The sequence below is a fragment of the Heteronotia binoei genome, chromosome 4, assembly GCF_032191835.1.
Source record: "Heteronotia binoei isolate CCM8104 ecotype False Entrance Well chromosome 4, APGP_CSIRO_Hbin_v1, whole genome shotgun sequence".
Classification (NCBI taxonomy): domain Eukaryota; kingdom Metazoa; phylum Chordata; class Lepidosauria; order Squamata; family Gekkonidae; genus Heteronotia; species Heteronotia binoei.
The window spans coordinates 158536819-158680997 of NC_083226.1; the positions used below are offsets into that span (position 1 = coordinate 158536819).

General features: G+C 43.1%; 3 protein-coding genes across 4 annotated transcripts in view; all 3 read left to right on the forward strand.

Moving 5' to 3' along the window:
- The first annotated feature begins 4658 nt into the window (after positions 1–4658).
- On the forward strand, positions 4659–48040 carry MTMR12 (myotubularin related protein 12). The gene is made up of 16 exons (XM_060236111.1): positions 4659–4914; positions 16945–16999; positions 18596–18729; positions 20884–20956; positions 21761–21891; positions 23934–24027; positions 27459–27582; positions 28850–28925; positions 31391–31497; positions 32448–32572; positions 33481–33559; positions 33946–34016; positions 38715–38887; positions 40744–40911; positions 42258–42419; positions 45473–48040. Exons 1-16 carry the CDS (start codon positions 4669–4671, stop codon positions 46040–46042), a joined length of 2388 nt encoding a protein of 795 aa, XP_060092094.1. The 5' UTR covers positions 4659–4668; the 3' UTR covers positions 46043–48040.
- A 13888-nt stretch (positions 48041–61928) lies between these two features.
- On the forward strand, positions 61929–106963 carry GOLPH3 (golgi phosphoprotein 3). 2 transcript variants are annotated; one of them, XM_060236114.1, is made up of 4 exons: positions 61929–62256; positions 83489–83620; positions 97609–97723; positions 104896–106963. In XM_060236114.1, the coding sequence occupies exons 1-4, from the start codon at positions 62020–62022 to the stop codon at positions 105318–105320; spliced, it is 909 nt and encodes a 302-aa protein (XP_060092097.1). In that variant the 5' UTR covers positions 61929–62019; the 3' UTR covers positions 105321–106963. The 2 variants fall into 2 exon arrangements, with proteins under 2 accessions (XP_060092097.1, XP_060092098.1); XM_060236115.1 differs by lacking the exon at positions 83489–83620 and having other exon boundaries at positions 61984–62256.
- A 26529-nt stretch (positions 106964–133492) lies between these two features.
- Positions 133493–144179, forward strand: part of PDZD2 (PDZ domain containing 2) — a 352225-nt gene continuing 341538 nt past the window's right edge. Inside the window, exon 1 of the mRNA XM_060236112.1 lies at positions 133493–133789. The gene's annotated coding sequence lies outside the window, so the exon portion shown is untranslated. The remainder of the gene's footprint in view (positions 133790–144179) is intronic.

Sequence of the window (144179 nt, forward strand, 5' to 3'; positions counted from 1 at the left end):
AGGTGCTTAAGACAGTACAAAAAGTGACATACCAATCATATAAAACTGAAACCCTTTCAGCCTTAAAATGGCCACATGTCACAGTATTGTGGATGCCCCTTTTAAAGCCCAAACTACTGCTTTAAAAAACGCCAGATTTGAACATATATGAACATATGAAGTTCCCTTATACTGAATCAGACTCTGGGTCCATCAAAGTCAGTATTGTCTTCTCAGACTGGCAGCGGCTCTCCAGGGTCTCAAGCTGAGGTTTTCCACATCTATTTGCCTGGACCCTTTTTTGGAGATGCTGGGGATTGAACCTGGGACCTTCTGCTTCCCAAGCAGATGCTCTACCACTGAGCCACCGTCCCTCCCCTAAATTTATTTACATTTATTTATTTCAAGGTGGGAGAAAAACAAGGGGAAGAGAACAGGGAGTTTTGAACAAAACGTTAACAATAAAATACATTGAGTAATCCCAAAGTGAGGGAGAAGCAAGTCCCCTTAGGCGCTAGGCTCTAAATCATGAATTGCGGGAGGGTCAGGATGCTTGGCACGCTCTTGCTATTTACAGGCTCTGAGAAGCTACTTTTCCTTGGCGGCAGCAGAAGTCCCATAAACAACAGACTAAAAGGCCTGTGCCAGAAGATGGTTGCTCTTCTGCCAACTTCCCTTCTCACTGCTCATCGGGCTATCTTCCACAAAATGGACTTCCAGAGAAAATTCTGTGAGAAACACCTGAGCTGCTGCTTCCATCTTTTTCAGACTTCACCTCTATTCCTGTCCCATCATTTGGGAACAACTCACCTGGCATCTCACTAGAGGGCAGTGTTTCCGGACCAGGACCCAGCATGCAGAATAAGAGAGGATACAAACATTCTAATAATAGTGTCTTTTATATATTTACATGTTCTGATTTTAGAATTCCAGGTGTGGCTTATGCACAGAATTAGAGTCCACCTTAGAACAGGATGTTCCTTTAAAACTCACGAAGCAGCACTACATCCCGGAAATGGAGCACTAACAAAGTTCTGAGAAGACCATGTATTTTAAAAGGGTATACTCTCCAGAGTGCTGCTTAAGGAGGTTTATGATGAAATAAAACCATTAAAAAACAAGCCAAGACATAAAAATGGCATAACCCACATCAGGCTGCCTGCAAAGATACAGATAAAACCAGAAGCAGATCACGAAACAGCTAAAAGAAGAAGATTATAGATTTATACCCTGCCCTTCTCTCTGAATCAGAGACTCAGCGGCTTACAATCTCTTACATCTTCTCCCCACACAACAGACACCCTGTGAGGTGGGTGGGACTGAAAGGGCTCTCACAGCAGCTGCCCTTTCAAGGACAACTGCGTTAGCTATGGCTAACCCAAGGCCATTCCAGCAGCTGTAAGGAGGAGTGGGGAATCAAACCCGGTTCTCCCAGATAAGAGTCTGCATACTTAACTACCTCACCAAACTGGCTAAGGTGGACAGCCTTAGTTAAAAGTAGCATGTTAGTGTGATACCTAAAAGAAAGTAACATTGGTCCAGTAATGTTTTGGACTTAGTTAATATCTCCCTCTTTGAGCATATGCATTTCTGCCTCTGTAGGATTCAAGTCCAGAACCACATTAAAGACTAACAAGATCTCCAGGGGACAAGATTTTGAGAGTCAAAGCTCCCTTCATCAAAGCTTATACCCTGGAAATTTTGTAGGCAGGGCTTTTTGAAAAAAGCAGAAATGTACAGGAATGCAGTTCCGGCTGGCTTGACATCAGGGTGTGTGGCCTAATATTCAAACAAGTTCCTGCTGGACTTTTTCTACAAAAAACCTGTGTGATGTCTGGGGTGTGGCCTAATATGCCAATGAGTTCCTGCTGGGCTTTTTCTACAAAAAAAAAAAAAAGGCCCTGCAAACCAGCACTTTGAATTGTGCCCAGAAATAGAGAAGCCTGTGCAGACCTTTCAGCAGAAGGGATGACACAATCCTTGTATCCAGCTTTGACACTAACCCAGTTGCTCTGTTTTGAACCAATTAAAGATTTGGAAGAGTTTTCTAAGGCAGGTCCAGGTGGCCTATGCCAAGTTCAAATTCTAGCAGAATTTAAAGTGTGATTTTTCAAGTCAGTTTAGCCCTGCTTTATATTGCTTAGGGAAAGTTTCTTTCCTTTAATAACCTAAGCTGCTTTGGTAATCCTGCTTCAAGAAGCTGTTTCATTTATTTTGCTGAGTAGTTTAAAACATAAGCTCCTTTCAGACATAATGGCTGTTTGCCAGGAAGCCAAGGCTAGACATCTAATAACCTTATTACAATACTTGTATGGTGGTTGGTATTGAAAATAAGAGGCAGCTGTGTTCTTGGACCTAGAAGCTGCAGCCCATGGAGCAGGTCACTGTATCTCATCATAACCTGCCTCATAGGATGTTGCATAGAACAACACTGGACATCACATGTGTGACCCTGAACTTCTTGAAGGAAGACGAGCTAGGAAGTAAAATATTTGCTAACAGCAGGCAGCATGCAAAACCACTGTACAATGGGAGGGGGTCAGAGAGAAACATAACATGTTGAGTCAGGAGGGTTAGTTTTCATTGGGTGGGCCAACCTGCCTTCAATTGCAAGGAGCAAAGTTATGCATTGGGCTCTTTATGGACTCGGACAAGTCCAGATTTGTCCTCTCCCATAGCATGTGTCATAGAACCATGCTTAAAGCAATATTTTACCCCTAAATTAGAATGAGGGAGACTGACTGGTTGGGTCTCTTTCTCTCGCTGCATTTGTGTGTGCCCCAGCCTTTGGTAGTGCAATCCTAAACAGAATCACTCCAGTGTAATGACTCTGCTGAGGACTGCATTGTAGGTGTGCCCAAATTCTGGTATTACAAGAGACAAAGTAAAAGTTCATAACCCTCTATAGTGTTCCCTGTACTTGTCTTTTCTCCAAATTTAAAAGCCCTATGCAGCAGGAAAGGAGGTACAAACTAATGAGTATATGTCGGAATCTATGAGCTTCCTACTGATGTGTCCATTACAACACCCCTTATATAGTATAAAGTTACACCCTTCTGAACCCATTTACTTTGTGTTGTTTTTCACTTTTAATTGTTTTAGGCTGGAATCCTACCAATTCTTTCCTGGGAGAACCTGAATAAAATGTGACTGACTCCTGAGTCAACCTCCTTGGGATTGCTGTTTTGGCTGCCCTTTTCTGGAGGAAGGGAGTAATGTGAAAGCAGATTTTGATGAAGGGTGGAAGAGATTCAGTAAATGTTTATAGAGACTCCTGGTCACCTCAGGAGGATGAAGAGTTTAGAAAACAGCAGGCATAGATACAGAAGAGGGGAAAAAATCAACATGCTCCTCCACCCCATCTACTTCTAAGAATACCTAATCTGCCATGGAAATGTTACTAAGCAGTGCAACTAAGGTTGCCAACTCCAGGAGATTTGAGGGCTGGAGCCTGAGGATAGGATTGAGAGAGGGGAGGGACTCCAGTGGGTATAGCGCCAGAGTCCACCTTCCAAAGTGGCCATTTTATTCAGGGGAACTGATCCCAGGAGATCTCCAGCCATTACCTGGAGGTTAGCAACCTTAAATGGAAGCTATGTGGCGTTACTCTAGTCCAGGGGTGGCCAAACGTGCTTAATGTAAGAGCCGCATAGAATAAACTTGAGATGCTCGAGAGGCACAAGACATGAACATCAAATGTTTGAGGACTGGAAGGCAGGCAGGCAAATAGATGGGGAAAGAGGTGGAAAGAAAGCAATTTTAACTATTATCAAAGCCACTGGCTGGCTTGGCGAAGTGATCTGAAGAGAGAAATGCCTTCTCCAGGCTGGCCAATGGGTCGGTATTGGGCTTTGAGAACTACATAATATGTTTGAAAGAGCCATACGTGGCTCCGAAGCCAGTTTGGCCACCTCTACTCTAGTCCGAAACAATGGGCGTGATTGTGCTTAAATTGGAGTCACTTTGCATAGGAATTCAGGAGGGTAACCTTCTTGGTCTGAAGCAGCAGAACAAAGTTTGAGTCTAGGGACACCTCTAAGACAACCAAGGCTTATTCCGTGTGCATGCACGCTTCTTCAGCGCTTATACCTTGGTTGGTGCCACTGGACTCAAACTTTGTTCTCTGTGGGAACGTACAAGAAAGCTTTCCTAAAACGTGTGTGAATAAGAGAAACAAAATTCTTAATTAAAAAAAAAATTATATCTTGGTGGCATCTGAAGTTCTGAACCATTGCGCCGTTTTCAAATCGAAGCAGTGCACGTTAGTTCTCATCCAACTATTTCCTTAACTTGCCAAAGTAAAAGAAATTCTCTCTTGAGTGGACACTACTGACTTTGATGGACTGAAGGTCTGATTCAGTATAAGGCAACTTCAGTTGTTCGGATGTACGTCGATGGCTTCGCAAAGCAACTACAAAGCCGTTGAAGCTTTTGCTCCCGAATTGGTGGACGAAGCTGTCAATCCGTGCTCGCTTTTAAACCCAAGCAGGTCCTTGGGCCCTCCCTCCCCTCCAAACCAGAACCAAACCGCCGTCCCAGCGAGGACCAATCCAGGAAAAGAGTTGGATTTTGGGGCGGGATATTGGGGCCGATGGACCGCCCGCCGGCCCAATGGCGGCCCGACTTGGACGAGGCGTTTCTCCAGAAATAGGAGCGGCAGACCTCGGAGCCTCGAGTGAGCCGTGGGGGATGGGAGGAGTCAACTACGCCAGACGGAGCAAGACGGCGGTGGCGACGCATGAGGAGCACGACGAGCAAGACTCCTCCTGGGAGGAGCTGCCTACGCCGCCGCGGTCGCCGCCCCTGCCCGCCGGCACCGGCTGGAGCCCGCGCCCCGCCGCCGGGACGGCCCGAGGGCCAGAAATGCTGGGCGCAGGGGGTGCCGCGGGGGCCAAGCCACCTAAGCCCTCCTTCGTCTCCTACATTAGCCCTGAGGTGAGGCTCAGGGAAGGGAAGGGGCCGAGGAGGAAGTGGGGAGGACGGCTGAGGTGCAGGCGGGAGGGTGGTGGGGAAAGGTCTGGTTTCCCCCGGTCAGAAACTCAGGTGGTCATGCAGGTAGCATCTGACATTTGTGCACCCCCCCCCCCCTTTTTAGTTTTTATTGGATGAACATATATGAAGTTGCCTTATACTGGTCCATCAGAGTCAGTATTGTCTGCTCAGGCTGGCAGCAGCTCTCCAGGGTCTCAAGCGGAGGTTTTTCATGCCTATGTGCCTTTTTAGTTGGAGATGCCGGGGATTGAATCCTGGACATCCTGCTTACCATGCAGATGCTGTACCATTGAAAGAGACCTCCCCTTAAATTTTGTAAAAAGGTGACATGAAACATGAAAGATTTTTAAAAAGGCAATACGAAACATGCCCTGATGTGAATGGTAGCCTAGCCTAACCAGGTGTTCAATCATTTGTTGTTGTTCAGTTGCACAGTGGATACCCAGATTTATGGCACTTCACACCTATGACGTCAGTCTGCATTTTATCACCCTCCACTGTTGTTTCAGCCCAATTAACAACACTAACTAACAAACACAGACCCCCAATTTGTGATTCTTTTAATCTGCTAAAACATTTCCATTACTCTACATACCAATTCACTTCCCACTTTCTCTGCTTGTCATTCCATTTTTGTCTGATGGAAGTCTGCTTAGAGTATATGAAAGCTTACATTCTGAATAAAACTTAGTTGGTCTTAAAGGTGGTACTTGTCTACTGCTTTGTTCTATTGCTTCAGACCAACAGGCTGCCCACTTGGATCCAAATTCATGTTAGTTACATCAGTAACGCTCATCTTTTGCTCTCCCCTTTTTCTTTTGCCTTCTGTCTTTCTCAGCATCAGGGTTTTCTCCAGTGAGTGCACTCTTCTCATTTGGTGGCCAAAGTATTTGAGCTTGAGCTTCAGCATCTGACCTTCCAGGGAACATTCCGGGTTGATTTCCCTTAGGACTGACTGATTTGATCTTCTTACAGTCTGAGGGACTCTCAAGAGTCTTCTCCAACACCACAGCTCGAAAGCATCTATTCTTCCGTGCTGGGCCTTCCTTATGGTCCAACTCTCACAGCCATACATTACTACTGATAATTCTCGAGGGTTTCTTTAACTAAATGACTTCACTTTGCTATGCTAAAGCTGTTTGGGCCATCATTTTTTTAAAATGAAGGATGATAAATTTTCGTTTAATAGACTTCTTCTGAGAAGGCAGAACTTTATAAACGGTTTTATGCATATATTTGTCTTGTGTATATAGTTCTCAATTCCTCTAATGCGTTTGGAAGGGAGATAAAGATATTATTAGGAGTCAAACTTTATTAGGTAGCAGTGATTGCAGTCAAGGATGCTTGGGAAAGGGTCAAAGGGTAGTGGCGGAGGTGTTTCCTGTCATCCCACTGTTGAAAATTGGAGTTGCTCGGTAGGATAAGGGAAAGATGAAGATACCTTTGGGTTAATAGTTAACTAGATAGTGACAGGGTTGCAATAACTTATATGTTCCAACAGTGTTCCTCAATTAATGTGCTGAGCACATACGCTTTCCATATAACATGTTGCTGTTAAAAGAAATGCAGCACTAATTCAGTTAAGAGGTAGAACAAAGTTTGAGCTCAGTGGCATCTTTAAAATCAATTAAGTTTAATTCTGGGTATATAAACTTTTATGTCCATGTACGCAAATGCTTATATTCACACAGTTGAACTTTGTCTTAAAGGTGCCACTAGACTCACATTTTGTTCTTTTGCTTCAGACCAACACGGCTACCCACCTGAATTTTACTTAGGAGATGCGTAAGATGGTAATGTGAAGTAATAGCCCTGTGGCGCAGAGTGGTAAAGCTGCAGTACTGCAGTCGGAGCCCTCTGGTCATGACCTGAGTTTGATCCCAGCTGAAGCTGGTTCAGGTAGCCGGCTCCAGGTTGACTCAGCCTTCCATCCTTCCGAGGTCGGTAAAATGAGTACCCCACATGGAAAACCCACAGGGTTACCATAAGTCAGCTGTGACTTGACAGCAAAGAAAAAAATGGTGAAGTAACTGCACTCTGAATATGCTCAGAGGTCTGCTTTACGATACTAATAAAATACCTGCCATTCTAATGGGTGCAGCATTTGCAGTGGGATGGCTTGTATGTTGTAGGCACTCACACATGCGTGTGTTCTTCTACTGCATTTATTGTTGTTGTTATTAATTTGACTTGTCAGGGATGCTCTATGTCTGTTCCTCCATTGAGCTGGGGGTTGGACTAGATGGCTTGCTTGTATGGCCCCTTCTGATACTGTGACTTATAGTCTGCCCTTCCCTGAAGGACTCAGGGCTGTGTAGAACATATAAATGGATACATATATTAGTCAATTATAATTAAATTAATTTAAATTTTAAAGCAGTAAAAGAACACTTAAGTCATAGATTAATTCAGATGATGTTGAATATCAATTTATACCCTTTCTCCCATGAGGCATTGAATGTCAGTTTATGGGGGACAGGGAGGAGGAGAAAAAGCTTGATGACAGATCATTGCTGTCATCAACCATGGTGGACCATCCTCTGTCTTGCAAGCCCTGCAAAACTCTATTAAGTCTTGCAGGGCACAGATGTCATTAGGCAAAGAGTTCCACCAGGCTGGTACCAGGGCCAAAAAAGCTCTGGTTCAAGATAGCTGGATGTCTTTTGGGCCAGGAATCACCAGGCTTTTTTCTCACCAGAGTACAGTGCTCTTCCGGGGCAGGGGGGGGGGGAGTATACCAGGAGATGCAGTCCTGTAAGTAATAGTGAGGGCTGCTTGCTGGGGGGAGGGGGAGGAATGGATTTTTCCTTCAGTGCTACTGGTTTCTGAAGTGCACTGTTTAATTGTCTCACATATAAATGAATGGCTCCCTCTTGCTTCAGTGGGGAAAAGGGTGTTCCACCATCAATAGGTGTCACTCCTACTGAAGGTAGGTATGAATAAATATATTTTTTTTTAATCCGTGTAACCTCATTCTGAATTCTGTTCCCTGGTCATATTAAAATGTTCTAGAATTTTTAGAGATGGGGTTCTGGGAACTAGTTCTACTTACATAACCATTTATTCCTTTAATAGCTAGCATATCTAAATAAAGATGTGGTCCTGCTAAGTGAGTTTTTCTCAAAGGAAGGGTGGGAGTACTAGACCATAACCTGTAAGAGGCTGGAACTATTGTCAGTTCTGCTCTTTCCTGGGGAGATGTGCATTGCTTAGTTCTCCAAACAGCGGTCCACAGTTAGTATTTTACTACATACTGGATCCTGTTTTTGTGTTACCAAGCTATAAGATTCAGGCTTCTTGTTAATGAAGTACCTGTATTTTGATATGGTTCCTAAACTGCACATATATTCCCCCTTTAACAATTCTTCATCTTTTGTTTCTTGAAAACAGAAGCAGTAGGCACACTAATTATCATGTCTTGATTAAAAATTGTTACTGGGAGTGAAGGGGGGGGGGCGAGTGAGATTATGGGCTGCAGCCACCTAACTAAGCAAGCTTCCAGTTCTTCATACCTTCACAGTAAGGCAGAATGCTCCTTGTGGGAAGCAAAGATTGCTGTGGGCATGAAGAGGAAGTAGGTAAGGTGACTGCAGAGAGAATAGTAAGAGCTAGATGCAAATGAGGAGCATAGAGCTGGATGAGAGGGATTGCCCAACAGGAATAGATCATAAGGTAGAATTTTACAAGAGGAAGAATATTGCCACTGTCTGTTAGAGCATGGAGGAAAATGTAGTTTCTGGAGCCATGGCAGCAGGAATCTTTGGGGGAGAAATAATGTGCACAGTAAATATTAAAGTACTATTAAAATGCAGTGTGTATCTTATGTTAACATAATGGAAATGTTTAGTACAGTTAAGAAACTTAATATTTAAAAATTCAGTGTTATATATTGTGCCACCTTTATATAAGATTGTACCAGTTAAAAAAAAAGGAAAGAAAAGTAGTAGGGGGAGTTTTTTAAAAAAAGAAAAAGAATGAACATTCTTTAGTCTGGCTGATAACTTTTCCCTTACAACAATGTATTTTGCTTTGCAGCACTTACACCACGACCTTCCTCTCCCCTCAGAAGACACCCTGTGAGGTAGCTAGGGCTGAAAGAGCTCTGAGAGAGCTGTGACTGACCCAAGGTCACTTAGCTGGCTGCATGTGGTGGAGTGGGGAATCAAGCCCAGTTCTCCAGATTAGAGTATGCTACTCTTAACCACTGCACCAAACTGAATATTTCTACCCTACTTTTCTCCTCACCAGAGGCTCAGTGTGGCTTACAACATTACTTCCATTCTGTACTCAACAACCCTGTGAGGTAGGCTAGGCTGAGAGAAAGTGACTGTCCCAAGATTACCCAGGAATCTTTCATGGATTCAAACCTGGTTATCCCAAATCCTAGCCAGATACTCTGACCACTACTGCAGAAAGAGGAAGCCCTTGAAGCAGACAAGAGTTGTGCATATCTGTATTGAACAGAAATTCTAATTAGTACATTAGATATGTTGGAATACTTACAATAACTATGTTGGAATACTTACGGTAGCTAAATTAATATTAAAAATCTGATTGGAAGATTTTTACTTTGAAAAAAAATTCTATTGGAAAAATCAGAAGTGTGCAAACTTGCTAATTTTCTAGACTGGGGTTCCCTAATGTGTCACCTGCTGACACCTTTCAGATGTTTGCTAAAGATTTTTATAAATTTATTTGGGCCAAAAAAGGGCTTTTGCCCAACAGGGCTTCGGATTGGCCACTGGAAATCTGATGGCTGTGCTGATTTGAAAAAGACAGCTTCTGCAACAGCCGCTACCACAGCACAATGATCTTTTACAGCAAAACTATGCATAAGCAAGAAAATACTTTTAAATAGGATGCATTTTAAGTGAATGTACTATCAGATAGAGCTTCTGTCTGAAATGTTAAGGAGTTGCTATTAGTTAATGCTTGATATTACCCCCTGGCTTTCCGGTCCCACCTCCTTCAGCAGCCATTTTGTGGTTGCACTCAGAATTCCAAAGGGGGCTCAAAAAGTTGAGGATTGCTATTCTAGTTTCATGAGTAGTGGGATATGTTGAAGGAAGAGTCAAGTGAAAATCTGGAGTTCGTTTGGTAGTGACTGGATAATCACACTAGTGTAGAACATTGGGTATGGAAGGAAGCTATTAAATAGCATAGATTGGAAGACAAGCAATGTTGGTAACCAAAAAAAAAGAAGCTGAAATATTATTGCTGTGGTTTGGAGCAATTTTGTTCTCTAGGATGGGAGTAGAATAGGTGGCATAAATAGGTAGCTTTGCAGGGCGTGGGGGAATGGATTTGTTGTGAAAGTTGTAAGATTGAGCAGTAACCAGGATGTCATCACACAATTGGGAAGAATTAGAAAAAATTTTTGACCTTATGGGCACCTATTCCCCCTGCTGATGGACTTGTCCCAAAATACAAACTTTTTGGAACATATTTTTACATAATATTAGTAAAATCACTGGCCACATGATTTCTTTTACACCTAGCCTGCATAAAGAAGTAATCTCATTATTGCTAGTAGCAGCCAAAACCTTGTTATCCCATCATTGGAAATCTCCCAGCTACTCCTTCATTGAAACAATGGCTTCAAAAGATCTGGGAACTTCTAGCCATGAATAAGATCTCTGACCATATTGCTACTGTTGAAAACCTGTTATTTCACTCCTCCTTTCTAGAAAAAATGTATCCTTTTTTTCCTATATAGATAGGACATCATGAATATGCTAAAAACTGGCTTCCTAGTAAATATCATTGTTTAGCACTATACTAGTATCTTTGGAATATTTTTGACTTTTCCTATTGTTACATAGTTGCATTTTATTTATTATCAGTTTCACCTTACTGACTTATTTTTATTGTACTTTATACATTAATTAAATGATTTTTTGAAAGTTAAAAATTAGGACTAACTACTACAGTCCATTCACCAATATATGTCCCCCTATAGTTAAAATTCAGTAAAATACTTTAAAATAATACTGGCCCAAGGTAGACAGTAAATGTGTTGTGCTGCACACAAAGTTGTTGTTTAGGGCAGGGTTCAAGGGCAGCTTGGTATTGATTTCTGGTCTAGCTGTTAAGCTGTGGATCAGATTTAATATTTGGAATGAATTCTTTTCTTCAAATTCACTTAATATGGTATTTTTAATATCAATAGAACCTGGTATCTTGTCTTATCATTTAACTTGGTGTATACTTAGTTAACAAATCATGTTTCAGAAGCTAAGTATTTCCTTGAAGAGTTTACAGCCAACATTAATACAACCACTGAGCCTAATCAACACCTCAAAGGAACTTCCTTTATATAGAGTATCTGTGTTTGTCCATTCAACACACAGGGAAATTGCAAGGATTTTTGTTGAAGTGTACCTGCCAAAGAAATGAAAGGAAATATTTGAACTTGCCCTTTAGGCCAGCTGCATACTGGTTATACTTGTCTTTAGTTTCACTCTGGTATTAACTGAATGGAGAGTTTGAAATAAAGCAGGAATATCCAAAGAGTGGTAAAGCAACAGTAAAACAGTACTATGGTCTGAACTCTCTGCTCACGACCTGAGTTCAATTCCGGCGGAAGCTGGATTCAGGTAGCCGGCCCAAGGTTGACTCAGCCTTCCATCCTTCCGAGGTCGGTAAAATGAGTACCCAGATTGCTGGGGGGAAAGTGTAAAAGACTGGGGAAGGCAATGGCAAACCACCCTGTAAAAAGTCTGCCATGAAAACGTTATGAACGCAATGTCACCCCAGAGTCGGAAACAACTGGTGCTTGCACAGGGGACCTTTCCTTTCCTATAAATACACTGCTTTATCTGTTAACACCACTCAACTCTGGTTCGCAGATTTCTTGGATTAAGGTTTAACAAAGAAATCCACACTGTAATGTAATATTATGCTAGATATCGAACTGTCCCTGGCTGTCAGGCACCCTCAGGATGAACTTGGCAAAGGCTGTCTAGTGGTGTGTCCAGATGAGGGGTGTCCTGGCGTAACTGGCACTTAGCTTTGTAAATAATATGGGGGAAATCCCATGATAAAGTTCCCTTCACTTAAATGGGAGCAAGGCAGGGTTTGGGAAACAGTGTTTTCAAACAGTTTTTGTTTAGAATGATTCTGTGTTCTTTACAGGAAATATGAAACACTGAAATATGACTGTTGTTCCACAGACTTAAAGATTACTTCTGAGTCTTCATTCATTCTATCTTGCCTTTCTTCTGAGCCGCTCAAGAATGATACACATGGTTTCTTCCCTTCCATTGCTGCTTTACCTGCACTGTTTCACTAGATAGATCCAGGTGGGCAGCCGTGTTGGCCTGAAGCATTGGAACCAAGTAGGAGTCCAGTAGCACCTTTAAGACCGACAAAGTTTTATTCAGAATGTAAGCTTTTGTATGCATGCATACTTCATCAGACAATTGAATGGGGTACAGTGAGCAGAGCTACATATAGCTGATGGCAGTGGTTCATCTGGCTGATATGGTGACTTGTATAAGGTAGTGCATTGAGCTTCATGGCAGAGCAGACTCCAATTCCGTGATCCCTAGTCTGGCTACCTTGCCATGAAATCATTATTCAGCCATAAAGTTTGCACTGAATTGCATCTTGCTTAAGTGTTCTCAGTCCCGCTCAGTCAGCATTTTTAAATGCTTGAAATTTTGTTCAGTCTCCTCAGTTAATTTGCCCTGTTTGGGGGCACTCCTTGGCCTGCTGCCAATAACACATGCAAAGTAATCCGAATGGGCACTAGCTCATAAATGATCTAAACATCTGCTAAGTTTGGGAAACAGTCCCTTATGAATAGAAGTTACCGTACTTTTGGTGAATGGAACTTGCTGACCTGTGTCGTTGAGGGAGAAATAATTACTTTTGGCTTCTGCATATACAGTGGTATTATGCATTAGACTTCTTTAAAAGTACTGTCTAGACTGCAAGTAGGAAGATACAAGCCATTTCCCAGTGTCCTGTTTTCTCGCATGCAGGGGTTATTTATGTGGAACTATTGAAATACACAACTCACACCCTACCACTACAGGCTGGGAAGAAACTTAATGTTCTGCATGTATGACTTTGCTTTTATGGCAACCACACTTCTGTTGCTATTTATTACAATACATGATAATAATTACTGCTTATCTTCAGAAAACAGGATTTGGAAGGTAGCCATAGCTTGGTAGACTATCGTCAGTGGGAGCAGATACGAATACTTCCAGTAGTACAAACATTCCAAGTTCTTGCCCTGGGTGGTGTATCATCCTTGTTGGTTTGACCAACTCTTGAATGTCAGAATGAATAAATCTTAAATCCCTGCTATAATATGCTATGCTTGTGGAAATATCATGCTTGCTACTTATCTCTCTACCATGTCCCTCCCTACATGCTGTTTTTCTTACTGTTCCAAGGTTCTGACACTGAGTCATTTTTCGGATAGCATCCTGTATCCTGTTTGTCTTTAGATCCCTTATTGCATACCCAGCTTTAGTTCAGAGTTCAGCATACCACTTTGAATTATTTTTTTTTTAATTTGAGGATTGCAGATGTTTGTAAAAACAAGGGGGAAAAGTACTCCCAAGACATCAAAATGTGAAATAGTGTTTTAGCTACTGCTCTTGAAGCTTGCCAGAGTTGCCTTGCACAAACTGTTACATTGTCCCGAGTTACATCAATGCTAAATTTCAGAGCCCTCTGTGAAACAAGAAAGAAATCGGAGCATACTTAACAACTTTGGTAATTTTGCAGTGATTTTGTGCATTTAAGGAAGCAAATACAGTATCCACTTGAGCTTAAAGCCATTTTGTGAATATTAATTTAAGTAATCTGAGAATTCTCAAAAAGTGAAGGCTGTGTACTCATTAGCAAAAGGCTTCTGACAGATCAGAGTAAGATCTACCCCACCCCCGGTAAAATGCTAGCTGAAGGTTTCAGAATAATAGATTAATACAAGACTTAAAGAGTCTTGGTCAGCCCAATATTTCATTGAATTCAGCATCCTGTTTTCCACTGTCAAACAGCCAGGTGTTTCCAGGAAGTCCATATGCAGGCAGTAGCCTTCTCTTTCTGTCGCTTCAGCAACTGGTATTCATAGTTCAGTTGGGCAGTATGTTAACTATGAAGTTTAAGTTATAAACAATTTAACAAACCCTTCATGTACATATTGATCCTGCATTTCAGTTTTCCTCGAAGGAAGCAACTGAGTATTTAGCAGTCTTAATCAGTATAATTGGCCCATGCTAGTCACTTAACCCTTGCTAGAAAGCAAAGACCTTACCAATAGATGTGTGTAATGATAAGTACCTGAGGAAAACCAATGGCTGTATAACTTACAAAACATGATAAACTCACAAGGAGAAATTAAATAATGGCAAACAGTTAAAGGAAAGATACAATGGCTAGTATACTTTCAGTTAACTTCTAAACTTAAAGAAGGTGTTCACACTTACAGAGGTCAAATAAGAGAGCTGAATTTAAGAAAATAGTTACCCAGTGGAAGGAGCACCTATTAGGACAAAGTTATAAACTTTTAGTTCAATATGACACAGAAACCGGACAAGTTAAAATGTGTATGCTGAAATGGATTCAGAAGTTTTTTATTAAGGAGCTTGTAATCAGCTTCCTAACTACAGACTCAGCCCATTGTTAATAGGTGATTTTTAAAAATATGGTATTTTTGAACATTTGCTTTAAAATTTTTAACACAAATGTTCTTTTCTACACTTGCTGTATTTTTATATTTTAGAGGTTTGAAAGCATACTTTGCACTAGAAAGAGTTTTCTAGGAAAAGGCCTGAACAGAATTCCTTGAAGGGGGATCATTTTATAATCTTGTGAAGTTGGTGTTATGTTTTGCATTGTAGATGTTTTATTTGGTGAGATTTATGGGGAATTTTTTTTCAGTTTAGAGACCACTATAGAAGACCATTATGGTTGAACTGTCTCCAGTTTGTCCTTTGGATTACCACAATTTTTTATTTGTTTTATTTAAATTTTTGATATTAAAAGATCAGTCTTTGTAGAATTGTTCAACTTTTTAATATTATTATTAAAGGTTTTTATCTACTCTTAACGCTGGGAAGTGGGGGGTGGGTGAGAACATATGAGCCTAGTAGAAAATTAGGCTTAAGCTATTCTGAATAAACTTATATTTAATGTCAGAATTGAGTCGGATGGTAATGGGGATTTGCTATTAAATGCCTGTTTAATTAAATGGCAATTTATTGCTCAAGCAGTAATTCGATAAGCTAATGTAGTGGTTAGTGTTATAGTTGGATCTGGGAGTTCATATTCCCTCTCTTGGCATGAAAGCTTGCTGGGTGGCCTTGGACCAGTCGTACCCTCCCCCTTAGCTACCTCAGAGGGTAGTGGTCAAGATAAAATGGAGAAGAGGATGATGTAAGCTACCTTATGGCATCAATGTATGCAGTTCCTATTTAAGAGACCCTTTGAATTTGGCTTTGTTTTTACTACTATATCTCCAGTCTTCCTTGTGAACTGACACACTCTCTGCCTAAAGATAGCTTTTCCTTTTGAGGTCAGGATTCTTTTAATCAAAGACTTGTAAGTGACCTTAAATTTATGCAGCAAAACTGGATTGTGGCTCTCTCCTGTCAGGTTGAATGGAAACTTTGAATCAAAGGTTGCTAAACAGGATCTGGGAGTAGCTGATTTCCTTCTAAAAGATGGAGGGGAAAGGAATAGTTGTCTAAACGTTGTGGCAGAAATTGACAATAGTGGATTTGTTTATTCACAAGTATGGAAAAGGGCAGAAGGAAGTACTGGATGTTCCATATTACCAAACAAAAGAGATAAAGCCTCAGGTGTAGCACATTATATGAAAGCAGCAGCTGCAACATGACAGTATTGAATAGGAGAGCAATAAAGCTTGTGCAGTGGCTTTTGGTGCATGAATTGGGCTAGCTGGTATGTTTTGAATAGCAGGATGCTTTTGAGCCCTTAAAAGTATAGGATTACTGCAGGCAGTGTTCTGAGGTAAGAACAGCAGTGCCTTATTTCTCCCCCGCCCCCAAGACTTGTGTATTCATGGTTATGCCTGGGGGGGGGGTAAACTTTCTGACTTACAGAACTTAATTTGACAATTTTAACCCAACATGCAAAGCACAAATACATGTAAACAAAAACATGTTTGGCAGTGACTGTCCAATAGTCTCTGTAAGATCCGCAGCATATTTGGACACGTCAGGCTGAACTTTATGCAACACTGGAAATTATTACCTTTTACAAAGTAATGTACCACTGAGATCATGGCATGCCAACTGTAGACAGGTTAGTCACATTCCAGCAATATATCCTTGGAAATATTGCGTGTCTATGCTGTAGATGGGAATGGGCATTCTCTGTTTGTTTAAAGCATTTATTAGTTGCCTTTCTGCTTTATAGAGACTTAAGGCAGCTTAAAGTGTAAATAATTCTTCAGCACTGTAGATCAGTTTATAAAGAAATCCGTATGTGCTGAGTGAAAATAAACTGGTCATACAATACTATTAAAGAAGAAGAAGAATATTCTACAGGAGTGTCCATGTAGTGTTCCTTTGAATACTGTTTTTCCATTGAAAAAATAAGGTCCTGTGTGGAAGGGGAAAATGTATACACCCCCCCCCCCCAAAAAAAAAATTCTTAACCCCAAATCCCAGGGGTTAGGTTAAGTTTAAAGCTTCAGTGTCCTTCACTACTTCACTCTTATGACAAAACTTATAAAATACAAATTACCATAATTTTATACTAATTTATATATTTACCATAAGTTGCAGAAATGTTTTCTTTAGCATTGGTTTTAGATTCTTTTTTAGTGCAGAAAACACATAGCCCAGGTTATGATCTCAAGTTATAGAATAACTTTTGCAACTGAAACTTGTTGTTCTGCAGTATAATACTGTGCTCTAATAGTATGGAACTTTTGAACTTTCTCAAGTATAGGTCTTCATTAAGACAAAAATGTCTCTTCTTTTGTTTTAGGAAGTACACTTAAAAGAATCAATTGAAAAGGAAGTAAAGCCTCACTTATTGCCAGGTAATGTTTATATAATTCTTATGCTATCTTAATTTCATGTTATCAGGACCTTTCCCACACAATCAGCTTGATAAAAATACAGTTGGATTTGTTTAATTCCCCACAGGATGCAATAGATCAGGGGTGTCAAACATGTGGCCCAGGGCTCAAATCAGGCCCTCAGAGGGATCCTATTAAGCCTCCAAGTAACTGGCTGTCTTCTGCTTCCTTCTCCCTCTCTTGCTTCTTTCTGCATCACAACTTGCCTTACCAGGCTTGCTCAATACCACATAAGCTACAGAGCAAAGTCTCTGTTTTCTCCATTTGCTGAGGCTCCTCCCTTGGGGAGGAAGGGATAGTTTGCTTTTCTAGGCTCTCTCAATTGCACAACAGAGCTACTAAGCGAAGTCTCTCTTCCTTCTGTTGGTTGAGGCTCCCCCTTCCCTCCTGGTTCCCTGGGAAAAGAAGGAAACAGGCAAGAGCTTCCTTTGCCCAGTTCTCTGCATTGCACAGAAAAGATACAAAGAAAGGACCTTTAAGACCGAGTGCTAATGTTTTAAGCATGTTTTATTTTAAGTCCTTTATGAAGTTTATATCTCTGCTATCTGGCATTACATTTTATGATGCTCATGGCACAGCCCAACAAGGTCACATTTATGTCAGATCCAGCCCTCATAACAAATGAGTTCAACACCCCTGCAATAGATGATGAGAGATTAGAGACATAGTTTCATGTTCTAGCAGGAGGAGTTCTCAGCCTTCAAGGAGGGCTTGGGTGGAAGAAAAAATGCTTTGTTTAGTAAAAGTATCTTGACACAAATACCAGATTAGGTCCAACCAGGCTTTCTGCATTCACTCCCTTTGACTGTCCAAAATGGCTGTGCAGGCTGTGAAACCAGCAAGGAGAGCCCACCTTGAAGCTGCAGTGATTCTGTTCCTGGTGAAAATCTGGGTGCTATCTGTTTGTGTTCTGGGAAGCAAAAGGTTGGGACAAGATGTACACACAAAAGACAGTGTTTGCTCACATTTAATGGATATGAAGGAGGAATTTCAGGCTTTGGCCTGCATAGCGAAATTTCCTCTTCTGCAGAGTTCTTAAAAAGATAGGAACCATGTCCTTCTTTACCTCTCATCATCGTACTGAGAAGTAATTTTTACTGGCTTAAAATTACAAGAGTTGTATATTCAGGTTTGTATGTACTATCCCAGATCTAGAGGTCTGTTTTTCACTAACTTTAAAAAGAGTTCAGTAAAAGATATGAGAACAAGCAGAAATAAATGATTGTATGTCGTAGGAATTGCTAGAGTTTCAGTTATTGAGAAGCATTCTTGATGTTTGTGTTGACTGAGTAGCATTAAACTACCTCCTGCAGTCCAATTAGGCAGGGCCATCTTAAACTTTCCTGTCATGGTTACCTGCGGCTGAAGACTGTGCCAGGAGATTAAGGGCACTTCAAACCAAAGAAACCTTTAGACAAAAAAATTGACAGCAAGAAGCAATGTGAATGTGTTCTGTGTTCTGCCCACTGAAGTGTAATTAACGAGAGCATTAGAGATAAAGCTATGACTTTTAAGAACCTGAAGGTTTTACAGCTGTAAACTCTTAACTTCTAACAGGTGAAATGCTGCTTTGTGAAGCGGACATGGTTTTGAAGTGTATACAAGATGATGGATCAAATCGTGGCACATATGGGAAACTTATTTGCACAAATTTTAAGATCTCATTCCTTGGGTATTGTGCTTTAGAAGAGGTAAGAAATCAAAGCCTACCTGTGTGCTACAGCATAGTTAATTGTTGTGAAATTCTGGAATTCAGTACTATTTCCTAGGACCCCCAGGTCCCTTGAGTTCTTTTACTGGTTTGGTGGAGACTGGCAAGGGGGTTGGATTCAATAAGGAGAGAGACCATTGTACTAAAACCAAAATTAGTTTACTCCATTATAAGCTTTTAAGACAGAAAGCACTGTTTTAAAATGAAAAGCATTATAAATCTTTTAAGACAAAACCATCGCATTTCAATATTCAGCTCATATGCAGCATATACTAATTGGATAAAAACCCAGTACTTGATTTGCTGCACATATATGAACCTAAGGGGTTCAGAAATATAGAATTGCCTGGACTGTTCAAAAGGAGGAGTTGAGCAGCCGAGAGAAAACAACTCTTTTGACAATTTATATAGTCTAGACATATAGGTCATTCAAAATGGCTGACATAAGGCTAATGCAACCCCATCAAAACCAAAAAGCTTTAGTACAGTGCTAGATAAGAAAGGAAATTATGTGGCATGTGAAGAGTCATAGATATCAGTGATCAGCCTGAGAATCTAGGAGCCTTCAGTAGATTATTTTAACTGTACTTTGACATAGAAGATTCAGCATGCATTTGGGACCTCTAAGTTAGCAAGTCTTATCTTCTGCACTTGTTAAGATGTATTTTTGAAGACTCATAGGCACTGGAGAAAGACATGATATAACCATCTCAAAAATGTAAACTGTTCTCTATACATAGGAAAGCCAAGGGCACCAACCCTAGAGTATAAGGCCTTCGCCTTGTCTACATTGCAAAGCTCTATTTGTTCTATCAACGTCAGTTCAGGTCAGCGATGCTTAAACATGAAGCTCAGGCTCAATGATTATTTATATCAATAAATTCTGCCACATTGATCTATGGACAGGAAATCCTATGGTAGAGTATTGGCAAAAGCTGATTTCTGCTGCAAGCTGTTCTATCATGTGACCTTAGATGAAATTAGTAATTGTGGTGCACTTTTATATCTCTGTGTGAGGATTTCTTCCAATGGATAGTATTGCAGTTGAGCCTTGGAGAAACAAAGCTCAAATCTTAACTAAACTGAATTGGGAGGCATTGTTAGGTTTATCCTTTAGTATTTGTCATAAAGCAATGCTTGAAAGGGGGAAAACTTTGACTTTATTTCCGTATGAGATTTAAGTTTGAATTCTGTGGAAAACATTGCAGAGTATGTTTAATGGCATTATCTAATACCTGAGTTGAGAACTTTAGAGAAACTCAGCTAGCCTATACGTTTAGGTACTTTTTCAAAATATTCTACATTCTTGTCTGTAAGAGATGGGCCTACATGGCATGTTCTAGCTTATGGAAGCCAAATAACTGAGATGTAATCAGGTTGGTTTTAGGCAGCTTAAAATAGAATTCTCCCATTCAACAAACGACCATAAAAGTGTTGGAGAACACCGATGCTCAGAGTTCCATATATGCAGATATAGCCAAGCAGATTCTCTTGGAACTTCTACTAGATTCTGCTGCATTGTGTGCATGCTATTTATCTCAACATTAGTTTAATGTTTATGTAAGCATCGCTGATAATGAACAGTGGACTCTGATGGGGGTGAACTATGATTCTGTAGGTTAACATTTTTTAGAACTCAGACATAATTATCTGAAACATTTCATTTCTAACTTTTCAGTATTTAAAGCTTTTTTCAAACAGAAATAGGAATACATTGGATAACACAATCTTGCACACAAATGGCATAGGCTGTCTAGAGCGGGGGTGACCAAATTGCAATACAGGAGCCACATGTGGTTCTTTCACACTTATTGTGTGGCTCTCGAAGCCCCCACCTGGTTTGGAGAAAGAATTTCTCTTTTTATATCACTTCATCAAGCCAAGCTAACTGGCGGCTTGGAGAATGCATTTAAAGTTGCTTTCCTTCCCCCTCCCCTTTCCCATTGATTTGTCTTCCTTCCTTCCCTCCTTCAAACATCTTATGTTCATGTCTTGCGGCTCTCAAACATCTGATGTTTATTCTATGTGGCTTGTATGTTAAGGAAGTTTGGCCACCTCTGGTCTAGAAAATAAGATTACTGTCAAAATTGCCTTCTTAAAGTAAGTCCAGTAATGTGCATCTTTCTTCTTTCAGGAGCCACAGTTTAAGAATAAAGTCATTGGGGAAAATGACATCACTCTTCAATGCGTAGACCAGCTCTATGGAAGTAAGCTGGGTAGCTTGTGGCTCTGTGGGCATCCAGTCAGTCTGTTATGCAGTTTAATGGAGAATTAATATTACAGTTTAACAGAGTTGGGAAGAAGTGATTCCTGTATACATTCTTTCTCTTTTCACTTAATGCTTGCTATGTCTGAGCATGAAAAACCCAGTGACTGTCTTCCAAGCCTGCATACAGTTTATCTAAATCTTCAGGTGGGCAGCCTGTGATCTGAAAAATTCACTACACTGAAAAGCAAGACAGGTCATTCCTCAAATGCTTAAAAGGGTCACTTAATGTGGTTGAATACCATGGATGGTCTCTCCTGCGAAAATGTGTTTTAATGTGAACAAAGACTGCAGATTTATTAAGCCTATGTTGGAATAGGTTTTCTTTTAATAAATTAATCCTTCTGTGTAAAAAAGGGATAGCATTGACCGTAATTGAAACCAGGTACAAGTGGTCTAGGGTGGCAGCGAGTAAGAATACTGTGGTGAAAGAACAGTGAAGCTCATGGGTTTTTGCAAGAACTACACAGTCTGCAATACAAATGAAGAATATTCTCACTTAAGCAGAAGGGGCTATGACCACTTTGAACTTCTTGCTTGTTATAAAATGCAGAGTTGGTATTAGCTGAAGAACTACTCAGGTCAGGTCCTGCTTTGCAGGTTTGGTATTCCTGTTCTATCGAGAAGGCTTTTTTGCATTAGTGGGGCACAAACAGTACAGTTTAGTGGTTGGCTAGATAAGTGTCTCTGATGACTCATTGCTTGAAAATACGTTCTTCTTAAAATTACATTTTTTCCCTTCCAGTTTATGATGACAGAAGAAAACTTTTATGCAATCAACTGAGAAGATACCCAGAGAAAATCATTATCTACTGCAAAGATCTGAGAGTGTTTCACTTCTGTTTGAGGTACACAAAAGAAGAAGAAGTAAAAAGGGTAATTATACCATTGTAATTCCCCTTAATTAAAAAATGAATATAGGTGTGACCTAATGTCTGAGTTGAAATGACTAATGCCCTATCTTCCCAATAATGGGAAGAAATTCATTGTGGAACTACGTATTACGTAGCAGATATTTGGCTCCCAACCTCATGTTTCTCAGTAGTGATGAGGGGCACTTGCAAGAAAGAATTGACTGAATGGAGGGTACAGGAAGTTGGAGGTAATTCAATAGGGGGAGCATGGAGAGAAGGGTGTTTTTAAGGGAGAATAGGTTGCATAGGCCTTCCTGCCTTCCTCATTTGCTAATAATCACTTGGAGAAGGCTTGCTGCACCCTCATCTCAAACACATGAATCCCCTCCACAGTATCCCAATTTCTCCTTCTGCTTTAGAGGCGGTTGCTTAAGAAATGTAACTTAAGTGTACCATATTTAGATTTCTTTGTAAGTGGGCGTACTGTACCAATCTACTGTAATTTATCAGTTATATACTTGGAACAGTTGTTCCTTTAAGATCAGCCTTTGCAGAGAGATTTCCCATTATGCTTCATGATTTGATTGGTTGCAAAGCTGATACTATAATCGATACTGACCTCCCAGAAGAGCTCTGCTGGAGCCAGTTCACATTATCAAAGGCTTGCATAGGATTAATAACCTGTTTTATTGAACTGGCTGTCATCTGTAAGCTACTGAAGTTCAAGGTTACACCCAGTGTTTGTTGTCCTTTTGGGTGTCCAGCCCTCCTTGTTCCTCTCTACCATTCACTGGGTTCACAGCATATTAATAACAGGTGTCCCATCAGTGGACACATGAGGATATTTTCTTTTCTAAAAAGTGGAGTTCTGGTGTTCTCACCTGCCCTGTTGTATGTTGCTGTGTTTCTCTTAATGAGGACCCAATAACAGAGAGAGGACAATCCAAGTTACCACTGACTATTAAAAGAGTAAAAGCAGCAGTGGCCTTCATTCATGGCTTTAGTTGATAGTTAAATGATTACGAATGGCACTGAAAAGCTTTCTGAATTGTAGTGGATCTTTCGAAGCTAGCAGGAATTGCATTATGCGTTATTTGCAGAAGCGACCATAGCTTTATGAAAGTGACCATAGCTTTATGAAACCCTCTGGTGGATCTTAGCTTTGCCTACTGCTTTAGGTATATGCTTCAACACTTGTTTCAGCATACCATCGATCACTGAGAACATGCTGAGGGCACTCAGTTTATTAATCTCTTGTGGCTTACAGTTATCCTAGTTAGCCTGATTCAGCCAGTTAAATCAGCAAGCTGCAGTTACTGCAAATCGAGACGTAGTGGAGGAAATCACTGCAAGGGGAATCATGCCGCAGGGAGGATACGGGCACCTAGTGCATGCTAACATAAGAACATAAGAGAAGCCATGTTGGATCAGGCCAATGGCCCATCCAGTCCAAAACTCTGTGTCACACAGTGGCCAAAAAATTTATTTATATACACACACACACTGTGGCTAATAGCCACCAATGGACCTCTGCTACCAGCCTCGAAGCTGTGGCTTGGCTCAAATCAAAATGAATTTGAAAGACTAGGATTCCTGGTGTAGCTTTAGATCTAGACTGCAACGAACTGCAGTCACATTAGGTATACATTGACTTAATCCATTATGTATGGTAACTGCATAAAAACATTTCAGAGGGCTAGCTGTGTTTGTCTGCTATTGCCAAAACAAGTCTTATGGCACTATTGAACTGACTGGCTACTTGTAGCATAAGCTTTTGTGAGCAAGTATCCACTTAACCAGATTTAAGGAAAGATAAGCAAACCGGCTGCTGCTTTCTATGGTGCATTATGTTCTCTCTCCCCAACCCCCTACAAATGTGTGAGTATTGTAAATAAATATGGAGAGCGTTATTACAGCGTATTGGTTTTAGAGGCTTATTATTCTTTAAAACAGCTGAACACGAACTTAATGTAACTGTAAGAAATTGCCAGCTTTGTCACTGAGTAGCACCTCAGCTCTTCCAGCTCACCTTTTAGTTTATGTGTTTTGTCAATCCTTTCTTAGATTGTCAGTGGCATAATTCATCACACACAGACGCCTAAGCTATTTAAACGCTTGTTTCTGTTCTCTTATGCAACAGCTGCACCTAAAGATACAGGTAAGCACATACCATATGGCAATCCTTGTAATTCAGAATTTTCTTCATAGAATACAGTTGTGCTAGTAAACTTGCATTTAAATGTGTTTGTTACATGTAAATTCAAACAAGGAACTGATTCCATACAGATCATCAAATTACCCAGGGATGAGTACTCTCACCCTGAAGTGACTCGGATGCCTGTATTCTGCCAAATTAAGGTTTGGGTAGGTGTGTGATGATTTATCTCTGTAGGTTTTGCATTCTTTAATAAGCATCTGTACAAGACTTGCCTAGTGCTGAATTCTTTTCGCTAGTGAAGAAGAAGAAGATGATGATATTGGATTTATATCCCGCCCTCCACTCCGAAAAGTCTCAGAGCGGCTCACAATCTCCTTTACCTTCCTCTCCCACAACAGACACCCTGTGAGGTGGGTGGGGCTGGAGAGGGCTCTCACAGCAGCTGCCCTTTCAAGGACAACCTCTGCCAGAGCCATGGCTGACCCAAGGCCATGCTAGCAGGTGCAAGTGGAGGAGTGGGGAATCAAATCCGGTTCTCCCAGATAAGAGTCCGCACACTTAACCACTACACCAAACTGGCTCTCCACACCAAAGGAAGGAAAGGACTCAAAGTTATAGAGACTTTCTTGATGCACATCTAAATTGTCTTGTGGGTCTCATCTAATGAATAACACTAAGTAGGAAACAGCTGTGTTGATACTGACATTGTGTTGACTGGATTTACCAAGAAGTAGGAGTCAGGACACTTCACAGGCGAAAGATACTAGTTCAGAGTCTGCATCTGTGTAGCTTCCTCCAAAGCTGTTCTCAGACTAAACCAAAGATGCAGCTCTTGTACTGAGGCCCTAGAATGAGCTACACATTGGGAAGGGGGGGCATAAAGAAGAAGTACTCTAAATCCTAGACATCAACGAAGGTTGTAAACTATGTACCCTGATATAAACTTCAGAGGAATACCTCTATAATGTGCTCTAAATTGGAGTAATGGAAAGACTCCCAAAACTATATATTCCAAGGACAGGCACAAAACAAAAGCAGATTAGGGTCAGCTTCTTTTACCTATGCAATATTTAGACCTGTTCCAAGCAAAACCAGAACGAAGTGTTCTTAGAAGCCAAAACTTCACAACTGCTTTTGTTTCAGAAATTCTTCCTAGCTGAGATTTGGTTCTATTCCTGGTTCTTTCAGGTGATCCTAAACAAAACTGAGCAAGGGCAATGTACCCATGCTGAGTAAGGTTAAATTAGGTTTGCTCTTTTGGTAGTTACAGTTTTATCAGTGATGTGAATTATAGAAGCATTCTCAAGTGTAGTATAATTGGGAGAAGTAATTTTCACTGAATGCTTTTTTGCCTCTCTTTTAAAATGATCTCTGTGTACCTGTGACCTGTATGTACTTGTTGCTGTCCTTAAGAGTTGTTTGGGACTGTCATCTGTTATGTTGACAGACTTCCTTTGTTCCAGACAATAGTAAAAGTTTTCATACTGTCTTTTTACCAAAGCAGGCCATTCTTTGAATGTATAAGTTCAAACAATGAAACATTGAAACAGAAATTGAATAGAGCATAAAGCAGAAGTCAAGCTGCAAGAATGAAGATATCAGTTGCTGTATAACTTGTCCTGCAAAAACAGTTGGCATTAGGGATATGTGCTTGGATATTTCCAGTCCAAATAAATATCCCAAATAAATACCTTATTGGTATTTTCTGGATATATTTTGGTGTCTAGGTAGTATCCAGAATTTTCCAGGATACTGGTAAATGGATCCAGAAAAACACCATGAGCCAGAATTTTAAGATTCCCAGGACTGTTTTCTCTTTAATTTTACTGTGTGTCTGTGTTGGTGTCATCTTGCCCGTGCTTGATATTGGCTTGCCAGGTTGGATTCTGTGTTCTGAAATTGGATTTGTTGGTCTTTGCAACATTGTATTAGTTTGGGTTGGATTCTCTGGTTTGGCATTGGAGGATGTACTAAAATGAATTTGCAACAATCGGAGATGAAGGAATGCCCATTGGTGATAACAAGAGCCAGAAATGTCTGTTGATTTTAATGGGCACAATTGAAATAGCATTACAGCACCCAAAAGTTAGCACTAAAAATTTGGAACTGTTTCAGAATGATGGTCTTTGGGCTCAGATAGACTGCTCCAGAACTAGAATGACAGCCGCCTGAGGGGAATGGCAGCTACCCTGGGACCGAAATTACAACCCCATAATGTATTTCAATATATGCAAGTCAGCTGGCATTTCTAGCTCTCATTATATCCAGTGAGCATTCCAGCATCTCTCATTGTTCCTAATGGGCAAACACTGTCATTCATTTCTGTATGCTCTTCCTTGTGTTAAATTTATTTGGCTTGGACGCTACTTTGACATTGTTTGTGATAGGTTTGGCACATTGCCCATGGTTGTCCTCGGATTTCCTTGTTCTGCATTGGTTCTTTTGGGTTTGTTGGTTCTGTTTGCATTGGGGGGCTTTTGGCTAACGGTTGCTTTGGCTGCTGTTGTGTCTTTGGGATTTGCTGTTATAGGAAACAATGGAAAGTGGTTGGGGCACCATGTTCAGGGGCCTAAGAGATCCAATTCACTTGAATTTGGGGGTTATTTAGTGGATGGGCACCATCAGCTCCACTACAATTTTGGTTCCATTTGCTTTTTTAGAAAACAGCCAGCCCCCTGGAAAATTTCTCCATAGTGAACAATGGAGCCAAATAATACCAGAATCCCCTCTCTCACAACAAAAAGAAAACAAAACCCTAAATACCAAGACATTATTTGGGACCTAAATACCTAGGAATGCTGAGGGCGGGGTGGGGGGTGGGGTGGTGGTGGTCGCTCCTTAGTATCTGAAAGGTGCGGGTACTTAAAAAGGACTTTTCATGACTCTCTAGATTGCAGGGCAGGCTTATATGAGAGAAGGCACTCTTTCACACAGCTTAAGGATTAAGGACAAAACTAGCACCCAGTATTTTGAGGTGGGGCTGCTGGCAGTGGTCTCTGAGCCCTGGACAACTGTGTGTTCAATTCTGTTAAGTTGTATAATGGCATTTAGTTCCTTTTTTAGAAGGCTGCCTTCGTAACACACCTCAAACTGCCTTGAGTTCAAAAAGCTGTTTGAAGGTTTGATACAAGAGTATTTCAGAGTCACAAAAAATGCTGTGCATGTACAAGCAGCATTTTCCTTTTATGTTCTGCTGGAAAAATTCAGGCGCATGTGCCTCCCTTGAAATTTTGGCCATCGTCTGAAGTAGTGGCTTTGATGTATAAACATCCCTGTAGAATACAAATTTTTGGCCCTTTTAGCAGCAAAATTTCATGCTTGCCACTCTGGTAGGTTAGAAAGATTTCATTTCAAATGCATCTCCTTGTCTCAGTCAAACTGGTAACACTACTCAAAGAACCGGCTCTAACATGTTTGAATCTTTTTAACAGAAATAAAAAATCAAACAGTGATGTTTGACACCATTAGAGACTGGCGTCAGGAGTTGGAACGGACCAAAGGGAACCTGAAGTTCAAAGCTGTGAGTGCTAATGAAGACTACAAAGTCTCTAAACAGTAAGAATGCATTTAAAATGTCCTTTAATGCTAACAAGCTAAAGAGATGTTGGCATACAAATCATTCCACACATGCAAGCTTCACCGTGATTTAAGATCAAAATAGGTCACAGTGTTTCAAAACCGGTCATTTCAACCAAAGTCTCCTAATTATTCATTTACAAACTACTCTTCCTTGTCATGCTACTTAGAATGCTATTATACTTTAACTTGAGGTGGAGGAGCTTGCACGATTGATTCACTCATGTACACCTTGGAGGCATGCATAATAATAATAATAATTTTTTATTTATATCCTGCCCTCCCCGCCAAGGCAGGCTCAGGGCGGCTCACAAACATGGAAAGTGCTATGACATACAGTGCATCTCTTCTGTGAGCTGAAAACTTCAGAAATCTGACTTAACTATGGTGTGTGCTGTGTGCTCTTCAGCACTCAGGCTTAGCAGATACGTTTTACATTTCTTCCTTCTGAGCTTCTTTGAGAAATACTGTTGAAAAAGAAATTAACTACAGTAGTGGATGTGCACAGGAAAAACGTTAGTCTCCGACTACCTTTAAGAGCTTTTCCAAATAATTCTTCCCAATGGTCTTTTCTACTTAAAAGATCTCCACTTCTTACTTCCTTTTTTAAAAAAATAAGGGAATGCAACAAATGTTTTTCAAAGCAGTTAATATCCAAAGTGGTAACTTCAGTTTACTAAGTGGCTGAAGTAATGGCTGCTCTTTAGTGGAGCTAGAGGAGGGTGCAGCAGTCAATAATTTTCTGCAGTTGTCGGGACAAGATTGTGAAGTCCCAAGTGATGCCAAGAAGGTACAGGGTTCCAGTTTGCATTTTGTAATAAGTTGTGTGTGTAATCAAGATGGGTAGCCATGTTTGTCTGTAGTAGAAGAAAAGTACAAGAGAAGAAAATAGCAAGAGCCCAGTAGCACCTCAGACAGACAAAATCTGCTCACTTTGGATTCTTCAGTAGAAGTGAGCAGTGACCCACAAAAGTTCATACCCGGCCACAAAGTTTGTTAGCGATGAATGTTTTGATGCTGACACTCATTAGATAGTATTATTCTGACACTTGTAGCCACTCTGAATCTTGTGTTCCAGGAAAAATGGCATTTAAGTATTCTTAATATAGAAGTATAGCTTGCTGCTTTTGCTGCTCCCCTTCATATGAAAATACTGCACTGTTGGGGGAAAACTTTGACATCTGAAGCAATTGTGACTTTGGGATCATGCAGGTTTAAGATGATGATGATGATGATTTTTTTTTAGGTTGCCACCCTACTTTGTTGTTCCCATGGCTGTCTCTGAAGACAGTCTTCTGCAGTATCAAGGAAAAGGAGTTCCAGTGAGTATGTTTATAGGAAGACTGAATAGAAGGTTTCTAATAAAATTCTCTGTAGGGTGTGTTTAGGGCTTGTTCTGGCACAACTGGTGAAATGGAGCAATACATCAAATGGGTGTAGCTTATTCACGCCGGCCTTACCTAACAGAAAAACTTGCACATGAAGCATAACTTTTGAGTGATGAGCCTGCTTTGTCATCTGTGCACATGGAGCTGATAGTAGAAAGTCTGCAAAGTGAGATCGCTAGGCATTTGGTGACTTTAGAAACTCTTTGGAGTTGGCTGTTCTCAGAAGTACTAACCTTTCTACATACTCGCAGACATCGTTTTCTATATAGACTCTTTGCTACAGGGATATTCTTATTGTGCATTTCTATGAATAAAAGTTCTGAATCAAAGAATTTCTTAAAACTTGTTACAACACCACTTTTGGCTTATTTTTGTGCTGCAGTAAATTCTCCATTTTGTTCCATATTGGGCGGGGGTTCCTGTTGATCTCTTCTACAGTAGTGTCAAATTCAGCTTCTTGGAATTATTTTCAGGAAAGACATGGGAAAGTAGTTATTAACTTTTAGCTCATGGGTTACTTAAGAAGATCACTTAACAGGTCTAATACAGTGCACCTGGCCTAATACCCCCACATTTAGAGGTACAGCATAGTTTTGTAGAGGCAAATGTTCTATATCTGGCATGGGGGGGAAACTTAAAGCGAAACTGTGGTAGATCATGCTTATGCAAACATTTCCTAGGTTGTCAAGATCTTGAAGCTCGCTAGAGTTAATTAGAAGCAGAACAAGCAATATTCCGTATATTCCAAGTGTCTTGCTTAACTGGGATAGTCCCAGAATTACTTCCTATTAAATTTTTTTCTAAAATTGTTAGTGGTGCTAAGGCGCGGAGGATTCAACAGCTCTCTTCCCCCAGGGTCTGTAGAAACATAATCTCTGAGCAGAGCGTGAATGCATCTAGTGCAGCTGCTCATGCATTCTGTGTCATGCAGTTCACAGCCTGCCATTTCACACAATGGTGAAGTTCAGTTTAAGCCTGTGAGAAGAGGAGTGTTAAAAGTTCTGCAGGTCCTGATTTCTACCTGTAAAATGTGGAAACTGTAAAGGTGTGAGACTGAAGGCTACTTACTGTTGGTTAGGGAACAAACGGACAAGCTAAAGTTCATTGCAAATTTTGGCTGGTTCACAAAGCAGTGTTCATGAATTTTGATGCTGTTCGTGGCAGATTGTTAAGAGCAGAAAAAAACAGCTGAGTGGCGAGGAGCTCCTGGCCATTCAGATGTTTGGTTTAAATGACTGGGAAGCATTTAAACTACTGCTTCCTGCTCCCTGTGAAAAATTGTGGGGAGCAGAAGGGAGGGGTTTAAAAGACTCTGAGCCTGGGGCTGCCTGCCCAGAAAGCCCCTTGAAAGCCCCTTGGTTCAGCTGTTCTCAGTCTAAAGAGCAGAGCCTCTACCCCCACTGCTCAGCTATTTGGGAGACAAACCTCACAAACCCAATTCAGTTTGTTTGCGAGCCATCAGGGTTTGTAATTCAGTTTGTGCTTGCCCCACGAGCTGTGAACCAGACTCCATTTTTGTGGTTCATGCCTATCACTAATGCTGATGCTGGCTTCACCACAGAACAAGCTGTTCCTATTTTCTAACGAGGATGGTCTCCAGTGTGTAGGTTCTTGGCTGAGCCTGCTTGAAGGTACTAGAGCTCCTTAACCTTAAGTTTATTTGCTGGTCTTTACACAGCTTTAAAGATAACTGAGGGCTCTCCTTTTTCCCAGAGAGGACATTTGCATCCTGTGGGGCCATACAGAATAGGGCAGGGCACTGGGTGGGGGGGTTTCAAATAAAAATACATTAGTGAAGTACTTAAGAAGCAAGTGAACAGGCTAAAGGATCTCCTGACTTCATCAGAGCTGACTGTTAATGACTAGAACCCCCCTCCCTGCTTTCTGCAATTGTTTATCAGACAGTAGCTGCCATGCATCTTTCCTTAGGTTCCCAGGCCCAGCTAAGTTGTTCTCTCACATGTCCTTTCCTTCTCTCAATCAATAGAGCAGTTCATAGACAGACATGATTGGACATCTAAAACGGGGAGCAAACCTCTGAGTGCCAGTGCTAAGAGGCCGCCTTGGCCTCCATGCCCTGTTTGTCCTTCCAGGTCAAGTGGCTGGCTACTGTATGAAGCAGGGTGCTGAACTAGATGGACCGCTGCCTTGATATTGCAAGGTTCTGCTTGTGTTCTAGATGTTGCATACTGGGATTGTGTGCAGTGGGGCATGTGTACACATAATGAAAACTCACAGGTGTGTTGTAACATAGTGTGTATTGTGCACACATGAGATCTTCTGCTTTGCACAGTTCCAGGCTTTCCTCTGGAGAGCTTTAGCTTTGCTCTCTAATGTGCATAAAAGGAGTGTCCCTGATGTACAACTACCCACTTATTACCTGTAAATATGTGTTGCAGATCTGGTGCTGGTCTTGCCATAATGGTGCTGCTCTTCTCAAAATGTCAGCTTTCCCCAAAGAACAAGATGACAGTACTTCACAGATGCACAGAATCTTCTTGGAAGGGTCAGTAATAGCTGTTCTGTCCAGTACTTGAGGCAGTCCTTCTCTTGTTCTGTATTTGCATGGCAGCGAACACTTGACTGTTTCATTGTGCTGTTAGGATTAAACTGGATACTGGGAGCTGTGCTTTAAACACATGTACATCTAGCTGATGTGCCAATTAAACTGTTTGCCATGTACAGCTTCTAATGCTTATGCATGATAGATGGACTAAAAAGCAGTAGGCCTAAAAGCACACTAGTAGTTCCCTTCCCCGAAGCAGTAGAAAGATCCCAGTTAGGTATACCTTGGGCATATAATATCTAAATAGGCAATTTAACAGTACTTTCCATGTAGTCTGCTTTAAAAAAACGTAACTTAAAATAGAAGATGATCCAGTCTATTAAAGATTTATCAAAAGCATTGATTGTCTTGAATGTTTCCAGAACTGTTAACAGAGGAAACAGTCACTGCCCAGATGGTTGCTGCTAGTCACAATTCTATTCTGTCTACTGCATAACTTTAAGCTTGGCACTCTAGTCTGTGTAGAATGAAACCTTCTGTTCTGAATTGCCCGTGCAGGGCTTTTTCTTCCCATGTTATACTTACAAAGCCCTGAAAGGGCAACAGTCCCATTTCTAAAAGCTCAGTCTTCAGAATCTTACAGCATTATTGGAATATGCACAGCAGGCACTGCTCTGAGTCCATAGGGCAGTCCTCCTTCCTTTCTGAAAACCCAATAATGGATAGTACTATGGCACTAAACCTTTACTAAAATAACCTAAGGTACCTTCTAACTTAGCATCCCCTTAACTTAAACAAGGTTTGAAAATTCCTGAGATTATTGGTACCGGTATTAACCAGTTAACAATTCAGAATGCTGTTTACGTTTTAGATAGGTGGATTGTAAACTTCATTCCTTCAGTTAAAATGTTACTGATATGCTAATCTTGAATGTTTAATTGTGTGTTCAGCATGTACAAGACAGTTAATAGGCCACCTTATGAAGCCATGAAAATTGATGACTTTTCAAGCAGTCTTCCATCTGTACAAGATATCCAAACTGCATATACTAAATTTAAACAGCTGTTTCTAGTAGGTAAGTGAATACTACTAGGTAGAAGTCTGGTAATTATCTAAGGCGAAGACTCAAATATTTGTTTGGCATACACTATTACCAAAAATAGCTGGAGCAGTTCTAATCTGATCTTATTAGTGTACAGTCTTCGTTGTGCAAAGGGACTGCTTTTAAACGGCTGTGTGACCATACATTTGTGATCTGTGTGAAAACAAAAATGGGCAGTATAACAGTATGCCTTGTTATATTGAGAGCTGTATCTAGAATGTAGTCTCTAGACAGCTGTCCTCAGCTTTCAGTAATATTGAAATGTTCCCCCCCCCCCACCCGCTTTCGTGGTCCTGTTCTGCTCACTTCAGTCTTAATTTAGGATACATGCAGTTGTCACATATTGTGGCTTGATCAGACCCATTAATTGACTTCCGAATTCAGTCCAACAACGCAGGGTTTGTTGGCTGATACCAATCTGGAATTTTAAGCTAAGGTTTGTAGGCAGTTAACCATATTTTGTACTCTAATGTGGTTTGTTAGGAATTAAGCATGATGTCCGTGCTGGGAGGCATACAGGAGGCAAGCATTGGACGTAACAGAGGCATTTCTTACTTGCATCTGGTATACCAATCCAATTGTTGCACAGATGGTAGCTGATCATGATGTAACTGCAGCATTAGTATTTTTCTACATTCCTGCTGGAAGTTAGCTCTTGGTCCTCTAGTTTCCTTTACACCCTTGCCAGTTCTATCATATTGACCATTTGCAGCTATAGTTTATATTTGGGTAGCAGATGCACAGATGTATACTTGCAGGCATCATTTGTGTCTTTGAAATATATTTTTCCTTCTTGACGCCATAGCTCTGTATTGAAGCAACTCTCCCAAGGTGACTTCCAGCAGTCAAACTGAAGTACAGTTTCTTTTTTTTCTAAACAGATAATAGTTCAGACTTCTGGGATACTGATGTGAAATGGTTTTCATTACTGGAAAGTACAAATTGGCAAGAAATCATAAGGTTGGTTAAGACTACTTTTTCCTCAAAGCATCCACCATAAGTAAGCCGGTTAGTCTGGCACTGTATTGTGAATGGTATGGGTACAAATCTTACTGCCACGCCTCGGATTCAGCGGGAGCTCACAGGAGGACAGCTCCTGAACCTTTCTGAGAGTTCCACCTCCTCCTTCCCACCTTGTCCATTGAATAGTAGGTGCAGCTGCATAACAATCCCTGGATGAGTTCCACCACCTATTTTTCTACAGAACGACCCCTGCGTACTGCCAGCGCTAATCTTAAAAATGTTAGCTCTGAGTTATCCATATCTGTGTGTAGACCTTGGCTCCATTTCCTTTGCAACATAATTAAATTAATTGCAGCGACTTACGTTGGTCTTTTTTCTCATAGACGGTATCTGAGAAAAGCAATAGAGGTTATTGACTTTCTGGAAGCACAGAATATAAATGTTCTCCTTGTAGGTAAGAATGATGTACACCTTGACTGCTTTTTCTGTATACTTTCCACTGCAGTTCTTAATATCCAGAGTGGAAAGATTCATGCGCTCCATGCTATTTTGAATAATATTGAATTTTTAAAAAGATAGCTGTGCTGCATTTAAAGTTTTTTTTCCTGGTTGACATCTGACACATGGCCTCAGTCCCAAAGCGGATAATTTACATGATTTCTCACCAAAATAAATGCTGCATGAAAGCCTAGGGCCTGAATAGTGTCCAAGTTAACATCAAGAGCCAACAGTTTCTCAAAGACAGTCTTAAGCTACATTGATCTATAAGAGTCTTCTTTCAGGAGTGCCAGATAGCCCTTGCCTCAGGTTGGCCCAGTTCTGAACAGAGAGCCACACTGGACACACAGAGAGGGATGTTTAAATAATTTTCTCAGAAAATGTAAAAGAAGATGGTCAGTGTTTTCATTTACCAAGACAGTCCTTATGGCTACTCCGTAACAGATAATAGGAGTGATGTTTAGAGTAAAGGCTTGAACAGCACTTGGAGTATGGTTCCCACCTTTGCTTGGAGTTGGCTGGCTGAGTGAATTATTAATGAACACAGAATAAAGATTTGAACAGCACCTGGAACATAGTTTCCACCTCCAGGGCTTTTTTTGTAGCAGGAGCTCCTTTGCAAATTAGGCTAATCCTTCAAGAAGAAGAAGATGAAGATATTGGATTTATATCCCGCCCTCCACTCCAAAGAGTCTCAGAGCGGCTCACAATCTCCTTTACCTTCCTCCCCCACAACAGACACCCTGTGAGGTGGGTGGGGCTGGAGAGGGCTCTCCCAGCAGCTGCCCTTTCAAGGACAACCTCTGCCAGAGCTATGGCTGACCCAAGGCCATTCCAGCAGGTGCAAGTGGAGGAGTGGGGAATCAAATCCGGTTCTCCCAGATAAGAGTCCGCACACTTAACCACTACACCAAACTGGGCTCTTAGTAGAGGGTCTATTGTAAACTCTTGGAAGAATGGCTGCTTCAGGGGTGTGTGGCCTAATGGGCAAAGGAGCTCCTGCTACAAAAATAGCCCTGCCCACCTCCATTTTGAATAGAAGTTTAATATGCTGTTGGCACAGATTTTTGCTTTAGAAGATATATTTAAAGACACTGAAAGTTTTAGTCTGTTTTTAAAGTTGTTAATCTGTAGCACTGGTCAAGCATGTGTGTGTGAACCAATTTTTAGCACAAAGGCTACTGGATTTTTTGAGACTCTTACTAAAACAGATGAAACTTGAATGCTTAACCTTGGTTGTATTATACCCTTAAACATGCATAAAATAGCTGTATAGTGTGCTTGTACACAAATGTGCCCTATAGTTAAAGGTCTTCTGATGGGGTCCCTGAACAGTCTGCTCAAATGATAGGAGGGGGATCGGCTTGTTTGCTTGGCATGATTCACAGCCCACTTGTTTAGCGTTTCTTCCTTTATAGTTCTCCTTGCCCAGTATGGCAGTTGCTATTCAGTAGGCATGCATGTGCTTAATTTCTTCAGTTTGCATAGTCTGCAAAGTCTGCAAGCTGCAAAGTCTGAAGTTCCTTATGAAACGTGGACTCTCAAGGGAAATCTACAATAATGCATGCACTGATCAGAATGAGATTCTGGAGGAAAACTATGAGCAAGTTTTGCAAGATAATGATCATTATGTCAGTGTATGTGCAGGCAACAGACCACTGCTGACAGCAAAGGATCTAATTGACATTAGATGATCTGGCTGACAGGGGCATCTGGAACACGGCCAGATTGCATCATCCAGAGTGATGTGACCATGACTCAGCACTAAACCTGATTGGTCGCTTACCTAGAGGACTTGTATAAATGTACAGTAGTACTCTGCTACTTGTTGGAGGTTGGATGGTGAATTGTGTGCGGAGCATTTTGCTAGTCTGTATTATAGTTGTAAATAAATGTATATAGCTAGTCTAATTGCAGCTGTGTACAAGACTTGATTCCTTTGCGTCTTCAGAAACCTCTCTCACTAAACGCGGAAGACCAACACATTAGTAGTCCTCCTTTGCCTGGAGTTGGCTGGCTGAGTGAATTATTAATGAATACAGAAATAAAAACATTAAAAGCAACACTAGGTTTGATTAAACACATATTGGCAATCTAAATTTTTAAATTTTGATAGCCGCAAAAGCACAGCCGTAAATTTTATTTTTGCTTATGAAACTTTTTCCTGGCAATAAACAGAGGAAGCTCTCGATGAATTTGAGCTTGGGGCAACTTATTTTACTTGACACGTGGAACAAAGAGATGCATTCTGGACCAGTTTCAAGCCCTAATTTAGGAATCCTAGTTAGTATTAACTGTGGTTAGCGTCGGTATGCATAAGAATGTCATGCCTGCTGCCAAGACAGGAGGGAGGAATGAGGCATGGGGAAGAAATGCATAATCCCTCAGCCACCTTGCAATCTCAGTTGTAATTAAAGAGATTTGTTGAGTATTGCATCTGTGCTAGAACTCTCTACTTGGCTCACAACTTTTTATTTAAATTAAAATACTCTTAATCTAACGAAGCTGTGTTATGATGTAGTAGGATAAGCGAGTTCTTACATTTTAGGCATTTGTTCGTTATAATTAAAGAGGCATATAAGCCATCTTTCTTATGGACTTTAACTATGCCAGATTGCTTGAGAGAGTTGGGTTTTTTCTCCCCCTTGGTTTTAAGAGCAGTCTACTTTGTGATTAAATTTCTTGAAACTGCTCTCCACCTCCTGAGCCAACTGTCCTGTCAACTTCTGCACCTTTCAGTCAGACCCTTCCACAAAAGGCCCTGTCCTTGTAGCATTTTATTTTGAGAATTTTTGTGTATTAGGAACAAGAAAGAAAAGGGGTGCTGCTGCTTTGACAACTTGTTTAGACAGTGCTCCCTGCTACAGTTTAATCTACCACTGTGGTTGATTCTCTCCCCCCCCCTCCCCCGAAGAAAAGTTGGAATCTGAGAGAGCAACTGCTTTACTGCTTGTTCCTCTCATCTACCTTGCTTTCTTTGGGAGACCTCGCCTCAAGTTGAGGGAAGGGACTATGTAAGCAAGATGAAATGAATCATCTGTTTAGGTAACTACTTGTTGCACTGGCTAGAAACTGGGTTTAAAAATAGGATAATCCTATATATAGATCTGTACATTTCCTTGGTCAGACTTCTGCATGGCTCCCAGGCTCTGCAAGTGGAGGTACTTTTAGCACATTCTCTTGCTTTAGCTGGACACCTGCATCTTCCCTCTCTTCTTCCTTTTCAGTGAAAACCCTGTCTTCTGCTGCCCCACTTTCTCCTTCACCTGTGAGTAGAGTACTGCTTGCAAGCCTAAAGGGTTAGAGATTAGTATGATTTGTCTGAGGTTTGCCATTCAAGTAAGCCCAGCATTGGCACAACATAGATGACTTGGCCTGGTTTTGTAATGTTTTGAAGTGGTTTCTCTTTGGTTATTGGCATGCTGCCCTAGGAATTCACAATGGCTACTCTCGCTTCGTACATTGTGTATGGACTTGCATTCTTACCACACTGTGTTTCTATAGCACACCAGGTTGTTCCCCTTGTACTTGAAGTTCTGTTGCTTTTGGTGGAGCTTGTGTGGTATACAGTCCCCTTGTGTCTTCCTTGCTTATTGTGAAATACTAACTCTTCATGCAGTGTTGGTGTGTTGGCCTTGGCTTATATAGCAGTAGGAACGCATATATTGATTTGCAAGCAAATAATTTATACAGTATTTCCTAACTTTATAGCAAATCACAGTAAACTAGTTGAGTGCACTTAGGCATTGCTAACTAATCTGTTTGCTTGTGACAAGAACAAACTCCCATGTCATCACAAAGCAAAAAGTCCTCGTATTTTTGTCTCACCCTTTGTCCCAGGAGTTACAAATGCCTGCATGGTTCTCCTTTCCTTTTTTATCTTAGCAACAACTAAGCAAGGTACATTATGCTGAGACAGAATGGCTGCCCCCATGGTCAGCCTATATATGTAATCATGACAAGGAGTCGATTAACCCCTGCGGGGGCGGGTGGTCTTCATGCCTAGTGTAACACTTCAACTGTTGTGTCTCAAACTACAATTTGATGCTTGAGCCAAGTACTAACTCATTAGCATTCCTTAGGAATGCAATTTAAGAAGCTCAGTTCAGGTGCTGCAGTAATGAATGGCAATCTGAGGAGTTGCAGTGCTGCACCCAATGGGAATAAAGGCATGTGATTATCTGAATTTTGCACAGAGCCAAAATACTACATCTTAATGGTTTGGCTACTCTTTGATCAATGCCTATTCTCTGAAAGGACACAATCAAAAATGTAGGCTTGTGGGTAGCCAGTCTTGAAAGACAGTGTAATGAAATAGCCCAGGCCTGGTAGCTCTCCAGATGTTTTTTGCCTACAACTCCCATTAGCCCCAGCCAGCATGGCCAATGGCTGGGGCTGATGGGAGTTGTAAGCAAAAAAACATCTGGAGAGCTACCGTTGGCCACCCCTGAATAATAGCTAATCCTTCATTTCTGAATTAGCATTAATTACTGTACTAACATCAAAGGGAATAAATGGCTCGTGTTTGACGGTGGTACTGTTAACACTTATTGAACTTACTGCTTTGTGTAATGATTGTTCAACATTAAGTGTCCGTGAAGCTTCCTAATGTCTCCCAAGGATTTGACACTCGATCCTATTTAATTCTCCACAGAGGAGAATGCTTCGGACTTGTGCTGTGTGGTCGCCAGTCTGGTTCAAATTATGATGGATTCATATTGCAGAACAAAGCTAGGATTTCAGAGCCTCATTCAGAAAGAATGGATAATGGGAGGGCATGCTTTTTTGAATCGATGCAACCATCTGCGGCAGACTGAAAGAGAAGAGGTATTACTGTTCCATAGATCTTCTGTTTGTTACTGGTAGAGGTGTAAGGTTTCCAGAAAGTCTGAAGTGGTGGGGGAACAGTGCCTTCCCCCGGTTAGTTTCTCTCCTCCCCGCCCTTTAATAAAAACGGGAAACTGAGGAATAATTGAGATATATACAATACTTGTGTCCTACTAAATATAAACCAATTTTACTGCTATTAACATAAAAATGCATCATTTATAATTAGCATATGCAATTGGATTTATAGTTATAAATGCCTTAGTTTTGGACAGTCAAAATTCCAAATATACCCAATGTTTGAGAGAAAACTGCAAGTTGATGGAGCCTATGCTATCTTAGCACATGTACCTTAATCTTTGCTGTCTTGCTAGACAGAGCTAAGCTCTCAGTGAAGCTTTCAATTTTCCTCTAAAGTTTTGGGGCTGTTTATGCCCCACCACCTTCTGATCTCTCACCGCCCCCGTCTCCTGCAGGTTGGGCAATAAGCTACGTTTTACCCCAGTCTGTGAGGTAAATGTTAACAGTGGTTTTAGGGAGAGGTAAAAAGGTCACCCACATCAGGTCAAAACTACAACAGAAGGTATGCAGCTATTGAGAAGCAGTGAAAGCCCTGCATGCACCTTTCATGAAGCTCAGGTGTCCCAGGGGCACTGTCTATGTCTATAGCATGCCCACCTTGTCTTTGAAAGCATTTCAGTCATTCTAAGAAGAAATATTTCATAGATTTTTTTTTAAGAACTCCCCCAAATTTCCAGATTTTTTTTTTGTGGAGGGAAATTGGAAAAGAGCCTTGAGAAAAAACAAGAAAAAAGTTTTCTGAGTTTGAGGGGTTTTCTTTTGAGCCTTTACATCTCTATCACTGATGTTAGACAAAAGTACTGGAGGGGGTATGGGAAGCTGAGGTATAAAAGCATTTGTGTGTATGCTGTTCAGCTGTGATTTATTTGTTGGCTGGTGTGTTTGAGTAATGAAGTCAGGACAGAAGGTAAACTGGAGAGGTGGTAGTCTTTGCCAAGCCCCAAGGAGTATCTTTTAAAGAAATATTCTGCTTTTTAAAATTAGAGGAGTAGAGAAGCCCTTGCTGCAGCACTTTGCCCTTGATATGTCCTTTACTTGCTGCACAGCAGTACCAGCTAACAGGGAGGAGTTTGGGCCAGTGTTCCCTCTAAGCTGAGTTAGTGTGAGCTAGCTCAGTTTTTTAGCCTCCAGCTCACACATTTTGCTATTAACATAGCTCAAGAAAATGGCCCCAGAGCAAGCTAATTTATGTCAGTAACTCACAAAGTAGAATTTTTGCTCACAAGACTCCAGAGCTTAGAGGGAGTATTGGTTAGGGCCTGCCCTAATCTTTCATCATGCCAGATCTTTGCAGTGTCCCTTTGCAGGGATCCGATCTCAGTGTGAAATGTGCGCACAGAGGTGTGCCAAATCCTCTTCATAAGAAAAAGCAGAACTGTACATTTTTTTTAACTGATAGCTTGGAACGTGGCATTGATCCGGAAGGCATTTGATGGTCCATCCTTGCTCTTAGACTCTTCACCACTGGTAACAGAATGGAGCAGTGAAACACTAATTCATGGTCATAGCTGGTACCCTTATACTCATTTACTCATTGGTGAACTGGAAATTTCATATAAATGGATTTTTTGAAAAAGAAATATAGCAGTTGAGCAAGTGCTTGAGTAATGTAACGGACTTCAGGAGAAAAAGTAAACTGGAGAGGTTTACCTCTTACTGGAGAGGTAAACTTTAGCAAACGAGTCCGTTTTTAGGGGAGCAGTTAATAATTGGCAACAAATTAAACATTTGTGGACGTCAATGCTGTTGCTTAAGTGACTTCTTTTATCTTTTAGGCCCCCGTTTTCTTGCTCTTCTTGGATTGTGTCTGGCAGCTGGTTCAGCAGTATCCCCCAGCATTTGAGTTCACAGAGACTTACTTAACTGTCTTGTCGGATTGCTTGTACATACCTATATTCAGCACTTTCTTCTTCAATTGTCAACATCAGAAAGATACCGCTGTGGTAAGATGGAATGTTTTGGACTGTAGGGCATTGCAGAAGCTTCTTGGGTGCTGTTGAAGGGGTCATTAAACCAAAGGCAATTCCAACGTAAGTGCCAATAAAAAGCTTAACTGAAACTCACATGCAAGAAGTTAATATGCAAGTTTGCTTGCTTTTGTACTTCCTCATGGCTACTGTTGACGCAGTTGTGCAGGACAGACTCCTTGTCCCAGTTAGCTGTTTTAGACTTCATCAGGCGTTGCCTGTATGTTTTTTCTACGCTTGAAGCCATAAAGTCTCAGGAATTCACTGTTCTGTCAGCTTCCTTTACAAAAAAAGTTCAGCGTCAAATCCTGCACTTATGCAGAATTGTGTATTGCACACAGATTGTACTATAGTTTGCAGCCTTCTCTTACCCAGACTCCCTGAGCTTTCTAGGAAGTTGGCAGCTGCCATCTGTCCAAAGCAGGGGTGGCCAAACTTGCTTAATGTAAGAGCCATATAGAAGAAATATCAAATGTTTGAGAGTCACAAGAGATGAACGTCAGATGTTGGAAGGAAGGAAAATAGATCGGGGAGGAAGGAAGAAGCAGAAACAAGGCAACTTTAACTTTTAAATGCATTCTCCAAGCCACCAACCAACATGGTGGTGAGAGCTTCAAGAGCCACATAATATGTGTGAAAAAGCCACATGTGGCTCCTGAGCCACAGTTTGGCCATCCTTGGTCCAAAGCCTTCAAAAGCAACTGGCTGTTCTTGCGAAGATCAGAGTAGTTTTTCTTCAGACTGTACTGTACAACATAGGCTACTTGCTGGTATGCCAAGGCCCTTTTTTTTTTGGCCCAGTCCTTGGGAAAGCTATCACTTGCCAGTTGGTGATGGCTGTAACTTTAGCTGCTGAATAAAAGCATTTAGATCCTGCCTTTCTTACTCAAGATTGGGACTCCTAGGATGAGTTTCAATGTTTTTAAAAATCATCAAGGAAGTTTCAGAAGTGGTATGAATCTGTGGAAATGCTACACTCTAGTAAGCTTCTAGAGAAACACTGCATTGTTAAACAAAATGCTGTGATATTCTTGGCCTTTGGCTTAATGGCAGATCCTTAGCATCTTTTTTCTGTACTTTAGTAAGGGAGACCCTGGCCAAGTTCTCTCTGGGTCCCAGACTAATCTTCCTCACAGGATGGCTGAGGATAAAATTGAGAAGAACCATGCATGCTGTCCTAAGAAGGATAAAAATGTTGGATCTCGAGGATTTTCTAGACAACCTTAATCTCCTTAAATACGGAGAGTTATTTGCTGTAAAAGAGCTAGTGTGAAATCCAGCATTTCTGGCCTGTCTAATCCTGAACTATTTCTCCCTCACAGACTTGTGGAAGCTATGATGCAGAAATTGGTCCTCTTAGCTTCCTTTCTGTTTGGGATTGGCCTGTGCAGTTTGAATCTGAAGCCCTGGCTTTGCTTAATAACCCCCTTTATGCAGAAAAACCAAAATTAGATAAAAACCAGAGGAAAACCACAAGATTCAAGGTAAGGCATTCACTTTTTCTAAGCTGCTGTTCCTAGATGTAGATCACCAAAACCACTGTCAGTGGAGCTGACAAGTGCATATTGCCCAGTTAAATGTGTGGGTTCAAGACAGACTGAAGTGTTTAATGTGCTGATTAAAATTAACAATATTTCTGCATGTACATTTAAATCCAACCTTGTGTGTTCCTATTGACTCCTGCACAGGAGGGTGGTGTAGCAAAATTAGGCCTTATTCAGGCAAGTGATAATGATGTAATTTTTCATGTTGGACTAGGACCTTCACTAAGTGTCTTTTGGCCAATCACTGACTATCAGCTTAAACTTCCTCATAGGCATGCTGAAGATAAAACTGAGAAGGATACTGCCTTGAGTTACTTAGAAGCAGCATGGAACAGAACCAAAGAACAAAAGCACTGTGAAAGTCAATGCATTCCACATCACTTGCACAGGGTGGATATTCCATTTGAATGCTTGCTACCCTAAGTCAGTTAGATGTATCTAGTTCCTTTGTTATGTAAAATAGGTACTGATGTTCAAGTTGTGAATTTGTGTCCCATTTTAATCTCATGGGGTAATTTTGAACAAGCATCATCAATGTGTTTGTGCACAAATAATTTCTATATAAACTGGCACTTCTAGTAGGTTGTACTGTTAACTGGTAGAATATGCTGTTAAAAACAACTTGTTACCATGATAAGTTTACCATTTTTTGGAAAATATGCTTTCAGCAAGACGTGGAATAGATAGTTCTTAACCTGGCTTACCAGTACTCCAACAAAGATACCTTTTGAAGCACAGCAGGTACTGGTTAATTGCCTGAATAATAAGAATTTACATTGTCATATATGCTTTAGTTGATTGCACAAGTAATTACCACATCTAGTCATGGAAGTTTATTTAAAATGGCAAGTAAGTTTTTCTAGTTGGTTTGTGGGGAGGGATGTTGGCTTCTTGACACTTCATAGTCTTGTTGGTTAAAGAATTGTTGACATCTGCCTCCGTTCCTGAGGACTGGAAGGTAGCAAACGTCACCCACATCTTTAAAAAGGGTTCCAGAGGAGATCCGGGTAACTACAGGCCGGTCAGTCTGACTTCAATGCTGGGAAAGTTGGTAGAAACCATTATCAAGGACAGAATGAGTAGGCACATTGATGAACACGAGTTATTGAGGAAGACTCAGCATGGGTTCTGTAAGGGAAGATCTTGCCTCACTAACCTGTTACATTTCTTTGAGGGGGTGAACAAACATGTGGACAAAGGAGACCCGATAGATATTGTTTACCTTGACTTCCAGAAAGCTTTTGATAAAGTTCCTCATCAAAGGCTCCTTAGTAAGCTCAAGAGTCATGGAGTAAAAGGACAGGTCCTCTTGTGGATCAAAAACTGGCTAATTAATAGGAAGCAGAGAGTGAGTATAATGGGCAGTCTTCGCAGTGGAGGACGGTAAGCAGTGGAGTGCCGCAGGGCTCAGTACTGGGTCCCATGCTCTTTAACTTGTTCATAAATTATTTGGAGTTGAGAGTAAGCATTGAAGTGGCCAAGTTTGCAGGTGACACTAAATTGTTCAGGGTGGTAAGAACCAGAGAGGATTATGAGGAACTCCAAAGGGATCTGTTGAGGCTGGATGAGTGGGCGTCAACGTGGCAGATGAGGTTCAATGTGGCCAAGTGCAAAGTAATGCACATTGGGGCCAAGAATCCCAGCTGCAAATACAAATTGATACGATGTGAACTGGCAGAGACTGACCGAGAGAGATCTTGGGGTCGTGGTAGATAACTCACTGAAAATGTCAAGACAGTGTGCGATTGTAATAAAAAAGGCCAATGCCATGCTGGGTATTATTAGGAAGGGAATTGAAAACAAATCAGCCAGTTTCATCATGCCCCTGTATAAATCGATGGTGCGGTCTCATTTGGAATATTGTGTGCAATTCTGGTCACCGCACCTCAAAAAAGGATATTATAGCATTGGAAAAACTGCAGAAAAGGACAACTAGAATGAATTCGGGTTTGGAACACTTTCCCTATGAAGAAAGGTTAAAACGCTTGGGGCTCTTTAGCTTGGAGAAACGTCTACTGCGGGGTGACATGAGAGAGGTTTACAAGATTATGCATGGGATGGAGAGGGTAGAGAAAGAAGTCCTTTTCTCCCTTTCTCACAATACAAGAACTCGTGGGCATTCAATGAAATTGCTGAGCAGTCGGGTTAGAATGGATAAAAGGAAGTACTTCTTCACCCAAAGGGTGATTAACATGTGGAATTCACTGCCACAGGAGGTGGTGGCGGCTACGAGCTTAGCCAGCTTCAAGAGGGGGTTAGATAAAAATATGGAGCAGAGGTCCATCAGTGGCTATTAGCCACAGTGTGTGTGTGTGTGTGTGTATGTATATATATAAATAAATTTTTTGGCCACTGTGTGATACAGAAGTAGTGAAGTCTATGGATGAGCCAATGGCCTGATCCAGCATGGCTTCTCTTACGTTCTTATGAATTCATTCTAATGCAGATTGACCTCATGAAAAATATTATTAACAGTAGTATAGACACTACATTACGAAAGAGTAGATAGTCAAGTAGTGAAGTCTATGGCACAACCTTGCCCAGTTCCACAAGGCTTGCAAGACAATATTCCAGTTAGCTTTTAACTGAATGTCAACCACTGCCACGATATTATATCCAGTTGGATGCCCAAGAACACTGAATGCCATCCTAAATCATACGGAATTAGCACCAAATTGTTTAACTGTTTTAAATTGTTTATTTTAATGTTTAATCTAACTGTTTTTATGTTATTCTATCATGTTGTGAGCCGCCCTGAGCCTGCTTCTGCAGGGAGGGCGGGGTATAAATCAAATAAACTAAACAACTATGGTGATGTGTCTTCCCACTTAATTGGGGCAAGCAACTTCATCTTACAAGCCATTTAGTGTCTCGTTGAAGTTGCCAGGTATGGTTTCAGTGTTTGGGCCTCTCATAGGTAAGATAGTTCTAGAGTTGTGTTTAGTCAATTGCAGCTTGTCTCAAACCACAGCCCTCTTTTTTTTTTTTTAAAGCATCAACGGCAACTTTCATTGCCCCTGACACAAAGCAAACCACCCCCCAAAAGAGGTTTTTTTAAGGAGGAAACTGATCAACTGATTAAAAACATTCTGGGCAAAAGAATCAGTAGGCTGATAACTTCTTCTGATGAACTTCAAAGTACCTCTAGAGAGTTCTATGACAGCTGGCACGATAAACCTGTCGACTTGCATGGGATCCTGCTGCCCCGCCTTGAAGGGCCAGGAATCAGAGTGTGGACACAGAGGTATTTACGCTGGATCCCCGAAGCCCAGCTTCCCGATGGTGGCGCAGTTTCCACGGCAACTACAATCTTGGACATGATGGAAGATGTACAGAGCTTGCAGAAGAAGGTGGATGAAAAACACAGTGAGGTTCTGTCTTCAGAAATGGAAACTTTTGCCTTAACAAGAAATCCTGCTCGCTTGTCATCTCTATTTCCATTTGCTCTGCTTCAAAGACGTTCCTTCAAGCCAGTCTTACCTACTAGTACTTGGAAGGACTTGGGAAGCGAGGAAGACTTGGCCAGGAGAGACGATGATTTTGTTGAAATAGGTGATGATTGACATGAAGCTAGTTGATGTTTGATATAAAGCTAGTTTTTTTTAAAAAAAATTGCCCAAATAAAAGTTCTGACACTTTTTCAGTCTACCAGCCTGTTTAAAAATTGGCTTTTAGTGGTGGGCTTTCCCTTCTCACTAAAGCTGACTTGTGAATTTTTAGCACTTGCTTATTTATTTTTTTACAAACCCCAATATTTTTCCAGATCGGTTTAAATCCAGCATAGTTGAATCAAGACTCCTTGCAGTAGGAATGGGGAGATGCATAGCTGTATTCAGAAGCTGGATTTTAGTTGCTCTGTTACTGCAGAAATAATTGTCAGACTTCTGAAAGAAGCTAGCTGTGCAGATACATAAAGTGGCACATAGTACAAGAATTGGAACCCTGGCTAGCATTAGTCTTCATCTTAAATTATATAGAAGCCTGGTAATACTATTTGTATATCTTTAATTTCTTCTTTTAAAATTCTGCTACTTATTGAGAAGTCATCACACCTTTCCTGTAAGCTGCCATACAACTAGCCTTGTTCTTTGACTCATCCATCCTACTGTTTCTGGTAGGTAGAGATCTCATTCTATGAAAATTGGAGTCTTAGAATAATAACCTTAATAAAGAAGTTTTCTAATTTGGTATTCAGGTATCTCTTCTGTCTCTCAGCAAGTCTGTCTTTGTGCTTCCTTCGCATGGATTCTTTTGCCTTTGGTATGTGACTCCAGGTCACTCACAGCCAAACACAAGAAAGGGTAGAACGTTAAGATCCCAGGATCCTGATTCCAAACAGGGTGCTCACTCTGATCTTCCTTAGTAATGCTTTCAAGGTTCCTCATAGCTTGCACTGAGTCTCTTGAGTTGTCCTGTTAGAATGGCCAACTGAAGAGGTGTACTGAGCATGAAACTGAATTTTATTACCTAGTACTACTGTTATTATAAGCATGGGATTATAGCCAACTATGAATGTAAAAAAGGTTGTGCATTGGAATTGGGCTGCTGGGTGTTATAAAAGCCATGCAAGAGATGCCTTTTGAATCTCTTTGGTTTTTGCATGTGCTAAGGAGATATGGTTGTACTCAGCAACCTTTTCTTGCTTCTGCGAGAGATCAGATAGGTGGTCTGAATGTAATTACGTAAATCCAGAAATAGCCCACAAAGCCCAACTGACTTGTACAGCCTTTTCTTTTTTTGAAGGCCACACTAGCGTGTGACAACTTATTGTCCTCCTTGATGGTTTAGGGGCACAACTTGAAATTTGCTTCACATTGTATCCCTGCATTTGTTTTTGTTTGAATTTGTTGAGAGCAAAAAGTTACACTTCTGGCACCAGATGGGTTTCTGAAAGAGTAAACAAGTTGATGTTGCTGAATGTCAAATGGGAACCTTTCACATCCGTGTTGCCTTATGAATTGTTGTACTGTGGGCTTCCTGAGCCTTCAGTCTCTTTGAAATGTTCAGTCCTTTTTGTATATTGGCTGCCTTAAAAGCTAGCGTTGCACAATTTTCCTTGAAAGGTCTTCAGTGTGTTTGCAATAATGGCTGCTCTGTAGCTAATGTAGGCCATATTTCTCTACCAATTATGGTTAATTTAAAAACACTAACATTGAAAAATGTAGTTTTCTTAAATATGATTTTGACAGCCAAGTAGTTGTAATATATTGATAATGGAAATGTATTTATCAAAGCTGTCATATTCTTGGGTTTATAGGAATCTTTCAAATGGCTATGTATATATGGAGGAATTTTTATAATGGTTTATGGAATCACTTCACTTTAATGGGGAAGGGCACACAATTGATGAATGTCCAGAACACAATCACAGTAGGGTTGAAAATAGACTTAACATACTTAAGTGATTTCCCCCAAAGGTATTGTATTTGTTCCTCCAGTTTTTACACTGAATGCAAACTTGTAGCTTTAACAGTACTTTTTAAGAACTCTAAAACTCAAATAACTCTAGGTTATTTAGGCAAATGAATTTGTTTAATAAAATGTACTTTTTACTGTTTAAAGTAGTTGTCCTTGTGTGAATCAATTTAAACTGGGCCTTCCTGTTAAAGTGCCGCCATGGCTTTTGTTCTTGAAGTGAGTGGGTTTTCCAGCACCTTATATCTGTTACCTTTTCCTTCTGCTTCAGAAATTAGCAATCATTTATTAATGAGCCAAACTACATCACAGTTCAGAGCAGACATCAACAAAGAGCCAGTATAAGAGCCCATTTGCACAACTGAAAACACAATTTACTGATGATTAAAGGCTGATAAATAATCCATGAAGTTTCTACAGCCCAAGCACAGATAAGTGGCATACATGAGGTCTTACAATAGGTAATAAATATACACAGGGGCGCCCTAAACACTTATGAATGCTCAGGCATGAGTCCTTGCATGCACCTGGATTACTGGCAGTTATTCACATCTTATTTCCCTGACTAAAGCATCTTTCCACAAAGCCCTTTAGTCCCATAGAAATATTTTTTCTACCTTTCTCTTCACATGCTGGTTTGCTAACATCATACTCCTGTAAGCGGGGAGCTGGTTTGGTGTAGTGATTAAGTGTGCAGACTCTTACCTGGGAGAACTGGGTTTGATTCCCCTCTCCACTTACAGCTGCTGGAATGGCCTTGGGTTAATCATAGCTATCGCAGGAGTTGTGCTTGAAAGGGCAGCTGCTGTGAGAGCCCTCTCAGCCCCATGCACCTCACAGGGTGTCTGTTGTGGGGGGAAAAGATATAGGAGATTGTAAGCTGCTCTGAGTCTCTGATTCAGAGAAGGGCAGAGTATAAATCTGCAGTCTTTGTCTTCTAATACTGCTAACTTTAAACATCTGTTTTTTTTAAGAGCTTTATGTCGTTCTGTACTGAGCCACATTTGGCACTGTGGCTGTAAGTTGCAGGCCCCTCTACCTACTTGATATTGGATTATTGGGTCCAGTCTTCAGTTTCAGTGAGCTAGGCCCTTGCCTGGTAGAGCATGAGGATGGTAGTCAGTTCCTACCTTGAAACAGCTGCTGCCAGAGGGATGGGTAAACTGCAATCTTCCCTGAGGTGAAGGCTTTTGTCAGTTCTTTTAGTTGAAATTTATTGTGAATGTAGCTCTCTCAGTGAATACTACTGCTTTAGAATGAAGATGGCGGGGAGAGGCAGGATGGAGCCTTCTAAAATTATGCATAGGGCGGGAGGAAGTGGAGTATTTCCTCCTCTTCCATAGTACTAGAATGTGGAGGCACCCAATGAAGTTGACAGGCAATAGGTACAAGTGTTATGCTTCCTGTTCCTTCAGTTTGTTGTGTCTGAAATTGTGCTTACTGTTAAGAGGCCAAAGGCAGGGTGGAGAGAAGTTTCCTAGAAAGTTTTGCTGCCGTCTGGATAGAACTTGCATTTTTCAGAGGCTACCGCATGTTTTCTTTGTTTGGGGGAACAGTGCCTGAGCCCACACCACTTTTCCCCCTTGGCTTGTAGCCACATCCTGTTATCTTTTTAATGCACTGGGAGGCACAAGGGAAAAACAAAAAAGAACCATATACATTGAGAGCAGAAGTTTGAGAGTACCTGCTATTGTTGAATAGCAACAAAGGGGGCATTCTTTTTTCCAGAAGTCTTGAAAGGGAAAATTTATTTTCTGGCCCTGAAAGGAAGCCAATGATTTTTTGACAACACTTATGGAAATAGTTAACATAAGCAGGCTTACTGCAGCTGCCCTGTGAGGAAATCTGAGTGTGGGGATAGATCTTACCAGCTTTATTTTGGTTGCAAAAGCCGGAGAAAAGGATTCCTTTGGTACCCTGAGATGTGGGGGATTATGGGACCCACATGGACAAAAGATGGGCACAGGCTGTGGTGAGGAAGAGAACTGGGCAAAACCAAGCCTGAAAAGGTTGTTGAGTAACAAAAATGCTCATTAAATGTCTTTCATTTGAATTAATAGATTCACTGCCTTGTTTTGCATTGTGATCGTAGCACTCAACGGCACTGATAGTTCATGAATTCCCTTTTAACTGTTGATTTGCTTCTTTGGAGATAAGGGAGTGCTAGGCATTCCAGGAACTGAATTAACCACTGCAGATGGTAGGACAAAGTTTGAATTCGGCGGCACCTGAAAAGTTTTATTCGAAGTATAAGCTTTTATGTGCAAACACACTTCTTCAGTTGCAGATGGCAAGCCGCAAAAAAAAATCTCTGGCAATGTGTGCACGTTTTTTTCAAAACAAAAGGCTGCTCTACATACTAAGGAAAGTTTTAGAAGAGTGTCAGGAGAGCCCTTTTTTCTGAAATGTTGCTGCTTTGATTGGTATTTCATGCTTTCCAACTACAGGTCCTTGCTTTGCAGGGAACCCCATTCAAAATTACTGCTGACCCTGATGAGCCACATGACTACTGTATGACCCAGCTGCCACCAATGTTCCCTTTAAGCTGTGTTAGTGTGAGCTAGCTCACAGGTTTTTAGCTTCCAGCTCACGCATTTTTGTCTTAGCCCAGGGGAAGTGGCCCCAGAGCAAACTTTTTTATGCGTTGCTCGCAACTTTAATTCCAGTAGCTCACAGAGTGGAATTTTTGCTCACAGGACCCCACAGCTTAGAGAGAGTATTGTCTGCCACCCCACCAAATATGCACATGCAGTAATAGAACAATATTAAACATTTAACTGCACGCTTTTAATTCCCAGAGTACTTCCGTTGCATGCGGGGGCTGCCTCCATACCCCAGCTAAATCTCGGCTCACCCTTGCGTATCTGCAGAGAGGGGACGGTTTTGCTCTGCTTTCCTGCTCTCCACAGCAAGAACGGCACAAGATCAGGCAAGTGAGTGAGATTGTCAAGGAGCTCAGAGGAGAGCAAGCTGTCTGTGGGGTAAGGGGAATAAAACCACCCCATTACCACCCCACTGCAGTGCTGGATTAAACCCTGTGGAGACCCCTAGGCAGTCAAAATCTCAGGGGGCCCCTTGCAAATTATCTCAGTCAGAGCACTCACCCTGCCACCCACAGCCCCCGCTGCAGCCTGCAGGCACCTTCTCAAAAGCCCCTTTGACAAAGCTGTGGGGGAGAGGCAGAGAGAGGCAAACTTGTCGACGGCTATAGCAGCAGCTTCACCAGGCAAATCCGGCAAAGAGTGACTCAGTTGCTGACTGCATGTGCAAGCTCCAAGCACTGCAAGCAGGGGGGAAACGGGGGAAAGGCCAGCTCGGGGCCTCGAAAGGTGTGGGCCCATAGGCCAGTGCCTTCTTGGCCTAATTGTTAATCTGGCCCTGCCCACTGGACCTGGCTTCCTCTCTTCCTTGTGGCTGCTTTGGTGGTGGTTTTATGTTCTTTAAAGACACTTTGCTCTTCTCTTGGAAACTGCCCAGATGGTGGGTGAAAGTGCAAAAGCTGCAGAGAAGGGTGGGAGTTGATGGAAAAGACGGAACCTTTCCATCTATGGCACTGAGGTCCACACCTCAAGTTGGCTCACAGATAACCTGTCCTATAGAGCAGGGGTGTCAAACATGCACTTCAGGGGCCGAATCAGGTGCCTGGAGAGCTCCTATCAGGCCCCTGAGCAACAGGCTGTCATCTGCTTCCTTCTCCCTATATCTTGCTTCCTGCATCCCAGCTTGCTTTGCAAGGCTTGCTCAATCGCACAGGAGCTACAAAACAAAACCTCTGTTTTCTTCATTGGCTCAGGCTCCTCCCTTGGGGAGGAATAGCTTGCTTTGCCAGGCTCTCTCAATCAGACAGCAGAACTACTGAGCCAAACTCTCTTCCTTCTACTGATTGAGGCTCCCCACCACCAGTCCCTGGGAAAGGAAGGAAAGAGCCAGAGCTTCCTTTGCCCAGTTCCCTGTATCCCATGGGAGAAATACAAAGAAAGCACCTTTAAGTCCAATTACTAATGTTTTAAGCATGTTTTAAGTTTTTTAAAAATATATATTTGTGTTTGTGTTCTTATAAAAATTATATCTCTGCTACCTAATGTTAAATAGGTACACATATGGCCGGTCAAACATGGCTCGACCCAACTAGACATGGCCCAGCCCAACAAGGTCTCTTTTATGTCAGATCTGGCCCTCATAACAAATGAGTTCAACACCCCTGCTAGAGAGTCCTTCCAGGAGCAGTGGCTTCAAGGTGTAAACTACCCACCAACCACAGACCATACTGAGCAACAGCTTTGCCCACTTTCCTGGAAGGTGGAGTAGGTGCCACATTGAAGAATGGTGCTTGGAAGAGGCGCCAGGACTCTCAAGAGGGAAATGAAGGAGAAACATACATTTCCATTAAAAGGTTCTGGAACTCCATCCTGCTGCTTTCTTCCAGAAAAAAGCCCTAGTTTTTAATCTATTAACATCTGCATGCTACAGTTTTATTGTACTATGTTTTGGAAAAGACTGGGAACTTGTATGTGTGAACTTTTTATTTTTATTTTTTTTGCATGCTAAGGCTGCAACAAGACCCCCTAAAAGTGCAATTACAGCAATAGTGTTCATGCAATGCAAAGAATTCCTTCATCTGTTCTTCAATATTGTATTAATTTAATGTCTGAGCCAGTTATCTTTTTTTTAGGGCTATCCCTCTATAAATGCATACCTTAGTTCATTACCTAACTTCAAAGGATAAACAATGTTTGATGTTGAGAGACACTTTGATCTATGTGGATATAGATAAGCAGATTGTAAAGTTTCAGTTTGTCCAGGAACTGCTGGTAATTGTGTTAATCGGAACTGAATCTGAAGTCTTCTCATGGATTTTAAAATTCAGCTTTGTTTTTTCAAGAGAATGTTGTGTAAAAACAATTGTTTTTCAAGCAATGAACCAAGAGAAAATCAATATGCTCGACAGTCAGAGCGGTTCCTCAGTGGCACAGGCTTTCTCGGGAGGTGGTGGGTTCTCCTTCCTTGGAGGTTTTTAAACGGAGACCAGGTGGCCATGTAACAGCAATGTGGATCCTGTGGGGAGGGATGGTGGCTCAGTGATAGAGCATCTGCTTATTAAGCAGAAGGTCTCAGGTTCAATCCCCGGCATCTCCAACTAAAAAAGGTCCAGGCAAATAGGCATGAAAAATCTCAGCTTGAGACCCTGGAGAGCTGCTGCCAGTCTGGGCAGACAATACTGACTTTGATGGACCGAGGGTCTGATTCAGTATAAGGCAGCTTCATATATTTATAATTTAGGGGGAGGTATTTGTGAATTTCCTGGGTTGGACTAGATTACCCTGGAGATCCCTTCCAACTCTATGATTCTATGTTAGGCAGATCTGACAGTGGAATCTTTCTGAGGTTCCCCTTCCTCTTTCTCACCTTGCCCATTGAATAGTAGGTGCAGCTGCATAACAATCCCTGGGTGAGCTCTGTTTTTCTACAGAACGACCGCTGAATTTACAGGGAAGTAGAGAGATCGTATGAAGAAATTATTCAACAGCCTATGACCTCAATGACTCCATGAAAAACCTGGATAAATATGTAGGTAGCAGGCTCTCCAGATGAATCCCAGTGCAGAACCAAAACCCAAATCAACAACTGGTTCTGCTTGCTTCACATCAATCACTTCACCATGACCAGGACTTCCAAAAACAATGAGAATTCTTTTTGCTGGTATTAACTCCAACCAGAAAAGACTTTCACATCATGGCTTACACTCGACAATTTCTTCATTTGATCTTTTGTTCTAGGCTTTTATAGACTTACTGCACTCAAATATTTATGAAACTGCATTCTTGCGGATTTTTATCTTATAATAAGCAAGTTTACTAGTATTGAGGTTTTTGGATATACGTTTATTGGTAATACTACTTTATGAATCTTGGTGTACAGTATTAGTTATTTTGGGTTGCGACACCTGGGTGTATCTTCTTATCTCTACCAATCAAAGAGAAGCAAGCGGTTTAATGAAACGGAGATCGCAGTGAAAATGCTACACTTTGCATAGTGGCTAATAATATGATCCTATGTATGTTACCCTTGATCAGTCCTGAATGGGCTGGGATAGCCGAGTCTTGTCAGATCTCAGAAGCTAAGCAGGATTGGTCCTGGTTAGTGCTTGGATGGGAGAACATCAAGGAAGGACAGGGTTGCTATGCAGAGACAGCCAATGGCAAGCCATCAATGCGGCAGTTGCCCCGGGCCGCATTGGCACTTGCCCCTGACAGAGGGGGGGTGTCAAATTGGGTATGGAGTCCATTGTATTCTATGGGACCATAACATAGAACGGCCCATAAGGGGGCACCATTTTTTTATTTTGCCCCCCTTCAAAAAACATGTAGATCCGGTCCTGGCTGAGAGTATGCAAGCTGAAATTGAGCTACTATTTTCTCAGCCCTCAGTCATATAGTAAAGGGCTCTTTTTGTAGCAGGAGCTCCTCTGCATATTAGGCCATGCCCCCCTGATGTAGCCAATCCTCCTGGAGCTTACAGTAGGCCTTGTACTAAGAGCACTCTAAGCTCTTGGAGGATTGGCCACATCAAGGGGGCGTGGCCTAATATGCAGAGGAGCTCCTGCTACAAAAAGAGCTCTTTAAAGATGGCTGAAAGAATGCCTGAGAAGGCTTTGAATACTTTTATGTGTGTTGTGCTAGGTAATATTGACTATTTTATTGCCATGTTACCTTTCAACAATAAAATACAAATGCCCCATGATAAAATATATTATTTGTATAATTTTGCTTTGACTGTCCATTTGCCTGAACAGATTGTACAGACACATCTTCCATGGAAATGTGCTTCATCTGCACAAAACTGGCTTCTTCGCATGGACATTTTCTAATTAAACCAAAAGCGTGTTGCTGTAATGGCCAAGCTTGTAAATGACAGCTTTATAGAACATTTTGTCTGCACTATCAAATAATTTTTAATTAACAATTACTTTTGCTTTTTAATGGGAATGTGCAAGTTAAAGCATTGCTGACTTTGGAGCTAAGTGAAAAACAGTGACTCAATAGCTGCATCCTCATTATTGATTAAATAATAGATTCCCGGTCTGTGAGCTAAAGCTCGTTCTACCCATTATGCAAAGACCAACACCTTGCTGTGCATTGAACAGCCAGCTGCAGGCAGTCATGGGTCCTTGATAAATGTATCTGTGTGATGCGTGTGTGTATAGTTCCCTCTAAAATACTAATGAGTGAAGCAACCAGGGGTGGAATTCTAGCATGTTAGGCCACATACCCCTGATGCAGCCAATCCTCCAAGAGCTTACAAGGCTCTTTTTTGTAAGCTCTTGGAGGATTGGCTACATCAGGGATGTGTGGCCTAATATGCAAAGGAGCTCCTACCAGAATTCCACCCCTGGAAGCAACTATAAGTCTTCTGTGTTGGAGGGGACCAGCATCAAGTCCTGTAGCAAAGCTGTCCAGCCTTCCCCTTGGAATCTTCTAAACCATGAATTAGCTGGGAATATTTTCCCTGGCACACCTGCAGAGTTCCATTTCCTCATTCACCATTAACTTCCAACCTCTGGCAGAGTAACGAGGCACAGAGACAGAGGAGCCTTGTATTCTAGCTGAAGAACACACTTACCTTGCTCTTTGTTCAAATGAAGCACCGCCTGGCGATGAAATATGTCTCAGGCTGTGAATACTGCCTGTGATGCGCAATGTCTTTGTGACAACACACTGAGCCAATTGTCCCAACTGCTGCCTGAAGGCCTGCTGCTATTTAGTTTGGATCTTTTCTATCTATGCCACCTTGCTTTACAATCAGGTTCTACTGGAAAGCCTAGCAGAACTTGTCTAGCTTGTCACCTTCCCTGTCCAAAGGACACTTAATATCACCGAGACCAGTTGCGATCTGGAATGGAATCCCAACTGATCAAGATCCTGTTCCTCTCTTTGCTTTTCTGTCTTTTTACGGTCCCTTCAATACTGCATGCCAAATGGGGATATAACATTATGGCAGACCCCGTCTATTTCCCCCCCCCCCTTTTTTAGGCAAAATTTTCTCTCAATTTTTCTTTTGTGTCCCTTCAGCAGTCCTGGTAATGTGTATTCTTCTCTTTAAAGTAGCTTTAGCAGTCCCACCCTGTGTCAGTAATATGGAATGGCTAGTTTCTCAATCCAGGAACTGAGGGGAAGGGTCAGGGTCTCCTTTTAACTTAAATGACAGAAAATAGCACTTGAGATTTTTAAAAAATTCAAAAATAGGTTCTATTTGACATAAAGGGGAAAGGTCAGGTGAAGTCAGGGGATGAAAATACTGAAGTAAAATAGTATAAGTACTAGGGTTGCCAATCCCCAGGTAGGGGCAGGGGATCCCCCAGTTTGAAGGCCCTCCCTCTGCTTCAGGGTCATCAGAAAGCAGGAGGGGGGGGAGGGAAATGTCTGTTGGGCACTCTATTATCCCCTAAGGAAACTGATTCCCATAAGGTGTAATGGAGAATTAATCCATGGCTCTCTGGGGGGGGGGCTGTTTTTTGAGATAGAAGCACCACATTTGCAACATAGCATCCAGCGCCTCTCCCCTAAATACCCTCCAGGTTCCAAAAGGATTGGACCAAGGGGTCCAATTCTATGAGCCCCCAAAGAAGGTGCCCCTATGCTTCATTATTTCCAGTGGAGGAAAGGCATTTAAAAGGTGTGCAGTTCCTTTAAATGTGATGGCCAGAACTCCCTTTGGAGTTCAGTGATGCTTGCCACAACCTGGCTCCACCCCCCAAAGTCTCCTAACTCCACCCCCAAAATCCCAAGGTATTTCTTATTGGACTTGGCAACCCTGATAAGCACTATCACAGAACAGGCCTGCAGACCCTGTTCTGCCCACTCCCTCCATTGGGTTGCCAACTCCTGGAGACAGCTATTCCACTTTCTGCCGTTAGGATATTGCTGCCGCCACTGTCCTATTTGGGTTTGCTTGCTTGGAGGGACGGACTCCTAATCTCCTTAACCTGAAGCCCCACCTCTGGTCTCCTGCTGCCAAGCACCTGGTTATTACAGAGACGAATTACTTCTCTGGAGTTTCCCTCTGAATGGTTGGCATTGGGTACCATGACTGCTTCCCTCCCTCTCTGGGGACCCCTCTCTTGCAATCCAACAGTTGGGGAAAACTATGTAGTACAGAGACCCACACCAGCAACAACTAGAAAAATATTTATTTTAAAAGATGATGTTTACAAGCATCCTTTAGCAGCACAGGGAAGAACAAAGAAAAATGTGGTTATAAATGCATCCTTCTCTTTCACTCTCCTCTAAACATGTACTAATTGATGTTAACAACAAGGAGAAGAGACTGGATTTATACCCCACCCTTCATGTGGAATCTCAGAGCAGTTTACAATCTCCTTCCCTTCCCCACAACAGACACTCTGTGAGGTAGGTGGAGCTGAGAGAGTTCTGAGAGAACTGCTCTTGAGAGAACAGCTCTGAGAACTGTGGCTGACCAAAGTCACCCAGCAGGTGCATGTGGAAGAGCAGGGTTTGTTTGCTAGGAGAGTAGGCGCCTAGTCTTAGAACATTACAAATTTTCTAAAGCTCTTTCATTACTTTCTGGCTCCCCCCAGGCCATCCCCAAAGGGGAATCCAAAGATGGGTGCCAGCCTGCAGACTAGAGCTCAGCAGTCTGTTATCTTCCAAGGATTAGCAGGAGACCCTACCTCTTTTGAGCAAGCACTTTTGTTAAACCTTGAGGACAAAAGGAGATTGAGGAAGAATCGCACTGCTACAGGACCAACCCTAAATCAGACTTTTCCCTGCAGCCGCTGTGGCCGGACCTGCCTGTCCCACATTGGTCTTGTCAGCCACCAGCGAGCCTGCAGCAAACGTGGACTATTGCACCCTTCTTAAATCTTCGTTCGCGAAGCCAAGCCGAGAGAGAGAGAGAGAGTCTCCACCCATTTTGACCTGGTCAACCCAGGTCACACAGGTGCATCCTGGGAGCCCTCCTGGAGGACATTCTGGGAAATCTCTAGGAGTCACCTGGAGATTCCTAACATCAAATCCCTCAATTTACTTTGCTAGCAGAGTTATTAGTATAATCATTGCTGTAAAGTAGCATGCAATTGAGACTGCCTTCCTGCTGCCTGAAAAGAACAGAACTCATAACATACAGAGGAGGAAATAGGGAGGGGCAACCTCCATCCAGGAGAAAATACATTTCATCACAAGCACTAACTGTTATTCTTAAATCAGGCTAGTGAGTGTTTTTTTAATTAGTCACAGTTACTATAGTTCTTTGTTTTGAGAGGCTTTTGTTCCTGGGTTTTCCCAAACCACTCCAGTATATTTGTAGCACTCTTTTGGTGCCCAGAAGGCTGGTATCCTCTTCCCAGTACTTAAACCCTTTCTCTTGAGACACCAGTACTCTTCTTGAATGGTCAACTGACTTATAAAATCTTCACACGCAGTTTACGATCACACTAGACCAGGGATCTCTACTCCAACATAACTTTCCATTTGACTGGGTTCTTTTAGCCTGAATAGGAGACTTCTTGTGCTACCCAAACCTCCTTGCCAAATATTCCCCAATTCATTATCTGTTCAAACTGCTCTCAGCTAGCGCTGAATTAAGACTATATTCAGTCATGAATTAATTCTGACTTTGTCAGCACTAAACCCTTTTCTTTCTGGGCTACTCAAAGACAGTCTCAATGCACATATTGGCCACAGTTAAGGCAGGACTCAATCTGACTTCTTTCAGCATCCAGCTCTCTCAAGACTCTGTCACTCAGCTGATACTGACCATCAAATTGCCTGGAGCAGCCTGTCACTCAAGGCTCTCCTGTGTGAAATAGTAACCCTCCACAGTTTTATAGTTCTGTAGTTTTATTTACAGCATTTAAAGCCTCTTAAAAAGTGAGGTCTGGAATGCATATACAACCATATGAACTACAATGGAAGAATCTAGCGATTCCATCAATCAGGGTGGCCAAACTGTGGCTTGAGATTATGTGGCACTTGAACCCCCACCCCACTGGTCATCTTAGAGAAGGCATTTGTCTCTTTAAATCACTTCTCCAAGCCCACCCAGCCAGCTTCGAGAAGGCATTTAAAGTTGCTTTCTTTCCACCCCATCTGCCTCCCTCACTGCTCTCAAACACCTGACTTTAATGTCTTGCGGCTCTCAAACATCTGATGTTTATTCTATATGGCTCTTACATTAAGTAAGTCCCTGCCATAGATTATGCCACTTGTATGTGACTAGATGCTGGTTAAAAAGCCACTCATAGTGGAGTTGTAGAGAATGCACAGATGTAGACCTTTTAGTTATTTGAATCCTGGTTCTTACCACTCTCTCATCACTCAGCTATGCCACTTGAAAGGTGGTCTCGGAGGCCAGTCACACATTCTCTACTCTACCCTGCCTCATAGGACTGAGGATGGGTTGTGTACATCTTCTGAAGTTTCCTGGAACTTGCAATAAACAAAATCAAGCCCCACTGTGTTATAACACAACCTCGTAGAGTTCACTCACTGCATGTACTCACAGCCCACTACAATAGACCTGGATATAAAGATGCTCTGTTAGAGCCGCGAGTGGTCAACTGACATAAAATCTTCTTGAGTTGAGATTTTTCCCTAAGCTCCTTGGCTGGAAACCCATTTTTGTCATATGCTTCATGTTCAAGTGAGACCAAGTAGGTGTAATGTTAAGGATAACAAACAACAGTGCATCAGATATAGTGCACACAGCTTGCATATAAAGCATAAAAGTCTATAATAAAACATTCTGATAGTTTACTGTGAATGAATTGAGCTGATCAAGGAAATGGGAAGCAAGAACTGGTTCTGAGAACTTGCTGATCTTGGTTTATCTATAAGTGACGCATAGCAAATTTGTTTCCCCAGATGCCAGAAGATCAGCAGTCAAATATTAATAAAATTGCAAAAATCGTGAAATACTGATTAATGTACTGCAGTTGGAATGATTTCATGATCTATAGGCCATAAAATGCCTCCTTTAAGCTTACACCTTATAAACTTCTTTAAAAGCCTGGGATGCCAGAGTACATAAGTTACCTATGGAGGAAACAGGCAGCCTAAAGCCAGCATCTGCATGAATTAGTTGCTACCCTACACTGCTCCTCTTATACACGTGCATAAAGAAAGATTTGTGGCTGTTGGAAACTGGTTACCAACATATTGTCAGAAGCCATGCCAGGTTACAGATGTGTAGAATAATTTCTCCCATTACCTACTTTTAAGACTTCCAGAAGGAGAGGGACTTTTTATTGGAAGCTGCAAGATACATAACTGGAACTTGCACAAGAGAAACAGCACTGATGAGTGCTCTATTATTTATAAAACCTATATCTGAGCATGGAGGTAAACCTTTTATTATGCTTAAAGATTGTGATATTTTGTACGTGCACCTTATACCGTGCATACTATGCAGCTACACGTTTTGCTAAGTATCAAATAGAGTAAAAATAAACAATATATTTTAAGCTGCTCTCTCATCCAGCGGTCTCTTCCAATATCCAAACTGCTTTCTTATACCCGCCAGCCCTTTACCTGTAGCCCAGAGGCTCCTATCGCCTAAACCTAAAGGACTGCTTGACTATAACCGAGACATCCACAGTCGCCAAGAAAACACTTCCCCTCTGTTTGGCTAGCGGGGAGGGGTGAAGCGCCTGTGATCAGCCGCCAAGCCCGCTCCAATATTTTGAAATGTCAAGCGCTTGCTCGCAAACCTCAGGAGAAAGACGTTTCCAGGGCCGCGGCCTGGTTAGAGCTCCCCCTCTGGCTAGGAGGGCGCATCTGTCAACAAATCACAGAACCGTAAATTTATATATAAAGATGGGTAGCCGTGTTAGTCTGTAGCAGCAGGAAAAAAAAGTTTATTTTTTATTATAAAAGATTAGCCAAGTTTATTGGTCACTTAGACCTCGTTTTCGTCACTTCTTGAGGGAATTAATGTGATTCCCTTTCAAAGATTATGCTGGAATAAAGATCCTGAATAGGTCTCGAATGCCCCATCCTGTTGATTGTCTTCTTGACTTCATGCTGCGCAATCCGCCTTGAGTCCCAGTGAGAAAGGTGGACTATAAGGAACGCAAATAAAACGCATTCAGGTTAGGTAGCCGTGAAGCGACAGAACAAATTCTGAGTCCAGTGGCATCTTTGAAAAACAACAAAGTTTATTTCTAGCCTATAAGCTTTCATGCGCATGAAGAATTAAACTTTGTTGGTCTTAAAGTCCCACTGGACTTAAACTTCGTGAATAAAGCACATCCCATTTTATTCCATAAGACTTACTCCTGGGAAAGCTCACAGGGCTACACTGTCAATGGCGGCCTTTCAGCCAGAACCAGTAAGCAGCTGGACTAAAACGGCCATAGCTATGTCAGTGGCCACCCAGAGACACCTCCAACCAGTGTTCTCTCTAAGCTGAGTTAGCGTGAGCTAGCTTACAGATTTTTAGACTCTAGCTCACACATTTTTAGCCTCCAGCTCACACATTTTTTGTCTTAGCTCAGGGAAAAATGGCCCCCAGAGCACACTCATTGATGCAGCAGCTCACCACTTTCATGCCAGTACAATTTTTGCTCACAAGACTCTGCAGCTTAGAGGGAACAAACCTGGTTCCCCCTCCCCCCCCCCCCACTCTCTTGCATTTTGTGCGCGTTCCTTTTATTATGACGAGGAGGCGACTTTTCTGTCAAGAGGGAGGGGGCGAAGTCCTTTCCTCACGGCACGGCCCTCTCCTCACACGCGTGTCGACAGCGACCCTCCCCGCCTGAAGGGGAGCTCCGACTTTCCCTCAGCGCCGCCGACCCCCCGCCGCCGCCGGCCGCCCTCCCGCCTCGCTCGCCATCCTTCCCCCTCCCCCGCAGCTGCCACATCCTCCGCGGCTGTTGGCGTCAGCCGAGCGCCGCCATATTGGAGGAGAAGGTGCCGCGGGAGCCGGGCCGGCCCATCTCCTTTCCCCTTCCCTTCCCCTCACGGAGCGCCCCCGGCCGGCCTCGGCGACCGTAGGGAGAGGGACGGGGGACGCAGAGAGCGAGGGAGAGCCGTGCCGCTCGGCGTCTCCCCCAACGCAGCCGGGCCTTCTCACTGCCTCCTCCTCCGTCTCCGCTCCCGCCGCCGCCGCCATGACTTCCCTGACCCAGCGAAGCTCGGGCCTGGTGCAACGCCGCACCGAGGCCTCTCGCAGCGCCGCCGCGGCAGACAAAGAGCGGGTGGGCGGCGGCGGGGGTGGCGGCGGCGGCGGCGGCCCGGAGGAGGAGAGCCGGCGCGACGAGCAAGGCGACGACGAGAAGGGCGACTCCAAAGAGACGCGGCTCACCCTCATGGAAGAAGTGCTGCTGCTGGGCCTCAAGGACCGAGAGGTGGGGGGACGTGGCGGGAAGAGAGGAGGGGAGGGTGGCATAGGGGGAAGCATCAGAGTCCCCATCCCCTTGTGTGTGGGGAAACGGTGGGGCAGGAGTAGTGGGGAGGAGGGTGAAATTATGAGGCAACACATGAGCAGTGTTCTCTCTAAGCTGAGTCAGCGTGAGCTAGTTTACAATGTTTAGCCTCCAGCTCACACATTTTTTGTCTCAGCTGGGGAAAAATGGCCCCTGAGCAAGCGAACTTATGCAGCAGCTCACCACTTTAATGCCAGCGGCTCACAAAGTGGAATTCTTGCTCACAAGACTCCGCAGCTTAGAGGGGACATTGGTCGTGAGCAATGTTCCCCCTCTAAGTTGTGGAGTCTTGTGAGCAAAAATTCTGCCTTGTGAGTTACTGGCGCTAGAGTTGTGAGCTACTGCATAAATTAGTTTGCTTTGGGGTCATTTTTGTCCTGAGCTGAGACAAAAATGTGTGAGCCGGAGGCTAAAAAAATTGTAAGCTAGCTCACACTAACTCAGAGGGAACACTGGTCGTGAGTGGTGAAGACAGTGGGGCAGGGCTGTTGGGGAGGAGGGTAAAATTGTGAGGCAACACATGAGGAATCAAATTGGGGGGCAGGTCGGTCGGGGAAGGGTCTTGGGAGTGGGAAGGGTGGCATGGGGGATAAGCATTAGTAGGTGACAGAAGGCTTAGATTTGGGGCTGGAGAGGAAGCCTAGCTAGGGAGGGAAGTGGAATGTGTGCCTGATGGCTAATAGCCAAAGCTGCAATTTTGGACATATGTTTACTTAAAAGCCAGCCCCTTTGAACTTGGTAGGACTTACTTCCAAGCAGTGTTCCCCCCTAAGCTGTGGAGTCTTGTGAGCAAAAATTCTACTTTGTGAGTTACTGGCATTAAAGTTGTGAGCTACTGCATGAATTAGCTTGCTCTGGGGCCATTTTTCCTGAGCTAAGACAAAAAAGTGTGAGACAGAGGCTAAAAGACTGTGAGCTAGCTCACACTAACTCAGCTTAGAGGGAACACTGCTTCCAAGTAGCCGTGCATTTAACTAGTCTTGTCCCTTTCCAGGTGGAAATAGGTGGTCAGGATTGGGGGATTGTCTTGGCAGAAGTGTTTTGGTAGCCAAAAAGTGCTATATCTTCTCTGACCTTTTGTCCAGATCACAAAAGACCCTGGGCTTACAGTAAAATTAAAAGGTATTGTGTTAAGATTGCAGACATTAACTAATGAAGACCACTTGGGAATGGCAGAGTGAGAGGTTGCTTGGAACTTAGATTGCAAAGAATACATATCCATTTGGGGATAAGTGAAGTAAGAGGGCAAGTTGATTGCAATTAATAAAGATCTTCATATATAATACAGTAAAGGAAATAGTTTGATGTGAGGAACTTAAGAAAACAAAACAGGATATGGACTAGAAAGAAGGGCACACTGTGAGGGACTTTGTCTTGGAAAAAGGCTCCGTGTTTGAGGATGTGCTGTAGTTTGAGTCATAATGTCTGGAGTAGAGCAAAAGGGGCTGGGGATAATCAAAGAGAAGGGGAAAGGGGGTTGCTAGGTGCTGTAGGGAGCTATATGTGGCTGGGCAGTAAACCCCAACAAGGTCTATCTGTCTTCTCATTTTAGCTGCTCATATACCAAAAAGATGCTTATGTCTGGTGTTTGCATTACAGTTTAGTGAAATTGACAGAGTCAAAGGCTCAGTGATAGTGGGTGTAGATGAAGATTTGACGTGGAAGTTTTATGATGAGGAAATTTGAGGGGGGGGAGTTCAGGCTAGAAGCTTTTGGTTTTTATAGGAGAGGCCTGCATTGGAGACAAGAAACAACAAGGATGCATGGACATGTTCTCAGGAAGGTGGTGGACTTTGTGTTAGCCTAGTCTTGTAATTGCCTTGACCTGGATAGCCCTAGGACCTAGGTTAACCCAATGTGATCAGATGGTGGAGGCTAAATTGGGTTAACCCTGATTCATATTTGGATGGGAGATCACCAAGGAAGTCTAGAGTTGTGAGGCAGAGGCAGGCAATGGTAAAACATCTCTGTTAGTCTCTTGCCTTAAAAGCCCCATGGGTCAGTATAAGTCAGCTGTAAGTAAATGGCAAAAAGCAAAAAAAAGAACAAACCCCAAACTGTTCGAATTAGGGCTCCCTATAGGAGGATTTAGAAGTCTTCCACTGGTACATTTTGTTTCTGCTCATGTAAACGTATTCTATTTTGTTCTGACGAAGGTGTATCAGTATCACAGCTGTATCATGCTTTATGCATACTTTTTGGTGCAGCAGAGACATGGAATTGGGATAGTAACAGTCTTCTGTACATTTCAGATGCAACAGCTGCACTTCCTCTCTCTCTTGTCTTCCACTCCCCCGCCAACATACTGCATGGGACTCTTGGGTATGGAGGTAGAGAAGTTGGCAGCCCAGACTGTGTTGCCCTAATGTAATTGGAATGCCTGACTAAAGGAACTGAAATAAAATCTAAAGCATATGGAAAATATATTCCTCTTAAAAATATGACCTTTATGTAGGATAAGTCTACACTTTGCTTATACAAATGTTGATGGGAATACTTTGTTCTCATGAGAACATTCTGAAGTCTGTTAGTGGGTGCTGCTTTCTGTAGGCTTATGGTTGAAACTAGCTGTGTTTTTCCACAGAAAAGTGGGGGGTTATCGCATATGCTTATTCCTTGGTATGATGAATTTGTGAGGAAGCACACTTTGGGTAAGGTAGTTGACACTGCCTGATCAGTGTGTGTAGTGTCCTTGGCAGATTCAGTTGCAGGGAAAGTTGAATAAACTGAGTCAAAAGTCGAAGGAACCGAACTCAAAATGAGCTATTGTTGAAGGGTAACAGGTGATAGAACTTTTGATTATCTCTGGTTTTTATGAAGATTAAAACTGACTGAGAAAGGCTTTTTCAACCAATGTGTATAAACTAAATCTTGCTTCTTTGTTTTGTGATAGTTATTGATTTGGACTGTGATCTTCAATTATGGGTCTAAGTATGTTCAAATGTAGTGTCTATTTTCCCGAGTTCCCTTAGTTTTGAGAAGTTTTTATGTGCAGCTTGGACAGTAAACATCATTGTACATCTCAGGCTTTTTGAACAACCAAAAGTATATACAATAATTTTATTTTAAATTATATATACCCTGCCTTTCTCCCCAGTGGGGACCGAAAGTGGCTCATATCCTTCTCTGCTCCTCTGTTTTATTTTATCCTCATGGCAACCCTTTGAGGTGAGTTAGGCTGAGAGTATGTGACTAGCCCAAGGTAACCCAGTGAGCTTCCATGGCATGAACCTGGATCTCCCAGATACTAGTCTCTTAACTACAACACCATGCTGCATTTCACCGGAAGACAAGTTCAGCATTTGCAGATTACAGTTTTTTGATTGATTGATTCAGTTTGGATAAGAGTTTCCCATCAGATGTGAATGAACCATCAGGATTGCTTCTTCTTTCTCCCTACCATGGTTTAGAAGTCATAGTTTATCGTAATACCCAAATCAAGCTTCTTAAGTAAAAGATTGAAACCATGGTTTCAAATTGGTTTTCAGTCCTTGATATTGAGGCAGACTGCAGTTAGTGCGAACTGCGGTTTGCCTAATTTCAAAGCCATGGCACTCAGCTGAAATCATAGAACTGTAAAGAAAAGAGCATGAGCTCAGGAAAGCCACCCTGTTCACAAAAGCGAAGGCAGGTAATTGTTTTCATGATATCTCAGTTGAGCCATTGTTAACGCATCTGACAAGGAAATGTGTGTGTTATATACATGGTGTATTCCAGGTTGAAAGGCAAACTGTAACTATTGGATGCAGCCTTCAGAGTACAGTTTGTTCTGATGTGTATCAGGCAGCATTTGTCAGCAAAATACAGCCTGTCTCGCAGACTAGAATGCTATAGAAATGCTGTTTTTCTAGTTGTTCATTATTATTAATTTGCCAGGTATTTTGCCAGGACAAATATATGAACGCAGCATGATGCACTTAAGGCATCCCTGTGTAATGCAGTAGGCTGCCCATGGCATCTTCATCTTACCAGAACAATATTTATTTATTTTTATTTATTTACGTTATATTTATATCCCGCCCATTCCATACGGACTCAAGGCGGCTAACAGCATAAAATAGACAGTAAACAAAACAATATTAAAACAATAAAACAATCAGATAAATAACAATGGTGCTACTTTAGGCAAATCATATAATATTTTCTTTCTCAAGTGCACAGATCCTGAGCAGTTAGTAATAAAAGCGCTATGGATCCAGATGTGGTGGCAGCCCTCTCCCATTAGATGTTATATGCCATCTGAAACAGTTCAGTCTTGCAGAACTGCAATAAATCCCGCAGGAACCTGATGGCTTCTGGAAGGATGTTCCAAAGTATTGGGACTGCAACCGAGAAGGCTCTTGCTCTGGTGGAGTTGAGCCTAGCCTCCTTTAGCTCAGGGACAACCAAAAGATTTTGAGAACTTGATCGCAGTGCTCTCTGGGGAACATGTGGGGCAAGGCGGTCCCACAGATAGGTAGGTCCTAGGCCATATAGGGCTTTGAAGGTTAATACCAGGACCTTGAAACGGATTCAGCACGCAACAGGCGGCCAGTGCAGCGCTCTCAGCACAGGCTGAATGTGCTCCTGACGAGGAAGCCCCATTAGTAGCCTGGCTGCAGCATTCTGCACCAGCTACAGCTTCCGAATCAAAGGCAGCCCCATGTAGAGAGCATTACAGTAATCAATTCTTGAGGTGACCGAGGCATGGATCACCATTGCTAAGTCACTGCACTTAAGGTAGGGGACCAACTGCCGTGTTCACCGAAGATGGAAAAAAGCAGCTCTGGCAGTGGCTGCTACTTGGGCCTCCATAGTTAAGGAGGACTCCAGAGCACTCCCAAACTCTTAACCCTCAATGCTGGCGTCAATGCCGTCCCATCGAAGGCTGATAGAGGAATCACCCTTCCCGAGCCACTACGACTTAGATAGAGAACCTCCGTCTTTGTTGGATTCAGCTTTAGCCGACTTAGCCTGAGCCATGATACCATAGCTTGCAGTGCCAGGTCCAAATTCTCCAGGGCGCAGGTGGACCGGCCACCCATCAATAGATACAGCTGGGTGTCATCCGCATACTCATGGCAACCCAGCCCATACCTCCTGACCATCTGGGCAAGGGGGTGCATATAGATATTGAACAACATTGGGGAAAGAACTGCCCCCTGCGGCACCCCACAAATAAGTGGGTGTCTCTGAGACAGCATTTCCCCAATCGCCACCCTTTGTCCCCAACCTTGGAGGAAAGAGGAGAGCCACTGTAAGGCAGACCCCTGTATCCCCCCGTTGGCCAGACAGTGCAAGTGGAGGAGTAAATATAACGTAAATATTGTACAGTATTTAATTATTCTTATCATGGTTCTTATAACTGGGTGTCCTAGTATCATTGGAAAATCCTCAGCACAAAAGGAAAGAAGTGAGAACATATAAAGAGGTCAGAAGTGAGACTATCAGACATAGAGATCTAGAAAAGAATTCTTGGTCCTTACATGGGAGTGATTTACTATGAGGTTTGGTGATCCCTTCATTGCAGTCCTATGTACCTGGACAGGATTTATCTTTTGATTTTGTAACAGACCTTTTACCACTAGATTTGAAGATATAGCCATGCTGCTGAAAGCAGATAGTAAGATGTTTTGTGTACACCACATGTTTTGTGTATACCAGTTTGGTGTAGTGGTTAAGTGTGTGGACTCTTATCTGGGAGAATTGGGTTTGATTCCCCACTCCTCCACTTACAGCTGCTGGAATGGCCTTGGGTCAGCCATAGCTCTCTCAGGAGTTGTCCCTGAAAGGGCAGCTGCTGTGAGAGCCCTCTCAGCCCCACCCACCTCACAGGGTGTCTGTTGTTGGGGGGAGAAGATATAGGAGATTGTGAGCCACTCTGAGATTTGGAGTGGAGGGTGGGATATAAATCCAATATCATCATCTTGTTGGAGCACCATTTATGAACTATACGTCAGTTGCAGCAATTTTATTTAAATGAAGAGCAAGGTTTATAGATAAAGAAAATATAGGCCCAAATCTCAGGTAAGTAGTCCAGTGTTGCATGAATAGGAGTAACTCCCTTACTTGTGCCAAACACAACATTTATCAAGACAACACCCTGTGGTGCTTCCACTGTGAGTTGAATCTTCAGTTTAATGTTACTCAGCTTTCACCAGTTTGGTTAGTGTCATAAGAACATAAGAAGCGTTCTGCTAGTTCAGCCAACCAACCAGTTGCCATGAAGGATCAATGGAAAGGGCATAGAGGCCAAACCCTCAACGTGATGTTGCCTTCTAGCACTGATATTTGGGGATGTAATGTCTCTGAATTCAGAGGTTTCTTTTAATCATCAAGGCTAGTGATCACTGATGGACCTGTCCTCTACGAATCTCTTAAATCCCATTTTTAAAGCCAACTGTGCTTGTGACCATCACTGCATGCACTGGCAGTGAATTCCACAAAATCTTTGTTGAATGAAGAGCTATTTTGTTTAGTCTGTTCCAGTCTGTTGCTTCTCAACTGTTTTGGATGCCCATGAGTGCTACTGTTATGGAAAGATAAAATGTTCTTTCTTTTTCTACTCTATGCATAATGTTATAAACCTCTATCATGTCCCCCCCCCCCCCAATAGTTGACTTATTTAAACTACCCTTTATTTATCCTACCCTTGTAGGAAAGGTGCTCTAATCTCATATTCCTTGCTCTTTGCTGTACATTTTCAGCACTGCAGTTTCTTTTTTGAAAGACAGCAGCCAGAACTATGCTCAGTATCTGGTGTGAGGCTGTACTATATAAATTTTACTGTTTTACCTGGAACAGACATTAAGTTAACTGCCCAATAAGTTTTTAGATCTTTTTGGGGCCCCTTATAAAATTGGTGATGTCTTTGTGCCTTTCTGGTGCTGTGGTTGGGAGACTGATTTTAGCAACCAAGTACAAACAGTGGTTAGAGAAGATCAACAGTTTAGATAGAAGTATCTTTTACTACTCAAAATGGCTCAGCTGGGTGAGACTGTGTACCCAGAGTGGTGGTTATGCAGAGCTCTTTTACCAAGGAATAAGCCTTCAGACATGCTCTAAGACATGTTTAGTCAGACCAGTAAGCCTTTAGAGGTGGAGCATCTTGTTGCACCACCCTTGCAAAGGATAGAGCAATGGTCTTTAACAGGGCTGTGCAGTCCCTCAAGGGGCAATCTGCAAATATGTGGTGGGCAATTCAGCACTTGGGGAAGTGACATGAGGGGGCATTTTGAAGTTTAGACAGTCTTTGTTCCAAGTTGCAGTGTTTTTTGTCATCCATGAGAGGAGAATTATTTTATATATCTCACCTCATCCTGAGGACAAAAATCCCAGGTTTTCTGTCTTAATTTTTTTCTTGTGATTTCAGGGGACATTTTGTGTATTTGATGGGTGGTAGTAGGTGAAAGGTTAATAATCACAAACTTTGAAGAAGCCATGATCTGGTAGTGATTTGCCCAGTGCAAGAGGAGTACTCGGTGGCTCCTTTGTCTGCAGATCACCTTCTTCTTATCTTCACCTGAAAGCCAAACACTGCATGTGGCTTGCTTCAAGCTTTGGGTCTGATGCTTACTGAGACAGTGATGGTTGTGTCATTTTATTACCATTCTGTTGAGATTTTTCAGCATACTATTGAAGAAGGAGACTGAATTTATACCGCACCCTTTGCTTGCCGAAGGAGTCTCAGAGTAGCTTACAATCTCCTTTCCCTTCCCCTCCCCACAACAAACACCCTGTGAGGTGGTGGGACTGAGAGAGCTCTTCTAGAACTGCTCTTGAGCAGAACAGCTGTGAGAGAACTTGTGGCTGACCCAAGGTCACATCAGCAGGTGCATGTGGAGGTTCTCCCAGATAAGAGTCCACACACTTAACCACTACACCAAACTGGCTCACTGTTGAATTTAACTTTCTATCAATATACAGTATGTCACAGAAGTGAGTACACCCTCTCACATTTTGCAAATATTTAAGTATATCTTTTCATGTGACAACACTAAAGAAATGACACTTGGCTACAATGTAAAGTAGTGAGTCTACAGCTTGTATAACAGTGTAAATGTGCTGTCCCCTCAAAATTATGCAACACACAGCCATTAATGTCTAAACTTCTGGCAACAAAAGTGAGTACACCCCTAAGTGATAATGTCCAAATGGGGCCCAAAGTGTCAATATTTTGTGTGGCCACCATTATTTTCCAGCACTGCCCTAACCCTCTTGGGCATAGAGTTCACCAGAGCTTCACAGGTTGCCACTGGAGACCTCTTCCACTCCTCCATGATGATGTCACGTAGCTGGTGGATATTAGAGACCTTGCGCACCTCCACCTTCTGTTTCAGGATGCCCCACAGATGCTCAATGGGGTTTAGGTCCTGAATCCCCACATTGGCGAGAGAGGAGCTGGTGGTCAACTGTGTCAAACACAGCCTACAGATCTAACAACAGCTCTGCTGAGCCGCCCCAATCCAGATGTCTCAAGAGATCATCCATGAGGGCGATCAGTACCATCTCCATCCCAGAAGCTGGACTGAAATGAATCTAAGATATCCATTGGATAAGATATCCATTGGAAATGCAAAGATTTCAGGTGGGGAAATCCCCTTACTGGTCCTTAATGGGACACTATTAGCACCAGCATCTAGGGTCAAGAGCTTGGGAGTACAAAGACAAGTGTGTCTTGTCTACAGTCAAGCATGGTGGTGGGAGTGTCATGGTCTGGGGCTGCATGGGGGCTGCCAGCACTGTGGAGCTATAATTCATTGAGGGAACCATGAATGCCAACATGTACTGTGACATACTGAAGCAGGCCTAGTCTCCGAAGGGAGGGGATCATGCTCTGCATTATAGTAGTCTATTCTTGAGGTGACTGCTGCATGGATCACTGTTGCCAAGTCGCTGCACTCCAGGTACGGGACCAATTGCCTTATCCACCAAAGATGGTGAAATGCAGATTTGGCAGTGGCTTCTACCTGGGCCTCCATTGTCAGTGAAGGCTCCAGGAGCACCCCCAAGCTGGCACTAATAGTGTCCCATTAAAGACTGACAAGGGGATTTCCCCACCTAGACTGCTGCGACAACAACCCAGCCCGTATCTCCAGACAATCTGGGCAAGGGAGCTCATGTAGATGTTAAACATCAAGGAGAGAACCGCCCCCTGAGGGACACCACATACAAGAGGGTATCTCTGGGATAACTGCTCCCCTATAGCCACCCTTTGTCCCCAGCCTTGGAGAAAAGAGCTAAGTCATTGAAGGGCAGACCCCTGAATCTCCACATCGGCGAGGTGGCGAGACAGGAGCTGGTGGTCAGCTGTGTCACACACAGCCGACAGATATAACAGCAGCAGCACTGCTGAGCCACCCCGATCCAGATGTCTCAAGAGATCATCCATGAGGGCGGCCAGTACCATCTCTGTCCCAAAAGCCGGACTGAAATGGATCTAAGATATCCATCTTGCAAATGCAAAGATTTCAGAGCTGTGGTCCCAGACAGCTCCATACTGTTCACCAAAGTATGGTTTCCTGCCTGTGTAATGTGCCATTATATTTAAGTCTGCACTGACCCCAAGTGTATTGGGAGCCATTCATTTCCTTAGAATGAGATGCAAGTGTTTCTTCATTCCCCAGTGAGAACAATCTATACATGTTGTGCTCCTGAATGTGTGACTAAAACAGCAGTTTTGTGTGCAGGGCAGTATAGGTTTGGGTTCACTGTTTATGTGAAGGAATTAATGCTCATCTTACTACATACAACATTTTGTTCTTTGTCAAGTTGTGAAGAGCCAAGTGAAATCCATTGCTTAAAATAGCAGTGTTATAATAGTATGGACCAAGGTGGCCAAATGTGGCTCTTTCACACATATTGTGTGGCTCTTGAAGCCTCCACCATCCTATCAGCTGGCTTGAAGAATGCATTTAAAGTTGCTTTCTTTTAGCCTCTCCTTCCCTCCCCATCAACCATCCTTCTTTCCTCCCTCCCTCCGATGTTTATTCTGTGTGGCTCTTATGTTAAGCAAGTTTGGCCACCCCTGGTATGGACAGAACATTGTTTTGGAAAAAGGGCAGAATGATTTTCATAGGGAAGACAAAATAATATCCCAAGGTTAGTAGAGGGAGTGTTGTTTGGTTTTATTTAGCTAATGTATCCAGTATACTCAAAACTTGCAGGAGTTTGATAGTAGATAAATCATGAGAGTTATGGTTGAATAATTTCCCATAATAACAGTGTTGACAGTTCTTCAAAGGAATAAATCCTTGTCTAGTTGTCTTGCACAGATTCTGATACAGTATGTCTGTTTAAAGCCTTCTGAAGCTCATATAGTAGCAACTTGGTGGAAAGTTGTATGCTAAAGCAAAATATTATGTAACAGAGGTGGTTCCATAAGCAAAAGATAATTTACTACTTAATTTCTGGCTCCCTTTGATGATATACAGACCTTTTGGATAAACTTGAAATGTACAACCTAAAAACAACAGAGTTTATAAGATAGATTTCTGATTTTATAAGTATTTATATCCTCCCCTTCATATACATGTTTAGTAATCATTACATCAACTGTGTTGAATAGGCTAGTAGTATTATATTCCTATTTCAGGGCTTGACAAATCCCAGGTGCTAAGTCACCATGGTCCCTAGAATTTTAATTGTTGCCTCTAGTAGTTTCAGCAGTGGTTTTATTGTGCTGTCTCTCAGTAATCCTCAGGAGAAGTAGAAACTTGTCGTTTCACATCAGAATATATTTTGCTGTATGACACAGAAATACATGTGTATTAACTTCTTATCATTGCTTGTTTATACATTAACTTTACACCTTCCAATGGTAGTAGACGAGTTAAGTTCTTAACCAGCTGTTTCTAGACTGTCCCCAATATTCAATTAAACAGAGCTTTTAAAAACAATAATGAAGTTATAAGAACTGGGGTGAAGTTAGGTCTAGGTTTAATGTTATCTTTTTGTTGCAGCGCTGATAATCATTGAAGCTTTAATAATGAACTGAGAAGAGTTTTGGGTTAGGCTTATGTAGCAGTAATTATAAAATAATTTCATTAAAATAAAACACTCTGAAAGCTGGAAAATGAATTTGGCTGCTAAATTTTGAGGTGGTTCCTGGAGCCAAAGAAGATTTATCAAGGCCTGTGAATGCTCATTTATCGATCATATCTAAGTGGCAAGGTGAAGTGATGGACAGCTGAAGAAGAAAGATAATAGTTTGTGCTATTTAGCAAATTTATGGCTACTTGAGGACTTCCTCACAGCTCATTCTTGTAACCACTGCGTATATATAATAACCAAATCTGCCCTTCCCAGTGCAGATTAAGAAATCCACAAGGAAGGGGCATGTGGAGCTAAGGTAGACTTTTCTACAAACTAGGAGAAGCTTCAGGTTTTTCTTTGGCACAGAACTGAAGTGAAGGAAGAGCGAGACAGGGATTTGGATTACAAAAAAAAGAGGTTACAAGTCTTTCAAGGTTCACATGAAGAGCATGGGAGACTTGCCTCAGGAATTCCGGTTATTATACATGAGATCAAGTTGGGCTTTGCAGTGCTGAGAAAGCATCATCTGGGCCAAAAGTATTTGTGGTTCAGGGAAAATAGCAATGTATATGTAATGAACCAAATGTTAACCTGGCAGTAGGCCCTGTCTGTTCATAACACCATCAGCCAAAATCAGTCTCTATAATTAGAGAGTATGTAAAGCAAATTAAATGCTGTACAAAACTTTTTAAAAATGACTTACAGTCAAAAGACTATATTGGTCCAAAAATTACTTAAAAGACTATATTGGGGAACCTCCTCCTTGCTTGAACATCAACTCCCTCCCCCACCTTCACTTGCAACCAACCACTTTGAAAACCACCTCAAGTTGCAGATCTTTTTTGTTTTACATCTTAATGAATTCATTCTGGTGGTGGGTTTGCGAGCATTGGAATGTAGCCTATAAAATGCCGTACCTACAGAAACCCAACATGTTGAAATGGCTTTAATGCTGGGTATCCTTTGTGACATGGTGCATTATTCCCTCCTCCAAGGTAACAAGGAACTATGGGGAATTAATAGGATAGTGCTTTTGCATTCATCTGAAAAAATCACATTTCTAATTTCCTTTTTAAAAATTAATTTTGCTTTTCAGTTATTGAAGCATTTCACTGTACCTCATATAGGGTTGCCTGGTCTGACTCAGGAAATATCTGGGGCCTTTGGGGGTGGAGCCAGGAGCAAGGTTGTGACAAGCACAATTGAACCCAGAAGGGAGTTCTGATAATCTCATTTAAAGGGAACCACTCTCCTTTTAACTGCCTTCCCTTCATTGGAAATAATGAAGGATGGGGGCACAAAGAATTGGACTCCCTGGTCCAATCTTTTTGAAAGCTGCCCCCAGCTAGGGACTGGCAACCCTAAGCTGTTACCACAAGTTAGTAGTTTGGAGGAGTCATATTTTTTCAGTCCTCACTCTGCCTTGGAAGCTTGCTAGGTGACCTTGGCTCAGTGACATGCTGTAAATCTGACCTACCTCGTAGGATTGTTGTAAGGGTAAAATAGAGGACAGGAAAATGATGCTAGATACTTTTGCTAGCCTTCAAGTTTGCAGCCCCTGTCATTCTACCTAGTGTGTATGGTTCTTTGCCCAGCTAAAGAGACTTGGTGAGTAGGCATCTAACATTGAAGAAGAGGGATCAGAGGAGAGAAAGATAAGATATAGGTTACATATCACATTTACATTTATTATTTTCTGTCATCATATATTGCCTGAAATGTTTATAATAAAATATTTTAGAGTTTTAAAACAAATGTAGAATTGTAACCAAACAAACCAGACTTTCCATTGATTGTAGTTAAATTTTGGAAATCTAGGAGAATAAAAAAAGATTTTGAGTGTCTTCCCCCCCTACTCCAGATGACTGCACACAGTTAGGGAGAGGCATTTGTGTCACAGCTCTGGAGTCACAACCAAAGAGACTCTGTTCCTGGTGGAAGCCAGTCTTACTTTTTGAAAAGATTACATCTAGAGCAGAGCCTGGTCAGCTTATCATAAACTCTGGGTGGGTGGGAGCCATAGAGGAGAAGGTACTCCATCATATATCTGGGTTCAGATTGTATAGAGTATTAAAGATCAAGACCAGCATTTTGAATTGGGCCTGGAAGTAAACAGGTAACTAGTATGAGCATTGTAGAATAGATGTTACATTTACACTATGTGTTCTTGCTTCCAGTGTCAGAGAATAAAAGTGTTAAACTTCTTTAACACTAGCTTTTAAAATATAGTTGAGTTTTGGGTGTAAGCACTTGAGAGAACTTGTGACTGTAAGACTGGTTGTTGGGAGAGCAAAGTTCTCACACTCAGATAGATATCCTGATGGTTGGAAAGGGTATGTTGAGTCTTGAAAGGAGTGTTTGGTGGGTTGTGGTGAGAATAAATAGTTCTGGCATAAAGGGTTTTGAAAAGATGTGACTGAGAGTCCAAGGATGGAGAGGAAGACCTGGCTGTAATTTTTTTGTTTTGTACAAAGAAATTCTTCTGTGCCTGTTGAGTAGGCTTTGATATTAGTTTTTGAAGTTTGCTTCTTAGAGAGCTTAGGATAAACACATAACACCAGGTGATGGTTTGGCATTACATCAGTGCATTCTGGGCTTTAGGTAGCCCTGTTGATCCACAGAAAATTCCAAAAACAAAAGTAGTTTAATACCTTATTAGGTGTGACCATGATATCAGAAATGGTTGTGCAAGTTTCGCAGGCTTGATGCTGAGTACAAAACAGGAGTAGAGAGGGGAGAGAGAATTGGGGCACCAAGAAATGTCACTGAATCTGCAGCTGCTAGCGTTGTAAGAGACAATACAGATTGCGTTGCAGATTTGATTGGATTGCTTGGTGTTAGGTGCAAAATGCAACAAATCACTTAGAGAACTTAGGTTCGATCTTTTTCTCTCTTTGAGATACGTTAAACTTCAAATGTAGTTTTCCTGTGGCCACTGAGAACATTGAACCTGGTTTTTAGAGGAGGCCATGAGAGGCTGTTTGTCTGACAAAGTCTTCCTCTCCAGTTTTAATTTAGGCTTATGAGGTCAATTGTTGAGTTTTAGCTGGTAATTGTGTCTGTTTTAGGGGAGGGAAATCTTCCATGCTAAACTTCTTACTAGATCGGCCCTCAGGTGTGTCGTGGTGTCATCCTACTGGATCACAAGTCCATACTGAGATGCCATGTGCAAGAGCTGCAAGCCCTTCCCAAAAGCAGCACCTGCTCATGTGCAACAGCTAGATTTGAACCCAGTAGCAACATAGATACCACCAAGATTTCCAGGGTGGGAGCTTTCAAGAGTCAAAGCTCCCTTCTTCGGTTTACTCATGTCTGGTGAAGGGAGCTTTGACTCTCAGATCTGTTTGTCATGGATCAGCCATGCACAGCCAACCTTGAAGGGGCAGAGGACTCTGGGGAAGAGGAACAGGCAGACAGAGGTCCCAGCTCGCAGTCAGCTACAGACATCCTGCTGTAGGAAGCTATTGCTATCCTGTCAAGTGTCAATTCACAGTCCGATAGGAGCATCCCAGGGCTCAGAACCAGATACCATCCCACCAGCCACTTCGTCTCCAGAACCTCCAAATAAATAGAGTTCCTGGTGACCAACCGTCTGAAAAGCAGAACCGCCAACGTAGTAATGGTACAGCACCGTGGAATAGCTTTTAAATTTAATTGTATTAATGTCTTATAGATTTTATTTTATTGTTTTAAATCGTGTAAACGACTGTTGTAAGCCGCCCTGAGTCCGCTTGCAGAGAGGGCGGGATAAAAGTCTAATGTAAATAAATAAACCATAGGAACATAGGTGGGGGAGACTCCGTCATGAAATGCTGGCAAGAAGGTGAAGTGTGTGATTAGCAGCCCAGAGACATCTGGGTCTAGATAGTAAGGAGGAAAACGCACATACCTGCCTGATGCAGACCAGGTGCAAGACAAGCACCTCTGCTATAAAGGGTAGAGAGAGGGACAGACAGGCTGTCAAAGCAACATGTTGAATTACTCCTGACCTCACTACCACTGACCCTGGGCGTTTTCGCACTGCCCTTAATCGGCAGCGACGTCCCTCTTCACCGCGCAGGATCTGCGCGGATTTCGCACCAATTGCTGCGGAGCACCCGGAAGAGCCGCAAAGTCCCGCGGCTTTTGCGGCACAAATGGAAATCGGCAAAAACCAGTTTCCATTTGCGCCGCAAAAGCCGCGGGATTTAGCGGCTCTTCCGGGTGCTCCGCAGCAATTGGTGCGAAATCCGCGCAGATCCTGTGCGGTGAAGAGGGACATCGCTGCCGATTGAGGTCAGTGCGAAAACGCCCCCTGTGTTTTTCTCGTGACTTTGACCCTTTGGATTGTACCTGGTTGTGAATTTTGGATCTGCCCCAAACCTGCTCTTACTGCTGGCTCTGTGTATGACCTAGGAAATGGACTCCGGCCACACTGCCCTGGATTGAGCCTTCGCCTTGCTTAGTTCGCACCATAGCTGTGCAACCCCACCCCGTTCCCAGCGGGATCCAGGGCACTGTTCTACTGTGACCAATATGGCTACCCTCTGAATCTGCTCATGTATAGAGAGTGACATCACTGCACCTCTGCCTCTCTTTGCACACATATTGAAATGAGTAATGAGATGCAGTCACTTTGTGGAGAGGATTACTTTTTACCAGTGGGGGTGGGACTCCATGCCACAGACATGTGTGAAGCACATTGGGACCAGGTTGTGACTGGTCTGGGGGTGGGAGGAAAGGCAAGAGAATCTCTCAACCTGGCTGTGCTGACCTCTTGCTCACAATGGTGAGGCTGGCGTTTTCTCTCTCCCAGCTCTCTTGGTCTGCTGCCCGTGACCCTGATGGTAACACTTTTGAGGTCATAACTCTGGAAGCTTCTCCAGATTTGTGTGCAGCTCATTGGGTCCTTTCCTACCACCTGGAGGCTAAAGGTAGATCCCAGGTCTGGAAAGGTTGATGACCACTTACTTAGTAAGTTCTTACCCAGGAGAGATTTAATCCAAGAATTTCCCAGCTTGCAACTCATGGTTCGCCGTTAAACTACCTGTTGCAGAATTGAGAGAGAATTAATTCACTTTAATTAGCTCTTAATTCTGCAGCAGACTTATTTTATCTGTTCCTAGGCATCTGTGCTCCTCTGTGAACTCATGCCAGCTAACGGTGTTTTGAGAAAATGAAATTGTGTAATACATTAACAGGCTGTGGTGCAGAGTGGTAAAGCTGCAGTACTGCAGTCCGAGCCCTCTGCTCATGACCTGAGTTCGATCCTGGCGGAAGCTGGGTTCAGGTAGATGACTTAAGGTTGACTCAGCCTTCCATATTTCCGAGGTAGGTAAAATGAGTATCCAGCTTGCTGGGGGGAAAGTGTAGATGACTGGGGAAGGCAATGGCAAAACACCCCGTAAAAAGTCTGCTCTGAAAACATGATGCGACGTCACCCCAGAGTCTGAAACGACTGGTGCTTGCACATTAAAATGTTTGCTTTCAGCAGCTGAGTAAAAAAAATTGTTTTTGTGTTTGTCTGCTGCAGTAAGGCATTCTGAGTTTTGCTTACATCAAATTCACCTTTATGTTGTGGAATTTCCCAGAGCTCCTTAGTGTCTGCCGTAGTTTTTTTGTCTTGTTTTTTCCTTCTCTTTGGATGTGTCTGAGCCCCTTGAGACACTGCAGGCCTGCTCTCCAAATCTTCCATGGATATGCTTCTACGTAAAGTGAATAGACTTAATAGGCATTGAGGGATTAGCTTGTATGTTAATAGAAAGAAAGTGACCTGCATGCATGACAGCTGCTTCCTTGTGGATTATAATTGGGTCAAAGCCACTGAGGTGTCCAGTAATGTTGAAGAGAGTGTGTACTCTTATTACATACTTGTTTACATGTGGAGCTGATGCAACAGATCTTGGCAGATGAGCCTGCTTTCCCTGTATGAACCAGCTAGTCCCTTAAGAACTGTAAGCAAAACTGTGCTTTAATTTCCCTCTGGCCCAATACTTGTAGCTCTTTGTCTTTTTACCCAACTTTGTTGCCCACTTCTAAGGTTCCCATCCCTCAACTTTCGCATTTCAGAGAGCGGCATGAGACACCTTTGTTAATTTTCTTTTTGTGGACTTTTAGAGAATCTATTGAAAATAATTATCTGTTTAACTCTCAGCTTTAAACTAGGATGATTTGGGAGCCTAATGGACAAGGAGCCAGTTCCCAGTTCTTAATTTTATTGCTAGTTTATGGCTTTCACTTAAGATTTTTTTTAAAAAATTATATGATATTGAAAATACATTCCCCTGTGAAATGCCATCACATTTTAAAAAATTAATTTATCCCTTTGTCCAATTAATATATTTAATTTATAGAAATTTGCTTATTATGAGAACCTCAGCATTGATGACTTTTGCAGATATAGAAGACTAAAAATTCACTGCGCTATTAAAAGACGAGCCCTGTGGCGCAGAGTGGTAAAGCTGCAGTACTGCAGTTGGAGCCCTCTGCTCACGACCTGAGTTCGATCCCAGCAGAAGCTGGTTCAGGTAGCTGGCTCCAGGTTGACTCAGCCTTCCATCCTTCCGAGGTCAGTAAAATGAGTACCCAGTTTGCTGGGGGGGGAAGTATAGATGACTGAGGAAGGCAATGGCAAACCACCCTGTAAAAAGTCTGCCGTGAAAACATTGTGAAAGCAACGTCACTCCAGAGTCGAAAACAACTGGTGCTTGCACAGGGGACTGCCTTTACCTTTATTAAAAGACAGTAATGTATTGTTAGAAGAAAAGGCTATCTTTATAGATTTCCCCCATTCCCTTGCAGTAATCACTAGCTCCCAAGTAGCCTTGAACAATAAACAAGGGAACTTACTTGCAACATAACCAGTTTGTTTCTCAATGATAAATCTTTATTGATTTGTTTGTATCTTACCCTTCTGCCAACAGATGTTCTAGCTGATTAATCTGCTGATTAAAGCTTGCGTCTCGTATGATTTTTTATTATTATCACTATTACTATCTTGTATGGCTAATTTGATTCTAAGTTCTATTGTGCTTTTTCTGAAGGGGAAGTACACATTTGATACAAACACAAACTGGTTTGCCCATAGCATAAAACGATGACAGCAGGTTATCCAGATGAAGTTGACTATGCTTATGTCCCATTATTACCTGTGGGATTTACATGTTCTCAGTGAACACAATTTGGAGCAATTGTTTTATTTTATTCGATTTATATCAATTGTAGTGTTACAGCACTATTAACACCACAATCACAGGTAGCAACTTTCTGAATTTAGTGCATATTTCAAGGACACCTGTTATAGTTTGGGATGTGATTGTGCACCTTTTATAGCAGAGCCATTTTAATTCTTTAATTGTGCAGGACTGTCTTATAAGTGAATATATTCTCCAAAATAGTATTGTAAGTAATGAGCCACTTTATCATTACTCGTACATGCCAGTTTGAAAGTAGTGAGTCTGAGAGTAGTGAGAGGCAGTCTGGTGTAGTGGTTAAGTGCACGGACTCTTATCTGGGAGAATCGGGTTTGATTCCCCACTCCTCCACTTGCAGCTGCTGGAATGGCCTTGGGTCAGCCATAGCTTTCGCAGAGCTGGTCTTGAAAGATCAGCTTCTGTGAGAGTTCTCTCAGCCCCACCTACCTCACAGGGTGTCTGTTGTCGGGGAGGAAGATAAAGGAGATTGTAAGCTGCTCTGAGATTCAGAGTGAAGGGCGGGGTATAAATCCAATATCTTCCTCCTCCCTCTTCTTCGTGTCAGTAATTTATAGATCATGATGTTCTGGATAATGGAAATCGTATGACATGGTAATGTAGCAAGTCACTGCAAGCAGAACTTGATTGTAAAACGAATGTGTTGGTGGGATGGCCCATTCTCCAGCCTTCTTGTGTCTGAGCAGAGATCAGTGGTTTGTTATGTCAGAGAGTAAGCTAGCTGTTCTGTGGCTGATGTTGATTAAGACTGCAGCAGACCCTAGAAAGTAAGATCTTTTTCTCTTTCAACAAAACTGGCAATAGTTTGCTTAGTATTTGCTAATGTATTCTGCATCATAGATGAGAAGCTGTGAATCTTAACTTCTTGTATCAAAAGATGTAGAAAGGCTGAAATTGCATTTTTTCTCATGTAGAAGTAGTAGCTTGGGACACAGGGAGAGGGAATGTATTTTCTTAAATAAAAATTGCAATCAAGTTTCATTGAATTGAACTGGCTTTCAGCCTCTTTCTTAGATCAACATGACAAAGATGTTGTGGTGCAAAACGTCCCTGTTTTACTTGATAGCATTAGGAAAATACCTTCCTGTGCCGGCTATCATACAAATAATACATATGTTAGAAATTTAATCTGCAAGTTGTCTTTGATTTGCTATGGTTGAAACTTTTTTTGGTCAAAGTACAGATTGGGTTGGGAATGTAGCATATATGTCGTTTGAGTGACAACTTGGGGCATCTTCTTGTGAACTGTTCTGGAGTTACTGAGTGGGAGAAATGAGGGTGTGCTATTCTAATAGTAAGGATCTAGTAAGAGTAGTCCACACACTTTGACTGGCCTTGGCTGCTAGCTGTTATTTGTGATTTCTTCAACTCTCCCTGAGTTCTGGGAGGGATGGGTGCCATGGCAGAGAGGAGGGTTAACCCGTCTTGCCCAGCATAAATGGGAAGAATGCACACAGAAGGAAGGTTGTCTTATGTCATGCAGGCAAGTACCACAAATATACTTTTGGCCACCAATGATTGCATTTTTATCACTGAGTAATCTTAAAGTGAAAACAGCATGCTTTCGGGAGAGGAGGTTTGCAGAAATCAGAGATAAAGTGATGCATAGTGGCAGAAGGTGTGTATAAAAACGTGATTCTGTAGGGACATAGTAAAATTTCTTAGGATATTTGTGTATAACTAGTGAAGTTTATAGTCCAGGTGGATCTGGAGAAACCAGTAAAGTTACAACAGGTATGTTTTGAAAATTTTTAGAACCCCTGGGCTGTAAGACATTTGCTGATTTTCCAAAAGGGAACCCTTCGCAAGTAATTAACTTGAATTCTGGATTATTTTGTGAAGTGTCAGAAATGGATAAATACTTTGTGTACCTACACAAAACTTTTGGAAATGAATGTAATGTTGGGTTGTGCCTAGGACCTCTCCTGGGAAGTTCGCACAATTTATAAATAAATGTAGTGTTCTGAAAGAGGCCTTCCTTGGGGGTGAAAGCATACCTTGGATAACTGTGTCCAGATTCCTTATGTGTTATGTAGTAAGCCTACGTCTTTTCAGTTGCTTTTCTGTAAATGATTTTACAAGCTGTAGGGGTTGAGAATATGAACTATGAACCAGGAAATGCTTTGCTGGAAATATATCAAAAGCTTTAACGCGTACATTATGTTGAGGGCTTCTTTTGTTTTAATTGTGTATTTAAAGGAATGCTCATAGCACTTGAAAATGAACTATCTTGACAGCTGGGGACATGTTCTTTCCTTTGAATATGTTTTGTGGAGGATAGAAACAGGTTTGCTGAAAATTCATTGGCCAGCATTGATGGGATACTCTTAGATGGGGGCTGGGAGAGTTGATTTCTTGTTTCCTTCAACCAAGATAAATAATTTCAGCATGTCATTTGTGGCTTTAACTGTGTTGCCCTCACAGACTGATGAAATAACAGTTATGCCTGTTTCAAAGTGATGTGTTTTTTTGGTCCAGGATTCTGTTGGCTGTTAAAATTACTTGAATAGTCAGAAGAATCATGGGCCTAGTTTGGAACAGCTGTGGTTTTTGATTTCTTATCATTTAACAGCCCAGCTTTGACCAAATTGTATCTCACTTCCTATACTCTGGGAAACAGATCTTGTCAAAATTTGTGGTGTCCGAATGATAAAGGGAGCCAGTATTTCAGGTCTGGATTACATTACAGGATTCTCTGTATAAAAGTATGTGTTTCATGAAGCTTCATGAAGGCTCATTAGCAAGATGTTCTCACTGTGCTGTAGAACACAGACAAGGGGAAAAAACCCCTCATCTCCTGTATTTAGACTATAGCTGAATTGTATAGCTCCTTTGGGTAAATGTAGGGAGGGCGGAAATTACTTTCATATGAAGTTGTGATTGTAGCAATATAATTTATCTTTTACACAGATATTTACTTAAAATTTGCTGAGACTCTTTTTGTTCACCAGGGTTACACATCATTTTGGAATGATTGCATTTCCTCTGGGCTGCGTGGCTGCATGTTAATTGAGTTGGCACTGAGAGGGCGACTTCAGCTGGAAGCGTTTGGAATGAGACGCAAAAGCCTATTAACTAGAAAGGTAAGAAAAGGATGAGGGCAAAGTCGTCTGTAGTTGTTAGCAGCATCCCATACAGTTTTACAAATGCTAATTTAGGATGGTGGTATTGTATCACTCCCATTGCAGACTTAACACTGCATTACAGTTATTTGTACAAAGTTTAGGGTTGGTCATCAGACCAATCAAAAAGAGGGGGTCAGTGGACTAGTCAAAGGTTGATCTAATTCTGTCAAATAATTGTTAAGCACTGATAAAGCCAGGGCTTTTTTTTGTAGCAGGAACTCCTTTGCATATTAGGCTGCACCCTTCTGATGTAGCCAGTGCTCCTGGAGCTTACAGTAGGCCCTGTAAGCTCTTGAAGGATTGGCTACATCAGGGGTGTGTGGCCTAATATGCAAAGGAGTTCCTGTTGCAAAAAAAACCCACCCTGGATAAAGCATTAACTTTATAACAAAACTATAATAATTTAACATTTGGGGAACATGCAAGATTCACTGGTGCAAGATTCAGTGGGGAGCTGCAGTATGTACCCTGCTTGCTCACCAGGCCAGCCACTTGCCAGCCAGCCCACCTGCAGTGCTGCTGCCCCTGCCAGTTGCTGGTGACTCCCACTCCCAGTGTGCCTGCAGCACTGTTTCCTTACTTTCCTGGCTCACCCAATGGCCAACAACGGTGGTGGGGAGCCAGGTGCTGGTTTCTGCTCCCCACACCTGGAGGTAGCAGATTGGGCTCTTGTTCCTTCAGCACTGTTGCCTCAGGGATCCATATGAAATTTGTGAGGGGAAAGGGGGAGGAATCCAGCTGCTCTACCTTCCCCTCCTGCCATTTCTCCATATTTTTTTTTTGCAGCAATGCATTGATTTTTATTAAAATTTCTTTAGTCAGGTACATTATATGCAGAAAGCAGTTTGGATTCCTTAGCAAATACAAAGTATTGTCATGGGTTCATGTGCAGGAAAATCCAATACAGTGAGTGAAATAATTTGTAAGCTAAAATATATATATGATCAAATATGTAAATCATAGCTAGGAATGGTAAGGACGTGTGCACAGTTAAACTCCATGGGTATGACTGGTATAATTAGAGATATATTAGCTTTAGGTACATCTGTTTATGAGGGAGAATATCATTAGCAGTTATGTATTCAAAGAAGGAAACCATTTCTGGTAGAAACAAAGTTTCTTTTGGGCATAAATCTGCTTGTTGCACAAGATGGTTGTTTTTTGTTTTGTTTTTTTCAAATCTGGGGTCTGTAGTGGGGGGAAAACCCTCCAAAAACTTCATTCTCTGTACATAGCCCCAATCTTTGGATTTAAGGATCTGTAGATGGCAGGCACCATGTTAAGAATTTGATATTATGATTATCAGGTTTGATCATATGCCCATTATTTTTTTTTTTATTTTATTATATTTGTATCCCGCCCCTCCCCTGACGGGCTCATCACAGAAACAAAGTAGCTTGCTGCTGTTACGAATCCATGAAATTAATTTAAATTGAAATTAATATACCTGGGCGGTCTTAGGCCTTTGCCACTGTTGTGCTCCCATCTCAAAATGGCTACACCTCTGGCAAGTGACCAGTTGGAGAAATTTTGTAGTGCTGATAAATTTGCCCCAATTTGCTACAGGATTAGGGGGCAAGGGGTCCTTACTCAAAAAGGACACTGTTATAAAATAAAAACTGGTCAGATATTATGAAAGATGTAATGAATCCAAGAATATAATTGTGTTGGTATCACTTTGCCTTTTTTGATGCTGTTATCCATGTTGTGGTATGGAGTATTCACGCAATGTTTGGCAGTATTTGACCAGTCAGTTGATTAGCAGGTTTTTCGGGGGGGGGGGGGGCTTGATAATGCTAGATGAGCAGATGTGCTAGTCTGCAACAGGAAAATAAAACAGAATTCCAGTTGCACTTTAGAGGGAATAAGAGCTTGAAATGGATTCCCCCCGCTCCCTGGTATTCTTTAGTTTGCCAGCAATGTAGGAGCATTCCTTGAAATACCATACCGTAATGGTATGGTGCTATAATCGGTTGCATGATATAGCTTTCTTAACTTTTACTGAAGTATTTTTAAAGAGGGTCTAATACATGTTTTCTAAATAACACAGTCTCCAGTCAGTAATTGAAATAACTTAAGCCACATACTTAATGTTATAGGCAGTGCCATAGGTTTAGGCACATACAGTTTGCTAAATCCAAAGCCTAGTAAAAGGATTAATCTGTCTGTGTTGCTCTTTGCAGTTGATTTCCCCCCCACCCCCGTTAATGTGAAGGTAATTTGTTTTTCTGAAGTGATTCTGTGGTGAAAAAAACATCACATTGCCTTCTGCCACAAACTTAGTTGTGTGGGCACTCTGCCCTGTCAATATTATTTTTGCCCACCTCTTTAAAAAGCACTTTTGAAAAGTTTCCACACACTGCCTCTCCGTTCAGAATTGAATCTTTGTGTAAGCAGGAGTTACAGTTTATGTTAATCTAGTTCAGCTGCATTTAGTTATGATTAGCTTGAAATGGATCTTTTTTCCTCCTGCAAAGCTTCCAAAGTTCTTTGGTTTAACAGACATGCAGGAATGTTTCTTGAAATACCAAAGCCTTTTAATCACTTGCATGACATGACTTCCTTGGTTTCTTTTCTAAAACTTTTACTGAAGTACTTTTAAGAAGATCCAGAATATACATTAAGAGCCCCATGGCACAGAGTGGTAAAGCTGCAGTACTGCAAGTCAAACTCTCTACTCACGGCCTGAGTTCGATCCCAGCGGAAGCAGGATTCAGGTAGCTGGCTCCAGGTTGACTCGGCCTTCCATCCTTCCGAGGTCGGTAAAATGAGGACCCAGCTTGCTGGGGGGAAAGTGTGGATGACTGGGGAAGGTGATGGCAAACCACCCCATAAAAAGTCTGCCATGAAAACGTTGTGAAAGCAACATCACCACAGAGTCGGCAATGACTGGTGCTTGCACAGGGGACAGCCTTTACCTTAGAATATCCATTATTCAGAAAGCACATCTGAACAAGCAAATCACCTTACAGTTTCTTTATAATGTAGGGTATATCATGAGGCTCCAGCTGTAGAGCATCTGTGTGGTAGGGGAACCCACCAGAGGAACATTTGTTGGCATTGGAGTTATATTCATGGAGCTTCATATATGTGGTCATCCCCCAGATTTTCAATGGTTAGAGCTTATTTGCATTAAGCATATGCTTATTGGGCTGCACATTTGTAGTTTCTGTGTAAATATCTCAAACAGTGCATGGATATTAGTAGAGCAGATATGGATCTGTTCTTCCATTACCAGTAGACTCTGCTCCATTGGATTTTCCCCTGAAACTTCCCTTCATTGTGTTATTCCTCTGACAGAGAAAGGGATAGATTCAAGTGGGCAGCCGTGTTGGTCTGAAATAGTTGAATAAAGCAGAAGTCACAGTTGTCTGTTATGTGTGTCACAAACATAAAATGAACAGAAAGCTTTGAGCAGTAATTCCCCCCCCCCCCACACACCGAAACAAGATTATGAAAATATCTTTTGGGATTTTTTAAAAAATTAAATCCAGGCTGCAGGGCGAAGCCAGTAACAAAACTGGCTCAGGTGTCCTTGTGCATCAGGGCATGTAGCCTATGGGAAAGTTGTATTTATATATTTATTTAATAAACATTGTTATGCTACCTTTCCATCCAAATAGGGTCCCTAGGGTGACGGACAGCAAGGCATTAAAACTTTTAAAACACTGCTCTGACCTGAATAGCCCAGGCAAGCCCAGTCTCATCAGATCTTGGAAGCTAAGTAGAGTTGACTTTGAAGTACTTGGATGGGAGACCTGCTTGAAATACCAGAGTCGGGAGGCAGGGACAGTCTTTACTCTGCCACCTCCCTGAATATCCTCCAGGCCCCCAGTAGGGGTCATTCACCAGAGGTTGCCATAACTTCCAGGTATGCACACACATGCACATATTAAAAATACCCACAAAAAAAGACCCTTTTAAAACACTAAAGCATTGAAATATATAACTATCAAAACATAAACACAATACAACCAAGGAGGAGGGAACAATTACAGTCTACTGGTGGAACTCCAAATGAAATAGAAAAGTCTTCACCTGCTGGTGAAAGAGAGTGACTGAGGGAGAAAGACAAATCTCTCTGGGGAGAGAGTTCCAAAGATTTGGCAATACAACTGAAAGTGCCTTTTTTTGAGTTGCCATGCCTCTAGCCTCAGATGGCTGGGTAGACAGGTGAGTTCAAAAGGGAAGAAGATGGTCCTTAAGAGACGGCAGCCCGAAGGAGAGTATAGGGCTTCATAGCTTAATCTCAGTTCTTTGAAATGGGCCCAGAAGCAAATTGGAAGCCAGCACAGATGGCACAAGACTGGAGTGATATAGTCTCTGACCCACTCCAGTGAACATTTTTGCTCTAGCATTCTGTACTAACTGTAGCTTCTAGACTGTCTTCAGGGCAGCCCCATGTAGATTGCATTGCAGAACTCTAATCTGGGCGTTATCAGGGTATGCACCATGATGGCAAGGTCTTTCCCACCCAGGAATGGCCACAGCTGGTGAAAGGTGCTCCTGGCCACTGTTGCCTCCTGTTTATCCAGCAGGAGGCTCAGGTCCAGCAGCATCCCCAAGCTATAAACCTGTTCCTGTAGAGGGAATACAGCCCCATTCAGAAAAGGAGACATTCCTAAGTCAAACCTCCCCTCCCCCAGTGGCAATTCCATTTTGTCAGAATTAATTTTTCAATTTGTTAATCCTCATCCATCCCAAAACTGTCTGCAAACACTGTTCATCTGTGTTACCTATCCCTTGCCAAGCAGTACTGCAGTATTATCAGGCAGTTATAAGCGATACTCCTTCTATGTTGTGGAGTCTTGTGAACAAAAATTCTACTTTGTGAGCTACTGGCATTAAGGTTGTGAGCTACTGCATAAATTAGTTTGCGCTGGGGCCATTTTTCCTGAGTTAAGACAAAAATGTGAGCGAGAGGCTAAAAAACTGAGCTAGCTCACACTAACACTTGTAACACTGGTTACAAGCCAGCCTTGTGCAATTCAGGCTGTGTCATTAGTACAAAGCAAGAACTAAAAATGTTTGCAGAGCAGGTATGTCAAGCACATAAGTCGCATGTCTAGTGCACATACACACAGTCTATTAATGAATGAACAAATGGATTCTGGATAGCATTTACCCATTATATAGGCCAAAGATGCTGAGCCTACTCTGGGGACAGCGAGTGTCCCTGAGTTTGTGCCGTACATTCCTTATTTGTCGTATTCACCTTTTGTTTAAGACTGAAGAACGTTTAAAGGATAACATTTCCTGGAAAAAGTGAAGGGCTTGCTAAGAGTTTCTTCCCCATATCTTGTTCCTACAGGGTCACTTGCTAGAAGCATTGAAGTGCCAAGCTTTAGTCACAGATCTAATGAGAAAATTAACACTTTTTGCTCTATAGGTTTCAGGTGATGAAGTTTGTTAGGTGTTTATTTATGCCTTGATACTTAAAGGGACCTAAAGCAACTTACTGTTAAAAAATACAAGGCCTGGATGCACAAAAAAGAGATAAGCTTCTGAATACAGGGCAGGTCTTTCTGTCCCTGCCAGCAGATCTTCTAGCTCCAGGTGAGCCTCCACCACACCAAATGCTTTCAGGTTCTCACCTCCAGGTTTGAAAAGGTTATCTGTAAGAATATATGAACATGAGAAGCCTTGTTGGATGAGGCCAATGGCCCATCCAGTCCAACACTTTGTGTCACACAGTAGCCAAAACCCAGGTGCCATCAGGAGATCCAGTAGCAGGCCCAGAACCCCAGAAGCCCTCTCACTGTTACCCCCCGAGCACCAAGAATACAGAGCATCACTGCCCCAGACATAGTGTTCCATCTATATGTAGCTAATAGTCACTGATGGACCTCTGCTCCATATGTTTATCCAATCCTCTCTTGAAGCTGTCTGTGCTTGAAGATGCCATCACTTCTTGCGGCAGGGAATTTCATTTGTTAATTACTCTTCGGGTGAAAGGGAATGCAACCCCATTCAGAAAAGGAGACATTCCTGGGTCAAACCTTCTCTATCCCATGCATAATTTTGTAAACCTCTATCAAGAGGGTGGCCAAGCTTGCTTAATATAAGAGCCACATAGAGTAAATGTCAGATGGGATGGAGATGGATGGGGGAGAGAAGTAGAAAGTAAGCAACTTTAAATGCATTTTTCAATCCACTGGCTTGGCTTGGAAAGGTGATTTAAAGAGACAAACAGCTTCTCCAAGCCAGCTGGATGGGGTGGTGGGAGCTTCGAGAGCCTCACGAGATGTGTGAAAGAGCCACATGTGGCTCCTGAGCTGCAGATTGGCTACCCCTGCTCTGTCATGTCACCCCTCAGTCATAATTTCTCCAAGCTTAAGAGCCCTAACCTCTTTAACCTTTCTTCATTGGAAATGTGTTCCATCCCCTTAATCATTTTAGTTGCCCTTTTGTGCACTTTCCCCAATGCTATAATATCCTTTTTTGAGGCGCGTTGACCGGAACTGTACACAGTATTTCAGATGAGGCCACACCATAGATTTATACAGGGACATTTTGATACTGGCTGATTTGTTTTCAGTCCCCTTCCTAATAATCCCCAGCATAGCATTTGCCTTTTTTATTGCAGTCGCACACTGAGTCGACATCTTCAGTGAGTTATCTACCATGACTCTCAAGATCTCTCCCCGGTCAGTTACTGCCAGTTTGGACCCCATCACCATATATTTATAGTTAGGATTTTTGGCTCCAGTAGGCATTACCCTGCACTTGCCAACATTGAACCTCATTTGCTCTGTTGATGCCCATTTGCCCAGCCTTGATAGATCCTTCAGGAGCACCTCACAGTGCTCCCTGGTTCTCACTGTCCTGAACAACTTAGTGTTATCCACACACTTTGCCACATCACTGCTTACATATGAACATATGAAGCTGCCTTCTACTGAATCAGACCCTTGGTCCATCAAAGTCAGTATTGTCTTCTCAGACTGGCAGCGGCTCTCCAGGGTCTCAAGCTGAGGCTTTTTCACACCTATTTGCCTGGACCCTTTTTTGGAGATGCCAGGGATTGAACCTGGGACCTTCTGCTTCCCAAGCAGATGCTCTACCACTGAGCCACCGTCTCTCCCCTAAGGGACGTTACTTAGTTGGAGTTACTCTCAACTCCAAATCATTAATGGACAAGTTAAAAAGAACTGGACTTAGTACTGAGCCCTATAATACCCCATTACTTACCACCTTATGATGTGAAAACTGCCCATTTATATTCACTCTCTGTTTCCAATTAATTAATCAGTTTTTAATCCAATAGAGGACTTGTCCTCTTAACCCATGACTGCTGAGTTTGCTTAGGAGCCTTTGATGAAGAACTTTATCAAAAGTGTTCTGGAAGTCTAGGTAGACATCTACTGGGCCACCCTTGTCCACATGTTTTGCTCACTTTCTCAAAGAACTTTAAAAGGTTAGTGAGACAAGATCTTCCCTTACAGAATCGTTGATTCTTCCTCTGTAGCTTTTATTCATCAGTGTGCTACTAACTGTCTTTAATAACAAATTTCACCAATTTACCCGGTATTGACATTAGACTGACAGGCCTGTCATTTCCTGAATCTCCTCTGGAACCTGTTTTATATTAGCTACTTCCAGTCCTTGGGAATGAAGGCAGATTTTAGTGACAGATTGCATATTTTTGTCAGGAGATCCAGAAGTTCAAATTTGAGTTCTTTCAGAGCTCTTGGATATATGCCACCTGGGCCTGCTGATTTGTCAGTTTTTAATTTGTCCATCAGTCGTAGGACTTCCTCTCTTATCACATCAATTTGACTCAGGACTTTCAACAACCCTCCTGAAACTGGCAGTTCTGGAGTGGGCAAGAACCTGTATGAAAGGAGTGGGGCCAAGGCTCAGCAACAAGGTCTTGCCTGGCCAGTGTTCCAAATCCTTTTTAGTGTTTGTAAAGATTACTTACTACATCTTCAAGCAGGGCAAAGGTAAACAGATTCTAGGGAATATCTAAAACAAAAGCCTCCTATGAGGATCAACCAATATAGCGTGCAAGCTTTTGAGTTCCCTAGTAAACCTGTACATTATTTTGTGATACTTTGTCAAGTGTCTGGATTCCTCTTCAGGTTAGTGGGTTCTCTGCCATCTGCTCATTCTAAGGAGCCTAACATGTACCGGGCATCTCATCAAAGCTTATTTGTAGTTGTGGAACTCAAGAGGACTGTGGTATTTCCAGCGTAGCTCTAGAAAATCAGTTGTTTTCATCTTCATTAATTTAATAGTTTGGCAATTTCTGTTGCCGGGCTCCAAAATAAAAACATAAATCCTATTTTTAGTGAGTTGATGTTTTGTGAAATAGAATTCCTTTATTAAACATTCTTTCCTCATCAGAATAATAATAATAATAATAATAATAATAATAATAATAATAATAATAATAATAATAATAATAATAATAATAAATTTTATTTGTATCCTGCCCTCCCCGCCGAAGCAGGCTCAGGGCGGCTAACAGGACATGGTATATACCATGATTATTGTACAAAGCAATTGTAAAATACGGTTAATAAATACATTTAAAAACAGTTACATAAAATTTTTTAAAGCTACAATAAGTTAAGGTGCTACATTCAGTAAGGTATTTTCCGATGGCTAGTTGTCGCTTTCAGGGTTCCTTATAAGCTTGCAGAAAGAGGGAGGTTTTGCAAGCCCTGCAGAACTGGTTAAAGTCCCGCAGGGCTCGCACTTCCTCCGGTAGCTGATTCCACCAGTGGGGGGCCATTATAGAGAAGGCCTGCTCCCTCGTTGCTTTCAGTTTGGCCTCCTTTGGTCCAAGGATCTTTAGAAGACTTTGGGAGCTAGATCTTAGTGCTCTCTGTGGGGAGAGGCAGTCCCTAAGGTAGGCAGGTCCTCGGCCATATAGGGCTTTAAAGCTGATAACCAGCACCTTGTAGCGGACTCGGAATATAATTGGAAGCCAGTGCAGTTCCTTCAGCCCAGGCCGCACGTGTTCCCACCAAGGTAGTCCCACTAGCAGCCTGGCCGCCGCATTCTGCACTAGCTGCAACTTCCAAGTTTGGCACAGGGGCAGCCCCATGTAGAGGGCATTACAGTAGTCTAATCTCAAGGTGACCGTTGCATGGATCACTGTTGCTAGGACACTACGTTCTAGGAAGGGGGCCAACTGCCTCGCCCTTCTAAGATGGAAGAAGGCGGATTTAGCAGTGGCTGCTATCTGTGCCTCCATTGTCAGGGAGGGCTCAAGTAGCACTCCCAGGCTCTTAACCTTGCGCACTGGTATCAGTGATGCACCGTCAAAGGCCGGTAGGGAGATCTCCCTCCCCCCCCCCCAGCCCGCCGCGACCAATGCAAAGGACCTCTGTCTTCGCTGGGTTCAGCTTCAGCCCACTCAGCCTGATCCAATCCGCCACAGCCTGCAACGCCCAGTCCAAATTTATAGGGGTGTTGGCGGTCCGGCCGCCCATCAATAGATGGAGCTGAGTTTCATCAGCGTACTGATGGCAACCCAGCCCATGTCTCCGGGCAATCTGGGCAAGGGGGCGCATAAAGATATTAAACAACATTGGGGAGAGAACTGCCCCTTGAGGCACCCCACAATTAAGTAGGTGTCTCCGGGACATCTCTCCTCCAACCGCCACCCTTTGTCCCCGACCTTCAAGGAAGGAGGAAAGGCACTGTAAGGCTAACCCCCGGATTCCTGCGTCGGCGAGGTGGCGGGTCAGCAGCCGATGATCGACCATATCGAACACAGCCGATAGATCTAACATCAGCAATACCGCCGAGCTGCCTCGATCCAGATGTCGTCGGAGATCATCCATGAGGGCGACCAACACCGTCCCCACCCCGTGGCCCGGACAGAAGCCGGACTGATATGGATCCAAGGTGGAAGCGTCATCCAGAAAGCTCTGCAACTGCAACGCCACAGCCCTCTCGATAATTTTGCCCAAAAAGGGCAAATTTGAGACTGGCTGGTAGTGAGCCAATTCGGCCGGATCTGATGTAACCTTTTTCAGGAGAGGGCGGACCACTGCCTCCTTCAGGGGCGTTGGAAAATAGCCCTCCGAAAGAGATCTATTTATGATGTCCCGTATAGGACATCTTAGCTCCTCCCGGCAGGCCTTAATTAACCAGGAGGGGCATGGGTCCAGATCGCATGTAGTTGGGCATGCAGTTACAAGGATTCTGTCAACCTCCTCCAAGCTGAGTGGGGCAAAGCAGTCCAGGGTCGAATTAGAAGACATGCACGGAGCCTCGAGTTCACTCACTGTATCTAATATGGCCGGGCAGTCATGGCGGAGTGATTGGACCTTGTCTGCAAAAAATTTCGCAAAAGCCTCACAGCCTATTTCCAATTCATTAACATTTGGCTTGCCTTGTGGCAATGTAGTAAAATTCCGAATTATCCTAAATAATTGTGCCGGGCGCAAATTTGCAGACGCAATCTTGGTCGCAAAGTATGTTTTCTTTGCGGCCTTGATTGCCATCTCATAGGACCTCATAAACTCCCTATAAGATGTCCTAGTCACTTCGTCACGGGTGCGTCGCCATTGCCTCTCTAGCCGTCTGAGACCTTGTTTCAGCTGACGCAACTCCGGGGTATACCATGGAGCCAGCCTACTCCGAGGCCGTAGAGGGCGTCAAGGTGCAATCTCGTCAATGGCCCTAGATAGTTGAGTGTTCCATATCTCAACCAGGCCATTGAGGGAATCGCCAGAGGGCCAGGAATCCCGCAGAATGTACATATTTGCAGGGCAGCTTTCAGTGGAAGGCCTGCATATATGAAACAGTTAATCCCTTCTCAGACTACAAGGTGTGAATTTAGATTGAGAGGGAGAGAGATGCTGAGTTAATTATTTCTATTTTTCCCTTGGTCCCTTATTCTTCCATGGGGTACCAGTTTATAGTACAATTTAAACAGGGGCTCTTCATAATGTATTTCACAAAACTCTTCTAATTGACCATCAATAACTGATATGACCTTAGTTAACATTTGGAATCCAAACTCTTTGTCCCATAATTTCCTTTTGTTTGATACTTCAGGAATTTAAAATACTTAATCAAGTTTTGGTTAAATATTCTGAATGTTTATTTGAACTATAAAACCAAACTATGAAACAGCAAAACAGACAAATAAATAGTAATATTCGGCAGACTGAAAGTGTTGTATTTGGATGCATTGTATGTGGCTTAAAGGAAACAAGATAGCTGAGAGGCTTTTAAGGAACCATTCAATCAGTAAGTGGTTTGTAAGAATGATTCCGAGGATAACAGTGATAAATTATGATGTTGTGGCCTGAGAATCCAGGAAGGGTCAGACTTGGTGTTACCTGGAGGTGCCATGCTAGCAGTAGCAGAAGTTATGGATTTCTGCATATTAACCTTTTGTCAAAATTGCTGGACTTTAGGCATTCACAGAGCATCAACTTGGAAATATATGGTTAGCTTTAAGGTGTGAAAAGCTGTTTATCTCAGAGTTGCTGTGTATGCCCTGAGGGAGGAGTCACATTGCCCCCCCCTCTTAGTTCTTCAGAAAAAAGAAATGCAGCAGCATTTGGAGACAGTCTTCCAGGAATGCTTCTCTGAGGATAAAATCTTGAGTTCAGTAGCAAGAAGAAGAAGACCGTAGATTTATACTCTACCTTTCTCTCTGAATCAGAGTCTCAGAGCAGCTTACAGTCCCCTCCCCCCACAACAGACACCCTGTGAGGTAGGTGGGGCTGAGAGAGCTCTCCCAGAGGCTGCCCTTTCAAGGACAAACTCTGTGATGAATGAAGTTTGAATTCCAGTTGTAAGCTTTCATGTGCATCTGCACTTCTAAGGAGTCTGGTCTGTATCTGAAAAAGTGTGCATGCACATGAAAGCTTCTACACAGAATTAAACTTCATTGGTCTTAAAGGTGCTGCTGGACTCAAACTTTGTCTTGTTATTTCAGACCAACACAGTTATCCATCCAGATCTACTTCTCTAAGGATTAGTGTTTTCTTCTAAATGTATGTATGCTAGGCTAGCCCTCTTCCTTTCTCTCTCTCTGTCCTTCTCATCTTTTCTGTCATCTCTCAGTTCTTCTTTTTTTTTGCGGTGCCATGGCACATGTGACGTGAAAGACAGCTTCTTAAAGTGTTGCAGAATGGGGGAAGGCTGTCATCAATTGTTGGCTATGGTCAGTGTCTCCAGTATCTTAAAGAGTAACACGCCAGCAGAAGCTTTCACCCACTGCTTAAAATTTAGTAAAGAGGCCAGTTGCATCTGATCTTCTCAGCACCAAATCACTTTTTGGGAAAGAGTCCTATGGCTGGAGATTCCTGTTGCTCAAAGAGCTGCTATTGATCCAGATCCCACCATGAGTATGCGAGGCTCCTCTGTTATTATTTAAAGGAGGAAGATGATTTTGCCTCAGAATCTGAAGGCATCAATCACACTCTTTTTCTCAGCCTGTAGCAATGACTGCTGATATTCTGTCCCTCACCGAAGGTGTGAGGGTACCTGCAGAGCAGCTGCCCACGAAACTTCATGACCCTGTTTGATCTCACAAGTTCCAGCAAAGCTGTATTCCCTGCATTGCTTTGGGTGGCAAAGGACTCCTAGGAGAAATCAGTTTCTGCACTTTCCCGCATCAGCAAGGCTAGATAGCTTGCACAGGGATCAGCAGAAGAGTTGTAACTTTCTCTTGTGCCTCCTCCCACACATTCCATTGTAGCAGAGGCCTCTTCCCCCACAGATAAAGAGGGGAGAAAACCGGAAGAACCCAGAGCCTTCTGAATGTCAAGCAGATGCTCTTAACACTGATCTACCAGCCCCTCACTCATATAACTTCCTCCTTGCTGATATCTCATCCGAACATGGGGACAATGGGGTGTACACCTTTGGCAGTTGAGATGCTGCTCCCTTTCTTGGGTTGCAGGAAAGAGCAGTGGGAGTTTGCATTGAGTAGGGGAGGTGGGTCATCCCCCTCTTTCCTTTCATTCTCTCCAGATCCCAAAATTTCCATGTTCTGTTAGTTTATATCAATCCCCTTCACTAACAGTATCTGGATTTTTACCATTTTGTTAACCCTCTTTTCAACACTCATACTGAACTATTTAGAATCACCTACATTGCTGGTTAACTTCATTCCTCTGGTCAGTTCTGAATGTGCCTTCAGTAATCATGTTTGTCTTCTGTTCTACTTCTGTCACTCTGTGACTTAGATCTCTGTTAGAATCGTGTTCAGGTTTCAGTGCCTTATAAGATGCAGCTTCCAAGATTCCAGAAGACACAGTAATACTGTTAGATATGTTCTGTCCTCCTGATACTTGGCATCCTTACTCATTTTTCTGCAGAAGGTTGTTGGAGACTTTTTGCTTCATTAGCACTAATGTGTGCTTTGTAGGGAATTTTAGCTTGTACATATAGTCTTTTTAAAATCTTCATCATGTCTTTTATTTAAGCATAATAAGATGTAATAAGTGTAGCTACCTGTATAATGAAGTTCTTACATTAAAATTCTACAGAATGCACTGAGTAATGTGTTGAATTGCAGCATTTGTGGAAACTGTCACTGTGAAACTAAAGATGTCTGTGTATAAGCTTAAGGTCGCTAGTTTTATGGTCACAAAGTGAATGCACGGTCTGGAAGTGGCAGACTTGAACACTGTTCTAAAGTCTTAATTATCGGGTCATTGAGTTACATTTCCAGAAAGTTGCAGCACTGGTCCAAGAAGAAGCAGTGGGTTGGAAAATCTCTGCTGGCAGAAGTTATTTCCATCAGTGGAGTGAATCTTCCTAGTCTCCCTCTCCCACTGCAGGCCAGAATGCCACCCCCCAAGTTGGTGGAAATTTCCACTGGATTCAGCACAGTATTCCTTTGTTGTGTCTTATGATATAAAAAGAAGCACTGCCACACTTTTGCGGACATACGTATTTATTATGATTGGCATTTAACAGTAACATTCTGAGGTAGTGGAGTGAACTCTTGTATTTTCTCCCAGGTTATCTGCAAATCAGATGCTCCTACAGGGGACGTTCTGCTTGATGAAGCCCTGAAGCACATTAAAGAGACACAGCCTCCTGAAACAGTGCAGAACTGGATAGAGCTGCTCAGTGGTAAGAGATATCCTTAGAAATTAAGCCTTTACACTGCCTAACAAGCTAGCTTGGGCTGCAGTGTAGTACAAGATTTTAAAAGAGAAGATTTCAAGCCTATGGTTAAAAAAATCCCCCTATTCCTACCCTTCCTTCAGAATCTGGGATACCATAATAAATTTAACAAAATTAATTTTCATATGTCACATAGTTGAACATATGGATATCCAAGCAATCCATTATTTTGTCAGTTGTTCAGAAGGTGGGGTGAAAATGAACATTTGTTAGTTACCCAGTACCGCCACTGAAAATCTGGGCCCTGATTTTCCCCAGTGGGTGAATACCCATAAGAAACACTTGCAGACTCAGTAATTTAATTAAAATGGCTTACTAGACACAAAAAAAAACCCAAAACCTTAATACACAGTAAGAAAAATATGACATAGAGTGAAAAGAGATCATAAAGACAAATAGCAATAAGTGCTGCAGTAGTCTACCTTCCTACTCACCTCCAGTGTTCTACGTAAAAAAAACCTAAGCTCTGTTAAGTTATTCTATGTTCCTAGTAGTTCATAGCTACCTGTTCAGGAATCCTGCAGCTTTGGAAAATAAAACTGAAGCTACAATGACAAGCACACTATGAACAGACCACAACAACAATTAACTCCTTGAAATCAAACCAATATTGTGTTTATGGCCATGTGTGTTCTACAGGAATAACAGGTGGGAAGTTGTATGGCTCAGCTTACAGTTGTATCTGGAGTCTGTGCTCAGTGACTTTAATGCCCCTCCATTACAGTCATGCCATTGTATTCACATTGCAGCATTCTCTAAGTCAAGCATCTGTTACTTGAATGTCTATTTCTTTAATCTGCTTTCAGAGCCTTTTAGTATATCCAGTCACACAATAGACCCTATACAGACTTTTCTTGGAAGACAATGCTGATTTGTATGTTCTGTCAGTATCTGGAGATTGTTGGAGAAGCTGAACCATGACCCCTGGGAGATGATTATTTAAATAGAAGACTAAATCTTTGTGCCTAATGCTACCTACATAGGGCACAATATGGCTAAAGACCCCTAAACTACCTGCTTATGAGAGCCAGTTTGGTGTAGTGGTTAAGAGTAGCGGACTCTAATCTGGAGAACCCAGTTTGATTCCCTACTTCTGCACATGAAGCTGGCTGGGTGACCTTGGATAAGTCACAGTTCTCAGAGATGTTCTCGGAAGAGCAGTTCTCTCAGAGCTCTCTCAGCCCCACCTACCTCACAAGGAAGCTGTCTGTTGTGGGAAGGAGGAAGGGAAGAAGATTGTAAGCTGCTCTGAGACCCCGAGTGAAGAGCAGGGTATAAATCCAAATCTTCTTCTGTTTACCATGTAATCATTAAACCCCCTGGATTGCATCACTAATATTTCTATACTCTGAATACTGAGATGTGTATTGAAAAAAATGTTTTACAGTATGCCTCTGGGGGAAAGGCAAGCTCTGACATAATTTCTCTGAAAAACTGACAGTGAGCTGTTGTGTTGTGAAACATGATTCAAAAACATAAAAGGTGTTCCTGATTTAAGAATGACTTTCTGAGTCACAAAGGTCAGGGCTGTAATTTACTCTTTGGAAGATAATGGTTATTCATTCAGGTCTGTTGTGGATCTTGCAGTGCAGTGAAGAAAGAGGTGTAGGGTTTAGTGCCCAAATTATATTCCTCTTGGAATGGGTTTCCATTTATATTGAAACACCAAGCCTGGTTGCTCAGTGATATTCAAAGTCTGAAGTTCTGTTCTTAATGTGAAAACAAAAAATTGCTTTCACTGGAATAGGTGAAGTTTGTATTGCAGAATACTAGATCATATTTGGGAGGGGGTGTGGAAAAAAATCTATTCAGTTACAATTACTGCATGAATTCAGAATGCGTGGTTTAGTTGAATGATTGTGTTTCTGTTACATGAATAGCAGTGTGTGAGTCAAAGTGTGATCTGTGTACAGTCTCTGCTCTTAGTTTCTTCTATTCCTCTTTTATTCAGTTTTCTGCCTTCAATAGCATGTAAACAACTGTGACCTGCTAGGCATTATGTACCTGGACTTTCACAAGGCTTTTGACAAGATACCTCACCAAAGACTCCTGAGTAAACTTAGCAGTCATGGGATAAGAGAATGGGTTCTCTTATGGATTAAAAACTGGTTATATGACTACTGGAAATCTTGGCACACACTTGCTATAAAAATGGTGCATGTTCTTTCTTAATCTTGCAAAGTATAATGGGAATACTGGCTCACTTTGCACGGCTTCTGAGTGAGCACTTTGTGAAGTGTGTGTGTTTACAGAATTTATACCCAGCTTCACAAGGGCCACCAAGGAAAGCTAACAAAATATAGGTAATAAAATAACTTGTTAAAAACAATTAAAACCAGCAAAACACACTAAAACCAAAGTTAAGATAGTTATATAAAAACAACAGTAAAAGCATAAGGCAGGAAGGAGGAGTCAGTGAGGGAACTTCAAACAAAAAGAAAAGTCTTTATCTGCTGGTAGAAGTAACAGCAGAAGGGGGGCAGATAAGAGTTCCAGAGCTTTGGTGTCACTACCAAAAAGGCCCTCTCCTAGGCTGTCATTTGCCTAATCTCAGAAGGTGAGGATGTACAAAGCAGGGCCTCTGAAGATGACTGTAGTGGAAGTTCATACAAGAGTTGGCAGGCCTTCAAGTATGTTGGTCCCAGGAAGGACAAGGATCATAACAAGCAGGTGGTCAGCCTCAAACCTGCAAGGATCCTTTCTATATCCTCCGACTAAAAAAACCTGTGAAGTGAACCCAACAACTGGACAAAGTTGGGGTCCTGGCAGCATCTGACCCTCTCACAGCTAAGGGGGAGTCCAAGTCGGTATGGAGTGAGATATTTTACTTGCAAAGTGCAAAAAGGTCACAGTGGGCCCACCAACCAGTCTACCTTCTTCTGCAGGCCAGATCCCAACAAGCCCCTGGCTATCTAGAACAGGTCTGCTGGCCTGCACTGTGTAAATACAATGTAATGACCTTTCTCCCAGTTGCAAGGAAAATGGATTTTCTATTAAGAACATGAGAGAAGCCATGTTGGATCAAGCCAATGGCCCATCCAGTCCAACGCTCTGTATCACACTGTGGCCAAAAATACCAGGTGCCATCAGGAGGTCCATCGGTGGGGCCAAGACACTAGAAGCCCTCCCATTAATGTCTTTGGGCCCATATTGGAAAATCCATTGCACATTTTCTTTGCAGCTGTGCAAGCCCAGAAGAGCTTCCTGCTGCAGCCAGCAAAGACAGACAGAAGGAACTGGGAACTTTGGCAGCCCTGGAGCTTCAAAGGGTGAGGACAGAAGGCAGAGGAAAGGGAGAAAAGAGCCACAGGCATGATTAAAGCCCTCGGCTGGCTGGTTCTGTCCTGTGGGCTGGACATTTGACACCCCTGCCCTAGAGTTATTAGAAAGCCATTTGGATTCATGTCGCTATGGAAATGGATCAATTTAATAGATATCTCTGCAGAATTCTGTTATCCCAGTAAGTTTAAACCCAAGAGTGATCTGTTTACAACAAAGGAACCATAATCAATTCCTCCCCCTCTAAGATCGGGTTCAGAACAAAATACTAGATCAGGATTTTAACCTGCACAGTGTGTAGGACTGCTTATTACCTGAGACAGATGCACGGTTGTCATGGAGGCCATGAAATCCTGAGCCGTTCCTAACAACATAGTCTCTTGGCATGAGTGTTGAAGCTTCCCAGGACAACCAGCCTAGGGGTCCTTAATACCAAATTCTCATATAGGTGTTTTGAGAATGTGGGGGAGAACCAGAGAATAGATGAGGCTCTGAGATATTTTCATGGGAAATGGGTTTAGGAGAACCTGAGAGGAGATCCTCTGTGTGGGGGGGGGGGGGGAGGGATTGTGCAGGCCATGTGAGCTACCATGCTGATGATTAAAGACCCTGCGCAGCTCGCTTGTACACTAAGCTCTGCCTGTTCATATCCAGATTCTCTCTGGATGTTTTTTTACAAACATAACCTGCTGTTCGTAGGTTGCCAAGGTCCTTACCCTGTTTCTGCATACATCCATGAAATACAAACAGTCCTCTTTTAGTGTTGCAAAAGGCAGATCCCAACTACGTTTCTGCTGGTGGAAACTTGCTCATTCTTATTTAAGACTTGATTCTGGTTGAAGTGAAGATAAACCTTATCTGGGCTGTATCGCTGCAGGCAGGAGTTCAAATGCTTGAATGCCCCTCCTTACAGAACAATTTCCTGCTCAGAGAAAACTGTGAAGTTGAGGGGTAGTTTAGGTCAGAACCCTTCCCCCCGCCCCCCCGCCCGCACACACACATGAGGGAAATTTGTCCACGAAGGAAATTATTCTGTGTGGAAACACACTCACATCACGAGAGCTTCACCTGTAGTCTAAAGTGGTAGTACAGTCCAGACACAGGCTTACCACCCCAATAAGAACTAGCTTTGGACTGCCCCTTTGTTGCCCATTGTTCCTTCTTGGTATCCAAAGTGCCCTTGGACAGAGCTAGTGCTGAGGTCAGTAGCACCTGAGATTTCTGTCCCTTTTTGGATACATCTGTTGTCTGCCCTAAAGTGATCATGTCCTTGGTGTGTGTAGGGGGGATTGTCATGTCAGTACTTGTGAGGAAAGCACTGTTATTGCCCAGCTATGATGGCATGAATGCCTTTGCAGAATTTGGTTCCATATGTTCAGTCCTAAAAGTCCAAATGAATGAACAGTTCTGTCTTGTTTAAGCTTTGGACTTTCTCCACTCCTGGTGAGATCCAAAGATCTTCCGTCAGAGTGTGTGATGGAAGAGAAGCCCAGGAGCGAGGAGGGGAGCCCCTTCACTCCTATTGTCACCTTTTAACTTCTGATTTTTCTTCCATTGCCCGCAGAGACTAGGAACAGTGGACTGTTTTTTCCTAAGCTCCATAGGAACACAGTTGTTGACACTTACGCTGTCTTGCCATTTAGTGACACTGGCATTTCCACTTTCTTAGGATTCCCTGAAGTTAGAGAATGTAGGTACTTCTCTAAGCTCCAGTTAAGCTCTTGGAATGGAGAAAGTGGACTCAGAGAAGCTCAAATAATTTTTTTTAAAAATGAAAATAATTTTAAAATAATGTTAAGTGCCCTAAGAGTGCACTTGTGCAGTCTTGCAGTTCAGAGGCCTTGGCATATGCCACCCAATGACTTACCAAAGGTTTGAGGAACCTTAGAGAAGCCTTAGGAGTTCATTTTCAGGTGTCACTTTGGTACATGAGTTTATTCTTGTGGCACATAGAAAAGAATTCTCCCCAGAGTCTTTGATTTCTGTAGACCAAGAAGTGGGTAAAACATGAATGACTTGGTGGAACTGTTCACCAGAAGTGAATTTGAACCATGGCAGTCTGAATGTGTTGGAAGTGCCTGATGAAATGGCAAAATCTAATCAGATCTTACAATCATCCATGCTTTAAAATGCAGCACTGTGATGCTTGGTGAAATATGCTGTAATTCAGAAATAATGGCTTTACAGTTTTTCTGTGGAATAGTCTTGGAATAAAGGGCTGGTCTTCCTGAATATATTAGAACGGCAACCTGACCGTTGTCCAAAAAGCTCTTGTAGTTAAGAGTTTCAGTCACAAGGTGTCACCAAGCTCCTGAAGGAAAATGTTCATTGTGTTCTTGCTGGTGCAAAGGTTTGTCTCCTTCAGTTTATCGTGGGGCAAAGCATGGCTTATGGAAGCACCTAACATATTTTTAAGCACTTCAAATAATATATTTTTAAGAGTTTGGCTGGAAATTTCCATCAGGAGAGTGACATTTCTCTGATGTACTTTTCATTGTGTAGAAGCCGTATCCCTTGATGTGAAGGGATCCAAATTACTCCAAATAAGACAGAGGTTGTGATCTTTGGCCGGGGGGGTGGGGGTGGGGGGGAAGTCATGTTGAATGATATGATGAGTCTACTGCCTTGGGAATTTTATATATTAAAAGTATGTTTTTTTCTTGTATTTAAAAATGTGCACTTTTGTGTTAAATCCTCAAGCTTATAGCATTTAAATGCACCTCAATGAAAATAAAATAAAAAGGGTCAGCAATAGAAAGTGAGTCCTTTATAAGCTGCAGTTTAAAAGCCAAAATAAGAAGAAGGTTTTTATTGTCCGTCCTGTGGCATACAAAGTTAGGTCTTGGAGGGTGGGCCACAAGTCTAGACACCCTGACCTAAGTTGTAAGCAGCCTTACCCCTTGCTTAGAAAGGATTTTGCACTGGAGATAGCAAGAAACTTCCTTATTGGTTAAGAACTTCTAGCCCTAACTTTCTTTTGGAAACTTGTCATTGGTTGTTGTTGTGTATGGATGCAAAGTGGACGGTCTTTTTCTATTCACACTGAAAAACAGGGACAGCCAGTTATATTTTACACCAGCAGGAACTATGATGACTGCATTAGTTTTGTACCTCCTTGGTGCCATGCAGCCAGTCAGCTTGTAGGACTCAGTTGTTGGTTCCCAGCGATCAATTTTTTGCTTCCCAAGCATTTTCTGGCTAGTTTTCTAAGGGCTAATTGGAAGCTAGATCACTATGAGCAGTGGCTACCATATGATTCCCCCCCCCCCTTCAAAAGTGGGAGATGTTTTCTCCTGGAGGTAGATTTTGGCCCATTCCTAGAAAACTCTTATCTTCATGTTAGCCAGGTGGCCCAAGACAGACTTGCCCTCTGTCTTTAAAAAAGACTGGCAGACCCCTTGGTGTACCCCAGCCTAAAGCATCTTGTGTAGCTGATTGTTAAGGACATAAGAGAAACTATGTTGGATCAGGCCAATGGCCCATCCAGTCCAACAGAGGGGCCAGAACTCTAGAAGCCCTCCCACTGTTGCCCCCCCCCCCCAAACACCAAGATACAGAGCACCACAGCCCCAAACATAGTGTTTCATCTATACATAGTGGCTAATAGCCATTGATGGACCTCTGCTCCATGTGTTTATCCAGTCCCCTCTTGAAGCTGTCTGTGTTTGTAGCAGTCACCACTTCTTGTGGCAGTGGAGAGAAGCTTGCTTTCTTCCCTGCCTGAAGTGATAACTCTGTCCTTAGCACTGGAAAATTGATGCCTCCTCTACCCTTGTTTGCTGACCTATGCTAGTAATCATGGTACTGACATAACATTTCTCGCTGCTTCCCCCCCTCAGGTGAGACATGGAATCCGTTAAAATTGCACTACCAGCTACGAAATGTACGTGAGCGATTAGCCAAAAACCTAGTAGAAAAAGGGGTTTTGACGACGGAGAAGCAGAACTTTCTTCTCTTTGACATGACCACGCACCCTCTCACCAACAACAACATTAAGCAGCGCCTCATTAAGAAAGTTCAAGAAGCCGTTCTTGACCGATGGGTGAACGACCCCCACCGCATGGACAAGCGCTTGCTGGCCCTCATTTATTTAGCCCATGCTTCCGATGTCCTTGAGAACGCTTTTGCCCCGCTACTGGATGAGCAGTACGACCTAGCTACAAAAAGGGTGCGGCAGCTCCTGGATTTAGACCCCGAAGTGGAATGTATGAAGGCCAACACGAACGAGGTCCTGTGGGCAGTAGTAGCCGCCTTCACGAAATAACTGCAATCAGACTGCTCCAAGTGTTCCTTTTCTCCCCCCCCCCTTTTATTGTAAATCAGTTTCTCTTCTATTGGCGATTTCATGTTCTTCTGCCATTTGTACCTTTTCCTCATATGATGAAAATCCGCTTTTGTTTCACGGGAATGGTAGGTGGCGTGTTTGGCTGTTTGTCTGTGTGCGTCTCTTTCTCCTCCTACAGGGTTTTTCCGATGCGAGAGAGCTTCCCTTTCTTCAACACATCTTGATGGCCATATTGGTATTCCATTTCATATATAGGATGTAAGTTACATTATCTGGGTTCAAGTTGTACTCTGTTTCATCCACCGGAGTGGGTTTAACGGGGCAAGCAAGCACCTCCCAAGGAGCAAAGCGAGCACTTAATTTCGGGTTGTTTCAGGTGGGCACATTTTAGCAGGTCCTCGTTCAGTGGGGATCTTATTGCAGTGCTCTGCTTAGATGGGACAGGGGTGGTTCAGCAGCAGCGCTTGGTAGATTGTGCCTTTTCCTTAGATGTTCGTTTTGAAGTGCTCAGAATCAGTTTTGAAATTGGGAGTCTTTACATACTGGCTCAAATAGTTAAGCCATCCCATATATATATTTTTTTCCCTGTTGAATGTAAATCCGTGTTAATTTGTTTGCTCTTTAAAAAAAGTTAAGCTCTAAATCCTACAGCTAGTACAGAAAGGGTCCTGTTGTTTCACAAAGAGAAGGGTTTTTTGGGATGGGAATACATTCCAGTGTAGTGTGTATATAGTGAGGATTGTATGTTAACACACAAGCGCACATGTTTTGATAACTGTAGTAAATCTCCAAATTTGTACATCTGGCAATCCGTTACTTCCTTTCAGCCGTTGCCTCTTGGTGGAAAGACGGGCCTCTTATAAGGAGTGTGTATGCATTTGTGTGTGTGTCCTATGTTTATAGTGTGTCTGGGGTTTGTACTATTAGCCAGGTACAATCTGCCAATTCATTGCCTTCCTAGCATTCGTTGTATGAAGAGACCACTTTATCATTGTTTCTATGAGGGGGACCGGGGGAGGGGAGGGAAGAGGCTTGTGACCAGTACAATTCTTGAGTGCAATTTTCAGGGTTGTTTTTTTTTTCCTGTTTGAACACAAAGTTAACAGTTGTGTCTCATGTCATTAATCTCTACTTAACACTTCAAAAACAAATCAGTTGTCAATCTTAGCAGATGTTGCATGTAAATTGTTAGCAGGTGATGACTACAGTTCAACCAATTAAGATTTCTGTAGTGGGAAGCTCTACTATGTTTTAATTTTTATATACAATTATGCTGATTAGCACATTATTGTAAAAAAGTATATATAAACTTGGCTTTTTAAAGTTATTACCTCTTTTGCCATTGCTTGTTCTAGCTCCAGTCACAATGTAAATATTATGCATTGAAAAAAATTAAAAACTGATTCCGCCCCTCCCCTTCCCCCTTTTTTTTCTTTCAAATAACAATACACTAATAGTGGGGCAGGTATCTAGAAACGTTCTGGTTAATTTTGAAAGCAAAAAAAAAAAAGTTTTAGAGATGGTGTATAACTGTAGTTGAAATGTAAAGGGATCCCCAATCTGTATACTAGCTTTTTACCTAAAGTAAATAAACTTCTCATCTTGAAAGTGCCTGAAACATAGCAAGGATGTCATTTGTATTTTGTTTCATTCTCAAAAGCACAGTCCTGTGCAGGGTAAACCAGATACTGATGAACACACTTGAGATCTGGTTCTCTTAGTATTGTGAAAGCCTGTGACCATCATCACCATCTGAAAGTCTAGGTTGGTGGTGGAAACGGGGGACAGAAGCTTGTTCCTGGGTGATCCGAGGTTTGCCTAGCTCCCTGTGATTAGTGGCTGTGGCTTTTTTCTGGAATGATGCTATGCCCTGAATAGGAGGTGGCTGCTTCTCGCTTTTGTTGATACTAGAACACGAGGATCTAAAAATCACAAAGTGTTATGTCTTTGTTAAAGTGACTGCTACTTACTAATTCTAGCCCTGAGTGAGCAGTGAGTTATGGCACAGTCTTTTCTTGTGCCAAGAAAGGAGAACAAGGTACAGATACCTTAATTAATAAATAAATAGCTTGGGGGTTTTCCCCAGCCTTTTTGCTGTTCAGTCGCACTCGAGTCCGACTCTGCAATCCCATGGACCAAGTCACGCCAGGCCCTCCTGTCTTCCACCATCCTCCGAAATTACATCAGTAATGCTGTCCAGCCATCTCATCTTTTGCCATCCTCTTCTTCTTTTGCCTTTTTCTTTCCCAGCATCAGGGTCTTCTCCATGAAGTGCTGCCTTCTCATTTGATGGCCAATTTGAGCTTCAGCATCTGACCTTCCAGGGAATAATCAGGGTTGATTTCTCTTAGGACTTACTGATTTGATCTTCTTGCAGTCCAAGGGACTCTCAAGAGTCTTCTCCAGCACCATGCTTTTCCATAATTCAATATAAAAAGGTAAAAGTAGTCCCCTGTGCAAGCACCAGTCGTTTCAGAATCTGGGGTAACGTCACAGCATGACGTTTTCATGGCAGACTTTTTACGGGGTGGCTTGCCATTGCCTTCCCCAGTCATCTACACTTCCCCCCCAGCAAGCTGAGTACTCATTTTACCGACCTTAATATAATTCAGTATGGTATCCCATAAAACTTGGGAATAAATTTTAGGGCTGAGATTCTCTGTCATCTTTGCATTTTCCCCTGGAAGCTTATACAAACTTCAAATGAATTGCTTGTATGTTTGATATGGACGCTGTGGTGGTCCGTAACCACTCACACCATTGATGAAGCTCTTGGCCTCATTTTTGATGGACGTTCAAAGAGGATCACACAATACAAACTGAGAATGGCAGTATTTGAGTATTGCAGCATGGAATATTGTTTGTGAAGATTAGTTACTGAGGCTTCTGGAAGATCCCTCCTGAGCTATCTTGTAACTGGCAGCAGATGAACTTCTGCCTTCTTTTGTGTGTGCGGGGGGGGGGGGGGGGAGCGGTGGCATATAAATATTTTAAATAACTAGATTATTCGCTTGCTGCCATATACCTTTAGCATTGGCCTGGATAGCCTGATCTTGGCAGATCTCAGAAGCTAAGCAGGGTCAGCCCTGGTTAGTATTTGGATGGGAGAGTCCAGGGTTGCTCTGCAGAGGCAAGCAATGGCAAAGCACCTCTGTTGAGGTCATGCCTTGAAAACGCCACCAGGGGTTGCCATAAATCAGCTGTGATTTGACAGCAACAGCAATAACCATAAACACTGTACCATAAACAGGCTAGATGGCCATCTGACAGCAATGCAGATCTTGTTAATTTAGGGGGAGGTATCTGTGAGTTTCCTGCATTGTGCAGGGGGTTGGATTAGATGACCCTGCAGGTCCCTTCCAACTCGGTGGCTTAGTGGTAGGTCATCTGCTTGGGAAGCAGAAGGTCCCAGGTTCAAACCCCGGCATCTCCAAAAAAGGGTCCAGGCAAATAGGTGTGAAAAACCTCAGCTTGAGACCCTGGAGAGCCGCTGCCAGTCTGAGAAGACAATACTGACTTTGATGGACCAAGGGTCTGATTCAGTAGAAGGCAGCTTCATATGTTCATATGTTCTACAATTCTATAACTATGTTTGCCAGAACTCTGTTGCACTCACAGTCTTGGGTATCTGAGGAAGGCACCAAGTTTCACGCCTGGAAACCACTCTTGCTATGATTGTAGTGATGGGGCAATGATGTTCTGTATTCTGGGTGCCTGGTTGCGGGGGGGGCACAGTGGGAGGGCTTCTAGTGTCCTGGTCCCACTGGTGGACCGCCTGATGGCACTTGGGGGTTTTTGGCCACTGTGTGACACAGAGTGTTGGACTGGACGGGCCATTGGCCTGATCCAACATGGCTTCTCTTATGTAGTCTTGCAGACTGTATGACTGTCGTAACACAGCCAAGCAAGTCAGCCCAGGTAGGGAATGAGAGTGCTAAATTAGGAGAACCATTGTGTCTTGCAGCTTTGTAGACTACCTGACAGCATGGAGGTAGAGTCCAAAGTGTGTGATAAGTGTATGGAATTACTGTGATTGGCAGGTTCTGTGTTTGTTCTGTTTGGCTACCTTCAGCATGTTGTCTTCAAAATGCAGGACCTCAGCCAGGCACTTCCAAATCCTATCTCTTTCTTGCAGAAGGGTTTTTTTTTAAGTGTCTGCACTCACCAGACACTTGGAAGACTTCACAAGATGTGCCAAGGCAATGATGGCAGGGATAAGTCACTGCGTTATGTGTTGACAGCGTTATCTGTTATCAACAATGCCTGTGGATTTGTTTCCCACGTAGCCTTGCAGAGTGTCGGGCACCAGAAAGCTGTGGCCTTATCGCATCTGCTAGCATAATCACAACTTCTTGCATTCGTTGCATGCTTGATGTGAGCTGGACAACGTACAGCCTTTGAAGGTGACACTTTTGTTGCAACTAGATTGGAAGAGTGAGACCTCACTCCCCTGCCATAATGATTGCTTTGCTAGCTGCATAAAACGATGAGAATCTTAGAGTTGGAAGGGACCACCAGGGTCATCTAATCCAACCTCCTGCACAATGCAGGAAACTCACAAATTCCTACCCCTAAATTCACAGGTTCTTCATTGCTGTCAGATGGCCATCTAGCCTCTGTTTAAAAACCTCCAAGGAAGCAACCTAAGTTGAAACAAACCATATAGAAATTTGAAGCTTTGCCTCTCACAGAAACCATCTACCAATTTGCTGCATCTGCCAGTTGTCTTTGTGTGCCCTTTGCTGCTGCGGGTGCCCCATCCCATCTAACATAACTCTTAACATCCCTTTGTGGAAGTCTGGTTCCACCATTTCCCCTGACATGCAGATATCTGCTCATTGAATAGATTGCAGCTTGGCAAACCACTATAATGTAGGTCACTGAATAACAAATTGCTTTACTGTCTTTCTGGGGAGTTGAACTAAACTTGAGATCTGTAGAGATGACAAAGTTTGGCTTCCCACAGGTGATGATCGGAAAGCATGCTTTGTTTCTTGCTGTTACCTGCATTTTTCTGTCTCTCCCACCCCCCGTAGGATCTTAACAGTGCAGCCGAAATGTAATTTCATCAAAATGCTTTGATTTCAAAACGAATGTATGAAGCTGGGTTAGACAATTGATCCTTGTCCCTGGGGGTTTCAAGATCATCGCTGGAGGGAATGGAAGGAGGGAGAAACATACTCTTATATCCAAACCACCAGTATACCCCCAACCTCCTAAAAAACTGTTTCCTAATCCTCCAACAACAGTAACATAAGAACAAAGCCAGTTTGATGCAGTGGTTAAGTGCATGGACTCTTATCTGGGAGAACCGGGTTAGATTCCCCACTCCTCCACTTGCAGCTGCTGGAATGGCCTTGGGTCAGCCATAGCTCTCCCAGAGCTGTCCTTGAAAGGGCAGCTTGTGGGAGGGCTGTCTCAGCCCCACCAACCTCACAGGGTGTTTGTTGTTGGGGAGGAAGGTAAAAGGAGATTGTGACTGCTCTGAGATTCAGAGTGGAGGCCAGGGTATAAATCCAATATCTAACTTCAAAGTTAGAGTCCAATGGCACCTTTAAGACCCAACAATTTACTCAGGCTGTGAGCTTTCATATGCACCACACTTCATCAGACAGAATGGAATGAGACTTGCCAGTCCATACATATAAGGTGGAGGTTGAACAGCAAATTGGCATGCAAGCATACAATACAATGAAATGTTTTCTCAGATGCAAATAAGAATAAGATAAGTTTATAAGGCCATCTTTGTTTAGATTCAGTTCTAGGAGAAAACAGGCAGATAAATGTGTCAGATGTGTTAATAATGGTGAAACAATAAGGATAATCACAAAGACAATTGGCAGATGTAGCTAATTGGTAGATGGTTTCTGTGAGAGGCAAAGCTTCAGACCAGATTTCTATATGGTTTGTTTTAGCCTAGAATAATCATCTAACCCTGTTGTCACAATCCATCCATCTCAACTGTAGAGGTTGCTGATGGCATCTTTTCCCTTGAGATGGGGTGATTTGAGGTGCTGTGGTATTTCTCCTCTGTTACCAAACCAGAGAAATGCATTCTAATATACCATTCTGATCCATTACATTACATTACAATCACTGTTCTACTGTTCCAAATAAGAAATACACTAAAATAAAGAGGGTGTGTAGCCTTTCTTGGTGAGAATACAAATGTAAAGATGAAGTGTGTGTGCACACAAAAGCTCACACCTTGAATAAAACTTTGTTGCTCTTAAAGATGCCGTTGAACTCTGTTCTGTTGCTTCAGAACAACATGGCTACCCACCTGGATCCAGCAGTAACATAATTTATTGTGGAGTGGGCATAGGATGAAAAATCCAGCAGTTAAATTTGTAGCAAAATTATTTGACTTGGATCCAGTACCTGGTTTCCATTTGCACTCCACTTTGTGTGTTGTGGAGCATATGTGCAATTTCTTTTAGTACTATGTACTTGTGTTCTTGCAAGACCCCCAAAACCGTGTAGTGAGAATGTCACTGCAATGGAGAAGAGTGCATGCGAGAACATGAATAGGTGCTCATTTGAGCAAAGTCTTCTGCAGCTGCTAGCCTGCAAAAGGGCAAAATCAACAGCTGCTTGTATACATGGCCATCTCTGTTGTGGCCCCACCATATGGAATGAACTGCCTGAGAAGGTCAGGAAGGTTCCTGATCTGGTTTTCTGCAGACTTTGCACAACTGAATTATTCAAGAGAACTTTTCTATGCAGGCAATAGAGTTGCACAGTACTAAATGATTCACAAAATTACTCAGATAAATTATTAGGGATGGTGGTCTATAGTATTGTGTTTGGCTGGCCGAAACTGGGATCCTACTAGTTTCAAGGAGCTTTTACTCCTGAAAGCTTATACCCAACAAATTTTGTTGATCTCTAAAGTGCTATAGCTGTTCTACTGCAGACCAACATGGCTATCCTCAGAAACCAGGATCCTGTTATGTAATTTTTGCATCATTTAATGTGTCATGTTAATACTTATGCTGGTTTTTGGTTTCTGGTTGGATCTACTACCCTAATCCTATTGCCCTCTTCACTGAAACGTTCCATCCTGTTGATACTATTGACTCACTCTGAGTAATCCGCCGTGAGTCCAAGTTAGAAAGGCAGGACTGCACCTCTTGTGTCCTGCCAAGCTCAAAGCAGTTGATCAGCCATGAATCCTGGCCTATCAGAAGCTGATTAAACCCTCCTGTTTCCTAGCCCTAGGTTAAGCCTCCTGTTACCTAGCCTTCCCCCCCTTCCCGTATTCTCATTTTCCTTGCTTTGTTCCTGTTGCTTTGGGGGGAGGGGTTGCCTGTTCCACATGTGCTTTGCTCCCTGTAGTGCTTGATTAGATTCTATAGCGCTTTATGTCTGGCATATTCCCCTGCAGATTTATGTCACCCTGCAGGGAGATACATAAAGCGACATAATATTGAATCAGCCACTAGAGGGAGCAAAACACATGCAGAACAGAAATACTCCCCCCCTCCTAACAGGAACACACAAGGGAGGAAAACAATAATGCTAGAAAGCTCTCAATCCAATTCTTCAATGCAATTGCTCTTTTGCTTAGCAGGAATTTGCCCATTTCTCTTTGAGCCTGAGCATATTATGGAAAAGGAATTCTTTTCCCTCTCCCTTTCCATGCTCTATAGAAGTTTGTTGGGGAAGGGAAATCAGTGGTTGCTCTGGGAGGGAAATTTTGAAAGCAAACGGCAGGGCTCGGTGAAATTATAGCAACCTGAGTCTGTGCACAATTGTGAGTAGACAAGTGGTCCCTGTTCAAGATAGGTTCTTTGGCTTTGCAGTTAGCATTAGCACAATATTAATAATACTTTGTGTGAGGACTGTAAAAAAACAACTTAAGGGGGATGTTGCAGGTAGGTGACAATCTCAAGGGTGTCGAACTCATTTGTTATAAGGGCTGGATCTGACATAGATGAGTCTTTGATGGCCTGGGCCATGAGTGTCATATAATGTAATGCCAGGTAGCAAAGACAGAAACTTTATAAAGGACACAAACACAATTAAATTAAAAAAAACCCCAACTTAAAACATTAGTACTTGATGCTCTTAAAGGTACTTCCTTTGTATCTCTCCCATGAAATCCAGGGAACTGGGCAAAGGAACCTCTGGCTATTTCCTTCCTTCCCCAGGGGACCAGGAGGGGGAGGAGCCTCAGCCAATAGAAGGAAGAGAGGCTTGGCTCAGCTCTTCTGTGTGATTGAGCAAGCCTGGCAAAGCAAGCTGTGATGCAGAAGGAAGCAAGAGAGAGGGAGAAGGAAGCAGACAGCCAGTTGTTTGGGGGACTGATAGGAGCCCTCTGGGGGCCTGATTCAGCCCCAGGCCACATGTTTTGACACCCCTGATCTACTGCATAGTTAAGTGAAATAACACAGGAGCAAATCAATTGGGGGGGGGGAAACTAGCAAGCTTAACAACAAAGAGAGAAATCTTTCCATGCTCCATGCATAGATTGTACCAGTCCATAAAAAATTCAAGAGACAGAGCACTTAGTTTGGGGAGCAGGCAGCAGGTGGTGGTAGTTACGTCACTGTAAAATGGTTACATTGACTTTAGCAAGTGCATCCACCTTTTCATGAGGCACTGGGGAACGAGCAGCTCTAATTCTGCATTATGAAAATGAACCACTGGGGGGGGGGAGGAATGGGCCCACTGTCCTCTTTTGAGGGTGGAAAACATGATACATCTTGGGAAAGAATACCTGAAATAAAGCCGACTGTGTAAAAAGGGAGGGACAGAAATTTGTGCAACATTAATGTAAAGGGAAGAGCCTGGCCCAGATGTTTTCAGCCATGAAGTTTAGTTGGATCGCTACCTAACCACACAGGGATGTTGCGTGGTTAGTGGGGAAGAACCCCCAAAGGTTCTGTCCTGAGTTCCTTGAAAGAAGAGCGAGGTACAAATACGTAGATGTCGGTAGAAACTCCTTACCCCAGTTCACAGATAAAGACTTTTAATATGAAATTAGTTATGGCTGCCCTGGCTTCTTTACTTTGAAAAATGTACACACACATACTGGCCAGAATCCGTTCTAATACTAGTTGTGAAAACTATTTATTAGATTCGGAGGAAATGAGCATGAGGAAATCAATGTGTTAGTGGACTTCCAGTGACTGAAATGGACAGGTAGGGAGAGATTCACTGCTTGTATCTTCAGTCTTTGAATGACTTATTTTTTGTTCTCCTTTTTGTAGAACAGGACATGCAAAATCTTTACCCGAAGACCTGTTAAAAAGAATTTTGTCTCTTTTGTGGGATGTTGTGTTAAATAATTTCATCCCCTGAACCACCATAGCAGCCATCACGGGAAAGGTGGTCTTCAGAGATTTGAATATTCAAATCCATGATCATGAAACAGATGTTTCTAAATGTGGAAACCGCAGTCTTTGGATTTTTCTTCCTGGTGACGTGAAAGGTTCATCTTCCAGGAAGGGCATGGAGAGCTCCTGGAAGGTATTTGTGAAGTTTGGGGAGGTATCTGTGAAGTTCCTGTATTGTGCAGGGGGTTGGACTAGGTGACCCTGGAGGTCCCTTCCAACTCTAAGATTCTAATTACAGGCACGGCTTTTTTTTTAGCAGGAACACAGTTCCGGCTGGCTTGGTATTGGGGGTGTGGCCTAATAAGCAAGTGAGTTTCTCTTTGTAGAAAAAGTCCTCTGCAAAACACTGGTGATGTCAGGGTGTGTGGCCTAATATGCAAATGAGTTCCTGCTGGGCTTTTTCTATTAAAAATGCCCTGATTACAGGTGCTCTCTAAACTACAGAGATCAGTTCCCCTGGAGAAAATTCCTGCTTTGGAGGGTGGACCCGATGGCATTGTATCCCACTGAGGATCCTCGTCTCCCTAAACCCCTCCTTCCCCTACCCCCAATATCCAGGAATTTCCCATCCTGGAGTTGACAACCATAATAACATATCAAAGTTTCAGGCCTGGACTACTGTTCTTGATGTGTTACCTGAGATGGAAACGCATACACAAGACTATGGATCAAATTAGACATGACACATGAATACTTGGGGTATCAGTCCAATGTGATTTATAGCTAGAAAAGCTACTGTTAGAAAGGGGGTGGGGGAGGTAGTCCTTTCCCTGCCTGCCTTTTCAGTGTTCCATATTGCCTTGCAAGTAGCTTCTTCCTTTGGAAACCTGAATGGAAGAAAACACACCAGTAAGACCTGGGGTGGGGGTGGGGGGAAGAATATGCAAGGGGGAAATACAGTAAGAAAAAAATTGAGTGGCCCTCTCACCACCCCTTCTTTTATCTTTGGTGTAGTGGTCAGTTTGGCATAGCCAGTTTGGTGTACGGACTGTTATCTGGGAGGACTGGGTTTGATTCCCCACTCCTCCACATGCACCTGCTGATGTGATCTTGGGTCAGCCACAAGTTCTCTCAGAGCTGTTCTCCTCAAGAGCAGTTTCTGTCAAGGCTCTCTCAGCCCCACTTACCTCACAGGGTGTCTGTTGTGAGGAGGGAAAGGGAAAGGAGACTGAAAGCCGCTTTGAGACTCCTTTGGATAGTGAAGGGCTGGGTGTAAATCTAATCTCTTCTTCTTCCTGATCACTCCTCTAGAAGATTCAAGAGAGATGGTTTGGTTTAGTGGTTAAATGTGCGGACTCTTATCTTGGAGAACCGGGTTTGATTCCCCGCTCCTCCACTTGCAGCTGCTGGAATGGCCTTGGGTCAGCCATAGCTCTCGCAGCTGCTGTGAGAGCCCTCTCAGCCCTGCCCACCTCACAGGGTGTCTGTTGTGGGGGAGGAAGGTAGAGGAGACTGTGAGCCGCTCTGAGACTCTGAGATTCAGAGTGGGATATAAATCCAATATAAAAAAAATCTTCAAAAGGACAGTATGATGACACATTTCATCTGTCTCATTTGGAAGAGTATGAGCTTTAAGCTTAGAATGGGTTCCCCAATGCCGTGCCCCTGGGCACCGCTGTGCCCTGCTGACACCTTCCCTGGTGCCCCTCAAAGAAATTGGGTGTGGCACTAGGGGGCTGTTGGTCAGTAGAGCTTCTGGACCACTGGAGATGCGACTGGCTGTGCAAATTAAAATAAGGTTGTTACGAGATATGAGTGAAGCACTTTTGAACACTTGAAATGGTGACGGTGTAGGAATATCTAATTAGATGGAATGACCTTTTGCCCCTTTGGAGAGACGCTTCTTTCTGCTTCTCAAGTTCTGGGCGATTGTAACATTCAGTTATGACCCAGGCTGTATAAAGGTTAAAAAATTCTGCACAAAAAAGCCAAATTCTATAAAATAAATGTATTATGCAAAATGCGTATTGGTTTGCTACTTTGCATAATTAATTCTACTTCTGCTTGCCCTCGGAGAGCTCTGAGTCTTGAACATATGAAGCTGCCTTATACTGAATCAGACCCTCAGTCCATCAAAGTCAGTATTGTCTTCTCAGACTGGCAGCGGCTCTCCAGGGTCTCAAGCTGAGGTTTTTCATGCCTATTTGCCTGGATCCTTTTTAGTTGGGAGATGCCGGGGATTGAACCTGGGACCTTCTGCTTACCAAGCAGATGCTCTAGCACTGAGCCACCATCCCTCCCCAAAAGAAACTGGTATTCCTGATATTCCTGCACTGGAAAAGTTGTTCCCTGCATGTCAGCCCAGGATTCCGAGAGTTGATAGGACACCACTCAAAACTAGAAAAGGCTTATCTAGAAGCCCTAAGGACTAGGAACTAGACTATGGCATGGATGGGTGGCTTGTTTGCTGCTTCGGATGAGCTGAGGTTATTACGGTACTATATTTCTACAACCAGCCAATCTGGAACATATCATTACTGAGCCTGGCAATATCTAATTTTTCAACAGGCAGATGTTTTTAGTGCAGTCTTGCATAATCCCAACAGCTTTTTGTGACAGCAACAACAGTTGGATTATCTGCATATGTGGAGCGCTGTTAACGAAGAGTAATGCTGATAAAAATCTCCCTGGAAGGTGTACCGGGAATTCTGCTAACTAGGAATTATGAAGGGTTTTGTTTTGTTTTTGAAACGGCATGTGGCAATTTAGAGAACTAATTGGTTTTGTGTAACAAAAGCTAGAATTTCCTTTTGCAGGTGAATGCAAATAGGTGTTGCACTGAACATGTAACCCATCTTATTGGCAGTGTGGGGGTGGAGGGAAATGGAGGATTCGAAACGGGGTCACAGTTTAGATTTTGTAGGTCAGCTTTCCGCCAGGATTTCGACTGATTGATGTGATTCGTCAGGCTTCTGAATTTTTCATGTTTCCTACAACACACCTGTGTATCCACTCAAGCGAAAGTAACATCTCTTTCCATGTTTTTAGCTTTGTGTCTGAAAGATCCACCTGTACACATTGCTTTCTAGGCACAGCGGCATATTTCCTAGATGTTTTAAAGACTTGTACTTTAGTTTTCCTTAAAAGTTCCTGTAGCTTTTAAGAAATGATCATTATCACTGAAAGATGTGGGAATTTCTGATAGTTCCACTTTACAGCTCCCCCTTGTACACTGAGGTCTGTAGATTAGATTACACGTGAGACTGCCTCCATTCCACTGCTGTATATCTTAGGCGTGGCCAAACTTGCAGCATAAGAGCCACATAGAATAAATGTCAGATATTTAAGAGAAGGAGGGAGGGAAGAAAGGAGGGAAGGAAGGAAGGAAGGAAGGAAGGAAGGAAGGAAGGAAGGAAGGAAGGAAGGAAGGAAGGAAGGAAGGAAGGAAGGAAGGAAGGAAGGAAGGAAGGAAGGAAGGAAGGAAAATAGATCGGGAGGAAGGGAGAGGTGGAAAGAAAGCAACTTTAAATGCATTATCCAAGCTGCTGGCTGGCTTGGAGAAGTGATTTAAAGAGAAAAATGCCCTAACCAAGCCTGTCGATGGGGCAGTGGGGGCTTTGAGGGCCACACAATATGTGTGAAAGAGCCACATGTGGCTCCCGAGCCACATTTTGGCCACCCCTGGTATATCTGTTTCGCACAGGGTAATTGCTAAGTTGCCAAAAAAGGCATGCCATAGAAAAAGTATTAATGTGGAGAAAAAATTCTAACCACATGCAAGCTTGACTCTGGGAAGATGAAGGCATAGTTGGCAGGGTGGGGTGGGGGGACTGGATTCATCTATCCCACATGTGCTCACAAGTCATCTTTAATAGAAAATGTGGTGGTTGGAAGTGCTGTGAAGTCACAGCTGACTTAACGATGGCCCTCGCAGGGTTTTCAGGGCAACAGACGATCAGAGGAGGGCTGCCCTTGCTTGCCTCTGTCTAGCACTTTGGACTTGCTTGGTGGCCTCCCATCCATTTGCTAGCCAAGGCCGGTCCTGCTTAACTTCCGAGATCTGACGAGATTGGGCTAGCCTGGGCTATCCAGGTCAGGTTAATAGAAAAACAACCGAATGCAGTTAGAATATTTCCTGTTAGTTCAGTTCCATGTTTTAGTTGATGCTCTGTCTAGGACAGGGGTGTCGAACTCATTTGTTATGAGGGCCGGATCAGACATAAATTAGACTTTGTTGGGCCGGCCATGCCATGTCGGGCCCGGCTATGTGTGTTCCTATTTAAGATTAGGTAGCTGAGAGAAACATTATAAAGGACACCGGCAAACACAATTGAAGATTTAAAAAAAAAAAACCCACTTAAAACATGCTTAAAACATTAGCACTTGTTGGTCTTAAAGGTGTTTTCTTTGTATTTCTCCCATGGGATCCAGGGAACTGGGCAAAGGAAACTCTGGCTCTTTTCTTCCTTCCTCAGGGGACCAGGAGGGGGAGGAGCCTCAGCCAATGGAGAAAGTAGAGGCTTTGCTCTGTAGCTTCGGTGTGTTTGAGTAAGCCTTGCAAAGCAAGCTGTTATGCAAAAGAAAGTAAAAGAGAGGGAGAAGGAAGCAGATGACAGCCAGTTGCTTGGGGGCCTGATAGGAGCCCTCCAGGGGCCTGATTCGGCCCCCAGAACGCATGTTCGACACCTCTGGTCTAGGATGTACAACCTTTAAAGTGAGACCTGGAGGTCTCTCAAAATTACAACTTCTCTTCTAGCAATATAGATCATTCTGGCAATATAGCTTCAGAGAGTGGCATCTTATCTCCACTGAGTTCTTTCTCTGCCTCAAACGCCTCCCTCCCTCCCTAGACATTGCCCCCAAATCTCCAGGGGTTTCCCAAAATGGAGGTGACGATTCCAGGTCTCTCTCATGGTACAGACCTTTTAATGCAAATATTATGTATAATCAGTGACAGCAAACAATTCTAGCAGGCTGTAAGTTTTGCCATAAACCAAGCATTTCAGAGCTCAGCAATTGTGGAGAAATCTTTATTATCGTATTCAGTTGTTCAATTAACCAATTATGTGAAGGTTAATTTGATTCTAGCTTCTGTCACCTACCGACTGCACCTACCTCCATTCAAGCAAGAACTTGAAACAAGAACAGACCGGCCAAAACACAGCTTGGGTATTAATGCTGAAACCCAGCTCAATCGCCTTTCTCTTTCCTCTACTTCTCTTGTGTGTCTGGCCTTTTTAGATTTCAAGCCTGAAGGCAGCGCTCGCATCTCTTAATTAACACAAGCCACTTTGCAAGACAATTTTCTGAAACGCTGGCAGTAATATAATTAAGTAACCCAATAAGTCACTCTGTGTATTTCTCTGCTTCTTTGTGCTTCCTCCTCTCTTAAGTGGTAGGACACTGGATTCAAAGGCAAAGAGGCTGAATTGCACACCATTCCTCTCATTGCAAGAACAGAAAATCTGGGGAAAGACTTGTCTATCTCATCTCGGTGGTACGGAGTGAATGAACATACAGGATGGATTCTTCTGTTTTCCCCAAACTCGAGAACTTTGGATCACCCAATTAAAACAGTCATCAGCTGAAGGAACTTGTGCAGGTAACCAGGGCTTTTTTTGTAGCAGGAACTCTTTTGCATATTAGGCCACACACCCCTGATGTAGCCAATCCACCTGGAGCTTACAGTAGTCCCTGTACTAAGAGCCCTGTAAGCTCTTGTAGGATTGACTACATCAGGGGGTGTGGCCTAATATTCAAATGAGTTCCTGCTACCAAAAAAGCCCTGCCAGTAACCATCTTGTGGAATTCATTGCTACAAGATGTAGTCGTGGCTACTGACGATGCTTTTTTAAGCCCATATTCAAACCAAGTGACATCAGGAGGTCCACTAGCAGGCCAGAAGTTCAGAAGCCCTCCCATGGTTGCCCCCCAAGGACGAAGAGTGCCACTGCCCCAGACACAGTGTTCCATCTGTACCTTGTGACTAATAGCCACTGATAGACCTCTGCTCCAAGGGTTGCCAAGTCTGTGTTGGAAAATAACGAGACCTTGGGGGTGGATCTGGGAGAGGGTGGGGCTTGGGGGGAGGGGCCTCAGCATGGGACAATGCCATAGAGCCCACCCTTCAAAGCAGCCATTTTCTCCAGGGGAGCTGATCTCTGCCAGCTGGAGAGCAGTAAAAGTGGGAGATCTCCAGGCCTCACCTGGAAGCTGGTAACCCTATCTTTTCCATTTATCCAATCCCCTCTTGATGCTGTCTATGCTTGCAGCTGCCACTGCTTCCTACGGCAATGAATTCCATGTGTTAATTATGTTTTGGGGTGAAGAAGTACTTCCTTTTATTTGTTTGAAGTCTACTGCTCCTTAATCTCATCGAGAGCTGATGAGTTCTCATATTGTGAGAAAGGGAGAGAAGAACTGCTTTCTCTACCTTCTCTATCCTACGCATAATTTTGTAACCCTCTATCATGTCGCCCCCTCAGTCGCCATTTCTCCAAGCTAAAGAGCCCTAGCCTCTTTAACCTTTCTTATTAGGAATGTGTTCCATCCCTTTAATCATCTTAGTTGCCTTTTCATCACCTTTTCCAATGCTATCATATCCTTCGTGAGATGCAGTGACCAGAACTATACACAATACTCCGAATGAAGCAGCGCTATAGGCCGTGTATTCACTGCAGAGAACAGAAATCTTTACAGTCGTAAAATCTTTGTTGATATGTAAGTACAGATGTGTGCGTGCACAGCTGTGTGTGTGAGGTTACCTACTCTGGTGTATTATGTATGTTTAATGCAATACTGATAAAGTTGGCTGATGTTCTGACTTACTGGCTGAGGTTGTTTGTGTATCAAAGATAGGTGCATTAACTCTGGAGAGAGATTGCTTACAAAGGTGGTGGCACTGCATGGCTTTATAAAGGGCCTAATGTCTCTTGTAAAGAATGCATAAATCCTCAGTGGCAGTCCTATGAATGAAAGGGCTCCTTCAGAGCCTTATTTACATTCCTGCTAGAGCAGCAGAAAGGAAAATCACTGCGAGTTTCAAGATGCGGGTTATCTGTCAAATTACAAGGGTTACCAGGTCTGAGTCAGGAAATCTGGGGACTTCGGGGGCGGAGCCCGGAGACTTTGGGAGTGAGCCAGGAGCAAGGCTGTAGAAAGCATGGTTGAACTCTAAAGGGAGTTCTGGCCATCACCTTTAAAGGCACCATGCTCCTTTTAAATGCCTTCCTTCCACTGGAAATAGTGGAGGATGGGGGCACCTTCTTTGGAGGCTCACAGAATTTGACCCCCTGGTCCAATCTTTTTGAAATTTGAGAGGTTTTTTTGAGGAGAGGCACCAGATGCTATGCTGGAAATTTGGTGCTTCTAACTCAAAAGGCAGCGCCCTCCCCCCCCCGAGAACTTCAGAAACCGACAGATTGAGTCTCCATTCTACCCTATGGAGATTGGTCTCCGAAGAGGATAATGGAGTGCCCAGCAGACATTTCCCTCCACCTCTACCACCCACTCACACTTTCTGATAACCGTGAAGGCCTTCAAGCTGGGGGATCCCCTGCCCCAGCTGGGGATTGGCAACCCAACAAATAACCTCCAAGTCTTTAATTTTCACATGCTCTCAATTCTTCGCTTGCCTTAATGTAGACAGTCACACTCACAAAATAAGGCACAAAATAGCCAGGGGGGGAGGGGGAGAGACTGCATGTGGATTGCTTTAGGCCCTTTCCAAGCTGTTCCTTGCATTATCTTTTCTAGAAATGGGATTATTTCCATGATGAGCTCCCAGGCACATAAATGAACAAGTAGTCCTGCAGTTCAGGCATCTGCTTTTGGAGCTTAGAATGCTATGCTGCTAATTCAGGAAGGAGTCCAGGTGTTGCAGAAATTGCACCTTGCCTCTACAACTTTGTTATTTACTGAGAGAAGTGGGAGTTCTTATTTTTAGCACCCTTCCTACGTGTGTTTACTCAGAACCAAATTCTACAGCATCATGCTCTTGCCTTGCATGTCTTGTTTTCCCCAATCAATTCCATTATAAGAACATAGGAGAAGACCAAGGGGACCAAGCAAAGGCCCATCTATCATCCTGCTGGCTAGCTGTGATGTAAACCCTCTCAACTTGAATCTCCCCTTTTCACCTGCTGGTCAGCAGAGTCTCTCTTAGCCTTTATGCCTATACGGAGTGCAAACCTGAAAAATGATCCTTTGAGTCTCCAAACTTCAGCATTAATCGTAGAGTGTAAGACATTTCAGCACAGACGTCTCTTGATTTTTCTTTGGTGTGCCCTTTCCAGATTTTCTCCATTCCTCCCACAGCGGTATTTGTTCCAATGGTAAAAACCTGGGTCCAAAGCTGGCAGTTGGACAACAGTTTTGTAAAGGGAAGGTTTTGATGAGTAGAGGGCAAAAATTATACACGGTGAATAATTCCAAATTTCAAAGCAAATGCATAATTGGTCAGTTGCACTGGCTTCCTGTCAAAATATCCCAGACCTATATATCTTCAGTGGTTCAGATCTCAAAGACGATAGCTTAGTAAAGCCCTCTGTGTTTGTGGCCAGATGAGAGACATCAGCTTCCCATGATTCACGATAATTTAGACTAAGTGATCCTTAATGGTTACCCACATTGGTGCTCCATCATCTATCCACTTGTGTCACGGGAACTATAAATCTCTGTAAATGCTGAAATACATCTCTGATGACAAAGGGTAGGATGCATACAGGGAAGCTCCTTGTTGTGTCAGGCTGAAAAACACACTGCCCTTTCTAGGTCAAGATCCCAGCAACCCCTAGAAAGATCATGAAAGGACAGCAGTGATTTTATAACAGTTCGTTAACTAGCACAAAACAGTCTTATGTTGCAGACCAAATAACAGAATAAAACCATGATAATATAAAGACTTAGATACCAAAGTGCAAACAAATTAAGACTGACATTTACAATATCCTACAATCCATCCATTACGTACTGTTTACGAATTCTATAAGCTGCTGCTAAAAATTTGGCACATGCCAACATGACCTGAGGGTTAGAGTCTAAAAGCAGCATATTACTTAATTTGAGAGACCTGAAAAATCTTTCCTGTGAAGGTTGAATAAATCTAGCTCACATTTGATTGTAATACCCCCAGCGGAGCAGAATATGTGTAATCATATCCACTTCTCCAGTACCACACAGGCAGACACACTCGACCTTTGGTGTCTTTCTGTAGTGGCCCACTTCCATATCTGATGAAAGGACAGCTTAGTAGCCACTACCAATCCTGCTCTACAATATGCAGCTACACAAGATGTTGACTTGTAGGAAGCACCAGGGCCTTTTTTTTTTGTAGAAAAAGCCCAACCAGAACTCCTTTGCATATTAGGCCACACCCCCTGACCTCACCTGTTTCACATAGGGCTTTTTTGTAGAAAAGGCCCAGCAGGAACTAATTTGCATATAAGGCCACACCTACTGATGCCAAGCCACCCAGAACTGCGTTCCTGCTCAAAAAAAGCCCTGAGAAGCACAGTTGGAACAAAACTACATCCAGCATATTAAGTACTGAGTGGGAATTCAGACCATTCTTTCCAGTGGCAGAATGGCGATTTCCTTCCTTTTCCTTCCTAATCCAGCTCACTGATCTCTATGGAATGTTGCTCCTGAAAGAGTAGGGAGAGTGTCTGAGGAGTGACATGAAGGGGGTCCACAACAGGAAAGGAAATGTTCCGAAACCTTTTCCCAATCTGAAGAAAGAGCCAAACAGAAACCATGTCTGCTCCCAAGAGATCAATTGATTGAAAAGTGATAAGAAATGACAGGCCGCCTCTCCTCTCCTACCAGTTCTGCAGCTGCGGAAGGGTGTTTTCACACTTTCCACTTTGCAAGCAATGAAACACAACGAGCAAAGCCAGTTCTTTCATCAAGATGCCACCCTTTGCCGGGAGCAGTTTAAATTGGAAGGACGCAGGCCACAATTACATCGTCTTCCACCAGTTAGCTTCAGGACGCTGTTTCAAAGCGGGAAACTTAAGCTAACACTCACTTTCTTTTGGTGTGGCTATAATTAAACAAGCAATTATCTATTTTCCCCCAATCCCTTTGAAAGGTGGGTTGTCAAGCTGTCACTGTTTGACAGGTGTGGCCGAATAGGTTTAGGTGTAGCCCAGCATGCAAAAGGCTGTGGAATTTAGCTTTTGTTCTGTAGGCTTGTGCAACCTGTTAACCTAAATAAGAAGGTTCACTCTCTTCCCCTGATTAAATAAAGGACTGGCCTGGGAGGGAAAGACTTGTAGGGGTTTCCAAATATGTGAGCTGAGCAAAACGTTAAGTCTTGGCTGGGCTTAGGTTCAGTGCAGAGAATTAAGGAATAAAACTTCCTGAGTGTAAAGTTGTCGGCCTCTTGGTGGTATGCAAATATAGAAAACACAAGGGTAGACCATCAGGAAAAAATTCACAAAATTTCACAAGTACCTGTAGACATCAGTCTACTGAAAAAATAATCATGGTGAATACAAACAATAAACAGAATTGGTTGTCACAATTCAAATACAAGTTACATACATTCTTCAGTGATAATCATAAATCCAACAAAAGACTCCTCTGTACTCCTTTAAATAGTAGTGTCCAAAAGACCTCAAAAAGTCCAAAAAGAAGGCAGAGGATGTCCCAAAGAAATTTCTGCATCCGTTACATCCTTCTCAGGTATACAAGATGTTTCAAAATAATTCTTCATCAGTTACACAGCTGGAAATGGAACCTGGTTTCTGCACTAGGCACAGCTCATGTCTCCAATGAAATCATAGGCCTCTTGGTGGTTACTGACTGTATATCATATCAAAAACATAATTTTATTTATTTATTTTTATTTATTTATTCTATTACTTGTATCCCGCCCTTCCCATAAAAATGGCCCAGGGCGGCTCACAACAGATGATAAAACAGAGTTTAAATTAACATTTACATATATAAACAGTTAAAAAGTCAGACACTTAAAACCTAAAAACCTTAACATCAAATCTTATACAATATAATTAACAGGAGTCTAATAAGCTACATTTATTTCCCAGTCAGGTGAAGGCTAGCCGGAAGAGGGTTGTCTTACAGGCCCTGCGGAACTGAGTAAGGTCCCGCAGGGCCCTCACCTCCTCCGGCAGCTGGCTCCACCATGTAGGGGCCATTATGGAAAAGGCCCTGTCTCTAGTTGATTTAAGACGGACTTCTTTAGGCCCGGGGATAGTGAGAAGGTTTTGAGTTCCCGACCTCAGTACTCTCTGGGGAACCACTTTAGCATCGTGTTTGTGGATTAAACAGACATTTCCACAGAAGTCTCTACACCAAATATCCACAACTAAACATACAAATGTCTGTAAAGCAATACATTATTTTCAATAATCAAAATATACATAACATAACACAATGAAGGGAGATGCTAATAACACTTCAAAGAATCTCCCACAGAAGGTTCTGTCTACTATAAGCCATCGGAAGCTTCAACTGATGAGTAACTCTCTGTGGGGCATGGAGGTCTGGAATTACAAACAATATCCAAACAGAGATCTGTTCCCCTTGAGAAAATGGTTGCTTTGGAGGGTGGACTCTATAGCCCTCCCCTCTGTCTTCAACCAGAGCTTTCTAGTGTTACTAACCTCTAGGTGGGGCCCACACCAATGAATAGGATGATACTGGATGGAATGACAAAATTCACATTTTTAAAAGGTCTTGCCCACATTTTCCTTTGGCCATCCTCATTTTTTTAAAACCCTCCAGTGGCAACACAGGGAAAAATAAGATCCGATTCTTTCAGGTGTGCACCTGGAGATCTTTCTAAAAAAATCCATAATTGCTATAACACTAATTTGAAAAAGAACCCGTCTGGTGATGTGGGAAAGGGGAAATGTAGGGGAAATGGCAGTTGCTGGAGGCAACTGTTACTAAGAAAAAAACCCCTCTTTGAATGTTCCACGGCCAATGGAAGTACTTCAGCATTTGCAACAGCTGCAAATGCAAAACTGAAATTCTTCCCCACATGGCCACGGCTGCAGTTCCTCAACTGTACCTTTGAGTATCATCCAAGTCACTGGCACAGCTTCAGATGCCGTCCGCTAAAACAGAGTTTGTATCAAGGACTAGCCGGCCAGTCCTGTCACTATCTCTTAGAGAGCCAGTTTGGTGTAGTGGTTAAGTGTGCGGACTCTTATCTGGGAGAACCGGGTTTGATTCCCCACTCCTCCACTTGCACCTGCTGGCATGGCCTTGGGTCAGCCATAGCTCTGGCAGAGGTTGTCCTTGAAAGGGCAGCTGCTGTGAGAGCCCTCTCCAGCCCCACCCACCTCACAGGGTGTCTGTTGCGGGGGAGGAAGGTAAAGGAGATTGTGAGCCGCTCTGAGACTCTTCAGAGTGGAGGGCGGGATATAAATCCAATATCATCTTCTTCTTAGGCTGCACCTGAACCAAGAAGTGGGTATCCCTTGGCTTGGCATAACCAAATCATATGACAGACCAAGGTGAGTAGCCTTGTTAGTCTGTCTGTAGCAGCAGAAGAGAGCAAGAGTCCAGTAACACCTTAAAAAACAACAAAATTTGTGGCAGGGTAGGAGCTTTCAGGAGTCACTGCTCACCTTTTTAGATACAAATCCAAATCATTTCTTCTGTATCCAAATCGTATGAGTGAGACTGACTGATCCTGGCAACAAGCCTGTATGAATCAGATGCATTTTAGAATATGCGTCAGACTCTACGTTCTCTGTATGCAGAAACCAACGGTTGAAAATTGCCAACTTTTAAACTTCTACAGGAAGAAGATAATGGGCGGAGGCGGCAGTACATTTTCAGTTCTATAATCTGGAGCCAAATTGGGCTCCCACTGATGCCAGGGGAAGGAACTACCATAATTAAGCAACTACAATTTGCTTGCCAAGACTGTGTTGGACATACAGTAGAACCCTATAATACAAGTCACAGACCTAGCAAAGGAGTCCATCGTGGCTGTCATCATTAGCACCGCTGAAGAAAGAACAATTATTTGGGTTTCATATTGGGCTGACATGGTTGTGAGTAACACAGCAGTGCTTTAAGATGTCACATTTGGCTTGTTGTAATAAGCCACTCTGATGGGACCAGGGGATGCTGTGTTTCCCATGCTTTTCTTGTATCCCACAATGTGGAGTTCGGTATGTTTCCACTCTACTCTTTTCTGTTTCTCTTCCAAGTGACTCGGCTGTGGGGAACTCCATCTGGAGAGCCACCGTCTTCAGAAGAGCTTTATGATTAACAGGCAAGCAGAAGAACTTCTTTCTTCGCTCATCATTCCAGCATAGAATTTACTGACACCGAACTGACAATCCTAGCGCAGAAGAATTTTAAAAAGGATCCAACCAATTCATGAGCAATCAGTGGCTATTTAATTTATTTTATTTTGTTAATTTGTAACTAAAGGAAGACTTCTGCAGTCAGAGATGGTACAATTCAGGGCTTCTTTTCTTTTCTTTTTTGAGCAGGAATGAACAGGAATGCAGTTCCGGCTGGCATGGTGCCACAGGGTGTGGCCTAATATGCAAATAAGTTCCTGCTGGACTTTTTCTACCAAAAAAAAGCCCTGTGTGAAACAATGGTGACATCATGGGGTGTGGCCTAATATGGAAATGCGTTCCTGCTAGGCTTTTTCTACAAAAAAGCCCCTGGTATAATTCCAGTTAGTGAGTACTGAGGACGAATGTCATCAACAGTGTGGTCATCAATAGTGTGGTGTAGTGGTTAAGAGTGTCAGACTAGGGCAGGGGTGTCACTGATTTGTTATGAGAGCCGGATCTGTGTAGGGCCGGGCCATGTGTGTACCCATTTAAGATTAGGTAGCAGAGATATAAACTTTTTAAAGGACACAAACACAATTAAAGTTTAAAAAATAAACCTTAAAACATGCTTAAAATATTAGTGCTCATTGGTCTTAAAGGTGCTTTCTTTGTATTTCTCCCATGGGATCCAGGGAATTGGACAAAGGAAGCTCTGGCTCTTTCCATTCCCCACAGGGGACCAGGAGGCAGAGGAGCCTCAACCAATGGAGAAAATAGAGGCTTTGCTCTGTAGCTCCTGGGCGATTGAGCAAGCTTGGCAAGGCAAACTGAGATGCAGAAGGAAGCAAGAGAGAGGGAGAAGGAAGCAGACAAGAGACAGTTGCTCAGGGGCCTGATAGGAGTCCTCCAGGGGTCTGATTCAGCTCCCAGGCTGCATGTTTGACATCCCTGGACTTGGATCTGGGAGACCCAGGTTCGAATCCCCGCTCATACCATGGGAACTCAATTGGTGACCTTGGGCCAGTCACACACTCTCAGGGCTAGCTTACCTCCCAGGGTTGTTGTGAGGATAAAATGGAGGCGAGGAGAAGCATGTACCCACTTTGGGTTCCCGTTGGGGAGGGTATAAATAAATTCAATACATAAAATAAATTAAAAAGTAAGTATGAAGGGAGACAGGTTGAAAGTGGGAAAATATAGAATAAATCCAGCTACTACCCACAAAATAAAAAAATTAAATGTTAGTGCAAAAGGCAAATGTAATTAAAAAATCCACACTGCATCCAATAACTCGTTATTCATACAATATATCAACATAACAATACATCAGAAATTAGGCACAATGCCATCAGTAATAGAAAGGATGGAACAAAAATGAAGCAGAACAACATCTGCTAGCAAGTTATTCTGACGTATAATCTCCCTTGGATCCAAAACATTTCTGTCTCCTTATGGTTAGCCCATGTGCAGAGAAAACTCCTTATAATGAGACCACCAGAAAATACATGACCATGAGTGTCTGATTGCAGACTTCCTCTCCAAAAATTCATGGTCTGAGCTGAGGGTCTGGTTCTCTGTATCATGCCTTGCATGTGAACCTCCTACAGCAGTGGCTCCCAACCTTTTTTGCACCAGGGATCAGTTTCGTGGAAGACAGTTTTTCCATGGACCGGTGTGGGGTGGTGATGCTGGGGGTTTTGCTACCCCCTGCCCCATCCCTGCCCTCCCATGGGGGTCTTTAAATGAAGGATAGGCGAAGGTCATTGCCGCACTGCCCCTTTCGCCCACCTGGGACCTGGGAGAATGAAAGAGGTGGTGCTTTGAAGCGAGGTCGCACTGCCTCGTTCGTCTGCCCGGGTCCCAGGCAAAAGGAGTGGCACGGCACTTCTGCCTTGCTCCATGGCCCAGTTGCTAACACACCACGGACTAGTACCGGTCCATGGACTGGGGATTGGGGACCTCTGTCCTAGAGGTATCTGAAGACCAGATCCTGGGAACACAACAGAGGAAGGTTTTCCTTTCATGCCTCTGCTTGTAGACTTTCCAAAGGTAGCTGGGTAGACACTGGTGTAAACAGAACAGAAAACTAGGACGACACATGGTCAGATCAAATGCTCCAATCTAGCAGGACGATCCTGTGTGGTGGGTACTGTTGTGGTGTAGTGGTTTCAGACTAGGTCTGAGAGATTCTAGGTTTGATACTCCACTCTGCCCTGGGAGCTTGCTGGGTGACCCTGGACCAGTCACACATTCTCAAGGCCTAGCCTGCCTCAGGTGATCTCCAGGTTGGCAACCCCTAGGTGAAACAGGAGGAAGGTTAAAACTTCTCCCACCTCCATGATTCATTGCCCCGCTTCTAACTTCTACCCAATTACTTAATGTGTTTCCATTTCTAGAGTTCCAGCTGAAACCTGGTAAGCATTAGCACTTTTAAAACAATTGTATACAATTAAATGTGATTAAATAATTACAAACATATTTGCTGCACTGGGTTGTGGTGGGTTCTAGCTATCTGTGATTGGTTCTTCTCTCCCTCCCCCAGTTACTCTTTTCCCTACAACGGTTTGGGCCTGGTATCTAGGAGGAGGACATAGCTGATGACAAAATGGCTGCTCTGGGTACTGGGCCAATCATAAAACACTGTGTGGTTCCAAGCCAGGCATGCTCCTATGATGGGAGAGGCATTTGTTTCAGAATGGGTGCTCTCTGTAGACTCAAAGGTGATTGTAACATTTCTCTCTTTCTCTATGTGGCCCCTTTATGGGTAACATCTTTAAAGGCACCTCTCTGTAGTGTTCTGAGGTGATGTATGTTATGCTCCTTCCTAGTCTTCCTTAATTTTTTTGCCACTGAAGATTCTTGCCTTAGAATTCTTAGCTGGATGGCTTAGTTGCATATGGTAGAAGGAGAAAATGGCCAGTGCAGTGTGTGGGGGTCACTCTGAGGGAAAAGGAGATCCATTACTCTAAATATAACAGTCATTTTTCTTAAACATGAATAGAATTTATAAGTAAAAAAGTGTAATGGTTAGGGATGGGCACAAACAGCATTTTTGCAGTATGGTTCATGGCTGAAATATAAACTTAACTATTTGTAAAGGTTCATGAGCCATTTAAAGTTTAAAACCCCTGCTTTCTGCTCTCCACTAAAAGTGGTGGGGAGCAGAAAGCATGGCTCTAAGCCATTTAACCCCCTGTTTTCTGCTTTTCACGAACCACCATAAACTACATCAAAATTTGTGGAAGTTCATGGCAGCTCTTCAGTTCATGATTAACATAACTTCGCGACCCATGAACCACTCAAAATTTGTGGAGAACTTTAGTTTGTGACCTGGTTTGTGCCCACTCCTAGTACTGGTTGGAAAGTTGCTCTCATGTCCACGTCCTTCCTCTACACAGGCATCACCCAGCACTCTCACAACACTTCTCTCGCCCATCTGTTTCTTCCTCTACAGGCCTGCATTTAGAGCACAACAACATACATTTTAAAACTCCACACCAGAACACAGAAATAAAACATACACCAAACATTTACAGGGCAACCCCCCTTGATGTTTCCTGGGCTTTTCTGAAGCACCTCATGCTTGAGTGGAGTAAAGCTAAACCAGAATTAGCTCTTTTCTTTAGGGAAGAAGCAACTGGGCGCCAGGAAACACAGTGACAGCTTGCCCATGAGCACAAGGCTAAGGCATCGGTGTGCCAGGCAATACACAAACACAGCTGTGCCTGAGAGGAAGGCTGCAAGAACATCACCACAGCCTCAGAGGACAACATTATTATCAGAATCATTTCGCACCTGGAGCAAACAAGTCAAAATGGCACCTCCTGCTCTGACAGAGACTGACGCACAAGGACAGAGACTGGAGGCAGGGAAATGATGCTTCATATAAATCTGCTTCCTTAGCAGATACTTTATGTTGCTTCATGGTAAGTTAGGTTTGGAAGTGGGGGGCAGTGTTGCTAACCTCCAGGTGGAGCCTGGCGATCTCCTGGAATTACAACTGATTTCCAGGCTACAGAGGTCAAAATGGCAGCTTCAGAGGGTGGACACTGTGGCATTACCCCCCATGGAGGCCCCTTCCCTCCCTAAGCTGTATCATATCTCCAGGAATCTCCTGTCCTGGAGCTGGCAATCCTAGGGTGGGCAGGGCACTCAATGCAAGGAGATCCTTTGTGGGATTTTAGTACAATTTGGGTCCCTTTTTGTTGCTGGTGGGTGGTTTGTTTGTTTTTGCTTGGAGGTTCAAATAGGGTTGCCAAGTCCAATTCAAGAAATATCTGGGGACTTTGAGGGTGGAGCCAGGAGATATTGGGGTTGGAGCCAGTAGCAAGGTTGTGACAAGCACCATTGAACTCCAAAGGGAGTTGTGGCCATCACATTTAAAGGGACCGTACACCTTTTAAAATGCCTTCCCTCCATTGGAAATAATGGATAGGGCACCTTCTTTTGGGACTCACAGAATTGGACCCTCTGGTCCAATCCTTTTGAAACTTGGAGGGTATTTTGGGGAGAGGCATTGGATGCTATGCTGCAAATTTGGTGCCTCTACCTCAAACCAACACCCCCCCCAGCCCCTGATACCTGCGGATCAAATCTCTATTATACCCGATGGGAATCGATCTCCATAGGGAATGGAGTGCCCGGCAAACATTTCCCTCCCCCGCTTTCTGATGACCCTGAAGCGGGGGGAGGGCCTCCAAACCAGAGGATCCCCTGCCCCCACCTGGGGATTGGCAACCCTAGCAGCCCCGCAGGAATTTGGAGGTTCACTCTCTTCTCCCTCCCACACACACTTTTTTTTTTTTAAACCCAGCATGAATTTAATGAAGTCAAGCTGACTTTGACCAAGTTCGAGGCTCTCTGTTTCCAATCTATACGGAGCCTTCAACGCTCAGCGTATTCTTGGCGGCCAGCCGAACAGGGAAGGGGTGGGGGGAACATCAAGACGCCCAGGAACCCCGGGATGGTGGCACAGGCCCAAAAGGAGGCTCCAGTGCCCACCCATCCGCTTGCAGCTGCCCGGCGACTCCCGAGGGATTTCATAAGGCCGGAGTGACAACTCCGCAATCCTTCCGAGTGAGGTGAGCCCCTTCTATTTATTTATCTCTCCCCCCCCCCCCCTTTGCCTCCCAGTGGCGGCAGGAAAGCCGGATATGCTCCTTGCAGCTTGCTTGGTTCCCAGCGAGCTTGTAAGTTGCAATTAGCAAACAAAACCAACAAACAAGTCTGTTTCTGGTCGCTTTTGCCTTGGGGGCGCAGCAGCTGCTGCCGCCAAATTGGGCTTCCCGACACAACAGACCTCCATCCATCTGCAAAAGCACAACGCGGATGGTCTCGGCTGCTTGGTTTTGGGTCCCTCTTTGGGGCCGCGCCTCCAATCGTAGAGAAGATTTTTTTTTCAGAATCAAAGGGATCCTTCTACTCATTCAGACATAAAAAAAAAAATACAGGGGGAATCCCCGCCCCGTTATGCCATTCAAAGAGGATTTCCCCGCCCCGGCCCTGGGAACGCCCCGCCCTCTCGTGCCCTTAAAAGGACACCAGCCTTGGCCCCGCCCTCATTCAAATGAGAAGGCGGGCCCTGCTCCTCTTGAATGAACGCTGGAAGAGAAGGGGAGCGCAGGATTTTCCATCTCTTGAACCAAAAAAAGCGGGGAGGAGGAGGGAAGAAAGGAAAAGAAAAATTGCAACTCTGCCAATCAGAGCTCTCCTTTCCCTCCCTTGGCCTATGGAAGAGGAGGGGGGGCGGGGAGTTCGGGCTGCGCTCCCCCAATGGATGCAAGCGCTGGAGCTAAATTGAGAACAACAGTAAGCGGGAGGACCCCGGGTTTCAGCCCCGCCAATGCTGGCTTTGAACTGCGGGGGAATCTCTTAATAGCTTCTGGACGGCAAGGTGAGAGGAGGCGGGGCTGCTTCTATGCAAGGGGGGAGGGAAGGCCGGAGGAGGGGAGAAAGCCCAGGGGTCCAGTCCGGCGGTGGGATCAAGAGGCCGGCTGAGATGGATGCCCCCCAAGCGGGTCAGGCGAAGGGAGACGCAGAAAGTCCCGCAGGAGCTGAGTTTGGCAGCCCGGCTTGGAGTCTCTTGCTGAGCTGGGCTGTGTGTGTGGCGTGGGCGACGTCCCGGGAAGTTGCGCCGCAGAGTCTCCCTTGCTAATGGGAACGGGGCGAGCCCTTAACAAAACAAGCCCCACGCGTGGATCTCTCGGAGCTTGCAAGCCCGGCGGAGAGATCAAAGCGGCCTCCCTCCCAGCTGAGCGCGGCGGGACTGGAGGAAGGCGTTGGGGGCTCCTTTTTCAGAAGGGAGCTTTTCTCAAGGTCGTCCTTGCAAAGCCCATTGGGGGAAAGGCTCTGCTGCGTCGGCGGCGACCCGGCTTGGGGATCGCGAGTCAGAACTTCGTCCTGTTGGGTCAAACTCTGCCAGGATCTTTGGTCTTCACCTCTCCCTCCCCCCCGGGAAAATTGGAGCAAAGGGCTTCTCCTGCTATATAACACCCCCACCCCCACTCCAAAGGGTCCCGATCCAGCCTCCAGGGCAGCGTAGGGGGCTCCCTTCCCGGTCTGGTGCGCGTCTTTTCAACCCGGTGGGGCGGGGGGGGGGACGGCAGGCTGGTGGTGGAAAGTCGCTCCCGAGCGAGCCCCAGCTGCCGGTACTTGTCAGGAGGTGGCAAGGGGTGGGGCCCGCGTGGCTGCATGACTGTCCTGTAAGAGAACAAGCGGTCGCCTTTCTCTCCCCCCTCCCGGCCGTCGAGGCTGGGAAAAGTTTGTCTCCACCGCATGCTGCGAGAAGCTCCGCAGAGCGCCTTCTAGAGGACAGAGCCTGCAATGACAGCTGAGTGGAGCCGGGGTAGTAGCCTTACCGCCTTTGGCTGGAGGGCCGAGGCTCATGGGCAGAGCATCTGCTTGGCATGCAAAAGGTCCCAGGTTCAATCCCTAGTGTGAGGAACCCCTTCAGAGGCTTTAAATTTCTCCCTGGTCACCTTCCCTCAGTAACACTCCCAGAAATTCTGTCAGAACCCTTAATAATTGGCACCAGACGGTTTTAAAGGCAGAAACCACAAAATTTTTATTAGGTAACAAAAGGCAAGGGAGAGGGATGAAATAATATTGATTATGACTGTTCAATATGCAGGAGGCAAATCAGTTGGCAGCAGGTTGGCAGAGTAAAACAATTACGAACAGTAGAGACTAATCAGGCTGAGGTAAAATATAACAGTACTACTGGTATAATATCTTTAAAATAAACCAGGCAGGTTTTAGAGTCCCACTAGACTCTACTTCACATAGGCTGTCTGTGCCTTCTGGGCACTCAGAATGCTATTCTTCAGATGTTTTACCCTAACTTAGGCAGTGCCAAATCATATAAATAACAAACTTCAATCACTCTCCCACACACACACAGAACTCCTGACTGGTGTCAGTATTCTCCCTCACAGACTTTTTCACACTGTCTTCCAGGACTCGCACCCCTCAATACCGATGCGTCTCAGCCCCACAGCTAGTCCTCTGGTATGCGTCTTGGGCAATCCTGCTGACCACCAGAATCCAGTGCTTTCCTCAGTGTGTATTTGTGTGATCTAGTTTGTACCTGGAGATTGCCTGATGCACTGGCAAAATCTCCCTCAGAGTTTCAAACCGTCTGAAAACTCCCTCTTCCAGACAGAGTCCACTCAGCTCTGTCTCCCACAAGGAGCTCAGCCGCTCTCAGCCCCTCGTCCAGTTGGTTTTACAACTGCCTGACCTAAGCCTGACCTGAAGTCTTCACTTCAAACTGGTATACAGAAGACTTCACTCAAAAACACCCTGGCTCAGACTAAAAATCCTGAGGTGATTTTCTGCTGAGCAAACCTCCAAAGGATACTTTTCCGTTGCTTGGGCAACGTTCCAGCCAATTGCTGCAAGCCTGTTTCTCAGCTACTCTGGCTAAGAGCCTGAGTCCGTCACACCTGGCATCTCCAGTTAAAGATCTGGCTGTAGGTGATGTGAAAGACCACAGTCTGGGATGTTGCCATGCCAGTCTGAGTAGACCAGAGATGGCCAAACTGTGGCTCTTTCATACATATTGTATGGCTCTCGAAGCCTCCACTGACCACCTTGGAGAATGCACTTAAAGTTGCTTTCTTTCTACTTTTCCCCATCTCCCTCCTTCCCTCCAACATCTGACGCTCATGTCTTGCAGCTCTCAAACATCAAACATTTATTCTGTGTAGCTCTTACATTATGCAAGTTTGGCCACCCCTAGAGTAGACAATACTGAGGTCAAGAGAGAGCGAGCAGTAGAAAAGAGCCAGAGTTTAGTAGCACCTTAAAGACTAACAAAATTTGTGGCAGGGGTTGAATTTTCGTGAGTCACTGCTAACTTCTTCAGATACAGCTAGAATGTGAGTCCACCTGTTCTATGTATTGGAAAGTGAAGTGATTTTAGGTGCCAAATGACATTGGCAGGTAAATGACAATAGAAGGTGTGATTAGGTTACTTGTGATATGCAGAGAAGTAGTAGCTTTGGATAAATCCACATTGGTAGTGAGACAGGAAACCTAGGTTGCGATTCAGTCCAGATAAATTCACGGTCTTGAGCTTCATTATCAGTTGCAATTCAGCAGTCTCTCTTTCTGATCTCCCTTTGAAATTCCTTTGTAAGATAACTTCCACTTTTAGCAATAGAAAAGAGCCAGAGTCCGGGAGCACCTTTAAGGCTAACAATATTTTTGGCAGCTTTCGTGAGTCACTGCTCAATTCTTCAGCTATCTGAAGAAGTGAACAGTATAAGGCAGCTTCATGAGCAAAGACATAGATGTCTTTCTTTGCTCATCTGCATACATTCTCTTTTTAATTGCTTACAGCTTAGTACCACGATTGAGGCTTTTTCTGTTTTAACGCTGCTTGGGTTTAATTAAATCCTTTCTCTGCCCAGCTTTTCTCAAGAGAGGCCTACAGGAGATCAGGCGTTTCTCCCCTCCCGCAATGAATTACCCTCTGTAACTCCTGAAGGAACAAAATCTCCAGGAGCTGAGAGGCAGGTAGAAATGGGTGGAGCCATAAGATAAAGATGTGATGGGGGGGGCATTTTTTCACCGTTGTTAAATGGTTCATGGGGGTGTAATGTGCAATGGGTTGAAAGGGGGGGGGGGGGGGGGGGAGAGCTGACTTAACTTTTCACCTGAATTTCACTCCTGTCTTGCCCTGTAAATGTTCTTCTGACCTGTGAATTTCCCTTGGGAAAATGTGCTATTACTTTGGCTCAAAAGGAGGAGAAAGATGATGCTGAATTCCAGGTGGAACTTTTCTGTGAGGGGAGGTGGGGTCATCTTTTACATGCTGGCAGCGCAATACACAAGGAGCCCCATGGTGCAGAGTGGTAAAGCTGCAATACTGCAGTCTGAGCTCTCTGCTCACGACCTGATCCTGGCGGAAGCTGGGTTCAGGTAGCCAGGTCCAGATTGACTTAGCCTTCCATCCTTCCGAGGTTGGTAAAATGAGTACCCAGCTTGATGGGGGGAAGTGTAGATGACTGGGGAAGGCAATGGCAAACCACCCTGTAAAAAGTTTGCTGTGAAAATGTTGTGATGCGACATCACCCCAGAGTTGGAAACAACTGGTGCTTGCACAGGGGACTACCTTTTACCTTGAGTGCAATACTCATGAAGCTGCCCTATGCTGAATCAGAACCTTGGTCCATCAGTATTGTTTACTCAGGCTGGTAGTGGCTCTCCAGGGTCTCAGTCTCATCACCTGGTCCTTTTACCTGGAGATGCTGAGGATTGAACCTGCAGCCTTTTGCATGCCAAGCAGATGCTCTACCACTGAGCAATGGTTATGCTGAGTTATTCCAGTCTAAACCCAAGAGGATTGGGCTGCATCTGTTATCATTTATTTTCTTGAAAAAAGCAACAACAGAGGTCTGACACTTTTGAAAGATGCCCCATAAGAAGTGGGCTGTAGCCCTTGAGTTACCTTTTAAGGCGCTACAGGATTCATATCATTTAGTTACCTCTTGTGAGCATTCTTGAAGTAGGATACCTAAGCATGAAGACTTCTGGGCCCTGGTTTCACTTTTTTTTTTTTTTACCAATTCCTTTTGGGAGACTGTGGAATGAAAGTAATCTAGGCATTTATTCCCTTGGTGCAGTTGTGTTTGCATGATTTTATTTAAAGCATTTTAATGCCACATTTCTGAAGCTCACGGTGATTCAACAGCCATAAACACAGTGGAATAATGTAACATTTAAAAAAGCAACTTAAAAACAAAACTGGATCCCTACATCTGATGTGTTTTGGAAGAGGAATCCTTCTGCATCATTTCCATTGATGAGAATAGCTTTTCAAACATTCCCTGGCAGAAAATCCCACCATTTAGGGGACTTTACTAAAAGCCCTGGTTTCAGGTTACCCTCATCCTCCTTAAGTGACTGAATAGTGTGTGAACTTTCCTAAACTCAATTGGTGCATGGGTGGTATGATATAGAGCAGGGGTGGCCAAACTGTGGCTCAGGAGCCACATGTGGCTCTTTGACATATATTGCGTGGCTCTTGAAGCCACCATTGCCCCGTTGGCCTGCTTGGAGAGGGCATTTATCTCTTTAAATCACTTCTCCAAGGCCTAGTCAGCCAGCAGCTTGGAGAAGGCATTTAAAGTAAAAGTTGCTTTCTTTCCATCTCTCCCTCCTTCCTCCATTTATTTGCCTGCCTGCCTGCCTTGTGGCTTTCAAACATCTGATGTTCATATTTTGCAGGACTCAAACATCTGAAATTCATATCTTGTGGCTCTCAAACATCTGATGTTTATTCTATGTGGCTCTTGCATTAAGCAAGTTTGGCCACCTCTGATATAGAGAGAGGTGATCACAGTCTTAGGGTGGCTTTTGCCATGAAACTTGCTATGCCAAGGGTTTCGTGTTTGCATGGTGCTCCCCTACTGTGCTTGGGACCTCATTAGTTTACTGTGCTTGGGACCTCATTGGACTCCAGGAGAATATATGGATCACATATGGGAAAAACATTCATTTCACTTCGAAATCATAGTTGACAGTTTTTCACAATTCTGCAGGGCCTGTAAGACTGAACTGTTTCAACAGGCCTTTAACTCCTGAATCCAGGAGAGAACCACCCCCTCTCACTGCTGAGGAGCTACGAATATCATGGAATCATTAACAGAAAAAGAGAGATCCCACCATATCAAGGTGTATAGCACCACAAAATGTTTTAAATGTATTTTATTGGTTTTAAATTGTTTTATATAATTGATTGTTAGCCACCCTGAGTCCGCTTGCGGAGAGGGCGGGATACAAATTTAAAGTAATAAATAATAAAAATAAATAAATTCATGGATCCTGTGTCCATCCAGGTTGCTTTGTGATGAACGTAACCCACAGAATTTCTGCTGACTCACATCATTCTGCATTGCATATAATCAGGCTTAATGAGGTGAGCTATGGGAAGGGTGTGCCCCACCTCAAGACCTTCTGATTAGGTGGAGACAATCTGATTTGCTCTTGCTCATCTGACATAAGATAAAAAGGGTCATGACCTTAATTTGGTGTTGTAGGCTCCTAAGCAGGTCTACTCAAAAATAAGTCTAATTTTATTACTCCCAGTAAAAGGATTTTAGGTTTGCAGCCTTAATTGTGGTTTACTTTGGTTGTGAAGATTTCCCCACCAGTGAAGGTTTTAGATGTTCAATCAATAGTTATGGTGGGAAGTGCTGTCAGGTTGCAGCCAACTTGTGATGATCCCCAGGGGTGGAATTCTAGCAGGAGCTCCTTTGCATATTAGGCCACACCCCCTTGATATAGCCAATCCTCCAAGAGCTTACAAAAAAGAGCCTTGTAAGCGCTTGGAGGATTAGCTACATCAGGGAGGTGTGGCCTAATATGCAAAGGAGCTCCTGCTAGAATTCCACCCCTGGTGACTCTACAGGGTTTTCAAAGCAAGAGGTGTTGAGTGGTTTGCCATTGCCTGCCTCTGTATAGCCACCCTGGACTTCCTTGGAGGTCTCCCGTCCAAGTAATAACTGGGCCAGTTTTGCTTAGCTTTTGAGATCCAATGATATCAGGGTAGTTGTCGATAGACCTATCATCAGAGATTCTGTCAGTTCATATTAAGAATAAAAAATTGGAAGAGGGATGACACTATGGAAATAATATTGATGTTGGATCAAAGAGACCTCTTAGTTTGAAGAAAGTGGTACAAGGGTGTGAGTTTCTTTCAGTGCTTACAGATTTATTGTAACATAAGCGTTTGTGGACTTCGTTGATCAATGAAATGGTATCCTCAGCCGATACTTGAGGGGTGGAAAGTGCACATGGCCAAAATGCTGTTAAATACAAGATTAGGCATTTCTTTGCAAAGATCAGATGTATACAAGATTACAGGATTTAAAAAAAAATGCTGTTATGTGGGAAGAGTCAATCAAAACCAAATTGGTTAGCATATCTTGTGGACAGAAGGCGTGTAATTGACAATAATACAATTTTCCCCCAGATTTTCTAAGCCAATTTTCCCATTTGTAGTGGGAGGGGAAAACGTCTATGATCCCAATTATGACCTCGATAGAACTGAGGAATTCAAGTTCAGCAATTACATACTAGACTCTTTTTTTTTTTAACTTTATCAAGGGGTTGAATCAAGTCAGTGGCAGAATGTCTTGGCAGGCTGGCGTGGTTTTCCTCTAGTTTTCGACTGCTGCCTTTTTATAATAGCTTTTATCTCTACTTATGTATATTTTATTCAGTACATTCAGCACTTTTTTGTAACAGGAACTCCTTTGCATATTAGGCCACTCCCCTCTGATGTAGCCAATCCTCCAAGAGCTTACAGGGGTCTTAGTACAGGGCCTATTGTAAGCTCCAGGAGGAGTGGCTACATCAGGGGGAGTGACCTGATATGCAAAGGAGTTCCTGCTACAAAAAAGCCCTGCATTAGTATCCTGCTAACCCCAAAGAAGCACAAAATGGTATGTGTGCTTCTCCATACCCCCATTTTAGCCTCACAAAACCTTTTTCGAGGGCACCTTATCCTGAGAGAGTGACTAGGCTGAGATCTTCCAGAGAGCTTTGGGGCAGAGTGGGGACATGAACCACAGTCTTCTAGACCAGTGTTTCCCAACCAGTGGGTTGTGGAGCCTCTGAGAGTGGGTTTCTGGCCAGCTGTCCCTGAAGGCTGTTCCTGTCTTTGGCATCGCTCTCTGTGTCCTCTTCCTCCTTGCCAGCTTTTCATAATGTCACCTTGCCATTGTGACACTAATGAGGAGGAGGACACTGTCTGACAACTGATTTTATGGCAGCAGAAGGAAGAAGGGAGAAAGAAGCTGGAGAGTTGGCAGGAGCTGTTCTGTGCATCATGGGAGGAGGGAAAGAGGTGTGCGTGTATGAGCTCTGTCTTGATGCTGTTCCTTCAGTATTCTGACCTTCACTGCCCTCTAACTGCTGTGGGAGACTGAGACCCTCGCTGCCAACCCCTTCACCACTACCTGCTCTCTTTGTGCATCTCCTTAGCGCAATGTCCCCTTCCAAGCACATCTCCTCAAACACTGGCAGGATTGGCAGAGCAAGAGTTTGATGCAGGCCTCGGATTCAGTAGGAGCTCACAGGAGTGCAGCTCCTGAACCTTTCTAAGGGTTCCCCCTCTTCCCACCTTGCCCATTGAATAGTAGGTGCAGCTGCATAACAGTTCTTGGATGAGCTCTACCACCTATTTTTCTACAAAACGACCCTTAGTTTGATGCAAGGCTTTGACCCGGCCCTACTGGTGGACCTCCTGATGGCACCTGGTTTTGTTGTTGTTGTTTGTTTTTTGTGACAGAATGTTGGACTGGATGGGCCATTGGCCTAATCCAACATGGCTTCTCTTATGATCTTATTTTATGACTTAGAAACGAAAACCTGACCCTGGAAACAGTACCTTCCATCTCACAGATTAGTTGGTCTTTTTTTCTTCACTGCATATGCATGTTAATTTATAAGGAATCAAGTAAAATGTGTCCTGTGAGTGAGTTTCTTAGACTTTGGGTGGGAGAAAAAGGATTAAAGGGAGCATTAGAGAAAGAAAGGGTGGTCCAGAGAGTGGAATGGAACCTCCACATGTAAAGGCTGTGGACGTCAGAATGCAACTTGCTTGGGGTTTTTAGTAGGGGCAGCTGAGCCTTTTGTGCATTGTTGGCTGGTTTTTTTGAAAAGCATATGTAGAAAAGGGGATGCTGAATTAGGTAAGACACCAAGAAAATTGCTTAGTTTTTGCCATCAAGTCACGGCTGACTTAGAAGAAGAATTGCAGATTTATACCCCGCCCTTCTCTCTGAATCAGAGACTTAAGAGTGGGTTACAATCTCCTTTATCTTCTTTCCCAACAACAGACACCCTGTGAGGTGCGTGGGGCTGAGAGGGCTCTCACAGCAGCTGACCTGTCAAGGGCAACTCCTGCGAGAGCTATGGCTGACCCAAGGCCATTCCAGCAGGTGTAAGTGGAGGAGTGGGGAATCAAACCCAGTTCTCCCAGATAAGAGTCCACACACTTAACCACTACACCAAATTGGCTTTATGGTGACTCCACAGGGTTTTCAAGGTAGGAGACATTCAGAGGTGGTTTGCCATTGCCTGCCTTTGCATCAAGACTCTGGACTTCTTGGTGGTCTCCCATTCAAATACGAACCACGGCTAACCTTGCTTAGCTTCTGAGATCCAACAAGATCGAGATAGTCTGGGCTATCCAGGTCAGGGATAGTCTTTGGTTGAGATCTTTCACATCACCTACTATTTGGTCTGATTGAACCCTGAAATCTTGTGCATGCTAAACAGATTTGCCAAAAGTGCAAAAAATCCTTGGGCTGGCCCTGGCTGGGTCACTTACTAAGTAAATTTGGACTTGTGGGTCCTTGTACAAAAAAATAGGGAACCCCACTGTTCTAGATCCATGTCTTTCTAGCCACTGCACTGCACTGCATTGCACATAGGCAATGTGATGGTCCTATTTCTTCTAGAGGAGCTAGGATTGAGAGTTGATGCCATACAGTCAGAATAATAGATTCTTTCATATTCGCCAAAGATTGATGAGAAGCAGTTGGTACCCGTTTGAGTTCCATGACACGCAATAACAATTTTTGATGGGCTGGATTCAGTCGAGGAAAGGAATTTTTGCTGTTACCACTGCTGTGCTCTCTGCACACTGAACAGCTATTCTGGAGGATCAGAGACCTTCAGCGATCTGGCAAATGGGTGCATGTGCTGCAGTAGAAAAGAGGAACCTCACAAATCACCTGCAATATTTGCACAACTTCTGCACACTTCAACAAACAGCTTGTACATGAGTAGGGTGGATCTGGAGGGGTCTGTGGTTCAGTGGTAGAACATCTGCTTGGCATGCACAAGATTTCAGGGTTCAGATTTCAGGCATCTTTATTTAATCAGACCAAATAGGTGATGTGAAAGATCTCAACCAAAGACTATAGAGAACTGCTGCCAGTCTGTGGCCAAACGGTGGCTCGGGAGCCACATGTGGTTACATAAGAACATAAGAGAAGCCATGTTAGATCAGGCCAATGGCCCATCCAGTCCAACACTCTGTGTCACACAGTGGCAACAATTTTTTTTTAAGATAGATAGATAGATAGATAGATAGATAGATACACACACACACACTGTGGCTAATAGCCACTGATGGATTTCTGCTCCATATTTTTATCTAAACCCCTCTTGAAGGTGGCTATGCTTGTGGCCGCCACCACCTCCTGTGGCAGTGAATTCCACATGTTAATCACCCTTTGGGTGAAGAAGTACTTCCTTTTATCCCTTTTAACCTGTCTGCTCAGCAATTTCATCGAATGCCCACGAGTTCTTGTATTGTGAGAAAGGGAGAAAAGTACTTCTTTCTCTACTTTCTCCATCCCATGCATTATCTTGTAAACCTCTATCATGTCACCCCGCAGTCGACGTTTCTCCAAGCTAAAGAATCCCACGCGTTTCAACCTTTCTTCATAGGGAAAGTGTTCCAGCCCTTTAATCATTCTAGTTGCCCTTTTCTGGACTTTCTCCAATGCTATAATATCCTTTTTGAGGTGCGGCGACCAGAACTGCACACAGTACTCCAAATGAGACCGCACCATCGATTTATACAGGGGCATTATTATACTGGTTCTTTCACACATATTGTGTGGCTCTCAAACAACAACAACAACAACAAATTTTATTTGTATCCCGCCCTCCCCGCCGGAGCAGGCTCAGGGCGGCTAACAACATGGTTCAGAGTTAAATTATACAAGTGATTAAAACTACATTAAACATTATCAGCATTT

What these genes read in the sequence shown, in the direction of transcription:
- MTMR12 (XM_060236111.1), top strand. Translation starts at nt 4,669, where the DNA reads ATGGGAGGAGTCAACTACGCCAGACGGAGCAAGACGGCGGTGGCGACG. An exon ending in AAAGCCTCACTTATTGCCAG is followed by an intron (nt 17,000 to 18,595) that starts GTAATGTTTATA and finishes AACTTCTAACAG; the next exon opens with GTGAAATGCTGCTTTGTGAA. An exon ending in ATCAGAAAGATACCGCTGTG is followed by an intron (nt 40,912 to 42,257) that starts GTAAGATGGAAT and finishes TCTCCCTCACAG; the next exon opens with ACTTGTGGAAGCTATGATGC.
- GOLPH3 (XM_060236114.1), top strand. Translation starts at nt 62,020, where the DNA reads ATGACTTCCCTGACCCAGCGAAGCTCGGGCCTGGTGCAACGCCGCACC. An exon ending in TGGGCCTCAAGGACCGAGAG is followed by an intron (nt 62,257 to 83,488) that starts GTGGGGGGACGT and finishes TTTGTTCACCAG; the next exon opens with GGTTACACATCATTTTGGAA. An exon ending in AAAGCCTATTAACTAGAAAG is followed by an intron (nt 83,621 to 97,608) that starts GTAAGAAAAGGA and finishes ATTTTCTCCCAG; the next exon opens with GTTATCTGCAAATCAGATGC.